This window comes from Oncorhynchus gorbuscha, linkage group LG25 (genome assembly GCF_021184085.1).
Source record: "Oncorhynchus gorbuscha isolate QuinsamMale2020 ecotype Even-year linkage group LG25, OgorEven_v1.0, whole genome shotgun sequence".
In the NCBI taxonomy this organism is placed as follows: domain Eukaryota; kingdom Metazoa; phylum Chordata; class Actinopteri; order Salmoniformes; family Salmonidae; genus Oncorhynchus; species Oncorhynchus gorbuscha.
Genome location: NC_060197.1, coordinates 37220635 through 37364813, shown reverse-complemented (window position 1 = coordinate 37364813; position 144179 = coordinate 37220635). Strand labels below are relative to the sequence as shown.

General features: G+C 43.8%; 5 protein-coding genes across 13 annotated transcripts in view; 2 read left to right on the top strand and 3 right to left on the bottom strand.

Annotated features, from left to right (window-relative positions):
* Positions 1-38484, top strand: part of LOC124013620 (neurexin-2-like) — a 1135017-nt gene extending 1096533 nt beyond the window's left edge. For 4 of the 7 annotated variants that reach the window (XM_046327948.1, XM_046327945.1, XM_046327947.1 and 1 more), the window contains 4 exons: positions 4251-4340; positions 18321-18649; positions 25877-25955; positions 35189-35728. In XM_046327948.1, coding sequence (XP_046183904.1) covers positions 4251-4340; positions 18321-18649; positions 25877-25955; positions 35189-35580 — 890 coding nt within the window. In that variant the 3' untranslated portion in view covers positions 35581-35728. Of the gene's footprint in view, positions 1-4250; positions 4341-18320; positions 18650-25876; positions 25956-35188 lie in introns of all 7 variants that reach the window. The other 3 variants (XM_046327950.1, XM_046327944.1, XM_046327951.1) reach the window with 3 other exon arrangements.
* A 19006-nt stretch (positions 38485-57490) lies between these two features.
* On the bottom strand, positions 57491-102704 carry LOC124013990 (mitogen-activated protein kinase kinase kinase 11-like). The gene is made up of 10 exons (XM_046328614.1): positions 100771-102704; positions 76182-76362; positions 72404-72552; positions 71717-71892; positions 71176-71422; positions 69385-69501; positions 67943-68105; positions 65728-65828; positions 64725-65363; positions 57491-63434 (listed from the first exon to the last, which is right to left on the bottom strand). The coding sequence occupies exons 1-10, from the start codon at positions 101540-101542 to the stop codon at positions 62806-62808; spliced, it is 3174 nt and encodes a 1057-aa protein (XP_046184570.1). The 5' UTR covers positions 101543-102704; the 3' UTR covers positions 57491-62805.
* Positions 102705-104806: 2102 nt separating this feature from the next.
* Positions 104807-110947, bottom strand: LOC124014580 (dr1-associated corepressor-like). The gene is made up of 7 exons (XM_046329740.1): positions 110510-110947; positions 108100-108172; positions 107700-107793; positions 107439-107561; positions 107219-107309; positions 106942-107030; positions 104807-106552 (listed from the first exon to the last, which is right to left on the bottom strand). The coding sequence occupies exons 1-7, from the start codon at positions 110549-110551 to the stop codon at positions 106381-106383; spliced, it is 684 nt and encodes a 227-aa protein (XP_046185696.1). The 5' UTR covers positions 110552-110947; the 3' UTR covers positions 104807-106380.
* Positions 110948-111018: 71 nt separating this feature from the next.
* lg25h11orf68 (linkage group 25 C11orf68 homolog) lies at positions 111019-117311 on the top strand. Of its 3 annotated transcripts, none has more exons than XM_046329737.1 (3): positions 111019-111055; positions 112021-112139; positions 115938-117311. In XM_046329737.1, exon 3 carries the CDS (start codon positions 116005-116007, stop codon positions 116767-116769), a length of 765 nt encoding a protein of 254 aa, XP_046185693.1. In that variant the 5' UTR covers positions 111019-111055; positions 112021-112139; positions 115938-116004; the 3' UTR covers positions 116770-117311. The 3 variants fall into 3 exon arrangements, with proteins under 3 accessions (XP_046185693.1, XP_046185694.1, XP_046185695.1); XM_046329738.1 differs by lacking the exon at positions 111019-111055 and adding an exon at positions 111086-111333; XM_046329739.1 differs by lacking the exon at positions 111019-111055 and adding an exon at positions 111356-111816.
* Positions 117312-118081: 770 nt separating this feature from the next.
* LOC124014577 (putative transcription factor p65 homolog) lies at positions 118082-139398 on the bottom strand. The gene is given in 12 exon segments (XM_046329736.1): positions 118082-120759; positions 120932-121006; positions 121107-121181; positions 121306-121521; positions 129853-129957; positions 130142-130276; positions 130730-130750; positions 130753-130820; positions 131048-131193; positions 131711-131847; positions 136568-136603; positions 139227-139398. Coding segments are annotated over 12 exon segments (1800 nt in total). The 5' UTR covers positions 139234-139398; the 3' UTR covers positions 118082-119980.
* Positions 139399-144179: the final 4781 nt, after the last annotated feature.

Below are 144179 nucleotides of genomic sequence, written 5' to 3'. Positions count from 1 at the left end.
CACACACACACACACACACACACACACACACACACACACACACACACACACACACACACACACACACAGACACACAGGCATTTTACAAGCATTTTGCTACACCCACAATAACATCTGTTAAACACGTGTATGTGACCATTTGATTTGAGGCGCACACACACACACTCCACTGTCAATGCTTAACACGACCCCCTCCTGCATCTTCCACATTTCTGATTAGTCAAACACCTGGGGGCTCCCTGGGGAGCTGGGGGGGAGAGAGGAGGATATTCTTAAACCCTAAATCCCCCCCTTCTATCTTCCCTCTGCAGCTATGGAGGAAGGGATGGCAAGAATAATTAACTAATAAACGTGATAATGGGTGACATGGGCAGATATACCCCGGATGACTTTTAATCTCCTCATTGTAATCTAATTATGTACTTTGTGCTATTTTGGTGGGAACCCCTGCCTCTCAATCTCCCTCTACTGAGAGGAGACACAGTGCCTCGTTGGACATTTCCTTGAGGTAAATCCATGATCTAACCTGATAAATTTCCCCTGCATAGATTAAGATCAAAGATTACTTCAAGGGAGGAAGAAAGGACAGATGCCGTATAGAAAAACTGTATTTTGAGAAAAGCCATGGAGTTTTACTAAAATGTCTGCAGTGGTCAGATACTACCACTAGAGGGAGGGCTTTATAACTCAGAGATGCTGAACTATGTTGTTCAATGTTTAGTAGGAGGGAGGGAGGGAGGGAGGGAGGGAGGGAGGGAGGGAGGGAGGGAGGGAGGGAGGGAGGGAGGGAGGGAGGGAGGGAGGGAGGGAGGGAGGGAGGGAGGGAGGGAGGGAGGGAGGGAGGGAGGGAGGGAGGGAGATATGTCTAGGGAGAGAGGAAAACACACCCTCACGTATTGATTCATCTTACTAAGGACCACTGCCTCCCACTACAGTATTTATTTTCTTTCTCTCCTTTTCTCTTTCTCTCTCTCATCCTCTTTCTGTTTATCCTTCTCTCTGTCGCTGCATCTCTCCATCTCTGCCTCTGTGTGTATCTCCCTCTAATCTGCTTAGCTGCAGAGTGCTGGCGTTGCTGTTAAATGGGTTGTGAGTGGAGAGAGGAGCTCTATAATTGCAGCACTGGCTTTGCACAGGCCAATCTCCTAGGGTTACCTGGAGAATCTCATGTGAGCTATACGACACACACACTCACACACACACCCCTCGTCTGGCCTGTATGTTGTGCTGCATGCAAATGACTGTGACTCATGTTTTCCCCCTACACCTTCTGACTCTCACCTCTTTCTCCAATTCTATACTCACTATCTGTCCGACTGTCATCCCTCCTTTTGACGTCTGCGTTTCTCTCCTCTCCTCCTTTCCCCCTCTTCTCGCCCCCTCCGTCACCCTGTCAGGTATATACCCCCTCCTCCTTTCCCCCTCTTCTCGCCCCCTCCGTCACCCTGTCAGGTCTATACCCCCTCCTCCTTTCCTCCTCTTCTCGCCCCCTCCGTCACCCTGTCAGGTCTATACCCCCTCCTCCTTTCCCCCTCTTCTCGCCCCTCCGTCACCCTGTCAGGTCTATACCCCCTCCTCCTTTCCCCCTCTTCTCGCCCCCTCCGTTACCCTGTCATGTCTATACCCCCTCCTCCTTTCCCCCTCTTCTCGTCCCCTCCGTCACCCTGTCAGGTCTATACCCCCTCCTCCTTTCCCCCTCTTCTCGTCCCCTCCGTCACCCTGTCAGGTCTATACCCCCTCCTCCTTTCCCCCTCTTCTCGTCCCCTCCGTCACCCTGTCAGGTCTATATCCCCTCCTCCTTTCCCCCTCTTCTCGTCCCCTCCGTCACCCTGTCAGGTCTATACCCCCTCCTCCTTTCCCCCTCTTCTCGTCCCCTCCGTCACCCTGTCAGGTCTATACCCCCTCCTCCTTTCCCCCTCTTCTCGTCCCCTCCGTCACCCTGTCAGGTCTATACCCCCTCCTCCTTTCCCCCTCTTCTCGTCCCCTCCGTCACCCTGTCAGGTCTATACCCCCTCCTCCTTTCCCCCTCTTCTCGCCCCCTCCGTCACCCTGTCAGGTCTATACCCCCTCCTCCTTTCCCCCTCTTCTCGTCCCCTCCGTCACCCTGTCAGGTCTATACCCCCTCCTCCTTTCCCCCTCTTCTCGTCCCCTCCGTCACCCTGTCAGGTCTATACCCCCTCCTCCTTTCCCCCTCTTCTCGTCCCCTCCGTCACCCTGTCAGGTCTATACCCCCTCCTCCTTTCCCCCTCTTCTCGCCCCCTCCGTCACCCTGTCAGGTCTATACCCCCTCCTCCTTTCCCCCTCTTCTCGTCCCCTCCGTCACCCTGTCAGGTCTATACCCCCTCCTCATTTCCCCCTCTTCTCGCCCCCTCCGTCACCCTGTCAGGCCTATACCCCCTCCTCCTTTCCCCCTCTTCTCGCCCCCTCCGTCACCCTGTCAGGTCTATACCCCCTCCTCCTTTCCCCCTCTTCTCGTCCCCTCCGTCACCCTGTCAGGTCTATACCCCCTCCTCCTTTCCCCCTCTTCTCGCCCCCTCCGTCACCCTGTCAGGTCTATACCCCCTCCTCCTTTCCCCCTCTTCTCGCCCCCTCCGTCACCCTGTCAGGTCTATACCCCCTCCTCCTTTCCCCCTCTTCTCGCCCCCTCCGTCACCCTGTCAGGTCTATACCCCCTCCTCCTTTCCCCCTCTTCTCGCCCCCTCCGTCACCCTGTCAGGTCTATACCCCCTCCTCCTTTCCCCCTCTTCTCGCCCCCTCCGTCACCCTGTCAGGTCTATACCCCCTCCTCCTTTCCCCCTCTTCTCGCCCCCTCCGTCACCCTGTCAGGTCTATACCCCCTCCTCCACACTCTTTCCTGCCTTCTCTCTTTCTCTCTCTCTCACACACCCACAGACATACCTCTCCGTATTTGACATGTTGTACTACACACACAGGTCTGTGTATAGAGACTCCTGGGGAGTGGACCTGGGTACTGCAAAACTGAGTGTGTATATAAAGCACTGTAGTCAATGCTTTATACCCATGCCTTACACCCCTACCCCTTACGCCCCTACCTCTTACGCCCCTACCCCTTACGCCCCTACCCCTTACGCCCCTACCTCTTACGCCCCTACCCCTTACGCCCCTACCCCTTACGCCCCCACCCCTTACACCCCTACCCCTTACGTTACGCCCCTACCTTTTACCTGACCGCGGCAATAGCAGCTCCAGCACCATCGATGTTGCAGCACATGAATTACAGCACAGTGGTCGGGAGTGTTAATATGCCGTCTTTCTGGCTTTCTTGTCTTGCGTGTCTTCTCACCCCAGGCATCACTCTATAGCTGCAGCAGCTCCCAGGATCCTGACTCTAAACTGTCTGATCCAGAGGTGGAATTTGATTGAAACGATGAGGAAGATAATCATTTTTAGCTCTGGCTAAATGCTATCGTGCAGTTTAATGGAACAGAAATGAAGTGCTTTTGACATGCTGATGAGATGATGGCAATTATGGAGTAGCGTTGATGAGCCCCTGATTATTACGCTGGGAAAGAAAGCCCTTGATAAGTTATGGATGTAGGAAAAAACAGAGCTCAAATCCACAGAGGGCTTTCCATTTACCCAGAAGTGAACAACTTGGAATTAGTGTTTCATTATGAGATTTGAAGTTTCGGAGTTGAGCTCAGAGACTTGCCTCTAAGGATGCTTGCGTGGGATCTCGAACAAAAATGTCTTCCTGGTATTAACCATGAAATGTGTTTAAGTACTCTGTGCTCGGGTCTCTGAATATGAAATATGTTATGGTTGATGGTGAATACATGAAAATGTTTGAATAATGAAATGGTGATATTAATGCATATGATATTGCTAGAAATTAATGCTTTTTATTTTGGGGTTTGACATATGTTATGGATTAGTAGTATTGATTTAATTGTATGTTATTGATTTTCACTGTCCACCAAGCTATTAACTTTGCCAGGTATCCATTTATACTAATAGACTATTTCTAAATTATTCATAAATATGTTTAACTTATCGGACTCATAACCAAAACAACAATTTAAACCTGAGGTAACTAGAAGGCTGTCTAACCAATCCAAACCAGTCCGCAAAAAGCTACTACTTCCTGAAATTACATAAAGCTGATTTTAACCATACATAACCTTGCTAAACCTTTTGCCATGTTGCCCTTTTTCTAACCTTTAACCTTTGAACCTTTGACCTTCCAGATGTTAACCTGCTGCCCTCTGTCTTTTCCAAATTCTCTAAAGGGAACTTTGATAATGAACGCCTGGCTATTGCTAGACAAAGAATCCCATACCGGCTTGGTCGGGTAGTTGACGAGTGGCTACTCGACAAAGGTAACTAAAAAAAAAAACTTAACACTCCACTAATGACCTAACCACTTAATCACCGATAACCACCGCTCTGGAGGAGGTGCAGTCCACGCAACAAAGGTGGATGTGATTGGCACTTTCCGGTTCCCCTGATTCACATATGTCCCATGCGATTGGCTTATGACCATAATCGTCAGTCTCCATTCACCATTCAGGTAGTACATTAATAACACATTTAAACATGTAACTATTGCAACATTAGCATATCTACTACAGTTGTACTGTACACTTTTGCAGATTTCAGTTCTTGCCCCCCTGAAAGCAACTAGTTAGACGTGCTCATTCTATCTAGTAATTGGCCACATCGAAGTTTGCAAATTGATCACAATCTCCCTTATTAATAATCGTATGATGCTACAGTACCTTACACATTCTTCCTAGCATTACAAGGTACTGAACTACAGAGTCAGTAGTAAGGGTTACACTAGACAGGGGAACCATGTCCAAGGCACCTTGACAAGGGGCTGCATCTCTTCAGAGACCTAACTTACCAATAACCCCAACATAACCCCCCAGTAACCAACCAGACAAGATGGAAATAGACAGATCCTATTGGTTCCCTTCTGCTTCACTTCCTGTGTCTGTTGTTTGCTGTTGTGAAGTTGCATTAATTATGGTGATTATTATTCAAATTCCTATTCACAAAAGTGACAAATGGAGGAAGAAACAACAACCACTTAATTATTTGTTGACACTCCGGAGAAAAGTAGCCACCTGAAAGTCATTAAAAGTTAAAGGGACTGTTTAATGTATTTTATGGACTTTGCTAATAAGCCTACAGTTTGTTGTGTCAAGCCTCATTCTGTCCGGCAACAATGAGCACGATCGATCTGCAGTTTGGATCCGACTAAAAGTGACGACTCTTTAACCCTTTGAGTGCCAAACATCCCGACCTCTTTGTCTTTGTCCTGTGTTGTGTGTTTGTGCCGCTGCAAGGTGGTGGATTCTGAAAACTCCCCCAATGGAGGTGTGGCCTTTATTAATCCTCCTCCCCCTTTCGTTATATCTCTCTGGCGACAGTTACCACAGTCACACCACAATATCAGCCATTTTAAATCAGTGCTAGCTCGTTTCGCTGTCATAGCACAATAATGGGCCATCCACACCTAGCAGGATAAATAGCGACAGCTATGGGGTGTAGGTGGGCCTTATTAAGTCACATAAAACGATACTTCAGAAGTACTGAGAGTCGGGCTCTTAGCAACGTTTTAATGCTACTTGTTTTGTGACTGCTAGTTTCAGTCCGCATATTGGTGAATTGACTCAGATTCAAATGCGTTGAGACCAGCCGTCACAACACAGTCAAATATGACTCATTGAGGGAAATGAGTTGAAATCATAAATCTCTACGGTTCTCTGAAAGCTTCACCCACCTTTTTGTATTCCGTTTGTGTGACTCTTAATTGTGCCATGAATGAATCACATTTGACATCTTCTAATTAGCTGTGGGCAGGCTGTTCTTTGAAAAAGTATTTTAAGTGATTACACTTACAAGATGCAACATAAAGTCATTTGTATTTATGTGAGAGTCAAACAACATACTTCAGCTTTCCCATGTTCATTTGATAAAAACAGAACCAGTAAACTGCTCATTTCATGTCATTTGGATTAATAGACCAAATTCACATGTTGGAGAGAATCACAATATCACAACCAGAATCAGCTGAACGAAAACACATATTTAACAATCATACATTAATGAGGATGATTTGATATTACTTACCAACCAGATTTAGGGAAAAATAACAATGTCACAATCAGTACCAAAGAATCAACAGTACCAGAGAAGACTAAGGAGACCAGTATAGAAACGCTGGTACCAATAAAGAAGAAGATGATGGAGGGAGAGGAAGTTCAAACTCAAAGGGTTAAAGTTCAAGTTACTTTGCTATGGAAACAGACAGAGATGACTCATGAGACCTAAACTAAGCAGAATCTAAACACATAACAGCAAACCAAACTCAGCCCACACTAATTACTGAGGGCTGACTCTCCCCACCGCACTCCCATCGCCACAACACTATGAACAGAAGGCCAGTATGTTATTGACAATCACACCAAAAACATTCCTAGATAGAGGATCTGTCTTACCTTCTGGGCCATAGCTAGCACACAGCCAAGAAGCCCTCAGTCATAACCCGGTTATAAACACCTCTAACATCAAATTTAAAAAATACACATTTTATTGGTCGCATACACATTCTTTTGCAGATCTTTCTGCAGGTGAAGTGAAATGCTTACGTTTGAGCTCAATTGGAACTGTCTAAATTCCTCCCAATCCTAGAACTTAGACAGGATACGTAGACAGGGTACATAGACAGGATATTAACAACTAAACTGCTAACTAAGTGCTTTGCTAAGCATAAACCATGACCAAGTAGTGTCAGAATAGCCGACTCTCCACTTACCCCTCCCCTTACCCCTCCCCGCCCCCCGAAACGCAAAACTCAGAGGGTTAAAAACAGACCAATGAACTTGAACACCAAATTCTAAGCACTGCATCTGAATCAAATTTTTGTTGCAAGTTTTTGATGAACCCTGCTACTACACAAGTGCTTCTTTGAGCATAAAGTTACAAGACTATAAGGTCCCTTTAACATTTACTGTCCCACATTAAATATGTTTGTGACATTTGTTGATGTACAAAAATGTGTTAAATGATATGTCAATCATATTTGCTGTGTGGGATGTACAATGCAGTGTGTGTGTGTGTGTGTGTGTGTGTGTGTGTGTGTGTGTGTGTGTGTGTGTGTGTGTGTGTGTGTGTGTGTGTGTGTGTGTGTGTGTGTGTGTGTGTGTGTGTGTGTGTGTGTGTGTGTGTGTGTGTGTGTGTGTGTGTGTGTGTGTGTGTGTGTGTATATGAATGAAAGAGAGTGTATCGTGTGGAGATTGCTGCCTGGTCTGTACTGGTCCAGACGGCATATAACTTATAGAGTTGGTCCTCCACACACCCCTGTTGTTAAACTGCAGTCCAACCCTTAAATGGTCACAGAGGGTATTCGTTGCATCAGATGTCTTGACCAGAGTGAAGCATACGTCAGCCCAGTGTGTCTCCTGGACTCATTGTCAGTCTGTGGTCTGTGTGGTCAAGTCTGAGGAACTGTATGACCACAGAGAATGAACATTTGCTCTCATTGATGTAAAAACTAGCTGGGGTAACTAGAGGAATGAAGAGTGGTTTATTTTGTGGCATTAAGATTGCATGAGATTGCATGCTACCTTAGAGCAATACACTAAAGTCAAGTGTGGAGTAGAATCAAGCAGAGGAAAAGGTAGGTAACACACACACTCACACGCTTATCAATGCTCCCAACAGACTTTACTGGCTGAAGCAGGAAGAGCTTAGTAGGTATTACAATATCTCCCCCAGCCCAGAACTGGCTGTTGGATCACACATCTCAGTGTGCAGCTCTCGTTCTCTGTTCTCCTCCAGACTTTGAGGCAGATCAGAGAGAACATCTCTGGCCCTCCCAGGGCCTGCTGAATAAATCCAAAATGGCAGCACCTATAGGTATTCAATGGAGGGGGGAAAATAAGAGACTCAAAAGTTTTTAGCAGCTCAATCCAACCAAACTCGCTCGGATGTGCCCTCCTTTCCCCTTGTGCCTCCTCTCTCTCTCTCTCGCCTCATATCCAGCACCCCAAATCCTCTGCTGTTTTCTATCCATCTCACCTCTCTCTCTCTCCCTCACTTTTCTTTGTCTCATCCTCGCAAGTCTTGGCACCACAAACTCCCAATGACAGCACATCCTCTTTTCTAGAACAAGAATGAGAGACTGTTTCCTAATCTTTCTGGGGAGAGAGAGCGGAGAGGGAGAAAAAAATAGAGATGACAAATAACCAGTGAGAATCGATTTCCCTTGTTCTCTGCTTTTTGCCAATGAGGGTATATTTACTTCCTGGCTTTACTCCCATATATTCCAGTCAGAGAGAAGAGAAGAATTGTGGAGTACATCTGGGTTTAGGGAGGATGCCTGGGAGCATTATGGCATACATCTGGGTTTAGGGAGGATGCCAAACCCTCCGTTTCAATTAAGGACCCGAAGGGAACGGCCAGAGACTTGTTTAGGTGGATGAGACTGGAAGGGAGGGAGTGAATGAGGAACACAACACACCACAAGGCCTTTTTGTCAACAGTGGTGCCTGGCTGTCATCTAGTGATTGATTGAGGCTTAATGTTCAGTGATTAATGGTCTGGTTCAGGCTCCCCCTTTCTCCCTAATCGAGAATGATCGAGTCCTCCCACTCGATACCAGAGCCAAGGCCCAAATCAACCCCTCCTGGCTGGACGCCCATCCAGACAGGGCATGCGTGAGCCTGGCTTTATTGCAGATATTTTTTACCAGTGGGGCCGGCTCTGTGGCCCCTGCAGGCCCCTCCAGGCCGCCCATGGCGAGTTTATTTGGCTTGCATGCCGCCTGCTCCTCTTTCACCTCTTTTCATTCCCTCTTTCTCTTTTAAGTGGCTGCGAGACACCGTTTCCTCCTGGCTTAAATAATGGGGCACTTTGGCTGTGTTATTTCTCTGTCCCCTACCATGAAATGGCCTGGAACAGCATCGTTGCAGCTGGAGTGACTGGAGAAATAGGGTCTGTCCCGAGCTCATCGATATGCTCTTCAGCACTTCTTAGATCTCTCCAGATATGGAAAGAGCCAGCACCCCTGTCCTGTATAGTGTATTGTACCCAATCTGGAGTCCTCGTGTACCTACCCACCACAGTGTGTCTCTATCTATGTCCCCTGGCTCTCTTCCAATGTCTCTGTCACGTCTACTCCCGCTCCTCCTCGCTGGCGCCCATTGGCGCCAGTTTACCCATCGTTATGCGCACCTGCCACCTTCGTTACGCGCACCTACGCCTCATGACACTCACCTGGACTCCATTTTCTTGATGACCTCCCCTATATCTGTCACTCCCCTTGGTTCTTTCCTCAGGTGTTACTGACTCTGTTTGGGTTTCATGTCTGTATGCTTTTCCTGTTTCGTGTTTTGTACCGTGTTCTATTCATTAAACGATTCACTCCCTGTACTTGCTTCCCGACTCCCAGTGTACCCGTTACAGTCATGTGCATTCTGGCCTTCGCCGTCCTTTGTCAAACACAATTCATTCACAACGTCGTCTACTTTTCCATAGGAATTTTTTTTTTAAAGTGAAATACTTCATTAGCAAAGAGCGCCTTGTGCTAAAGAGATAACTACTCCCCACTTCATAATCAACTCTGTCTGCAGCGCACCCCATTCTCTCTTGGCTCGGAAGACCAGAAAAGAGGAGGGGAAGAGGGAGGGAATCTCCGATGGAAAGAGCCAAATGAAAACTTCTCAGTGTAAACGTTCCAAGCTTCTGTCAATCAAAACCCCCAAACAGTGCTTGCGCAGTGGAGGAGCCCTGGGTAATCCCTCCATCCTCTCTACTAGCCGAGTCGCCACCGCAAACACTTAAGATGGTAGCCTCTTCTTCTGTGCCCGCGTGTCCCTCCCTCTCTCCTGGATAATCAGAACGAGAGGTAACATAATGATGTCGGAGAGAAAGAGTCACCTCGTCTCCAATTCCAATCCCTCTGATCCTTCCCGCTAGGGTTCCATTAGATCCAGAACAGCCCACCTTCCTCCTGCCACTCCCCCCCCACGTTAGCCACTTGGAAGGGGGCTAAGCTGTGTTCAAGCCACCTCCTCCACTCCACATCAAGGTTGTAGTCTTGCTCTCATTACCTCAGTCTTCAGACAGGCAATCTGTGCATAAGGCAGCCGAGCGTGGCCCCGGACACAGCCCACTCCTCCACGGCTTCGTGGGCTCAGCTACTAATTGACGGCTCATCTGTCCTTTTTTTCTCTTGTCAAGCAAACATAGGAGGTGGATGGATACACAGATGTAGATGCACTACGCCCCTGTGAGCGATTCTCTTCTGGTCACTGGAGAGTGGAGCAGTGATACAGTTGACGTGAACAGGTTTCCCATGGATCCATTAGCAGAGTCCTGTGGTTTCTCTCAGCCTAGCTGCTTCAATGGCAGTATGATTAGTTAACAAGAAACGGAGAGGGGAAAGCTCGCGCTGTATGATCTACTGAAGTTGTATCAGTCCTACGTGCATTTAGCGAGCACAGTGGGACACATTCTCTCCATCTCTCCCTCTGTTACAGTAACTCTCCTCCTTTCTCTCCCCTGGGTTCTCTCTCATCTTCTCTCTCAGTGTTCTTCTCTCCATCTCTCTCTCTGTTACAGTAACTCTCCTCCTTTCTCTCCCCTGGGTTCTCTCTCATCTTCTCTCTCAATATCATTCTCTCCATCTCTCCCTCTGTTACAGTAACTCTCCTCCTTTCTCTCCCCTGGATTCTCTCTCATCTTCTCTCTGTGTTCTCTCCATCTCTCCCTCTGTTACAGTAACTCTCCTCCTTTCTCTCCCCTGGGTTCTCTCTCATCTTCTCTCTCAATGTCATTCTCTCCATCTCTCCCTCTGTTACAGTAACTCTCCTCCTTTCTCTCCCCTGGGTTCTCTCTCATCTTCTCTCTCAATGTTCTTCTCTCCATCTCTCTCTCTGTTACAGTAACTCTCCTCCTTTCTCTCCCCTGGATTCTCTCTCATCTTCTCTCTGTGTTCTTCTCTCCATCTCTCCCTCTGTTACAGTAACTCTCATCCTTTCTCTCCCCTGAGTTCTCTCTCATCTTCTCTCTCAGTGTTCTTCTCTCCATCTCTCTCTCTGTTACCGTAACTCTCCTCCTTTCTCTCCCCTGGGTTCTCTCTCATCTTCTCTCTCAATGTTCTTCTCTCCATCTCTCCCTCTGTTACAGTAACTCTCCTCCTTTCTCTCCCCTGGGTTCTCTCTCATCTTCTCTCTCAGTGTTCTTCTCTCCATCTCTCCCTCTGTTACAGTAACTCTCCTCCTTTCTCTCCCCTGGGTTCTCTCTCATCTTCTCTCTCAATGTTCTTCTCTCCATCTCTCCCTCTGTTACAGTAACTCTCCTCCTTTCTCTCCCCTGGGTTCTCTCTCATCTTCTCTCTCAATGTTCTTCTCTCCAACTCTCCCTCTGTTACAGTAACTCTCCTCCTTTCTCTCCCCTGGGTTCTCTCTCATCTTCTCTCTCAGTGTTCTTCTCTCCATCTCTCCCTCTGTTAGAGTAACTCTCCTCCTTTCTCTCCCCTGGGTTCTCTCTCATCTTCTCTCCCAATGTTCTTCTCTCCATCTCTCCCTCTGTTACAGTAACTCTCCTCCTTTCTCTCCCCTGGGTTCTCTCTCATCTTCTCTCTCAATATCATTCTCTCCATCTCTCCCTCTGTTACAGTAACTCTCCTCCTTTCTCTCCCCTGGATTCTCTCTCATCTTCTCTCTGTGTTCTCTCCATCTCTCCCTCTGTTACAGTAACTCTCCTCCTTTCTCTCCCCTGGGTTCTCTCTCATCTTCTCTCTCAATGTCATTCTCTCCATCTCTCCCTCTGTTACAGTAACTCTCCTCCTTTCTCTCCCCTGGGTTCTCTCTCATCTTCTCTCTCAATGTTCTTCTCTCCATCTCTCTCTCTGTTACAGTAACTCTCCTCCTTTCTCTCCCTGGATTCTCTCTCATCTTCTCTCTGTGTTCTTCTCTCCATCTCTCCCTCTGTTACAGTAACTCTCATCCTTTCTCTCCCCTGAGTTCTCTCTCATCTTCTCTCTCAGTGTTCTTCTCTCCATCTCTCTCTCTGTTACCGTAACTCTCCTCCTTTCTCTCCCCTGGGTTCTCTCTCATCTTCTCTCTCAATGTTCTTCTCTCCATCTCTCCCTCTGTTACAGTAACTCTCCTCCTTTCTCTCCCCTGGGTTCTCTCTCATCTTCTCTCTCAGTGTTCTTCTCTCCATCTCTCCCTCTGTTACAGTAACTCTCCTCCTTTCTCTCCCCTGGGTTCTCTCTCATCTTCTCTCTCAATGTTCTTCTCTCCATCTCTCCCTCTGTTACAGTAACTCTCCTCCTTTCTCTCCCCTGGGTTCTCTCTCATCTTCTCTCTCAATGTTCTTCTCTCCAACTCTCCCTCTGTTACAGTAACTCTCCTCCTTTCTCTCCCCTGGGTTCTCTCTCATCTTCTCTCTCAGTGTTCTTCTCTCCATCTCTCCCTCTGTTAGAGTAACTCTCCTCCTTTCTCTCCCCTGGGTTCTCTCTCATCTTCTCTCCCAATGTTCTTCTCTCCATCTCTCCCTCTGTTACAGTAACTCTCCTCCTTTCTCTCCCCTGGGTTCTCTCTCATCTTCTCTCTCAGTGTTCTTCTCTCCATCTCTCCCTCTGTTACAGTAACTCTCCTCCTTTCTCTCCCCTGGGTTCTCTCTCATCTTCTCTCTCAGTGTTCTTCTCTCCATCACTCTCTCTCCCTTTGTTTTACAAACTCCTTCCTCCTTTCCCTCCCTTTATTTATTTTTTATTCTCTCACTCTCTCTCTCTCTCTCTCTCTCTCTCAACCTTTTTTCCCTTCCCATAATCCCTGGTTAACACTCTTTTTGTACCCTTTCTCACTCCTCTCCTTTATCAGGCCTGTCATGTCTTCGTCCCTCCCTCCCTCCCCTGACTCTATGACATACCATCCTCAGCCTGTTATCTTCCTTTAGTCCTCGTTTGTCTCCCTCCCTTCTCCTGTCCTTTCCCATGTCCCAATTCCCCAATCTTTCTTCTATGTCTACAGGTTAACTCGTATGGTTAACTCGAGTGGTTAACTCGAGTGGTTAACTCGAGTGGTTAACTCGTGTGGTTAACTCGTGTGGTTAACTCGTGTGGTTAACTCGTGTGGTTAACTCGTGTGGTTAACTCGTGTGGTTAACTCGTGTGGTTAACTCGTACAGGCTATAGTCTCTCTGGGTGTCTTATAGCACTGTCCGTATCCATTCATTTTCGATGGAAATAAAAAGAGAAATCATAAAGATAGTAAGAATGATGTAAAACCACAGATCTTTCTTTCACCATCAGTCTGGCTCTCTTTCTCCCTCGTAGATTCCATTTTTGGGGGTTTTGTTTATTTGATCGTAAAAAAAAACAGAAGCAAAAATGGCAGATCAACTGGGTTATTTAGTCATATTAAAACACAACAATATACACATAACATACACAAAGGAACACTATTTGGCACCAAAAGATCAACATTATATCTTATTAATTGATTATCTTAGTGTGCCTAGGCTTCCCCCCCCCCCCCCCCCCAACAAACAAAAAAACACCAGAAGAAATCACTTACGGAAATGTTTAATCTCATAATATGAATAGTATTCAATGTTTTATTTCATCATTCCGTTGTTCCATATAACCACTAATTTCACAATAACCGCCAACGGGTACAACTGCAGAGTCAATCTTTTTTCATTTCCGTATGTTAACAATTGGGAGATTACGACACCAAGAACAATTCAACCCGTCTCGACATTTCCTCACACAAAAAAATAGCACACCCCTCCTTCACAGCTACACAAGGGGGTCATAGCATTGGGCTAAGAGATTGTTACCACATCCCCCTCAGTGAGGAAATCGAAGCGGGAATACCTCTCTTACCTCCTAGCCGCCCTGCTAAGCTATCAGCCACTAAGCTCTCGTGTGATTCGCCGTTGTCGCAAGTGATTGCCTCCACGCCTCCTTCCCCTTTACCCAGATGCCCCATTTATGGAGCGAGGAGCATTCATTGCTTCCCTGATCCTCTCTTGTCTCAGAGCAACCAAGGGACTGGTACTATTTTCCTGGTTGCACCAGTAATGAGTGATAAAGTGTGAGGCCTTAGAGAAGGTCGTGATGAGGCCTGGAGTCTTACGACGCTTCACTCTCTCTACAGCATTTCTCATCCTCCCCTCTTATTCTCCTGTAAATCACTTCCTTTATATCACTCTTTCTCTCATGTTCTCTGTCTACATGGTTTCCCTGGTCCCTAGTGCTATTCTTACCCCCAGTGCTAGCTAACTAGTGTCATCCCGTCAATCAAATAGACTGGATGTCCCCCCTCATGGATTAGAACACAGAACATCCATGTGGATTCAGCAGAGGACAAACACAATACAGCCATGTCCTAATGATAGAGGAAGAGGAAGCTGGGGACAGAGAAGAGCTACAGCCATGTCCTAATGATAGAGGAAGAGGAAGCTGGGGACAGAGAAGAGCTACAGCCATGTTCTAATGATAGAGGAAGAGGAAGCTGGGGACAGAGAAGAGCTACAGCCATGTTCTAATGATAGAGGAAGAGGAAGCTGGGGACAGAGAAGAGTAAAAGCCATGTCCTAATGATAGAGGAAGAGGAAGCTGGGGACAGAGAAGAGCTACAGCCATGTCCTAATGATAGAGGAAGAGGAAGCTGGGGACAGAGAAGAGCTACATGTTAAGTGTGTGAGAGAAAATGAGATGCAGGGAGAGAGACAAATAAATATGTGACTTGAGTTCCTTCAGTGCAGAGGGACATCCATCACTCTAGAATCAGCAGGGCTGAAGGACGTCCATCACTCTAGAATCAGCAGGGCTGAAGGATGTCCATCACTCTAGAATCAGCAGGGCTGAATCAGGGGCTGAAGGACGTCCATCACTCTAGAATCAGCAGGGCTGAAGGATGTCCATCACTCTAGAATCAGCAGGGCTGAAGGACGTCCATCACTCTAGAATCAGCAGGGCTGAAGGACGTCCATCACTCTAGAATCAGCAGGGCTGAAGGACGTCCATCACTCTAGAATCAGCAGGGCTGAAGGACGTCCATCACTCTAGAATCAGCAGGGCTGAAGGACGTCCATCACTCTAGAGTCGGCAGGGCTGAAGGACGTCCATCACTCTAGAGTCGGCAGGGCTGAAGGACGTCCATCACTCTAGAGTCGGCAGGGCTGAAGGACGTCCATCACTCTAGAGTCGGCAGGGCTGAAGGACGTCCATCACTCTAGAGTCGGCAGGGCTGAAGGACGTCCATCACTCTAGAGTCGGCAGGGCTGAAGGACGTCCATCACTCTAGAGTCGGCAGGGCTGAAGGACGTCCATCACTCTAGAGTCGGCAGGGCTGAAGGACGTCCATCACTCTAGAGTTGGCAGGGCTGAAGGACGTCCATCACTCTAGAATCGGCAGGGCTGAAGGACGTCCATCACTCTAGAATCAGCAGGGCTGAAGTTATTTAGGCAGTAGTGTGTATCGTCCTGAATGTCTGCTTTAATGAGGACCAGCTAGTGACTGTCACCTCCCTTCCCAGCCTTTAGAGCCTGGGCCCCGGGCCCTAGGGCCATTATGTGCCCATCATCATAAGGGCCCAGAGAGAGAGGAGACCAGGGAGCTGACACCTGATCCAACACTCAAATTGGTACAATGAACTCTCATTAATGCAGCCCAGCCCTGTTAGATCACACACACACTCACACACACACTCACACACCCACGCAGAGGAAAAAACCTTATGTTCCAAATGGCTACCTATCACACGTACAGGTAAAGGTCACCTTGATGACACGTCTCAGACAGCTCACGCATGTTATTATGCGAGCGGTCATGCACACACGCACACACCTGGTTGTGTCATATTAAGCCGTCTGATTGCCAGTTGTGCCAAGACCTTCACCTCTCTCCTCTCTCCTCTCCCTTCCTCTAAACCCTCCCAGGCCAAATTGGCTCTGAAGTGACACGTCAGTTTCAATTTAACCCGGCAGGCCCCGAAACAATAACTTCATCAGCCCCTGTTAAAGTCTCCTTTCCCTCGGACAGTCTCACAAATAAACACTGATTCCCTCCACTTTCTTCCTGAGGGCATCTATTCCTCTGACTGGTGTAGAGGAGAAAATAAAACATCTTCAAGGATCCCCCAAGGACCTCTCAGGTGTTGAATACTGTTTTCAAATATTGTTTTAGTTTACTTTTCTCAACCTACGCATTTCCTTCTTACTGGCTAAGACTCAGCAGGGTACTGTATTCCCTAGCTTCCTCATAGCTACTGGAGATTCCAGATTTCAGCTAGTTGATAGCTGAACTCATTTGAAACAGCAGTATTTCCTGACCACATGACCTGACCATGGTAAAACTCCTGTGTGTGTGTGTGTGTGTGTGTGTGTGTGTGTGTGTGTGTGTGTGTGTGTGTGTGTGTGTGTGTGTGTGTGTGTGTGTGTGTGTGTGTGTGTGTGTGTGTGTGTGTGTGTGTGTGTGTGTGTGTGTGTGCACCTACTACATGCATGTGTTTTCCTATTGTCCATCCTCAATGTAATCTCCTTCTCCTCTCCCTCTCCTTCTCCCCTCCCCTCCTTATCCCCTCCCCTCCCCTCATTCTCCTTCTGCCCCTCATTTCCCTTCCCTCTCCTTCTCTCTCTCGCCCTCCTTCTCTCCCTCACTCTCCTTCTCCATTCCCCCTCCTTCTCCCCTCCCCCTCCTTCTCCCCTCCCCCTCATTTCCCAACAGAACATGTTAAACTGTATCTTTACAGAGATAATAGAGTGAGAGGGAGCTATGTTCTGTCAACATACTGTATGGCAGGCATGGAGGACCTAGTCATCACATCTAATGATGGCATGACATGTGTAATGGACTGTCTCTCTGGAGGCTTTATTGCTGACACACACACACACACACACACACACACACACACACACACACACACACACACACACACACACACACACACACACACACACACACACACACACACACACACACACACACACACACAATAATGTTACCCCATTAGGATAATAAAAAGTAATGCTAATTGAAATGGAATGGAAGCTATTTTGGATTTATGTCCTCTAAAGGCTTGAAGTCTGTCCTCTAGGAGTTTATAATGTAGAAATGTCAAAATAATCTTATCTTCCTAATGTCAATTATTACTATACATATTGTGCACCGATTAGACACGCATGCACACTCCTTCCCCTCTCTCTCTCTCTCTCTCTCTCAACAGGGATTGATTAATCCATTAAGACAGGCCTCTCTTGGTTCCTCCTCTTCTCTTTTCTCTCTCTGCCGTAATTACCTCATCAAGTTACATTTTAACCCACTTCCTACAAATAAATATCCGACAGTAATCCTCTCTCACCCCTCCCTCCACTCTCCACAACCCCCGGGAAGCCCATGAATGAGGTCAAGTGTCATCACTTCTGATATGCAACCTGATTGGCCCAGTATGACACCCCATCCACTGAGAAAATGAGTGTGAGGGAAGCAGAGGGGAAACTGACATCAGCAAAGAAAAAGAGGAGAATAAATGAAAACAAGTCCACCTCCTCAGATCACCCCCCCCCCCCTGGTAACACATTAGTATTGGATCATGCAAATGGGACGAACCCTCATCCGTCCAATCCAGATGCATAGTAATGACTGGAGGACGAGAAGAGAGAGCGCCGTTGAATTAAACATGAAAACCATTTCCATCAAAGGGGTTTATTTTGGCTAAACGGCTCGTCCGTCTCCGTTCTCTGGGATGGGATGTTTTTTGTTTTTTTTCTCCGAGGCACTTCATCATTTGTGTGTCTCAGGTGAGGTGGGGTCAATGACACTGGCTAGCACCGCCTGCAATGTATTCCACCTCTGTGGGGAATGAGATGCATCTCCACCCAGCCCCCTGCCTCAGGGTCATACCACTACTACAGCCTGCAATCTATTACTCTGCCAGTTTCCACATTCTTCAGGCTCTGCTATGAAACTGAGCGGCCTGCGTGTGCCAGAGTCGAGCCGCAATGGCCGCCACCTGCAGCAGAACGGCTCAGGCAAGGTTCCAATCTCCCTAACGTGTTACCAGGGGAAATCCCCCTCATGTGATGGATACTGTCCCCCGTTGTTTCATTACTCTGTGTCTGTATGTGTGAGTGTGGGGAATTGGTCAGCATACGGAGAGACAGAGACTGATAGTGTCTTCCTCGTCGCTTTCCTTTCCTCTTTCTGCTTTGTTCTTTCTCTTCTGTCTGTCTCTTTTTGTTTCTCTGCCCACCTCTCTACCCCTTTTTATCTACCACTTTTCTCTTCCCTCTCTCTCTCTCCCCCATTTCTCTGCTCTCCCTCCACCAGGTCGACAGTTGACCATCTTCAACAGCCAGGCGTTCATCAAGATCGGTGGTGGTGGCGGCGACAAGGCCCGTCACTTCCAGGGCCAGATCTCGGGCCTCTACTACAACGGGCTGCAGGTGCTCAAGCTGGCGGCCGAGGGCGACCCCAACGTGCAGGCCCAGGGCAACCTGCGGCTGGTGGGCGACGTGCCCTCGGTGCTCACCACAGACACCACCAGCACCACGCCGCTGGCCGACATGTCCACCACCATCATGGAGACAACCACCACGATGGCTACCACCACCACCCGCAAGCAGCGCTCCCCCACCATGAGAGACAGTGTCACACAGGTTAGTGGATGGGGACTAGGGTGGGTTAGGATGGGGTAGGTTGGGTTAGGGTAGGGTGGAGTAGAGTAGGCTGGATGTAGACTATAGACTGGCCTGGGCTGAGTAGGAGGAAAGGGGATGAAGTTTCCCTGCCGGGGTCCAAGAAAGTAATCAAAAAGCAGTTTTGAGTTTTTCCTTTGAGATGATGGGGTTTGGGAAGGATAATCTGATCCTAGAGCTGTGCCCATAAGGACAACTTTCTAACTACAGTGGTAGATGGCTTAGTAAGTGGTATGAGATAATAGGGGTCATGAATGTTTCATGAAGTTTATCCTTCTCTACAAAATCACACTTGAACTTCAAATGAACTCCATATAAATTTCACAGTCTAGTATACCCTAGCAATGCAGACTGAGTCTTGAGTCCTTCCAAAGCAATTTCACTGATCGAAGCCTAAACACATTGTTAGGGGTAATATGAATCAAACCCATCCAGACCTACCAATCACACCCATCCAGACCTATCAATCACACCCATCCAGACCTACCAATCACACCCATCCAGACCTACCAATCACACCTATCCAGACCTACCAATCACACCTATCCAGACCTATCAATCACACCTATCCAGACCTACCAATCACACCTATCCAGATCTATCAATCACAACTATCCAGACCTACCAATCACACCTATCCAGACCTACCAATCACACCTATCCAGACCTACCAATCACACCTATCCAGACCTACCAATCACAACCATCCAGACCTACCAATCATACCCATCCAGACCTACCAATCACACCCATCCAGACCTACCAATCACACCTATGCAAACCTTCCAATCACACCCATCCAGAGTTACCAATAACACCCATCCAGACCTACCAATCGCACCCATCCAGACCTACCAATCATACCCATCCAGACCTACCAATCACACGTAGCCAGACACTTGTGGCATACCCTCCAAACATGTTTTTGTTCTCTGTCTGTCTGTCTGTCTGTCTGTCTGTCTGTCTGTCTGTCTGTCTGTCTGTCTGTCTGTCTGTCTGTCTGTCTGTCTGTCTGTCTGTCTGTCTGTCTGTCTGTCTGTCTGTCTGTCTGTCTGTCTGTCTGTCTGTCTGTCTGTCTGTCTGTCTGTCTGTCTGTCTGTCTGTCTGTCTGTCTGTCTGTCTGTCTGAAGGCTATGATTTTGCAGGACTAATCTGGACTGGATCCCTCACTCCTCAGTGGAAGCTAGGGAAGAATAGGGGACAGAACTAATGCACCACCTACAGTAGACATACAGTCACACCAAGTCCCCATGTAGTCGCCATGCCACCCAGTCCCCATGTAGTCGCCATGCCACCCAGTCCCCATGTAGTCGCCATGCCACCCAGTCCCCATGTAGTCGCCATGCCTCCCAGTCCCCATGTAGTCGCCATGCCTCCCAGTCCCCATGTAGTCGCCATGCCTCCCAGTTCCCATGTAGTCGCCATGCCTCCCAGTCCCCATGTAGTCGCCATGCCACCCAGTCCCCATGTAGTCGCCATGCCTCCCAGTCCCCATGTAGTCGCCATGCCTCCCAGTCCCCATGTAGTCGCCATGCCACCCAGTCCCCATGTAGTCGCCATGCCACCCAGTCCCCATGTAGTCGCCATGCCACCCAGTCCCCATGTAGTCGCCATGCCTCCCAGTCCCCATGTAATCGCCATGCCTCCCAGTCCCTGTGTAATCGCCATGCCACCCAGTCCCCATGTAGTCGCCATGCCACCCAGTCCCCATGTAGTCGCCATGCCTCCCAGTCCTATCCGTTTGTTTACTTTGTTCCATGTTTCAAGCGTTACAGAATACCCAATTATGTAAGGGTGGATTAGGTAAGGCTCAGTTCTTACGCAAGCTGGGGCTGTTCCTAACATTTCAACAAACTTGCGCGGTGTTGCGTTGCAAATATGAAAAAGTACCAATTAACATTGGGTTTGTCTCCAACAAGTTGTTCATTACCACCCTCCTTGTCCTCCAGGGTTGGGAGTAATGGTAATTTACCCAACCCTGTTGTCCTCAAGCTTACCTAAGCTCAATCACACAAAGCTCTCAGCATGCCAGTCTACCATGATTAAGCGTTCTCTGCCGAAGAACACTGCTCTCATACCAAATCCCTAACTCTCCCTCTTTCTTTCTCCCTTCTCTCGCTCTCTCTCTCTCTCTCTTTCTCTCTCCTGAGCTGATAACACAGTGCTAATTACTGTATTGAACTAAAAGCTTCTCGGAGAGAAGAGAAACGAGCGAGAGAGAGAGAGATAGGCTGCTTGAGAGAGACTGAGCGTGCCAGGGGGATGAGAGGGTGTGTAGGGGTAGACTAGAGAGGGGTGGGTGTCTCATATCTCTGGTTAACACACTGCAAACACCAATCAAGTCCCATCTAATTCAATGTGAGCTATTGCACCATCATTGTCCATCCCTGATCGCACTGCATAGCCAGAGCCACAATCCTTTGACTTCAGAATGACTAAATTCAATAAATGGGGGGAAATGCACTTAATTATCTTTATATGCTGTTAGCAAAGCAGTCACTTAATTATCTCTACATGGTGTTATCAAAGCAGTCGCTTCATTATCTCTACATGGTGTTATCAAAGCAGTCACTTTATTATCTTTATATGCTGTTAGCAAAGCAGTCGCTTCATTATCTCCACATGGTGTTATCAAAGCAGTCGCTTCATTATCTCCACATGGTGTTATCAAAGCAGTCGCTTCATTATCTCCACATGGTGTTATCAAAGCAGTCGCTTCATTATCTCTACATGGTGTTATCAAAGCAGTCGCTTCATTATCTCTACATGGTGTTATCAAAGCAGTCGCTTCATTATCTCTACATGGTGTTTTCAAAGCAGTCGCTTAATTATCTCTACATGGTGTTATCAAAGCAGTCGCTTAATTATCTCTACATGGTGTTATCAAAGCAGTCACTTTATTATCTTTATATGCTGTTAGCAAAGCAGTCGCTTCATTATCTCTACATGGTGTTATCAAAGCAGTCACTTTATTATCTTTATATGCTGTTAGCAAAGCAGTCGCTTCATTATCTCTACATGGTGTTTTCAAAGCAGTCGCTTAATTATCTCTACATGGTGTTTTCAAAGCAGTCGCTTAATTATCTCTACATGGTGTTATCAAAGCAGTCGCTGACTGTCCATGTACTCTATCTATCGGTTGTGAGGAGAGAGGAGATCACACATTGTAGACAGTATAAAGATCAATGCTGCTAGCTTCGCCATCCTTCCAAAGTAATGTATAATTCAATGGTTGGGGATCTGCACAGTTATCAATGCAGATAGTCGGTCCTTCCAAAGTCAATGATGTACAGTATGACGCAACTGGCACTACTGTTAGGAATGGAGTTTAGGGACCTCTGTAGAGCCATATTACACACTGTGTGTGCCTCCCAAATGGTAGCTTATTCCCTATGGGCCTTGGTCAATAGTAGTGCACTATATAGGAGATAGGGTGCGTCCTAAATTACACCCTATGTTATATCTGATGACCTCTTTGCTATGGTTATGCAGGAGACATGCTGGTGTGCTGTTTAGCTACTCTCAGAGCCTAGTAAACATGAGATCAATGATTCATGTCTGTTTGCATCCTGGTACTCGGAGGCACAGTCAGCTCCTGCAGATATCTGTGTTGTTTGCTATCGTTAGTGAGCATAATGTTTATGGCTTGACGTTTATGCACGGCACAAAGTCATAACACACCCTCAGATCCTACCTTCAGTGTGTTTTGAGAGCGAATAAGTCCTTTTCCCGCATTTCTCAAAAATGTTAATGTCTTTGCTATATTGCATTGTACCTACATAAGATAACACTAAATAACATTTTATTTTGAAAGCAACGCCCATTACGAACAAGTTACTCAACCAAGTACCATAATTAATGACAAATTCTATGATCTAAGCCTTAATGGAAAAGTCCACCCAAAAACAATCTTTTGGTATTTATTTCATTAGTCCATTGTCCCAAAACAAATTGGTGGAATTCAGCCGTGTGCATTAGTACAGATGCTTTGTTGGTCTAACCCAGCTTTCACCACTCTAACGGATGGCTCTGTCGATACCCTGCTTTTCCTGGTATATCTTCCTTTTGCTACACTAATAGCTGATGTGTCGTTTTCACGGCCCGGCGAGCTCGCCTTGCTCTCCCGCTGGTGGACAAGGAGAGAGAGATGAGACAAAGACAGAGATGAAGGGACGGAGGGGAGGTTGGGTGTAGCAGACGGAGGCAAACAAATAGATAGATGGAGATAGAGGAGACAGAGAGAGGGATGGCGGTATGGGGAAGAGAGGACAGGAAGAGACAGAACATGAGTATTTCAGTTTTGGGGGAGTGGAAAGACAACGATGACAAAGACAAAAGGAAAAGCCAACATGTCCCCAAGTCCCATATCAAACATTACAACTATGGCTGAAATGGCCCATCGCTTTACAGCTGAAGAAGTGCAGAGATCATACGCTACATTCAACAGCTAAGATGTCTGCCCGTCAGATCCTGTTGATCTTCTTAGTTCCATTTCCTGTGCCAGCGATCTGACGGGGCGCTCCTCTCAACCACGTTCACATGACCCATGCATTTATCAGTTAGCTAGCATTGTGTCCCCAACACACAGACACACACACACACACACACATTGTCGTCTGTGCAGTTAATAGGCCAGCTTATGGAGGCTGTCATGTGTTTTGCGCTAGACCAAACCTGGTAATTGCTCTATAAGTACTGTACAGCCTCAACTGGGGGCGCAAGCTAATGTCGCAGGGCTGCTTTAACGAGCCAGGAGCCCCCCTTCTGCTCGACGTGATGCTACGTCAACACCATCGAAACGGGATAGGGGGACGGGACACAGGGGAACTGACCCAGATTTCTCCAAGGCAGAGAAGAAGAAAAAACCGTTCAGCTATTCTGATTGAGACGCTTTGATCATGACAAATAATTATTTGATGTTTAAATAATACCGTCACTTTTGCTGGTTTTGATTTGCACTGATAGCAGACTACATGGTACAGAATGGGGGGAGTCATCTCTTCTCCTGAAGTTTCCCCTTGGTAGAAATCTAGGATCATATTCCCCTCCCCCAATCTTAACCCTAACCATTATAGGTGGAAATGCTCAACTGACCCCAGATCAGCGTCTAGGAGAAACTTTACCCTACACTGAGTACCACCAGCCATTACACTACCGTGGTACATGTATATTCCAGTACTACATGTAGAAATCCTGATTCAACTCATCAAAAGCTTGGTGATTAGTTACTAGTTGAATTCATTTGTTTATTTTATTTAACCTTTATTTAACTAGGCAAGTCAGTTAAGAACAAATTCTTATTGACAATGACGGCCTACGCTGGCCAAAACCTAACCCGGACGACACTGGGGCCATTTGTGCAACACCTTATGGTACTCCAAATCATGGCCGGTTGTGATACAGCCTGGAATCAAACCAGGGTCTGTAGTGACGCCTCGAGCACCAAGATGCAGTGCCTTAGACCACTGCACCCTCGGGAGCCCTAATTAATGAGGTGTGCTGGTACTGGAATAGACTAAATAAATGGAACTGGCCCGTGGAGAGATTTGGTTAACACTGATCTGGATGAATGAAAAGTATTGCAGCAAGACGTCAACAGTGCAGCTTGCGCAGGTCGTCCAGGTGTCCGGATGAAGGAAGTGAATGTCTGCATTCCTAAAATGTAACATAACAAATGTTCAAACACCACCTGATCCTTCATATCTGTATTCATCTGCTGTTTCCCTCTCTCATTAAACAAGCTGCATTCCTAAAATGTAACGTAACAAGGGTTCAAACACCACCTGATCCTTCATATCTGTATTCATCTGCTGTTTCCCCCTCTCATTAAACAAGCTGCATTCCTAAAATGTAACGTAACAAGGGTTCAAACACCACCTGATCCTTCATATCTGTATTCATCTGCTGTTTCCCCTCTCATTAAACAAGCTGCATTCCTAAAATGTAACGTAACAAGGGTTCAAACACCACCTGATCCTTCATATCTGTATTCATCTGCTGTTTCCCCCTCTCATTAAACAAGCTGCATTCCTAAAATGTAACGTAACAAGGGTTCAAACACCACCTGATCCTTCATATCTGTATTCATCTGCTGTTTCCCTCTCTCATTAAACAAGCTGCATTCCTAAAATGTAACGTAACAAATGTTCAAACACCACCTGATCCTTCATATCTGTATTCATCTGCTGTTTCCCTCTCTCATTAAACAAGCTGCATTCCTAAAATGTAACGTAACAAATGTTCAAACACCACCTGATCCTTCATATCTGTATTCATCTGCTGTTTCCCCCTCTCATTAACCACGTTCTATATCCAGACAGAGAAAATACTCATCAAATATACATTTAAAGACCAATACTTTGAAAGCACAACGTTAGAAATCCATTCTAGGCTACAACATCATTAGATATTTGTTATCAAAGGGAGCGCTGCCCATTTAGGAGATGGTAAATGAAATGGAAGAGTGTGTCTGGTGCAGATTTTACCAAGGGCTCATTAAGTCCAGGTGGACACACACACACACACACACACACACACACACACACACACACACACACACACACACACACACACACACACACACACACACACACACACACACACACACACACACACACACACACACACACACACACACACACACAATTTGATGAATAAGTAAATCCATCCTGGCTATGGATACATAAAGGAGAACTCTGTGTACAGACACAGTGAACAAATCACTGTGCTCAAATCAATTGTGCTGCTCATGATAAAGAGCCCTCATCCCTCCCCCCTGTATTCCTTCAGGCTTGAGCTTGTCTTGAATATTAACTTGAGCCTGGGGGTTGAGGAGAATAGATAAGGTATTCTGCCAGGCAGTACAGGGGTGTGAGAGCACAGAGTTCTGAATGGGCTTTTTATTATGGCCGCTATTAACCTAACTTCCACTGTGATAATGTAGTGTGCTGTGGCTCTGGGCTTAATGGACGTCAACAATGTATTATCACTGGGTTGTATTATATGGAGTGTGGTGAACTCAAAATGGAGATGTGTAAACTTTGGGCTCTAGTTACATCCTACAACCAGAGTTGATCCTAGTCAGGTCCCATTGACAGGAGAAAACTCCTGTTTTCCCCAGAAATAGAACCCCCTCTCACACCCTCTCCCTCCCCTCTCTCTCTTTCTCTCCCTCCCTCTCTGTTACAGAACACGGATGACATATTGGTAGCGTCTGCTGAGTGTCCCAGCGATGACGAGGACTTGGAGGAGTGTGAGCCTGGAAATGGTGAGTCCACTCTGGGGGTTCTGTGTCCACTTCAGGGGGTCCATCAGCCCAGCAGAGACCCACAAGAACAGAAACAGCTAGCTCCCCTAACCCAATTTTTTCTACTACTGTGACCCCATGACCTCTCATATGCAGCTCTGATTGGCCAGATGTGCACCCACCCTGGTTTCTCATTGGCTAAGATCTCAAAGTGGTGCAGTGACAGCTCCAAAGTCACCCGAGCCATCTGCAAAGTAACCTAGCTTCCTAATTGGGTAGCTGCAGGTGTTAGACGAGCTGCACCAATCAGTCTCTCCGATCGAATTGGGGCCGGACAGGTTCAACATTGAACTCCTCTCGACCGTCCGCCTCACAGTGGCGGCTGAGTGGACTCGGAGCTGAGCAATGTCGACGTGAACAGAAAGGTCAAACAAACTTCTGTCATGGGATGGACGGGGGTGTGAAAAGGGCAGGATGTTGATAGATTTTACCGTGATTTCAAGACACTGGCTGGCTGCCTGTGCGCTGGCCGGTTGCCTGGGAACTGCCAAGAACTCTTACATGCATCATAATGCTAAGACTGCCAGAGCTAGGTTCCACTGGGCATGTTTGTGTTCTCCAGTGAAGACTCAAATCAAATGCTTTCCCTACAGCAACCTAGGAGGTCTAGAAATAACCTTTATGAAATACTTAGTTAATGTTCCATTTTTTTTAAATCTTGTTTTCATTTGATGTGGAATAGAACTCAGCAAAGATTACATTACGTTTGACAATTTTTATTAAATCGATGTTAAGGTGTTGTTAAAAACCACATGAAAATCGTATTACACCTTAATTAAGTGGGTGGAGATTATGGGAATCACTGTGCTTACTAGGTAACACTGATCTACACTAAGCCAAAATATTCCACACTAGATCAATTCTCTGCGTGGGTTAACTGTAGGTGGTGGAAGCCGAAATAGAGGTGTTATCAGAATGAGAAACGATCGTTTTTCAGTAGCTGAAGACAGAGCGGTATCACACAGCTCCTGATAGACACTAGGCTGTCTCTAGGCTGTCTCTAGGCTGTCTCTAGGCTGTCTCTAGGCTGTCTCTAGGCTGTCTCTCATACTATTGTCGGGGAAAGTTTCTACTCAGTCTGGCCTTCCCTGATAGACACTAGGCTGTCTCTCATACTATTGTCGGGGAAAGTTTCTACTCAGTCTGGCCTTCCCTGAGAGACAGAACATCACACACACACACACACACACACATTTATCCTCCACACAAACATTATGTTCTGTAAACCTTTCCATTTTAGTCATTTAGAAGATGCTCTTATCCAGAGCGACTTACAGTGAGTGCATCCTAAGATGGCTAGGTGAGACAACCACATATCACAGTCGTGGTAGAGGGGGGTGGCAACAGCCTGAATCCCTCCTTGAAATCAAAACCCCTGTGAGAGACCTAGCATTATCTGATGTGTGCCAATGACTGGGGAGATCTACCTCTCAAATGAGCCAATGACTGGGGAGATCTACCTCTCATATGAGCCAATGACTGGGGAGATCTACCTCTCATATGAACCGGCTGCAGGGGCATTGTAACTCTCTGAAGGCTTTTCAGTGGAGTCCAAAGGGAAAGAAACACACACCCACACACACACACACACACACACACACACACACACACACACACACACACACACACACACACACACACACACACACACACACACACACACACACACACACACACACACACACACACACACACACACACATATATATATCAAAACACACATACAAAGTTAAATAAGGGGAACAGGCGACAGAGAGGGAGAGAGTGAGACCGATCATGAAAGAATGAAAGACAGTGAGAGAAAGCGAGAGAGAGGGGTGGAAAGCCACATCTTGGAGGAGTGATTGGCGTTGAGATGTGCGTCACGTCTCCTTGCTCTCCGACGAGAGAGGGAGCGACAGAGAAAGAGAGAAAGAGATGTTGTATCCCTCCCTGCGTAACGTCTGAGTTTTCTATCTGCCCTGCCTGCCTCTCCCACCGGGCTAATTAATATTTGGCCTCGTTAGACTTGCTGTAATTACATCATCCAACCGAGCCTGGATTTGGTTTCGTTCACTTTTAATGAGCCCCAGACAGAATAGGAAGAATACATAGCAGGGCTCCCTTTAACAAAGCCCTGCTATCTACACCACAGCATCAGCTTTGGAGGACTCACGCACATAGTCACACAAAGAGATACAGATAGTTCCAGTCTTCTCTCTTTATTTTACTAGGCAAATCAGTTAAGAACAAATTCTTATTTACAATGACAGCCTACGAACAGTGGGTTAACTGCCTTGTTCAGGGGCAGATTGACAGATTCAATCTAGCAACCTTTCGGTTACTGGCCCAATGCTCTAACCACTAGGCTACCTGCCGCCCTTTAGCCTGCTAACAATCTATCTACCCCTCTCTCTCTCTCGCTCTCTCCCTCCGTCTCTCTACTTCTCTCTAACTCTATCTCTCGCTACCTCTACCTCTTTCTACCTCTCTCTTTTACTCTCCCTCTCTCTCTCTCTCTCTCTCTCCCACACATGTACACTACAGTAATGTCTCATGAGAGGGCAGGTGACAGTGCTGTCACAGAGCTCCACATCAGCGAGATGGAAGGTTCACTTCCCTTTAAAGGTGCACTATGCAGAAATCGCGGCGCAATTTCCCGGTTGCAAAAATCTGAATAGTATACCTAATTTCAGTTTATGTGACTAAGCAAGCAAGTATAGTGTAGATAATCATTGTATCATCTAAGCAGATGTGAAATATGTTTTCCATAAACAAAAATATTGTATTTCCATCTGTTTGAAGCTGGTGTACAAAACCGAAAGTAAAATAAAACTTATAAAGCACATAGCATAGAAATACTGCACATAGAACAGACATACCGCTTCTTAGACTTGCTTTCAATGAGAATGGCAGATCTATAACACACATTTCTATGTGAATTTGGTCAGGTTCCCAAAATGTTATATACTGCAGCTTTAAAGAACAAATGATGGGGCAGAAATAACTTTGGTCAAACTGATTCATTGAGAACAGTGGGTATCTGTATGGTGATGTTGATATATATTGAGTGTACACATAGACTGACCAGGTGAATCCAGTTGAAATCTATGATCTCTTATTGATGTCTCCTGTTAAATCCACTTCAGTCAGTGTAGATGATGGGGAGGAGACAGGTTAAAGAAGGAGTTTTAAGCCTCAAGACAGTTGAGACATGGATTGTGTATATTTGCCATTCATAGGGTGAATGGACAAGACAAAAGAGATCATTGAAAAGTTACCTCATTAATTATAATCAAATATTTCATTTCTTCTTGCACATGTATTATACATCTGTCTGAATAGAGATTTTCAGAGGAATGTACACACTTATGCTGGTTGATACTACATATATATTTCCATGTGTCAATAGACTATATTTGAGGCATTTTCTGTGCATCAATACATAGTATATTGTCAGTCTTATGAGGTACATCAAATCCAATATGCTCACTGAGGCAGAATATCAACTAGCTTCAACTCAACTCTCCAAAGGAACAAAAACACTGCAGTCATATCAAAACCTAAATGAATTAATGTCCCAAAATCACATAAAACTGTGAAAAGGTGTAAACAAATGTTGTTTGGCAGATTAGTGTCACTTTTTCTTACTGAGATTGTGGGATTAAATACCGTTGTGGATTTTAAGATAAAATACAAAAATATTTCAGTAAATATTAGTAAGAAGTGAGAAGACTGACAGTGATGGAGAGAGAGCGAGAGGGGACAAAGAAGACAAGATGGAGAGAAGAGGGAGATAGAAAATCAAAGGGGCGGCAGGGTAGCCTAGTGGTTAGAGCGTTGGACTAGTAACCGGAAGGTTGCGAACCACCGAGCTGACAAGGTACTGTCGTTCTGCCCCTGAACAAGGCAGTTAACCCACTGTTCCTATGCCGTCATTGAAAATAAGAATTTGTTCTTAACTTGACTTGCCTGGTTAAATAAAAGTAAATAATAAAGAGGAAAATAGGTTGATATTTCATACGTTGACTCATCCCAGGATCAAACAGGTAAATAGGTTGATATTTCATACGTTGACTCATCCCAGGATCAAACAGAGGAAAATAGGTTGATATTTCATACGTTGACTCATCCCAGGATCAAACAGAGGTAAATAGGTTGATATTTCATACGTTGACTCATCCCAGGATCAAACAGATCAAACAGATCAAACAGAGTAAATAGGTTGATATTTCATACGTTGACTCATCCCGGGATCAAACAGAGGTAAATAGGTTGATATTTCATACGTTGACTCATCCCTGGATCAAACAGAGGTAAATAGGTTGATATTTCATACGTTGACTCATCCCAGGATCAAACAGAGGTAAATAGGTTGATATTTCATACGTTGACTCATCCCGGGATCAAACAGAGTTTGTCAGGGCCTCCGGACTCTCTAATTTGCGTCACGCTGAGGTAGAAACACTAGGCTGCCGACCAAGCCAAAACCGGGGAGAATTCATGGCACCCATCCAGAAGTGCCGTGCAGAAAGCATTGTGGAAAGGAGCAATCCGTAATCAATCAGACGGGGTGAACGTAGTTTCATCAATCAACGTCAGAATACATGACCCTCCCTCAGGACGTAGGACGGCATGCGTGGACTGTGTGTTAAATGATTCACTGTCTATGTGAAAGGAAACGGTGTGCTTTTCTCTATTGAATGCAAACTAGGTCCAGACAAAAGAACTTCTTAACTAAATCAAGGATGTAGTCTTCATGAAATTGATTATTACCCAGTATAGCAGACCATTGCAGAGATGGAGAATGCATTAGGTTAGACAGAGACCAGAAAATACCGATTTCTAATCTCGATTCCATCCACAACGTAGTAGAAGCAATTTCTATGCAACGTACAAACTCTGAACAGTCAGTCGTTCGACCGTTAAAATTTCAAGTGGCTCAGGACGAGCCAACGTGATAGGCAGAATAACTAAGTCCCAGTGTTTGTTCAGGACGAGCCAACGTGATAGGCAGAATAACTAAGTCCCAGTGTTTGTTCAGGACGAGCCAACGTGATAGGCAGAATAACTAAGTCCCAGTGTTTACATCAGTATCCATCTTTAACGATCTGCTTGCTTATTAGGGAAAATACACACCCCTTTTGAGTTTTGGTTTGGTTTTTAAAAAGGTGAGTATTCCTCTAGTGCTGCGGAGAGGGTGACCCACACAGGCAAGTGACCACAGCAGGCTAGCCTAACTAGTGGAAAAGCTCAGACTCTGTCAACAGGTCAAATCATTTCACAATGGAGTGAGTAAAGTGGATTTTCAATTTTCCAAACGAAGGGCAGTGTTATGGGTTCTCTATGGGTTCTCTATGGGTTCTTGGCAGTTCTCATTGTGACGATGACCAAAGCATTTGAAGCCTGTTTGAACAAGTCCATTCACACCAAGTCCATTCATCATACGGCCAATGGCGTGGCTGTGTGGCCAATCTATGGGTGCGAACTGACCAATCAGAAGCTGCATATGCCGTTACAGGGCACAGTCATGGGAAGGGGAAGTATATCAGGTGTTGACAGGACTGTGTCCAGACAAAGAAACACTCAGTGAAGAGATGAGTGGAGTCAGGTGCAGCTGTACACGTAGACGTCTGTGTTTGAGGGTTGAGAACCCATTATCTTCTCCATCCTGTGGTTAACAGTAACTTCTCCTATCATGGCACCAATGACAAAGCTTATGGCACTCACGCTAAAGCTGTGAATTCTGTGGCCAGTAGAGAGTGGTGGTATCGTTTGCAGGGGTGGTCCTCTCAAAATGCAGGTGTACAAAGACTCTTGAACAATTCCTTTGACCAAGTGTCACTTTTCCCCAGCTATATTCATTCTGTAGACACAATGAGCAGCTCCAGCAGAAGCACAGCTGCTTTAGGTTTTCTCACAACTCTTTCAGTGTCAGACACCAATAACTGGGCCACGCAGTAGCGGAATGCATTGAGGGACAGTCGGCCTACAGAGAGGCAGGGGGACAGCGAGGCATCGCGTTGGCACCATTTCCGTCAGACAGACAGATGGCGAGGTAAAGATACACGACCAAAAGTATGTGGACAAACATCTCATTCCAAAATCCTGGTTATTAATATGGAGTTGGTCCCCCCTTTGCTACTACAAGAGGCTCCACTCTTCTGGGAAGGTTTTCCACTAGATGTCGGAACATTGCTGCTGGGACTTGCTTCCATTCAGCCACAAGAGCATTAGTGAGGTCGAGCAATGATGTTGGGCAATTAGGCCTGGCTTGCAGTCGGCATTCCAATTCATCCCAAAGGTGTTTGATGGGGTTGAGGACAGGGCTCTGTGCAGGCCAGTCAAGTTCTTCCACACCGATCTCGACAAACCATTTCTGTATGCACCTCGCTTTGTGCACGAGAGTATTGTCATGCTGAAACAGGAAAGGGCCTTCCCCAAACTGTTGCCACAAAGCTGGAAGCACAGAATGGTCTATAATGTCATTGAATACTGAAGCGTTAAGAATTCCCTTCACTGGAACTAAGGGGCCTAGCCGTAACCATGAAAAACAGCCCCAGACCATTATTCCTCCTCCACCAAACTTTATATTTGGCAATATGCGTTTGGGCAGGTAGCGTTTCCCTGGCATCCGCCAAACCCAGATTCGTCCATCGGACTGCCTAGTGGTGAAGCATGATTCATTACACCAGAGAAAACGTTTCCACTGCCCCAGAGTCCAATGGTGGCAAGCTTTGCACCACTCCAGCCAACGGTTGTCATTGTGCTTGTGTGTAGCTGCTCGGCCAAACCCATTTCATTTTGGAACTCAGTAGTAAGTGTTGCAACCGAGGACAATTTTTACTCACTACACACTTCAGCACTCGGCTGTCCCGTTCTGTGAGCTTGTGTGGCCTACCACTTTGTGCCTGAGCTGTTGTTGCTCCTAGACGCTTCACAATAACAGAGGTTACAGTTGACCGGGGCAGCTCTAGAAGGGCAGAATTTTGGCGAACCGACTTGTTGAAAACGTGGCATCCTATAATGGTGTCACGTTGAAAATCACTGAGCTCTTCAGTAAGGGCATTCTATTGCCAATGTTTGTCTATGGAGATTGCATCGCTGTGTGCTCTATTTTCTACACCTGTCAACAACAGGTGTGGCTGAAATAGCCGAATCCACTCATTTGAAAGGGTGCCCACATACTTTTGTATATGTAGTGAATCTGCACCTCCATCTTATCGAGACACTCAGAGAAGAAGCTAACTATCTCTGGAGTCCAGAAGAAGGGAAAGTAGGAAATGTTTGAAAGATAACTCAGAATCTGACAAGTTTACAGAATATGTATGACAAATAATCTTATAATCTATAGTGCTATCTTATTTGGGCTAATGGTTCATTCATTTTCTCTGTGAATTTTTCTCTTTTCCTCAAATATGCCACCACTTTCTTTAAAGGTGTATCTTAACCTTCAGACACAGAGATACACACATAAAAGTAGGCACCTTTATGTTGCCAGGGTAACACAACGGCCATTTTGGCTGTGCGGTAGGAGTTGTAGGAGTTGGGAATGGGCTGGTTCCTATAAGGTTGAATACTGACTAACTTTTCTCTTTCTCAGCATTCATGTTTTTACTCCCTTTCAATGCCTGTTTTAGTGCGCTGTGTATCGTTGTTGATCATCTTTTGACAGGTTTTGTGTAAAGGTTGCTCTATAACCCTTCTGAAAGTCCCTTGTCCTACTAATTGTGGGGTTGTCAGGAAAAATGTGGCTTGTGGGGGCTTGAGCGCTGGTGTGATATGTTGGCCTGGGGGTGACAAATACACCCCAAAATACCCTCGGTACACATTTCTAGGTTCCTCCCTCCACACTCACTCGCTTTATTCGATCCCTATTCTGTTTAGATACGTTAATTTACCTCATCAACTCAAGAAAGGCCCAGCATTACGACTATGCATGATTCATGTCATGGACATTTCTGTGGCTCACATTATCAATGTCCATAAAGAGAAATGTCATAACCTTTCAAATTGCCCCGTAACATTTTTGCTAATTGTCTCTGGGATTGTGACCCTAACATGATTACGGGATGCGGCAGAGGGTAGCAAATTGTTTTTCGAAGAAGGAATGTAACTTGTTATTTATGTTGTGCTATGTACTGCTAACACTTTCCTATGATGTTATTGGCACTCCTGTGTTTGACTCAATGACTTTTGTCCTGACTTAACTTCAAAGCAATGTACTGATGTGTAACACCCTAAAAATGTTTTATTAACTGTGGGTGTGATTATATTACAAAGGACAAAAAAGCTATTTGTTTACATTCAATTCCCCTCTAAGACTGAATATGAAGGCATAGAGATCCGGGTAAGACAGAAAGATCTGACAAATTGTTAACTGTGTCAAGTGAATAAGATTTCTTCATGTCCCATGTTTTAGCATATCTAGTGGGAGGATATGGGTGTTGGGACCACATCTGTAGACTGTGTTTCAGGGTAGAAACTAGGGGGAATCAGTTTCCCCCAGCTGGTCTTCAGGGTTTGAATACAGGTCACCATGCCCCTAGGCAGAATGGGATTTGAACCATTCTTCATGAAAATTGAAAATCACAATGAATTATTCAGATAATTATTTTATTTTTCACACAAAAAAATAAAATAAAATAAAAAAGAAATGGGGGGAAAGTTGTTTATCACTATCCGAGAACAATCTTACACAGCTTTCTTTTTGTAATTTTTTTTTTCATGCAAAAATCATGCGGCCAATTTGTTGATGTAAGTGACCTGAACTCCGTGGTTTGCTATCTTATTTAACCCACAGAAAAACTGAAAGCTAGCGTAGAAATAGAACAGCATAGACAGGCAGATAGAGAAGGATAACTTGTATCTAGTAGATGTTGATATGTTGTTTAGTCTTTTAAACATGTACATTAACATATATGTGTAGTCATGTCCAGTCTAGCGTCAGGAAGATATCAGGAGTAGCAGAATATTTATTATTATCTTATACAATGTATTGTACATCTGTTTAGTCAACTTAACTCTTTAAATAGAAGACTAGAGACTAACTAAACTAGCGTTAGAACTAACCTCATGTTAGGTTTTAGTGATGTTCTAATAATGGTGTTGGTGTTTTCATTTCAACTGTTGTTGCTTTCTATTTTGGTCCTGAGGAGGTGCCCTCAGTTTCTCACTAACGCCGTCTTCCCTCCGTTGTCTCTTTCTTGTCCTAGGAGGTGAATTAGTGTTGCCCATTATAACTGTGGACTCCCTAGACCCCCCCTACGCCACCCGCTACCCCGTAATCCCCCTTCCCCCCACCTACCGCCCCTTCCTCGAAACCACCAAAGAATCCCTCCCCTTGCCCAACGGCCGCCCCCCCTGCCCACTGGATCAGGAGGACTGCGAGGAGGCGGGACCCATCGAGGTGTCCGCCTACGGCTCGGGCGAGATGACCGAGTCGGACGATGAGGACTATTACAAAAACTCCCCCTCGTCACCGATAGGACGGTCCTCCCCCTCCCCCAACGAGGGCAGCGTCCAGAACCCCCGCGACCGCCACTTCTCCAACCGGCCCCCAACTCCCACCGCCCCCCTTGTCGTCCACCCCCACGGCCAACCCTGACCAGCTAGGCCCCAGGCTCAACAAGCCAGGCGGCAGCAGCAGCAACATTCCTGCCGGCAAGATGAACACCCGGGACCAGGTGCTGCTGCCGCCCACCCACCCCTCCTCCGACCCTGACCGCCACCGCCATGCCCCAGGCGTAACCTACCCTCCCAATTTCCCCCATGTGCCCACCCCAGACCCCACATCCCCGGAGAGAGGAGGGCCTCCCGGCGCGGTAGAGGTGATCAGGGAGTCCACCAGCACCACGGGCATGGTGGTGGGCATCGTGGCGGCCGCCGCCCTCTGCATCCTCATCCTGCTCTACGCCATGTACAAGTACCGTAACCGGGACGAGGGCTCCTACCAGGTGGACCAGAGCCGTAACTACATCAGTAACTCGGCCACGCAGAGCAACGGCACCCTGGTGAAGGAGAAGCAGCCGGGCACAGCCAAGACAACCACCAAGAACAAGAAGAACAAAGACAAGGAGTACTACGTCTGAGACTGGCCTAGCCAGAAACAGAGGACGAAAGGAGACGCACAGAGAGAGGGAGGGACGGAGAGGAGGAGAGAGGGAAGAGTTGAAGGTATAGGTAGGAGAGAGGCTCTAGATGAACTGACAACTGTAGAGTAATGAGTCAAATCTTTGTTGGCAGAGTTTGATTTAGTTTAGTATAGAGGTAACCTTACTGACAAAATGACCTCCTAGCTTTCCTTCTCAACCCATTTAGAGTCTACAGCAGAGAGATAGAAGATGAGATTGGCAAAGAAACATATTTCATTAGATCTACACATACTCATTTTTAACCACAGTTATTACAAAAAACGTGTGGTATTTTTCTCCATTACAGTAATATTTTTTTCTCACATGGCCGTATAAACCTTTTTTTTTTTTTTTTTTTTTTTTTAAACACAGAGAGACAAAGTCTTGGCTACAACAAATGGCTGCCAAATCTCGCTCAATGCAACATCATTTTGTGCCAATCGCCAGACCCAGAGCTCATGCTACAATGGAGCCAGCTAATCCAGCAGCGTTTGAAAGGGTATTGTATTGTATATAGCCTACAATCAGAGTTAAGCATGGGGCTACAGAGAGACACAGAGAAGGAAGACCCACCATCAGTGTTAGAGCAGAGGCCTATTGTTTGCTATCAGATGCTATGTAGCGGGTCTAAACAGTCAACAAGCTAACGGAGTCAATCGTAAATATCTAAATAGATGGGTTTGTATTGGAAGTTGAAACCCCACTGCTAGCCAAGTATGATAACACAAAATGACTGCCAATATACAGAAACGAGGTGTCAAGTCTGCCTTCTTCCCTCCTCCAAGTATTGAAACATCACCTCGCTCCTCTCGTAAAGTCTCTCTCGTTCTCTCCCCCTCCCCTTCTCTTTCTCTCAATGTCTGTGGTTCCCGAGGAGCTGATGACACATTCTTCTGCTGTGTTTCAAGCATGTAGTATTAATTTACAAAAAAGAGATGACTATTTCTGTGGAGAAAAAAAAATGATGATGCTGATTGATAACGTTTAACTAGCGTGTGAGAACAACAAAAGCTCCAACCAACCAACGGATGCTACTTGTTACGTTTTAGCTGCAAAACCAACTTCTGAGGCCAAAACCCTGGGTCGTCTTTCAGTTTTCCAACAGATAGGCTATCCGTCATGTGTTTTCTTCTGGGCTCCACGCAGCATTTCCCCCTACCGAGCCCACTAATGCGGAGGAACCAGCTCACGTCGTTACTATCAAACACAGACCAGAAACCAACCTCCAGCAGACAAACTGACTTTGTTCTAAATAAATATATATATGTATAGAAGTTTCAGAGAAAAAAAAACTATGGACCTAACTGAGAGCATAAGAGGAGAAATTCACCCGAATGCGTGTGTATCAGTGGACTGGGTGATAAATAACAAATTTGATGGACTATTGATACTTTGACGTGAGACCGATCCCCCCCCTCCCCCCACACCCACCAATCATACATACTATGACCAACTTTCATCGACAGTGGGAAACGCAGGTTTCTTTCCCTCAAAAAATGCGAGACATTTGATGGAATTTGTGAATTAATTTGCTGGAGTCCCACTTTCGCCCCCTAGTGTTGGGGGGAAAGCGTACGTTACCTTGGATCTGCGTTCTTGCCTCTCATTGGTCAAGACTGATAACAGCCAATGAGGGCAAGTCTAGTGAAAAACATTCAATGAAAAAAATAATTACAGAACAAGGCAAACAGCAGTTCCCTTGCAGATGGACAAGAACTCTAGTATTCCAATTTTCTCAACTATTAAAAAAGAAAACTGTACCATGAAAAGAAAAGAAAAACCTCAAAAAAAAAGTTTGTGCAATGTCTAAATATTTGAATCTCTCATCCCATTACTAAGAAAATATGTGTTTTCCCTTCCTGTTTAGAGAAAAAAGTATGACAAAGATAATTGATTCTGGGAAATTGGAAATTGATATATAATTGGTAATTGAGCAACTGTGATTTGGGTTACAAACATAAAACCATGTTTTCTCCTTGTCAGTACGGAGAAAAGATACTTTCCTCTCCATCCCTCCTGCTGCCACCTCACTCCGTTCTTTTCCAAAATCAATCACCCCATCCTTCATCCCCCTTTACTCACAATGGCAGAGTGTATGTAACCATTCATTAACTGAAGACCGAACAGGGTCTTATCTATTTTCTATTGTTTTATATCTATCTCTGTAACTGCTAGAGTCAAAACGGCTGCCAAGTCTGGAGACTGGCTCCATCCCATCCTTCTTCCTCATCCAGTTTGTCCGGTTTATGTTCCTCTCCGTCCTCCTCCTCCCAGTATCTACCTGTTCTTTCTAAATGTTATTGTAAAGTGTTCCAGTGAGATGACTCTAAATATGTGTACATTAACAGAGGGGAATACACTTGGTTATATACTTCTTATATCTCTTGTTGCGTGGTCTGTTGGTCTCGATCAGTCACATATATTCCAGATGTTGTTTTTCACATCGAGGAGTACTACTTTAACACGTGCTTAACACAAAGTATATTCTACTTTAACACATACTTAACACTAAGTAGCTACTACTTTAACACATACTTAACACTAAGTAGCTCCTACTTTAACACAAGGAACTCCTACTTTAACATGTACTTAACACTAAGTATCTTCTACTTTAACACGTACTTAACACTAAGTATCTCCTACTTTAACACATACTTAACACTAAGTATCTCCTACTTTAACATGTACTTAACCACAAGGAACTTCTACTTTAACACGTACATAACACCAAGTAGCTCCTACTTTAACACAAGGAACTCCTACTTTAACACGTGCTTAACACTAAGTATATCCTACTTCCACTTACAGAAGGGGAAGTTGAAGCTGGTGCTTTATAGGGACTAATGAGGCTGGATATTTAAGGTATTATTCCAGTATAATGTTAGTCCAGTACACCTGTCAGGAGTCGATAATACACATGCACAGACATCACAACAGACATCACAACAGACATCACAACATAACAATCATGTCTGCCTTCCAGGGTTTACTAGGTGACGAGTAGAAGAGGAGATAAGAGTTGTTTCCTTACCTACACACATAGGTCATACTGTATTTACCAGTATTTACCAATACTGTACACTCACCGGACAGTTTATTAGGTACCCCATTCAGGAAAATGGATCGTTCCTACAGACAGTGAGTCACGTGGCCTTGGATTGCTATATAAAGCAGGCGGACAGGCATTCTGTTACTAAGCGAGTTTTGGGCTTGGTATGATCGTCTGTGCCAGGCACGCCGGATCCCGTATCGGGGCTTTTGATGCAGAACAGTGTCGTCACGTGGAGGAAAATAGCTTGTTGATGAGAGTGGGTTTAAAAAGAATGTAACTAGGCAAGTCACTTACCAGGGAACAGTGGGTTAACTACCTTGTTTAGGGGCAGAACAACAGATTTTTACCTTGTCAGCACAGGGATTCGATCCAGCAACCTTTTGGTTACTGGCCCAAGGCTCTAACCACTATGTTACCTGCTGCTCCAGGTTGAAGGAGGATGGCAAAACTGGTGGTGTACCGCCATCCAATCTCCAGCAATTGCGCGATGCCATCACATCAGCATGGACAAACATCACTGTGGAATGTTTTTGACTTGTAGAATCCATGCCTCAAAGATATCAGGCTGTTCTGAAGGGACAGGGGGTCCGACCTGGTACTAGATGGATGTACCTTATAAACTGAGTGTATACTTAAACAATAAAGCATGGGGGGTGGTATATGACTAATATACCACGGCTAAGGGCTGTTCTTTGGCATGACGCATCTTGGTTACAGCCCTTAGCCGTGGTATATTGGTCATATACCACAAACCCCCAATGTGCCTTATTGCTATTATAAAGTAGTTACCAACGTAGAGCAGTAAAAATACATGTTTTATCATACCCATGGTATATGCTTTCAGCCAATCAGCATTCAGGGCTTCAACCACCCAGTGTATACTCCCGTATAATGAGCACGCACATAATGGAGAACATCTGGCCTCCAACCCCACACACTATGGAGAGCATCTGACTTCCAACCCCACACACTATGGAGAACATCTGGCCTCCAACTCCACACACTATGGGGAACATCTGGCTTCCAACCCCACACACTATGGAGAACATCTGGCTTCCAGCTCCACACACTATGGAGAACATCTGGCTTCCAGCTCCACACACTATGGAGAACATCTGGCTTCCAGCTCCACACACTATGGAGAACATCTGGCTTCCTCCACACACTATGGAGAACATCTGGCACCCCACACTATGGAGAACATCTGGCTTCCAGCTCCACACACTATGGAGAACATCTGGCTTCCAGCTCCACACTATGGAGAACATCTGGCTTCCAGCTCCACACACTATGGAGAACATCTGGCTTCCACACACTATGGAGAACTCCAGCTCCACACATGGAGAACATCTGGCTTCCAGCTCCACACACTATGGAGAACATCTGGCTTCCAACTCCACACACTATGGAGAACATCTGGCTTCCAGCTCCACACACTATGGAGAACATCTGGCTTCCAACTCCAAACACTATGGAGAACATCTGGCTTCCAGCTCCAAACACTATGGAGAACATCTGGCTTCCAACTCCACACACTATGGAACATCTGGCTTCCAACCCACACACTATGGAGAACATCTGGCTTCCAACTCCACACACTATGGAGAACATCTGGCTTCCAACTATGGAAACATCTGGCTGCTCCACACACTATGGAGAACATCTGGCTTCCAACTCCACACACTATGGAGAACATCTGGCTTCCAACTCCACACACTATGGAGAACATCTGGCTTCCAGCTCCACACACTATGGAGAACATCTGGCTTCCAGCTCCACACACTATGGAGAACATCTGGCTTCCAACCCCACACACTATGGAGAACATCTGGCTTCCAGCTCCACACACTATGGAGAACATCTGGCAAGAACATCTGGCTTCCAGCTCCACACACTATGGAGAACATCTGGCTTCCAACCCCACACACTATGGAGAACATCTGGCTTCCAACCCCACACACTATGGAGAACATCTGGCTTCCAACCCCACACACTATGGAGAACATCTGGCTTCCAACACTCATCTGGCTTCCAGCCCCACACACTATGGAGAACATCTGGCTTCCAACCCCACACACTATGGAGAACATCTGGCATCCAACCCCACACACTATGGAGAACATCTGGCCTCCAACTCCACACACTACGGAGAACATCTGGCTTCCAACCCCACACACTATGGAGAACATCTGGCTTCCAACCCCACAGAGGTGACTTACACTGGTAGTGATGGTATCTTCTACATCCCTTTGGCTCTCACAATCCTGGGGGTATTTCGTCTGACCAAGACCTGCGGCTGGAAGACAAGGATACAGGTTACAGAGTTATTTGGGTTGGTGAAAGCCAGTGGAGACACTAATAGGAAAGTCTGATAATTGAAATGTATATTTTTATTTCTCCCTACACTAGTCCAGCAGTCAGCAGGCAGAAACACACAAATAACAGAATGCGCATGCACACACTTCACGCACGCCTCACACACACACACCTCTCACCACAAAAAAAGACTTGGGTACCAAATAAATCTTCCCTTTCTCCAAGCATGATACTAATGTTATATAAAAACATGAACAGAGAACCCAAACCCAACTCAGTCACAGAGTTCTCTGGAGCAAGCAAGGTAGAGGATGGCTTGATCATCGACTTCACATCCTAAAGAATTCCCTCCAATTAATGTTGGTGTTTCCCCTCTATTTCATCATCCCTTGTTCTTTCTCTCCCCTTTGTTCCATTAAAAAACAAACGCTCCCCCGCGGCCACACCTTACCAACATGACAGGTCTCTTCAAACGCTACGACTCCTAACTAGTCTGAAGACATGAGAGCGAGAGCTTCGCACCAACGCCAACCCCTTCTCTGAAAATACTCAACTCTGTTCTTCCTCAACTTGCTTCCCTCTGCATTCATCAAAACGTCTATGGCGTCTCATAACTACGCATTGTTGAGAAAAGCGTTGTGGTAAACAAGCCTCAGACGTTGCTTTAAGGAATACATCATCACTTCCCCCAATGAGCCATCAGCTCTGACATAATCTGAAGCAGCCGCTTCAGCACAAATTAGTGTTACTGTGCGTTTGCGTTTGCGATGGGTCTTCAATCACAGTTTATTGTTTATTCACTTCGCTTTCTGAGCTCAAATGTCTTGTGTGATGTACGGTGTCTGATGTGTGTGTGTGTGTGTGTGTGTGTGTGTGTGTGTGTGTGTGTGTGTGTGTGTGTGTGTGTGTGTGTGTGTGTGTGTGTGTGTGTGTGTGTGTGTGTGTGTGTGTGTGTGTGTGTGTGTGTGTGTGTGTGTGTGTGTGTGTGTGTGTGTGAAGTGTTCCCTCCAGGCACATCATTTTAAATGACAGAGGAGCATCCCTCAGGGCTAAAACTGGTGCCCCTGCCGAGAGCAGGGCAGGTAATCCTTCCCAGCCTATTACCTCTAAAAGGGGTTTGGGGCAGGGACTCCTCAGGGCTTTTAATACGCCAGGTTACGATAGAACTACTGTTATTATGTTGTTAACATACAATCAGTGACATTGCGTTTCATATTGCCTCATGGACAAATATCAAGAAAAGTGTGTGTGTTTGTGTACATGCATGCATGCATGCGTGCGCGCATGCGTGCGTGTGTGTGTGTGTGTGTGTGTGTGTGTGTGTGTGTGTGTGTGTGTGTGTGTGTGTGTGTGTGTGTGTGTGTGTGTGTGTGTGTGTGTGTGTGTGTGTGTGTGTGTGTGTGTGTGTGTGTGTGTGTGTGTGTGTGTGTGTGTGTGTGTGTATATAAACCTTTGTCCATCATAGTTCTCAGTGCCACTACCCACCCAGCTTCAGTGTTCTGAACTACTGCGTGTTAACACCATCCCAAACAGTATCAAACCCCTCTCTCTATCCACTATGGTGAGAGAGCGGGCCTAGTCTCTCTCTCCTACTACTCCCCCACACTCAAGTCTCCTCCACGGGGTGCATCATGTGTTACTGATCCAGAACCTTTCTCTAAACCGCCGGGGGCCTTCTCTGATGACACACCAGCTGATCTAGGACCTGTGGAAACCGCGGGAAGCTTTCTCTGATAACACAACAGCAGCAGCAGCCTCTGACAATCCTCCTCCTCCTCTCACACTTTCTCATTGTCTCTCTCTCAACCTCTCTCTCAATGTCTCTCTCTCTCCACACATCATGGCTGACAGACACATTGATAGCCACGGGTGAGGATGACACATAGATGCCCAATTTACAAGTCAAATATGTATCGTGCGCTATCTGTGTGGATGGGAGCCAGGGAGAGAGAGATAATGGAAGAGAGAAAGATAGTCAGACAGCAAAAGAAGGAGAGAGAGTAGGAGAAAGAGACAAAGTAAGAGAAAGGGAGAGCGAGAGAGTAAGAAAGAAAGAGCGAGAGAGTAAGAGAGAACGAGGCTGTCAGTGTAGTGCAGAACTCTGCAGCCCTGCAGACATACTGAAGCACAGGGACGTGGAATGATGGATGAACATATAGCTACCTGCCTCCAAACACTAGTTACTGGAATAGAGCCATTCTCACTGCGCTTATCTATCAATCTGACTGTCAGAGGATTACAGCAGCTCAGAGGCAGATGGAGAGATGGAGGACATGGGAATGGGATGAAGTGATCTGTACTGCAAAGGGGAGACATAGCTGAGATTGGAGGAGCAAGCCTAGGTGTGTCCGTGTGTGTGTGTGTGTGTGTGTGTGTGTGTGTGTGTGTGTGTGTGTGTGTGTGTGTGTGTGTGTGTGTGTGTGTGTGTGTGTGTGTGTGTGTGTGTGTGTGTGTGTCTGTGCGCGTGTGTGCGTTTTCCGAGCTGCACCATCCTTCCCCTACCCTTTTTTTGCCACGGTTGCCACGGTAACCGGGTCCGGCCATTGCGCGTGCTTTTTTTAGGGTGTAAAGGCCATGTTGAGACCAGCAGCAGACGCCACAGATAGAATAGAGCCCTTGTCTATAAAGACTCAGAGGCTTCTTCACTCAGCCCATACAACCACTCCATGTTGAATTCTAATCACCACAGTACCAATAACAAACTACATCATTGTCATTGATTAATTAATCACGTTTGAGATTAATCCTACGCTCATTTACACAGAACAAATTATGGACACAAAAGAATGAATAGGTGCTCATATACCGTTGTAATCAGGCCACTGTGGCTTTAAAGTAAGTATCCAGCTCACCTAGATATATTCCTTAAATGTAGTCACATTCTATTCTACCTAAATCTACTCATCATTCCATTCAACTCTATGAAACTAAGGAGGATATTGGAGCTGACTGTACTATTAATACACTGTCAGGTGAAAACAATACCAAACCAAATCAAATCTAAATGTATTGGTCACATACACATGGATAGCAGATGTTATTGCGAGTGTAGCGAAATTCTTGTGCTTCTAGTTGACAGTTCAGCATTATCTATTATCTAACATGTAAAATAACAATTTCACAACAACTACCTAATACACACAAATCTATGTAAAGGAATGGAATAAGAATATATAAATATATGGATGAGCAGTGACAGAGCGGCATAGACAAGATGCAATAGATGGTATAGAATACCGTATATACATACGAGATGAGTAATACAAGATATGTAAACATTAAAGTGGAATTATTGTGACTAGTGATCCATTTATTAAAGTGGCCAGTGATTTTAAGTCTGTATGTAGGCAGCAGCCTCTCTGCGTTAGTGATGTCAAATACCACACACAGTGTATGAGAAGTCTTAGGGAAGGACTGGGATAGGGAGGGACTGGGATAGAGAGGGACTGGGATAGAGAGGGACTGGGATAGAGAGGGACTGGGATAGAGAGGGACTGGGATAGAGAGGACAGGAATAGAGAGGGACTGGGATAGAGAGGACAGGGATTGGGAGGACAGGGTTTGGGAGGACTGGGACAGGGAAAGACTGGGATAGAGAGGGACTGGGACAGGGAAAGACTGGGATAGAGAGGGACCGGGATAGGGAGGACAGGGATTGGGAGGACAGGGTTTGGGAGGACTGGGATAGAGAGGGACTGGGACAGGGAAAGACTGGGATAGGAAGGGAATGTGATAGGGAGAACTGGGATAGAGAGGGCAGGGATTGGGAGGACTGGGATAGAGAGGACAGAGATTGGGAGGACTGGGATAGAGAGGACAGGGATTGGGAGGACTGGGATAGAGAGGACAGAGATTGGGAGGACTGGGATAGAGAGGACAGGGATTGGGAGGACTGGGATAGAGAGGACAGAGATTGGGAAGACTGGGATAGAGAGGACAGAGATAGGGAGGGACTGGGATAGAGGGGGACTGGGATAGAGAGAACAGGGATTGGGTGGACTGGGATAGGGAGGACGGTTTGGGAGGACTGGGATAGAGAGGGACTGGGACAGGGAAAGACTGGGATAGGAAGGGACTGTGATAGGGAGAACTGGGATAGAGAGGACAGGGATTGGGAGGACTGGGATTGGGAAGACTGGGATAGAGAGGACAGGGATTGGGAGGACTGGGATAGAGAGGACAGGGATTGGGAGGACTGGGATAGAGAGGACAGAGATTGGGAGGACTGGGATAGAGAGGACAGAGATTGAGAGGGCAGGGATTGGGAGGAAAGGGATAGAGAGGACAGAGATTGGGAGGACTGGGATAGATTGGACAGAGATTGAGAGGGCAGGTATTGGGAGGACAGTGATAGAGAGGACAGGGATTGGGAGGACTGGGATAGAGGGACTGTGATAGGGAGGGACTGGGATAGAGGGACTGGGATAGGGAGGAACTGGGATAGAGAGGGACTGGGATAGAGAGGGACTGGGATAGAGAGGGGGACTGGGATAGAGAGGGACTGGGATAGAGAGGGACTGGGATAGGGAGGGACTGGAATAGAGAGGGACTGGGATAGAGAGGGACTGGGATAGAGAGGGACTGGGATAGGAAGGGACTGGGATAGGGAGAACTGGGATAGAGAGAACAGGGATTGGGTGGACTGGGATAGGGAGGACAGGGATAGAGAGGGCAGGGATTGGGAGGACTGGGATAGAGAGGACAGAGATTGGGAGGACTGGGATAGAGAGGACAGGGATTGGGAGGACTGGGATAGAGAGGACAGAGATTGGGAATACTGGGATAGAGAGGACAGAGATTGGGAGGGCAGGGATTGGGAGGACAGGGATAGAGAGGACAGGGATTGGGAGGACAGGGATAGAGAGGACAGGGATAGAGAGGGCAGGGATTGGGAGGACAGGGATAGAGAGGACAGAGATTGAGAGGACAGGGATTGGGAGGACAGGGATAGAGAGGACAGATATTGGGAGGACTGGGATAGAGAGGACAGAGATTGAGAGGACAGGGATTGGGAGGACAGGGATAGAGAGGACAGAGATTGGGAGGACTGGGATAGAGAGGACAGAGATTGGGAGGACTGAGTTAGAGAGGACAGGGATAGAGAGGACTGGGATAGAGAGGGCAGGGATTTGGAGGACTGGGATAGAGAGGACAGGGATTGGGAGGACTGGGATAGAGAGGGACTGGGATAGAGAGGGACTGGGATAGGAAGGGACTGGGATAGGGAGAACTGGGATAGAGAGAACAGGGATTGGGTGGACTGGGATAGGGAGGACAGGGATAGAGAGGACAGGGATTGGGAGGACTGGGATAGAGAGGGCAGGGATTTGGAGGACTGGGATAGAGAGGACAGGGATTGAGAGGACAGGGAATAGATTGGCAGGGTTGACCGAACACAGTATTGGGATGACTTTCAACAGGTAAGGATAATTAATAGACCAACTGTGGAAGAGCAAACGGGGTTAGAAAGGAAAACAGAGGGTTGATGAGGAAAGAAGAGAAAGAAACAGAGTGATATATAGAAAACAAGGAGGGAGGGTCAGCTATTATGAAGACAGTCCCCAGGTACATATCCAACTGGTTATCTGTTAAAGGTGGTCGGTGGAAGGATGGACTTCCTATATTTCATTTGGATAAGAGATGGGGCCAATCTGTCACCTCGTTCACACAGCAGGGCTATGGACTTCCTGGATTTACATTTCAATACTCTATTGTCGGGGTGCATCTCAATGCTCTGTCAAAGGCTTACCCTGTACTACAGATCAAGACAGTACACTGACAAGTTCAATCCATATCGCAGCTTTATTCATTTCAGAGCATGAGCAGTGTGACATCATTCAATCATTTGTAGTTGTAACCATGTTTTTCCAACAGAACACTCGTGTGCTGATCCACAGCGTGGCTTATTAGGAAAAACCACCGCACCTCTTAATATGCACATTACATAATACAGTGTAGCTTCAAAACAAGCAACATTTATTATCTTGTGTGCTGTGACACACAGCCGAACAAAATGAATACAAAGTGCCCGGCGTTTCTCAAGCAGAGTGAAGAACAAATAACTGCCGTTGTGTCGGCCATTTTGTCACAATAATGAAGCATGTAATTGTTCTGCACACGTTATGCAGAGGCCAATTGAGATATTTACCCTCACACACTCCTTCTCTGAAGTATTTTGTGTAAACACAACTATTTATTCAGCTTCTCTTATCAGCCGCCTCAAAATAGCAGCTTTTGTAGTTGTTTGTGTGCTGGCATGCACTTCACAGCCCCAAAACACGGCCATGGTATTTGTAGAATTAGTTTGGCTATCAACTAAAAAGATGTTACACATTTTAGGGATGCCAGTAACATAGAACAACTACAGTACTGAGTCATTTAGAATCTTGTACTAAGGAGAAAGTTAAGATATCGTGACAAATTGCAAAAGGAGGCTTGGCATACTTCTCAGTGGAGCTATAACTAGTGCAAAAACACGGTCTTGTGTTTAGAGAATAACTTAACTATAATTGAGTATTTGATCCAAAAATACATTCTGCCATAGATTTAATAGGACATTTAAACAGGATCATTTTCTTTGCCATGTGCCATCTTTTTCAGATAATACATGTGGCAAAAGAATAATTTCACAGGTACAGTAGAATTCTACAAGACCGGCTTTACAAAGCATTTTTCTTCTGTAATGTTTCTGTTCTCAATCTAACAATATGCAGTCTTGTCTTACCATAACTCACTATGATTGAACAATGCTTCTATCTTCTTTAAACATCAGTTGACTATTCCATAGTGAAAGCCATCTTTTGACCAAGTTGAGGGAAAGGGTTGATCAGCAGAAAGATACAAGCTCAAGCAACGAGTCATGATGACGACTGCCTAAACATTGTGTATGTTTTATCATTTCGCCTTGATAGATCCATCGAAATGTGCAAATGATCTAGATAAAATGAAAATGTAAATGATAAATTCATTCAGAGAATCTTTGAATATGCATCATGCAATTGGAGTTGCATGATGCACGTTGAAACACTGCCCTCTGCTGTCCATCTCCAGAAAACAGGCCATTTTGATCCTCATAGTATGCCCTCTTTTTGTGTTTCTGCACATGGGGACCGGAAGACACTTTATTTGACCTACGTGGTATTCCGTTTTTCTATGTCAAAGGATAGCCTGGAATGCACACTGAATATCACTCGATTTCGCTATTGACTCATAATAATGTCCGGAACAGAGCAAATAATGTCCGGAATAGAATGGCAACAAACACCTGGAAACGGTGTGTTTGATACCATTCCACTAATTCCGCTCCAGTCATTACCACGAGCCCATTCTCCCCAATTAATACGGTGCCACCAATCTTCTGTTGTCCAGGCTATCCTTGATAAAGTTTTCACCCTGTACTTCAATGAAAGGGACGTCCGGTCTCCATGTGCAGCAACACACCAAAGATTGTCAATTATATTAACAAGATAGTCAAGTGACCTCAAAGATGGAAGGCAGGCGGGAGGTGACGAGATCAGGTCGGATCATTCTAGCCAGTGAGAGGGCAGATAAACGTATCTGAACAACAGGCCATAGAGATAGATAGAAGACTCATCTTTGTATCAGTGCCATTATAGCGTCTGTGACCACATGGGCAGCTTTTTAAAGTAGTGAATTTTGTTCTTCACTGGCTGATTGCTCCTAACTCATAGGAATCCCAGCCCAGTTGACTACTTTAAAATGGTGGAAGCCCTCAATGGCCATGTCCATGCTAAAACAGGTTATAGCCACGATGACACCTCTATCTATCCCTATGACAACAGGCACATCTCCGATATAAAGTCGTCCACTTATATCAATGCATTCATAGCCTCTGTCAAGGCCCCAGCAACCAGATATTCCAGTTCTCAGGGGAAATGGAAAGAGGGCCTGCTTTTGGATGTTAACAAGGCGACACCAGAGATAGAGAAAATAGGAGATAGGAATCCCATTGTGAATATAAACGGAGGAAAGAATAACTCCCCACCCAGCAAACTGTTGACCAATCGTGTTCACATTGTCATGCGATAGCTAAAATAATTGTCAGGCAAACCCTTCTCAAAGTCAGGGTATGAGTCGAGAAACTTGCCCATTTTCCTCGAATGTACATAATGTCACGATTCCAAAGCTATACGATATTACTAAAAACAAGTTAATTATCTCACATCTCGGAAAAGATTTGTAATGTACTTCTTGTTGACATTATTCATGCCAATGTTGTTGTTTTTAGCTAGCACCCATTTGACTCCCATTCACACCTTGAAGAAGAGCCCTCTTTGTCCCAGAATTGCCCAGAATGTACGACATGGCCCATTGATGACATATGGGCAACGTACACAATGGGCACTCATAGGATTCCAATGGAGTTTCCCATCTCCTAAAAATAATCTCTGACGACATTCCATTTGAACTCCTCCTCATTTACTGGATTGGTTGAACAGTGCAGAAGAAACATCCGGACATCTTTTTTCTTCTCGTCAAGACCAGCATGTAGGGGATCTCGTTTCAGGCGTTTCTTTTACACCTGCTATGTTAGGATAGTACATTCATAACAACCTAGCCATTCCGAAACTTCTTTTCGAATCAAATTACGCCTCACGTAGCAAATTAGCCATTACATTTTTTGTTGACCAAATTTGACACGCTCTCATCATTGACTCTCTCAACTATCTGACTTCATAGGCTTGTTTTCATGGGCAGAGTAAAACCTCACTTCCCCTCTGAGCACACCAAACAACCAGCCCTCCCACCCCCAGAGATAGAAGAGGAAGCAAAACACCCCAGTTGCTGTTTTTTGGGGGGTGTTCCCAACTGCTATTGCATTGGTGTCTATGGGAAACACACCCACTTTTTTTCCAACAGTAAAAGGACTGCGTGAACTATCTTCATTTATCCACCATCTTTGACCACCACATGGAATCTGAGCGAGGGCTAGGCTAGCCACATCCTTCCTTTGAGTAGCCTTTAGAGTATAGCTAGCTACCGTCTGTGGCCTGTGGGCATGGAGTGTGATTAAGTGGTGATGCTGTCTAAACTAAACGCACTTTCCTAATATAGAACTACCCCTTTTATGATGATGATATAATTGTGTGTTCATAATTTTCTGATCTTGTAGGAAGTTAATCTAACAAATTGTGATATTTTTTTTAAATGGTTAGAAAACAACAATTTAGCTCTATTTGCCTCAACTTAAAGGCCCTCAGAAAAATGTAGTTGGTCTTGTTTACTTTTTCAGTGGGACTACAAACGGCATAGGTATTACATATTCACCCAATTATATTTTTACATGGCATTGGAGTTCAGTTCAATGGTGTGGTTGTGTTAAAATCATCCCTGGATACAAAATGGAAGCCAGCCAACTATCAAATCAGAAGGAATAACAAAGTTTAGAAGCCTTTCTTTCCCTCAGAAAGCTTGCAAGCACCAGTCAAAGATAAAAAATCATAATTTTTACCATGTTCTCCCAACCTTAATCATCTTCTTAACATTACGCTTTGATGAACAGGGAAATGCACTCTTTGTGGATTTGGATTTAAACAAATGTAATCTCGCATAGGGCTCAAGGTTCTCCGCTCCTTCAGATTTCCCTCAAAGAAAAGGAATCAGTTCAAAGGAGAATCACCAGAACAGAGGCAGATCGGAATGCTAAGAGAAAGTCTATTCTTTATTAATGATGAGGATGGCGTCCTCCCTTGAGGAGTGGAGTGCTTTGGACGAGTGGGGATTCGGATTTAATTACATTTTTACTGCTTCAATGCATTAGGCCTACCCACGCTAAAATTATTTGTCAAATATAGTATGAGAAAAATGTATTTTGTTATTTGAAATTAGGATTTGGGGGTGAAATGTAAAACATTTATTTCTAGCATTGATTGATTGTGTACTAAAAGCAAAGTTACAAGAAAACAGAACAAATACATAAATACTATAGACATATGCACAGATACCTATAGACGTTCACTTCACATGGTAACATTGAGAGCCTCAAAGACCTCGGTCGGGTTGGAAGAGGGTCATACATCCAGAGGGTACTCCTTTATGTATCTTCCAAATGGCACCCTATTCCCTATATAGTGCACTACTTTTGACTGAGGCTCGTAAAGGCGCTGTTTAAAAGTAGTGCACTATATAGGGGACAGGGTGCCATTTGGGATGGGTATAATTGCTTTCTCTGTGTGTTTTGGATGTGAATTGACATTCTATGAGGCGTAAGAGTTTAAGTGTAAAGTCTCAGAGTAGTACTTAGATGCAGAGCCTTCAGAAAGTATTCACACCCATCAACTTTTGGTTGTGTTATAGCCTGCATTTAAAATGGATTCAATTGAGATGTATCCCTGGCCTACACGCAATACTCCATAATGCCAACGTGGAATTATGTTTTACCATTTTTTACAAATGAATTTAAAAAAGCGAAAAGCTGAAATGTCTTGAGCCGATAAGTATTCAACCACTTTGTTATGGCAAGCCTAAATAAGTTCAGGAGTAAAAATGTGCTTAACAACTCATCATAATTAGTTACATGGACTCACTCTGTGTGCAAGAATAATGGCTAACATGTTAACATGAAAGACCAGGGAGGTTTCCCAATGCCTTGCAAAGAAGGGCACCTATTGGTAGATGGGTGGGAAGAAGAAGAAAAGCAGACATTGAATATCCCTTTGAGCATAGTGAAGTTATTAATTACATTTCAGACGGTGTATCAATACACCAAGTTAGTACAAAAGTACTGGCATCCTTCTGAACTCAGAAAAAAAAATATTTAATCCATTTTGAATTGAGGCTGTAACTCAATAAAATGTGGAGTAAATCAAGGGGTATGAATACTTTCTGAAGGTAAGAGTCATTTAATGATAACGTCTCTAGAAACGTAAAGGCACTGCATTTTGGAGTCCGATTTGCAGAGCTCATTTGCATGTTTAGACCTCACAACTAGAAATAGCCTCAATTCTGAAACAGTTTTCCACCTTTTACATATAGCGTGAGTTGGGGGAGCACTTTCCTCTGTCACGTTAGTATGGTTGTTCCTGACGATTGCTAGCAATAGTGGATCCAACCAGGCTGACATATTACAAGTTGTGCAATCATTGGGACATGTAGCCTATTTGAATCGTTATGGAATGCAGACCATACGTCGCAGTTTAAACCTGGAGCACGGTTCACGACGACTGGACCGTTGTCATCAAAGTTCTACGATTAGTGAAGATTATTAGGGTACATTTATAGGACTACTGTTAAACCCCTATTGTACACTACAGCTTCCAAAATTTCACGGATTGAACAATTGAATATGGCAACTTTCAGGATTAATCAACCCACTATTTTTGATTCACCAATATATTTAACGCGTAAAGGCTCTCCAAACTGATTTTCCTAATCCTAAATAATATACAAGATCAAAGTGGTTTTAAGAGTATTGGTGCTGACAATGAGAAAGTATTTATGTGAGTATTTATTTGGCTTTCTTTCATTGATACTTAATATTCTGAACTGTTCTCTCCATATATTCTAGTGTGACTGTCGAGAAAAGTAAAAAGGTTCACCAAATTTAAAGGGATGGCTTTGTATTGAATGTTTAATTTAATTTCAGTGTTTAAATGAAATGTATTTAGTGCGCGTAAAGCAACCACGCCTGCAAAGCCCGTTACGCAACTGCATAAAAGTACGTTTGAATACCAACTACTGATAAGTGAGTAGGAAAGGTGTACATTTCCTAAGTCTGAATCGAGCTCATACGGAGTTGGCTGCAGCATATTATTATTATATTACAGTCCGTCTAAATGTCTGGCTCAGATACTTAAAGGATTGCTGTAAAGAAAAAACATTTTGGGACTATGTCATCAATGGACTAATGAAACAAATACCCCCAAACTATTTGTGGTGTATAGTTTCATCTATTTGTGGTGTATAGTTTCATATATTTGTGGTGTATAGTTTTCCTTTAGGCAGTGTATATGCACTGCAGAACATGCCATTTAGTTACACTGCACTGAATATCTGAGCCAGCCATATACAGTCATCTCCAGAATTATTGGCACCCTTGATAAAGATGAGCAAAAAAGACTATATAATAAATCATCACAATAAGTTATGCTAATACATTTGCTCAGAGAAACACATTTTGTTTAACAAGTAATACAAACTGGTACCCCTTATGAATAAAACAAAACGTGATCTGCATTAACATTTCACTGCATTGTGTCTTTCCATGGATTCCGGTTTCACTGGGGTTTAAACATCTGGTAAAACGCATGAAAAATCAGTGTCATTCGTCACCAAGGTGAACTGCAAGGAAGTCACAAATGAAGAGACGAATGGTTGTTGACTTTCCCAAAATCAGGCATTGGGTGCAATTAAGCAGGAAGTGGTAAACTTACATTGCAGAGGAGACAATTGCATCTTGTCCCCACGCAGTGAGGAAGATGGTTCGGAGGATAAGAAAAGTCCAAGGGTCACAGTTGGAGAATTACAGGACTTGGTCACATCTTGGGGTCTCAAAATCTACAATTAGACGCCACCTCCATGCCAATAGTCTATTTAGAAGGGTTGCCATAAACAGCCTTTATTGACAGCAACCAACACATGTAAAGGCCTGGAGTTTGCTAAATGGCATTGGCAATTCAATTGGAACCTGGTGCTATGGTCAGACGACATGAAAATAGTCCTCTTTGGCCTCGAAATAGACAGATAATAACCCTCATACCTACTGTAAAATATGGTGGTGGATCTTTGATGTTATAGAGCTGTTTTGCTTGCACCGGTCCTGAGGCCCTTGTTACGGTCAACGGCATCATGAACTCTACCAAGTACCAGAACATATTAACCAAGAACCTGGTTGCCTCTGCCAGGAGGCTGAAACTTGGCTGCAAGTGGATCTTCCAGCAAGACAATAACTCCCAAGCACAAAAAAATCTAAATCAACAAAGAAATGTTGCAATGGCCATCTCAGTCTCCAGACTTGAATCCCAGTGAAAATCTGTGGTTTGAAGAGGGCAGTCCATAAGTGCAGATGAAGGATTTGAAGGATCTGAAAGAGTCTGTATGGAGGAATGGTCTAAAATCCCTCGCAATGTGCTAGCCAATCTCATAAAACATAACAACAAATAGAGAAAGCTGAAGTGCTGTTATCCTCGCAGAAATATTGAAAACAGCGATGTCCAAAAAACATTTTTGTTAACACTTTTTGTTTTGTTAAAACACTTTTTTTAGACAAAATATTTTTCTCTGAGCAAAGTATTAGTATAACACAGTAAATTGTCCCATTTTTATCAGTGTACAATACAGCTCAGTATTTGTATTATTTATTATATACGGTATTTTTTGCTCATCTTTATCAAGGGTGCCAATCATTATGGAGGTGACTGTGTCTATCCATCGGAGTGTCTGGGGTTCTCTTTTGTTTCAGGGGAACATGTATTTCTACCTGGTCTGTCTTTACAAAATGGCACTGGGTTAGTCACAACGTAAGCGAGGCGATGTGAGACAAAGCACTGACTATGAAGAACAAAAACCCACCCTCACTCTGGTGTGTGTGTGTGACATATGGGTCAGTGAACTGAGCACAGTGAACACACACACTGCTCCTCACCCCATGTATCTGAAAAGCATTGGGCTTCACAACCGCCACACCATATAAATGTGTACGGTTACACAGAAAACGTGGGAAAGATGAAGACTGCTGATCCTTTCACGTGTCTAACACACTGCACCGCGGAGGAAGCATATAGCCTACAAATAACCTATTTCCCATTTAAATTAATTGTGCAGCTTGATATTCTATAGATATTTGGTTGTGGAATTAACTAAATTTATTGTGTAGCTTTACTTCAAGAGATGTTCTATAGCTATTCACAGACAATTTTTGAAAAGTTCCCTGCAAGCCAAAATGTTGAATAAAATGACATTTCAATTTCCCTAGCCGGTTGTCTGCGTGGTTAGTCCATACACAGCTGGTAACAAAACATCCATAGCAAAGTATTATCAAACAGACTTTCCAAACAGGGATCTGCTTTAGGTAACCTTCCTTATAGGTGACAGGTCACTTCTTCTATACTCAACACAAAATAAAAGTCCTGCATGTGCACCATATGTGGGCAGCAATCCATGCACACGAGGCTTTTAGGGGACTTTTATTTTTACATGAGGTGGAGAGAGGAAGTGTAGCTACACTTCCTAGGAAAATTATATGGATTAATTATTGCTAGCTTTTCATTTGAAAAACCCCAAAGGTAAATAACAAAACCACACATCTCAGGGTTGTGTTACATTTTATTTGGTCTCGTTTTCTTTGAGTGTTTCCTTTATGTTTTTCTACAGGTTAAACCCCATTAAAAATAATCAAGAACAAAAAAACAAGTACATACATTTTCACACATACACACAAACACGCCTCTGATGCACAACAATAAAATAGTTTTGATTAGGCCCAGCCCAGTGCGGATTTCACAAACAACTCAACAAATGACGACATCCTCTCAAAGCCCAACGACAAACTCATACGAGCAGAAACCAAGGGCTCTATTCAATTCCTATTGCCAAGCTGAAATTTAAAGGCAATGTTCCCGCGTTGGCGGGGACAGCATTCTAGGTATGCTATGCTGCATATGTCGGCTCACTCAGAAATGACCTTTAAATTTCTATTCGCAAAATCTGTAACGCTTCAGCGATACAGACTGAATAGAGCCCCAAATCTGGGAAAATGTACTGCTTTGAGGAAATGCAACATAATACTCAGCACATAGCCTATGTTTTGAAGAAAGCAAATATATATTCTACAAAGACAGGGAGGTCACAAAATGTCCACTGTTGTCAAGACATATTTCAGTCAAACTGAAGACCTCATCTCTACTAGGTTGATAGACTGCTATCAGTATGGGTGCCTCGAATGGATCTCCGGTTGGGGTCTTGTTCAATGTCAGAAGGATAGCTCTCGAAAAATATTTATGCCTAGAGAGATTTTACAGAACCATTTGGTTCAATTTGGAAGCAGGAACGTCAGTTTTCCCCCACTGAAGCACCCATACTGTTCCATCTTAAATACTCCAGTGAAAACCTAATGTGAAATACAATTAAAAACTATGTCGTCCAAAAATATGAAGCAATCAAGCATCCTAATGTAGACAGTCTCTGGCCCTCTTCAAAATGTTTTAAGTCCAGTGTTTCAAAAAGAAGAAGGGCCATTATAAAAATAGGATATTCTATCACTTGTCACCCTATATAAAACTCCACATAGCAAGCTGATGGAAGCTGGTCATGGTAAGGAATACTACAGTGTATTTGGAAAGTATTCAGACCCCTTCCCTTTTCTCACTTTTGTTACATTACAGCTTTATTCTAAAATGGATGAAATACATTTCCCCCCTCAATCTACACACAATACCCCATAATGACAGAGCGAAAACAGGTTTTCCAAATTGTTGAAAAAAAGTATATAAAACTATTTACATAACTATTCAGACCCTTTGCTGTGAGACTCGATATTCTCAGATGCATCCTGTTTCCAATGATCATCTTTGAGATGTTCCTACAACTTGAGTCCACGTGTAGTAAATTCAATTGATTGGACATGATTTGGAAAGGCACACGCCTGTCTATATAATGTCCCACAGTTGACAGTGCATGTCAGAGCAACAAAAAAAAACATGAGGTGAAAGGAATTGTCTGTAGAGCTCCGAGACAGGATTGTGTCGAGGCACAGATTTGGGGAAGGGTACAAAACATTCCTGCAGCATTGAAGATCCCGAAAATAACACAGTGGCCTCCATCATTCTTAAATGGAAGTTTGGAACCACCAAGACTCTTCCTAGAGCTGGCCACCCGGCCAAACTGAGCAATTGGGAATTGGGGGAGAAGGGTCTTGGTCAGGGATGTGACCAAGAACACGACGGTCACTCTGACAGAGCTCCAGAGTTCCTCAGTCTCATAGCAAAGGGTCTGAATTCTTATGTAAATAAGGTATGTTTTTATTTGTAATAAAGGAGCAAACATTTCTAAAAAACTGTTTTTGCTTTGTCAATATGGGATATTGTGTGTAGATTGCGGGGGGGGGGCAATTTAATCAATTTTAGAAAAAGGTTGTAACGTAACAAAATGTCAGAATACTTTCCAAATGCACTGTGTACAGTACTGTGATTATCTGAGTCCGAACATATCCCAGGGAATTGCACCATCCAAACCATCTTTTATAGGTTACTTATTGTTTGACGATTTTGATTAAATTGGTCCATTTAAGCAGGACTTTAGTCAGATGACCTATACCAACAAATACCCCCCCACATATCTTGCATCTGAACTGTTTACTCAAATAAACTAAAAGGACAAGAGAGAAATCAGATACTTCATTTATCGGAATCAGTCTAATTCAGGTTGACAGGGTAACCCTCTCTGACAGCTCCATCAGAGATATTATCATTTGGTTTATTCAATTTATGTGTTCCATATGCTTTTGTGGATGACGTTGGGCCAATGTGTGCCCTGCCTTATGGGCCGGATGTGATGCAGCCTGGATTCGATCCAGGGACTGTAGTGACGCCTCTTGCACTGAGATGCAGTGCCTTAGACCGCTGAGCCACTCGGGAGCCCAAGTGTGGTTGTCTAGTGTGGTTGTCTTGGAAACAAATCTGCCTCATTTATTTGACTTAGGCATCTTAACTGTTATCATTTGAACGAGAGGACAACTGATTGTGACCTTGAAGAGCATTCAGACGAAAACGGATGAGAAATAGGCTGAAGAGCTGGCTTCAGAACTAGACGACACCTGGTATTGGCTTAGCCTCACACATTGTTGGCTCCCTAGAGACTATTTTCCCCCACAGTTGGTAAAGGTCATCTTTAATCATTTTGTTTGACAACATCATGCAGAACAAAAGTACATGACAGGTGTTCACAAAGATACATAATCCCCCTCTGGTAATAATAGCTGGGTACGAGAGGGTGGAAATGGAGTCCATAGATTGGGTTTATTTGAATGAACGTCTAATTCATTCAGTCCAGGTAAGTAGCGAGGATGCTGGGTAAATGAGCCGCGTCCGGCCTTAAATCTCCACTAACGATGAAGGAGAGGGCGAGCATGCCTTTGCTGAGGCAGGAAGCAATTACCGTAATAGACCCGTTGCGATTTGTTAAGTGAAAATAAAAGAGCTTCAATAATTTGGTTATGTTACTAACTGATACACCTCAAGGCTTGACACAAATGGACAAAGTATGCATGAATGAAGCCAGTATTTGTCCTAGAGACCTAACATGGTCTATTGGCTTTACTTTCCTCTCCTCCTCTGCAAAGTTCTGTTTCATTCAGGCCTGTCAGCACGGATGGGGGGGGGGGGCGCCGATTCGCCATGACGGATGAGGCAATGCCTGAAAGGGCGGCGCGTCACAAACAACTCGTCAGGAGATTCTTATTGGAGCGCCGCCTGTCATCCGCATCAATCAAGGGACCAGCGGCGCGACCCGACAGCGGTCTAGGAGCGCTCAAGGAATCTCGTTTCCTGTCCAAAAACCTGTCATCACCATGACCAGGTTAGAAGACCATGGAGATAATCAAAAGAGAGGAACAAGAGCGGAAGGTTTTGTCTTTCAATTGGGTTAAGGCCAGGGAGCTAAGGTAGACTTTTGATTCTATCCAGACATCATGAGTGAATTTGAATCGTGTACAACCGAAAGGTCATCCCAAAGTATCGTCTAATGACCTTTGCACCATATGAAACAGCAGGGACTGTGAAGAGACAAACACAGGCACACACACATGGATTTTGTATTGTAGATAAATGGCAATGGAGAAGGTGCCTGAGGGCACACACTTAATGTGTTGTGAATGTATTGTATCGTTTTAACTGCCTTCATTTGGCTGGACCCTGGGAAGAGTCCATCTAAGGCAGCAGCTAATGGGGATCCATAATAAATACAAATACAGCTAGTTATTTCAAAAAAATTGTAAATGATTAATCTCATTGCCAGTGTAGTATGACACCCAACATGAAGGGGAGATTCCACTGTATCTGATTGTCTGATGGCTTGCCAAGATCAAAACAGACTCCTCAAACTGATCACTGACTCTTGACCTAAAACAATCAAACGTAGTCAAACTGATCATCTACACAAGATCATCACATAGGTGGATAGTGACTGTGCCCTTAGTAAAGCAAACATACAACTTCACAAAAATGTAGAGAGGCACAAGTTGAGTAAACTCTCTTTGGGGTTATCTGTGTACTACACTACAGCTTCTAAAGGGTTGGACACATCCCCCTGGCAGCGTGTGGTCTAAAGGATATCACAGATAAGACCTTGAAGAACTGAGACGGACATGAGGGCTTGGACCGAGACAGAGAGACACATGACGAGACAGATGGACATGAGGACTTGGACCGAGACAGACACATGACGAGACAGATGGACATGAGGGCTTGAACCGAGACAGACGCATGACGAGACAGATGGACATGAGGACTTGGACCGAGACAGACACATGACGAGACAGACGGACATGAGGGCTTGGACCGAGACAGAGTGACACATGATGAGACAGACGGACAGGCAGCAATACCGATGCTCTTGCGACAATTTCGACCATCAGTCTCAGTTTCATTCCTATGGGAATTACAGGGGTTGTCTGTTGACTTGTATGTTGAGGCTAAAGTGCAGGGGTCTTGTATGGACTAGTATAGTAGGCAATAACACACCTGCCACAGCTTTAGATGACTCTGTGATGGGAGAGGGAAAAGCCAGGGGTGCAGAGCGGAGGAGCTGCTCTATATTCAATGGCACCCTATTCCATATATGTACACTAGTTTTTTGGCAGGCATTCACACACACCGTGGGGTGTTGGGTTGGAACACAAGTCAGTACAATAAGGGTGTATTTGAGCATTCAGTGTCACAGGGCACTGCATGGATGGTTTACCAATCTACAAACTAAACCTAGAAAGGACCCTTTGAAATACCAATTTGTAATACTACGAATGGGAATAAAATTACTTTTTGCAATTGACTTTTATAATCCTAAACATCCTTGGCCATGTCCTTGTCCTTTGGTGATGACTAGACCACTCCTACTCAGAGTTGCACTGGACTGCCCTTATCGACTCAGACATTGACGCCACTAGCTGTTCATTTCCAATAATCACAATTGAAATTCCATAGTACATGTATCTTCGCCTGGAATGAATGCTCACTTTCTGTTCTTTATCGGATATGAAATGATGACAGACCGATTTGGGGTTGACATATACTGTAGTCTCAGGCCACACCTGCCTCTCAAACAAATCTCAATAAGAACGATGACAAAGATCAAAGATGATATGTCTCTAAGTAGTTATGTGCACATCACATAGGGGGAGAGGTAGAGAGGGGAGGCACCTTATAGGTTGAGATGCAGTCCAGTCAGTAGTCAATGGCGTGAAGCGAAAACGGACCCAATCTATTTGGATCAAGAGAGGAGCAGTTTGCCTGACCTGAGAAGAAGGGGGATATAAGTGGTGGGTAAGACTAGGAGTCTCTGCTGACCATCTGACCTGACCAGGATCGAAGAACTCTGTGCCCCTGGTCCCGCGACCTGACCAGAAACGAAGTACTCTGTGACCCTGATCCCGCGACCTGACCAGGAACGAAGTACTCTGTGCCCCTGGTCCCGCGACCTGACCAGGAACGAAGTACTCTGTGACCCTGATCCCGCGACCTGGCCAGGAACGAAGAACTCCAAGCCCTTATAATGAGGCATTACTCTAAAGGGGGCAGGCTTCTGTATCATCTGGAATCGCATTAAAGGGGACTCCTGCAGTGGATGCGATATCGAACAGCACTGCTTAAATCCCTTTTAAGAACCCGACTCATTTAGTCTAAACTTTATGTTGGGGGAAATGTATCAATTAGGCAAATATCTCCATGTTAATAAATTAACCCTGTCCTTATCACAATCCTAATTAATATTATCACTCAGTTTCGTCAGCACAGTCATTAAGACTAATTACAAAGCTTGCCAATTGGGTAAACTCTCTTCCCCTAGAACGAAACAGCCAGATATCAATTTGTTTGCAGGCTATTATACTGTAGCTTCCCTTCTAACATGCCAATTAGTCACTAAGAAATGAGTGTAATAGTCAGATATCCTCCTTAAGTTGCTACTTCCAGGATTTCATCCAATCAAGATTTAACAGTATTCCCATGTTGGACTGGACAGAACCAATCCTGGTAGATAATACTGGACAAATGGGGGAGGGGCTATAGTTATGCGCCCTACCACTCTGCCACACTAAGGGCAAACCTGTATAACGCTGTGGGCTGAAGCAGTCACATTCTTTGCCACATGAACGGAATGTGCTTTGTGGCGCCTCTAGTCTCCCCAGGCTTTGTCGCCTGCTGACCTGCCAAATAAAAATCAGTCGCATTTTGGGAATGTGGTCAGAATGTTCTCTTTTTCCTGTTTTGAATGCCTGGGTCCTGGGTTTGTTTGGCTTTAATATCCAGAGGATCTCGAAGGAATTATCGATTGGATGATATGGCACCTCTGTAGCCATACTTGGAGTACTCTCTCACATTGACGTTATTTATTGCAGAGAGAGACAAACACGCGTGAGAATTTGTTTGTTTGTTTGTTTGTTTGTTTGTGGAGGGTAAGACCAGAAACATCGTCATATCTTGCACCTAGCTTCACTTAGCTCCTAGTCCTTTGCACCTTTAAGCCAAATCATGGAAAATAGGTTCTGAAGTAGGTTCACCACTCAAGACCAGAAACCTTTTCAAATGCTTTATAAAGCAAATTGCACTCTAAATGTCCAAGGCCCTGAATGCTTTCAGAGCCACAGATAAAGCAAGCTGCTGTTTCCCAGCTTCGTATTATCCACACACTTCAAAAAGTAGTGAGAGACACGAGTGGAAGCGATAGAGGGACGTCTGATTGAGTCTGGAGAAGCTCACCGATCGGACTCTCCAAAATAGATGTGAGAGAGAAATCCTCTGGAATGAAATGGGCATCAGACGTTGGTTTGTTGTGCACAGAAATCCACTCCCACAATCCATTGTCACGGAGCTAGATGGCAGGCAGGCTTAGCTTCCTTGTTGGTTTCTAAGGCAACACGAAACCACTCAACTGTTTGGGCACCCCATTTCCCACAATTCCCCTAAAGGGGGGCATGCATGAGTGTCATGTGCATTTTTGTTTTGAATAGGACTCCAAATCCTCCTCATTCCTAACACAGGATATACACAACCTGTACCTGTCCATTTAGGGGGCTGCGGGCCGCATTCCTTAAAAAACAAAAAAAAACGCTTCTATAAACTCTGTGCTATGAGAAAGGCAAGGTCAGGGTTGGAGGTTTAGTTTAGAAGCGATCGTCTCTGGGTTGCGTGGGGGACTTGAAAGGCTTGAGTCCCAGAGTCCTGCCGGGTCGCGTCTTCTCTTTGGTGACCTCCAGGGGCTTGACCCCGACCCCACACACCGCTGCCCAGCCCAGGTCGATAAGCGGCGAGTCGGCCGGGTTCAGAGGCGCCACCCGGAACGTGGGCAGGGTTGGGGACCCGTTGGTGGAGCAGGGCGCCGAGCGAGAGGTGGGGAACGGTGGGGAGAAGGGGTCAAAGGGCGAGGGCGTGTCGGGCGTAATGCCTGACAATGGGTCGGCTCTCAGGGAGAATGGGTCGCAGTCCGGGGAGGGGAAGGGGTCACAGTTCGTGAAGGGGTTGGTGGGCGAGGGCTGGTACCCCAATGGGTGGCTATCTGACCGTCGAGGGCTGCGGGCACCACCGAACACTCCGCCACCGCCCCCAGCAGAGACGAAGCTCCAGGGGTCGATGCGGGGTCGGATGGGGGATGGGCGAGGACGGGGGATGACGTTGACCTCCAGGCGACGTGTTTTGGGGCTCCAGAGGCGAGGGTCAGGGAAAAGGGAGAAGGGGACCGCCAAGGGATTGTCTTCTGACTCCAGACTGTCCTGGCACATGGGGAGGTCCAGGCCTGAGAGAGAGCGAGAGCGAGCGAGCGAGCGAGCGAGAGAGAGAGAGAGAGAGAGAGAAGATTAGATGAGTGGAACACAGAGATGATAATAAATATGTTACGTAACAATTCATTAAAACAGGTCTAGGAAGAGTGAAGCATCCAAATCTACCACACGCCCCAAACAGGTTGCTAAGATACAGGAAGGTAAATAATAACCATTTCACTAACAGCTTAGCTAATATAAACCACATATCACATAAATCACATAAATGGCAATTGACTAAGTGTGCAGACATTTTCTTAGTCTTGCATTAGACTGACAAAAACCTCACTTTCAATGATGGACATTAGACCCTACTGGGGCATTGAATAAGCACTGAAGCGAGATCAACTTCCATGTAGACGATAGGGTTGAAAAGGTGTGTGTCAGATGACCTGAGACAGCTCTCTGAAGGCAGTAATAATAGTAATAACTGCAATCTTAATTGTGCTGTTAAACTAGGCCCAACTGTGGGCCTATTTTATGGGCAGTCTGTTGGGTCACATACAATTCCTGTAGGTGTGGTGTAGGATATTATATAGGGGGGGGGTATACTCAGTGTATAGGAACTAGGGTGCCATTTGGGACGCATCCTAGAGAAACATAGAAATACAATTACACAGACATACTGAGTGTACCCATGAAAGTATAGTCAAATTGCTGAGCAGTGTTCTGAGATTTTTTATCTTCTTCCTTCTAGTAATTCCATTTCTGTCCAGACAAGTTGCTGGCAAAAACATTATAAGAACTTGTTATTTTCATGTCATTACATCTAATAAAACGTAACATATTACGGTGTACGGTAATTGCATTGTTATTTGTTTTATTAGCTTTTGAGTCTAAGTGCTCCTTGTGATGAGTTGCTTGACTAGAAGATGCAAGTTACTAGCAGCATTACAAGCAGAGGCAGGCTTGATGAAGGGCTCGAGGCTGTTCCGCGATGGCATCCTTAGAGAGAACACTGTTGTCTGACAGACAAGACTTGATATGAAGTTAACATATAAAATGGCACCGGAGGGCAACTCTTTAAAACAGCCCTTAACTGACTGTGAGAATCTATTACCTTTACTCTTTAGCTTCTGCTCCACCATCATTATAACTGTCAGAGCTGCTATTAAGTAAGCCACACGCAACACATTTGGGGGAGATGTGTGTTTTTGCTTCGTAATGATGAAATAATAAAAATCCCCTGTCTGGAGTCTGAAGGGGGAAGTGGGGTGTGTGTGTGTGTTGCGTGCATGTGTCTGTATCTGTGCATATACACTCACCTAGTTGAGAGGCAGAGAGCAGGCCTTGGCTGGACCTCCTCCTCCTGTCTGACCCCTGGCCCCAGGCGTCACAGCCTGCCTCCCCATTGGTGTGGTGGTGGGACGGGGCCCAGTCTGCTGGGCTAGCCTGCCTCTGGACCTGGTAATGGGGGCTCCGGGGGCTCTGAGGGGTCTGGGCGTGCCTGTGGCAGGCCCTCTCCCGGCGGTGAGGCGGAGGTGGAGTAAGGGGCAGGGGATTCACCCCGGGGGCGTGCAGGGCGCAGGGGAAGTCAAAGAGGGGCCGGGAGAGGTGCTCCAAGTTGGAGAAGGAGATAAGGTCATCCACCACTCGGGGGTCCGAGGAGGAGGGGATTTTGAGGGCCGTAATGGGGACCTCCTGCAGAAGGTGGTGGTGGTCCAGGGGCGGGGGATTAGTCCGGGGGGGAACCCTGGGAGGGATGTGAGGCACATCCAGGTGTCGTCCCAGGGCCACAGAGGCCAGGAGGGAGCCGCCGCCCAGTAGGGCCCGGTGGGTGCTCCTCAGCAAGCCTCCCAGGGAGCGGTGCTCAGGCCTGGGGGAGCCGGCCGGGGAGACCCCCTCCTCAATGCCAGAGTCCCCCTGAGGTAGAGTAGGCCTTGGGGGCTCTTTCGCCGAGGAGCCTGGAGAGGGAGAGAGAGGGAGAGAGAGGAGAGAGAGAGAGGGAGAGAGAGAGGGAGAGAGAGGGAGGGAGAGAGAGGGAGAGAGAGGGAGAGAGAGGGAGAGAGAGGGAGAGAGAGGGAGAGAGAGAGGGAGAGAGGGGAGAGAGAGGGAGAGAGAGGGAGAGAGAGGGGGAGAGAGAGGGAGAGAGAGGGAGAGAGAGGGAGAGAGAGGGAGAGAGAGGGAGAGATAGGTTGGTTGGTCAGCTCATGCATACAGAATACTAATTTAGCACAATTTATAATCAGCTATGACCCAATTAGTTAGGATAGAGGTGGATTTTGTGTGAATATGGTAAAGTAACTCTGGTAGTGGTGAAGAGCATACCGTTTTGGACAGGGGTGGAGGGTCTGTACTCCTCAAAGTCATCCTTGGATTCTCCGTTCTCATTGCTGTCCATGTCCAGAAGCTTGGCTCTCATTGAAAGACTGGAACATACATAATTACTTTGAAACACAATATTTCTGATTCAGCCAATACAGTGCTCCACATCGGATTCATATCTGGCCCTGTGTGTATGGAGGGGTGGATTTTATTTGATCAATTTAACCTTTATTTAACTAGGCAAGTCACATAAGTACAAATTATTATTTACAATGACTGCCTACCAAAAGGCCTCCTGCGGGGACAGGGATAAAACATTTTTTTTTACAATTATAACGAGATAACACAGCATGGTATCGACACAACATGACAACAACATGGTAGCAACACAACATGGTAGCAGCACAAAACATGGTACAAACATTATTGGACACAGGCAACAGCACAAAGAGCAAGAAGATTGAGACAGCCATAAATCACGCAAAGCAGCCACAACGGTCAGTAAGAGTTTCCATGATGGAGTCTTTGAAGAGATTGAGGTCAAACTGTCCAATTTGAGTGTTTGTTGCAGCTCGTTCCAGTCTCTAGCTTCAGCGAACTGAAAAGAGGAGCGACCCAGGGATGTGTGTGCTTTGGGGACCTTTAACAGAATGTGACTGGCAGAACGGGTGTTGTATTTGGAGGATGAGGGCTGCAGTAGATATCTCAAGATAGGGGGGAGTGAGGCCTAAGAGGGTTTTATAAATAACCAGTGGGTCTTGCGACGGGTATACAGAGATTATCAGTTTACAGAGGAGTATAGAGTTCAGTGATGTGATATGTCCTATAAGGAGCATTGGTGGCAAATCTGATAGCCGAATGGTAAAGACAATCTAGCCGCTTGAGAGCACCCTTACCTGCTGATCTATAAATGACGTCTCCGTAATCTAGCATGGGTAGGATGGAAATCTGAAATCAGGGTTAGTTTTAAAGCTGGGGTGAAAGAGGAGCGCTTACTATAGAGGAAACCAAGTCTAGATTTAACTTAAGCCTGCAGCTTTGATATGTGCTGAGAGAAGGACAGTGCAACGTCTAGCCATACTCCCAAGTACTTGTATGAGGTGACTACCTCAAGCTCTAAACCCTCAGAGGTAGTAATCACACCTGTGAGGAGAGGGGCATTATTCTTACCAAACCACATTACCTTTGTTTTGGAGGTGTTACAGGTAGAGAGAGCTTGTTGGACACTACAGGTAGAGAGAGCTTGTTGGACACTAGGAAACCTTGTCGGAGAGCATTTAACACAAAAGCCGGGAAGGGACCAGCTGAGTATAAGACTATCATCTGAATTTAAATGGATGAGAGTTTCCTACTGCCTGAGCTATGTTGATGTAAATTGAGAAGAGTGTGGGGCCTAGGATTGAGCTTTGTGGTATTCCATTGGTGATAGGCAGTGGCTGAAGATTTTCTGACTTTATACACTACACTCTGGGGTAGTTAGCAAACCAGGCCAAAGACCCCAGAGACACCAATACTCCTTAGCCAGCCCACAAGAATAGAATGTCTACCGTATAAAAAGCTTTGGCCAAGTCAATAAAAATAGCAGCACAACATTGCTTAGAGTCACGGGCAATGGTGACATCATTGAGGACCTTTTTAAGGTTGAGTTGACACAACCATAATCTGAATGGAAACCAGATTGCATACCAGAGAGAATACTATAGACATCAAGAAAGCCAGTCAGTTGATTATTAACAAGTTTTTCCAAAATTTTTGATAAACAGGAAATAGAAATAGGCCTTGAACTGTTAGGATCAGCTTGATCTCCCCCTTTAAATAAAGTATGAACCGTGGCTGCCTTCCAAGCAATGGGAACCTCCCCAGAAAGGAGAGACAGGTTAAAAAGGTTGGAGATAGGCTTGGCGATGATAGGGACAGCAACCTTAAAGAAGAAAGGGTCTAAACCATCTGACCCAGATGTTTTTTTGGGGGTCAAGTTTCAGGTGATCCTTTAGCACCTCGGACTCAGTGACTTCCTGTAAGGAGAAACTTTGTAGCGGGGCAGGGGAAAAAGAGGGAGGAGCATCAGGGAAAGTTGCATTAGAAAGGTTGGGAGATGAGGAAATATTGGACGGGCAAGGAGGCATGGCAGAGTCAAATAGGAATCCTGACTTAATGAAGTGGTGATTACAGAGCTCAGCCATGTGCTTGTTGTCAGTGTAAGGGAGGGGTTTACTACCTGCTCTCCTGTGGGCTGAGGCGCAGGACTTTGGGGCTCTTAGGGCTCTGGGGCGTCCAGTGGGGCCCCAGCCGGTCCCCGTTGGCCTGCTTGTTGTGTGGAGGGGCCTCTAGGGGCCACATGGAGCTCAGACCAAACGCCCTGCTGTTCTCACTAGGGCTGACTGGAAAGAGAGAGAAAGAGAGAGAGAAAGAGAGAGAGAAGTTTGGGAAAAGAGGGGAGAGGCATGGAGTGACAGAGAATGGGGGAATCAAAGCGGGCAATAATAGAAGTGAGATTCCACCTGGTGCTGCACACTTAGACTTTCTAATCCCCTCCGGGCTAGCGATGCTAACTCAGCTACGCTAATGTTATACAAACACTGACTGCATGACTCAGCAGCTCTCGCAGCGCCGTCACACAACAGGCATCCCGTCCTAAAGGGGGTTCTGACTCCGAGATGCAAACTGCTGTCACGTTAGTCATTCACGACGTCGCTGCAATCTCTATGGGCTGATACAGTGTAAAGATGCTAAGACGCTAAAGCGCTAACATAATGCTAACAAAATTCTAACCATATGGCCCCCGAGTTCAGTAAGTCATTGTCTGCCGTGACACAGCTAGCACAGATGTTTGCTAAATAAGGAAATACATTTTAATGACAACCGCACACTGAGCCCTAAAAAGTACCATTAAGCCTACAAATGATTACAGACGCACGAATCCAACCCACATTTTAAAACGCATAAATGAATCAAACAGATGTTTTTTTGAAAACCACTAATCCAATAAAATATTTAATATAAATTTAATTGCAATCTTTATTGTGCTGTTAAACTCAACCATTGTGGATAGACCTATTTTATGGGCATTTTAGGAAAACCCCTTCCAGTCTGTTGGGACACAGAAAATTCCTGTAGGTGTGGTGTAGGACATTATCTATGGGGAGAATTCTCCCACTAAGGGGAAACTATAATGGAATTAGTCTTTAGCACTGAACTCCAGAAGAGTGCTGTTAATCAAATGCCCCTCCACTCCTACTTAGCACTGTAACACACAGACCAATGAATTTAGCAGGTTTCTTATTCAGTAAAAAGAGACATTGTGTACCAGCACACGCATGTAAAAATACAGAGATGATTTCTGTCATTGTAGCACATGGAGCAAAGACTCCCCTAGCTGGTAGAAAGAGGACATTGCAGATATAGAGAACTAAAGGCTAAAGCAAATACACTGTTGATCCATTGTTAAAAGGAAGGAAGAGAGGATATTTGGATTGGAACAGCTATTGTTGCGAAAGGATGTGTAAGAGGGAGAGAGGAAGTCTGTAGGGAAAGAGGCAGAGAATGTAAGGGCATGGTGAGGTGAGTGTGTAGAGGTGAAAAAAAGGATGATGTGTGTTTGGTGGAGGGGTGTGTGTCTGTATGAACTGAGAGTGTGTGCTGGATGAAGACCACACTCACGTTGGATTGCTCGGAAGCGTGGGCCGAAAGAGGGAGCGGTGCCGGTGCCCAGATCGGGAGAGTTGCGTCTCTTCTCCAGCCCCGGAGACGCCTGGACAGTGATCTTATGAATAAAGTCTGGAAGAGACATACAGCAGATGTGAGACCAGACTACACAGACAGAAAATAAATAATAAATTAAAGAGGTTGGGCCCAGTTCAGTAGGGAGGAAACGTTTTGAAACAGAGTAAAATGGAGAGGTACTACCTTAGCTTCATCCAATAAGAACACATTGATTTTACAGGTAAAAAGTGCTTTGCTACAGTGTGGCCCACTGAATTCGACCCAGGTTCAAACAAAGACAAAGAAACTTGCTTGTCTTCAACAAGATTGTTTACCTTAGAAATACATTTATATTTTATGTGGTGGCATGGGTGTCTGAATTTCCTTTTCATGCCATGAGAATATGGTAATGTGAGAATATGGTCATTTGTGAGGCCAAAGTAAACGAAAACATGAGAGGCCTGAAGGATATTTGTCCTTGGCTAGCTTGTCGTAGTAAGATACATTGGTTGTGGAAGTACTGGGAGAGAAGAAGAGAGAGGCAAGAAGGAAAGGGAGAGCTGGGAGAAAAATGAAGAAACTGGGAGAGAGAGACAGGGAGTGAGAGAAAGCTGGGAACGAGATATAGCTGGAAGGAGAGAGAGTTGGAGGAGAGAGAGATAGAGCTAGAGAGCGAGCGGCCAGCCAGGAGTGACAGGAAGCCCAGAGGCGTGGTTGGGTTAGCTCCATGTCCCTTTCATCAACCCACCACCAAATCACTACCCTGCTGCTGGGAATGGCCTGACCACAGCCTCCACACACACACGCACACACGCACACACACAAAGTAAGTCTGTGTGCATTTGGAAAGAGAGAGAGCATCTGTATGAGAAACTGAGTGCCTCTGTGTCAGGCATGATGAGTGTACAGCATTGTTTGTTTCTATGGTGAGTTACTTATCAGTAGACAATAGGAGTGGTCTACAAGAGAAAGTGAGTCTACAGCAGATAACGGGTATATGATTCTTCTGCACACTCAGTTGACACAGTAGTGAAGGAGTGTGAGGTGAGCTGAGGTGAATGACATGTACTATAGACTAACTGACTCTTTTTCTGTCTATGTGCCTGCCCGACTCACAGACCGACCAACCATTCAACCATCTGACCAATATACATTCGCCTATGTATTTATTTTTATTTATCTATTTTATTATACATGTATTTTAAATTGGCTCTATATTCCAGATTTTTTAAATTGAAAATAACATGTTTGAGGTGACAGTACAGAATGTGACATTTTATTTGAGGGCAATTTCATTACATATCTGTCTAGTCCCCCCATTTCAAGGTGTCATAAGTATTTGTATAAATTCACTTACAGTATGGGAGGGACTAGATCTATAAAGTGCTTTAATTTCTAAACGGTAAAACAGATATTTATGAAAAAAACTAAAATCAAAAGGTGACATTCTGTACTGTCACCTCAAACATTTAATCTTCAATGCAAAATGCTGAAGTACATACTGTAAGAAAAAAAAGCTATCTAGAACTTAAAGGAGTTCTTCGGCTGTCCCAATTGGAAAACCCTTTGAAGAACCCTTTCTGGCTCCAGGTAGAACCCTTTTGGGTAAAGGGGTTCTAACTGAAACAAAAAATGGTTCTACCTGAAACCAAAAAAGGTTATCCTATGGGGACAGCCGAAGAACCTTTTTGGAACGTGTGTAGAGACATTTCAAGACATCCCAAGCAAGTTTCATCGCCGTCCCCTCACCTTGAGGCATGCTGATCTTCTCTCCGTTCTTACTGCCCTTCAACTTGTGCTTCTTGAAGGTTCCCTTCCTCTTCTTGACGTTGGGCTTCTCCTGGTTGTTCATGTGCAGGATGAGGAGACTGAGCTCCCTCTCAAACACATCCTGTTCCCACTGGGCCAGCTGCTGCTCCCTCTGCCTCAGGAACTCCTCGTGAGACTTCTGCTCCACCGCCGCGCGCTTCAGCTCCTCCTCGCGACAACGCAGCTCCTGGAGTTATTACTGGTTATTATTGTTTTACTACACGCACGCACACACACGCGCACGCACACACGCACACGCACGCGCACGCACGCACACACGCGCACGCACACACACACGCACGCACACACACACACACTTACACCATTACAAAATGTTCTGTGCACATGCATAAACATGCACTCATTGTCCTACATACATATCCATCAAACGCACCCCCCGGACACACAAAATAATCATCATTCAATCCTACTCTCCCAGCCTCTCTTTAATAGAAAAGACAGCTGGCTCTGTCTCCCTCACCTTCTCCTTGGCTCGGAGCTCATCAAACATGTCCTGGATCTCCAGTTTCCAGTCCTCCTGTAGGGAATGAAAGGAGTCCTGAGGCATCTCCTCCACCACCTGCCTCTCAAGAGCAGTTAGCTGAACCAAGATGGAGGCAAAGTTGGGCCTAAGGTGTGGGTCCTGATCCCAGCACTCTGTCAAGGCAGAAACACTTAATTAAGATACATTATAAAAACATGCAAATGACAGATGCTCCACTACCAAAGTATAATCATGGGACTTGTATCTATAAGTGCCTGATTGCATTCAGGTCATGACACCATTCAAGCACAAACAACTCTCCAACTATTTCGTTGCATTTTAGATTCATTTTGGCCAGGCATTGTCAAGGCTGATATCATTACAATAATTGGGAGTGACTTTTGTGCTTTTATCAAACGGAACCGCCACCAACAACTGGCACAGCAAATCAACAACAACCACAAAACAACAACATCCTTCAGAAGATATGAACGGCAGCCAAAATACATTACACAACATAACCAGCTGATCAGCATGTTCTTCCTAGATGTGACCAAAATGTAACATTATACGGAACATTTCATATTTCTCCTCCAGGTTTGAGGAAATGGAGAAAGAGAGCATTATGGTAACACCAAATTCATCACACACAAGTATGCGCACGAGCACACACAGGACTCTTACCTGCCATGAGCTGGGCAAAGGGTTCTGGGCAGGTGGAGGGGATGGGGAGGGTGAGTTTGTTAACGGCCACCCCGTAGGCCACTGCCAGACCATCTATCCCTCTGTAGGGAACCTCCCCTGTCAGCAACTCCCACAACAGAACACCATAGCTGGGGAAGAGAGGGAGAGCAAGGACCATTCAATGAAAAGTTAGGGCAGTTTATCAAGCCAGTCCCTGGTCCTTCTAGTATTAGCAAAGATGATGGATAAATGAAGATAGTTCCTTCAGGCTGTTAGCCATTGAAAAAACGTGAGTGGGTCTCCCATAGACACCAATGCAATAGGAGCTGGATTCTACAAACCTCTCATCTGGGACCACCAGACAGTTCACAATTGTGTTGTAGCCCTGAACTAACTCAACTGATTCACCTATTCAAGGGCTTGATTATTAGTTCACATTTTCAATCAGGTGTGCTAGCTGTGGAATAGTTCAAATACATGGAACGGCCGGGGGTCCCCGAGGAGAGGTTTGAGGACCCCTGACTTAGTTCATTGACTTTAATTGAATCAGAAAAAAAACACGTGTGTGGGATATCTCCCTTCCTCCGCTGTCTCCGGTATTAGCACACCTGATTCAATTAGTCAACTAATCATGAAGCCATTGATTGACAAGTTGAATCAGGTGTGCCAGTGTTGGAACAAATATGTGGAATGGCTGGGGCACCTCAAGGAGGGGTTTGTTTTATGTATGTATAGCATCACACACTGTACAGAGCATGCAAATAATATCAACAGCTGAAGTAGAGGGAAGGTAACTATGCAATATATTATTATTTATTTATTTGTAATAAATATGGCGCTCATGGAAGTGCACTATGAATCTATAAAGCATAAAGACGAATAGGGTAGAAAGACACCACTTTTTTTTACAATAACAACAAAAATATGATAGAGCCGTTTCTATATATACCGTGGGGCAAAAAAGTATTTAGTCAGCCACCAATTGTGCAAGTTCTCCCACTTAAAAAGATGAGAGAGGCCTGTAATTTTCATCATAGGTTCACTTCAACTATGACAGACAAAATGAGGGAAAAAAAAATCCAGAAAATCACATTGTAGGATTTTTTATGAATTTATTTGCAAATTATGGTGGAAAATAAGTATTTGGTCATCTACAAACAAGCAAGATTTCTGGCTCTCACAGACCTGTAACTTCTTCTTTAAGAGGCTCCTCTGTCCTCCACTCGTTACCTGTATTAATGGCACCTGTTTGAACTTGTTATCAGTATAAAAGACACCTGTCCACAACCTCAAACAGTCACACTCCAAACTCCACTATGGCCAAGACCAAAGAGCTGTCAAAGGACACCAGAAACAAAATTGTAGACCTGCACCAGGCTGGGAAGACTGAATCTGCAATAGGTAAGCAGCTTGGTTTGAAGAAATCAACTGTGGGAGCAATTATTAGGAAATGGAAGACATACAAGACCACTGATAATCTCCCTCGATCTGGGGCTCCACGCAAGATCTCACCCCGTGGGGTCAAAATGATCACAAGAACGGTGAGCAAAAATCCCAGAACCACACGGGGGGACCTAGTGAATGACCTGCAGAGAGCTGGGACCAAAGTAACAAAGCCTACCATCAGTAACACACTACGCCGCCAGGGACTCAAATCCTGCAGTGCCAGACGTGTCCCACTGCTTAAGCCAGTACATGTCCAGGCCCGTCTGAAGTTTGCTAGAGAGCATTTGGATGATCCAGAAGAAGATTGGGAGAATGTCATGTGGTCAGATGAAACCAAAATATAACTTTTTGGTAAAAACTCAACTCATCGTGTTTGGAGGACAAAGAATGCTGAGTTGCATCCAAATAACACCATACCTACTGTGAAGCATGGGGGTGGAAACATCATGCTTTGGGGCTGTGTTTCTGCAAAGGGACCAGGACGACTGATCCGTGTAAAGGAAAGAATGAATGGGGCCATGTATCGTGAGATTTTGCGTGAAAAACTCTTTCCATCAGCAAGGGCATTGAAGACGAAACGTGGCTGGGTCTTTCAGCATGACAATGATCCCAAAAACACTGCCCGGGCAATGAAGGAGTGGCTTTGTAAGAAGCATTTCAAGGTCCTGGAGTGGCCTAGCCAGTCTCCAGATCTCAACCCCATAGAAAATCTTTGGAGGGAGTTGAAAGTCCATGTTACCCAGCAACAGCCCCAAAACATCACTGCTCTAGAGGAGATCTGCATGGAGGAATGGGCCAAAATACCAGCAAGTGTGTGAAAACCTTGTGAAGACTTACAGAAAACATTTGACCTCTTGTCATTGCCAACAAAGGGTATATAACAAAATATTGAGATAAACTTTTGTTATTGACCAAATACTTATTTTCCACCATAATTTGCAAATAAATTCATTAAAAATCCTACAATGTGATTTTCTGGATTTTTTTTCCTCATTTTGTCTGTCATAGTTGAAGTGTAACTATGATGAAAATTACAGGCCTCTCATCTTTTTAAGTGGGAGAACTTGCACAATTGGTGGCTGACTAAACACTTTTTTGCCACACACACACACACACACACACACACACACACACACACACACACACACACACACACACACACACACACACACACACACACACACACACACACACACACACACACACACACACACACACACACACACACGGGACGTTACCGATCCTCAGAGTGGCAAAGTGCTTGAATCTCCCACACTGTCAATTACATCCATTCAATCAACACACAAACTCCTCTAAAAGGCCTGTAGGCAGCTTGCAAGTGGGGCGTGTAGCCTTCAGAGTTTTAATATAGTCCTTTAATAACACCATCCAACAGAGACTGTCCCACTTCACTCCTCTGTTTTTACCTCATCATCTGAGATCTACAGCTTTGTGATGAAGTAGTAACAGGAAGCGTCTCAAATGGCACCCTATAATCCCTAAATATAGTGCACTACTTTGGACCAGAGCCCTGTGTGGAATAGGGATGCAGCCAGGGAGATGGATGATAAAGAATAGGGGGGGGGGTCAAGATTACCCCTTAATTTTCATAGCAGGTTCCACAACCCTCTCATTAAGATATGCAAAGTATCTGTTATGAAGGTAAAATGGAAGAAGCTTGTTTGGGAATAGTTACATGTCCAAGGAGAGTGTGAGAGAGATATTTGTGTGTGTTGATGTGCTATTTTGAATGTACATCCTGTGCTTGGCCACACACACAGACACAGACACAGACACAGAGACAGACACAGAGACACACCCTTCACAGATAAAAGGGCTGCGGTCAGGACTGCAGCGTGGCCTTCCACCCTCCTCTCTCGCTCTCTCCGTACTTGTGGCCAATAGGACAGTGTGCACGACACGTCTCACAAAGCAGGCTATGAAGTGCTGCTGCTACTGCTATCACATGGCTGTGTCCCTACTGCAACATATCCTTCTATTCTATCACTGCCGCTATCACATAGCTGTGTCCCTACTGCAACATATCCCTCTATTCTATCACTGCTGCTATCACGTGGCTGCACCCTCCTGCAACATATCCCTCTATTCCATCACAGTCACTGAAGGTGGAGGATAGGTTCCTACACACACAACAGTAATGGCCCTTAAATATACTCGTCATTTATCTGTATTGTAATGTAACCCTTATTGTAGCAGGGAAGATCTCATCTCTCGTCATCATACACACTGTTTTGTAACGGTAGAGGTATGTAGCTATTTACTGCTGGATATTGCTTCTGCACTGCTCTACCACACACACACACACTCTTACCTCCAGACGTCACTGCCCTTGGAAAAGGTTGAGGACTTGATGACCTCCGGTGCCATCCAGGCGTAGGTGCCCGCTGTGCTCATCTTGGTGGTCTTGTGCCACTCCCGTGCCAGGCCAAAGTCTGTGATCTTCAGAGTTATCCCTTCCATACAATCATTCTCCATAGGCTGGGCCAGGAGGACTGGGAGAGAGAAAGGAAAGAAAGAGACATTTTTAACCTCCTTTACATTTTAGACATGTAACAGATGATCTTTGCCAGAGCGACTCAAGAGGAAAGGTCAGTTGTCCAACTGAATGTATTCAACTGAAATGAGTCTTCTGCATTTAACCCAACCCCTCTGAATCAGAGAGGTGTGGGAGGTGGGCTGCCTTAATCAACATCCACGTCATCGGTGCCTGGGGAACAGTGGGTTAACTGCCTTGCTCAGGAGCAGAACGACAGATTTTGACCGTGTCAGCTCGGGGACTCGATCCAGCCTTCCGGTTACTGGCCCAACGTTCTAACCACGATCCAGCATTCCGCCCCTTACAGTTAGAGAATTCAAGTTAAGGTAGGATCAACAACCACATATCAGTCATCGTGAAGTAAAAACATTCCTCAATAAAGTAGCTATCAGGAAAGTGACAGTAAGAAAAGAGAAGTGAAACCTGAATCATATTTACACAAGGACAATCCCCGACAAAAAAAAATATTTGTCAACCGAAAGTCGTCTGTTCTGTTGACAAATTGATTGGTAAAAAGTGTTTTTTTTCAATATATAGACACACTATGTTTTTGAATAAAATCAACTATACAGTTTGATGAAATAAGACAAATGCCCCAAGAGGGTGCCAGAGATCTAGATAACCAGAAGAAAAAACCTGACCAAACTATTCTCCTCCCGCTCCTGCTGGCTTTCCAGATTCTGTCATTCCTCTCCTGAATTTGCCGGTAACAGGCTACACGAGGAGAAAGCAACCTTTCTCATAATGAATGCCAATCTACCGATCTACATGCTAGTTACGGTTTTCATATGCACATTTTCGCAAAACAGTTTAATTTGATTTATAATATCTCATATCTCAAAATCATTGTCATTTGGTTAATCAACATTCTATCCAAATCTAAATGAAAATGATACAAACCTAAAAAGTTACTTCTATTGCCATTGCCAACTATGACAAATAGCCTACATAAAGCCAACAAATAAAAACATTGCAGCCTGCAGGTAGAAAATATGCTGATAAAAATAAATATCCTATCAATCATATTGGCTACACATGGCCTGTCTGCAAAAAACTTCAAACATTGTATCAACTTTTAACTTGGGTCTGGCCCGAAGCTTGCCTAGTGAACTTGCAACATTGTATAAAATATTCTGGGCCCTCAGAGTTTCCAGTGCCAGTGAGCAAATGACAAACCCAGCTGTAGGCTATTTGCACAATGGATAAGAAGCAGTGCTCGACTTGGGCAAGAGCTTTCCGGAGCGGAGTACCTGCACCTCACATTTTCAACTGCTTGAGCTCCTGTTCTTCTTATAGAATATCAGCTCAAAAGTATTGTGGAGATCCTGCACCTAAATATAAGCAGTACCAGCACCCAAAATGAGTTTTACTTTATGATGTTTCCACTGGATCAGAGCATGACATTTTTCCCTTTTACGTGGAGTGGTTATGGAAAGGGAGAGAGCTGGAAAGATTGTTAAAATACATTGAGGAACTATTGGTATTCTCAATGGATGTAAAACAGACTGTTTGCTTGATGTTTGAGGTGAAGAAAACCTTACTTTGAGAAGCTCCACAGGTCATTCATTAGTGGTGGTGTGTTAAGCCAATCAGAAATACTATCAGATCCCCAGGTAGCCTATAGGCCTACTTCTATGCATGAGCATCCTTAATCAACATTGACAGGAGCGCTCCAAACAAATGACAATAACTAAATTGACAAAACTCGTAAATGGAATGAAATAAACCAAAACTTGTTTCTCACAAGTGTAGCATAGGTTGTGCACTCTGCAAACAACGTGTCCATTCCGACAGAGTGAACAGGAAGACTGGAATAACAACATTGAATTCATTCAAATAAATTACCGTAACCAAAGTAGCAAACATTGTAGATTAGAATGTAAATGTACTACAAGTGATATACTGTACAGTGCATTCGGAATGTATTCAGACCCCTCGACTTTTTCCACATTTTGTTATGTTAAAGCCTTATTCTAAAATGTATTAAATAAACAAAAATCCTCAAATCTACACACAATACCCATAATGACAAAGCAAAAATAGTTTTTAGAAATGTTTTCAAATGTATTAAAAAATAAAAAGCAGAAATCCCTTATTTACATAAGAATTCAGACCCTCTGCTATGCGTCTCGAAATTTAGCTCAGGTGCATCTTGCTTCCATTGATCATCCTTGAGATGTTTCTACAACTTGATTGGAGTCCACCTGGGGTAAATTCAATTGACTGGATATGATTTGGGAAGGCACACATCGGTCTATATATTGACAGTGCATGTCAGCACAAAAAACAATCCATGAGGTGGAAGGAATTGTTCTTGGAGCTCAGAGGCAGGATTATGTTGAGGCACAGATCTGGGGAAGGGTATCAGCGGCTGGGACTGGGAGACTAGTCAGGATCGAGGGAATGATGAACGGAGCAAAGTACAGAGAGATCCTTGGTGAAGTCCTGAATGCTCTGGAGCAGGTTCTCAAACTCGGGAGAATGTTCACCTTCCAAAAGGACAATGACCCTAAGCACACAGCCAAGACAACACAGGAGTGGCTTCAGGAGAAAACTCCCTAAATACAGGTGTGCCAAGCTTGTAGCGTCATACCAAAGAAGGCTCGAGGCTGTAATCGCTGCCAAAGGTTCTTCAACAAAGTACTGAGTAAAGGGTCTGAATTCTCCTGCAAATATGATTTTTATTTATTTATAAAAACCTGTTTTTGCTTTGTCATTTTCGGACATTGTGTGTAGATTGAGGGAAAACTTTTAAAAATCCATTTTAGAATAATGCTGTAATGTAACATAATGTGGAAAAAGTCAAAGGGGTTTGAATACTTTCCGAATGCATGGTATGTAATGGGGAATTGATATTACAGTGCCTTGCGAAAGTATTCGGCCCCCTTGAACTTTGCGACCTTTTGCCACATTTCAGGCTTCAAACATAAAGATATAAAACTTTACTGTTTTTTTGTGAAGAATCAACAACAAGTGGGACACAATCATGAAGTGGAACGACATTTATTGGATATTTCAAACTTTTTTTAACAAATCAAAAACTATTCAGCCCCTTTACTTTCAGCGCAGCAAACTCTCTCCAGAAGTTCAGTGAGGGTCTCTGAATGATCCAATATTGACCTAAATGACTAACGATGATAAATACAATCCACCTGTGTGTAATCAAGTCTCCATATAAATGCACCTGCATTGTGATAGTCTCAGAGGTCCGTTAAAAGCGCAGAGAGCATCATGTAGAACAAGGAACACACCAGGCAGGTCCGAGATACTGTTGTGAAGAAGTTTAAAGCCGGATTTGGATACAAAAAGATTTCCCAAACTTTAAACATCCCAAGGAGCACTGTGCAAGCGATAATATTGAAATGGAAGGAGTATCAGACCACTGCAAATCTACCAAGACCTGGCCGTCCCTCTAAACTTTCAGCTCATACAAGGAGAAGACTGATCAGAGATGCAGCCAAGAGGCCCATGATCACTCTGGATGAACTGCAGAGATCTACAGCTGAGGTGGGAGACTCTGTCCATAGGACAACAATCAGTCGTATATTGCACAAATCTGGCCTTTATGGGAGAGTGGCAAGAAAGCCATTTCTTAAAGCATAAATGGGCTTTTAGTCGAGGCCTCCATCATGGATGAGTTCGCCGAGATGGGCGCAAATACTGTACATATATTTGTTACTGCTCAACTAAAACAATCTCGGTCGACCAAACAATCGACCAGTCAACTATTTGGGGTCAGCCCTAATTTACACTGGTACTGGCTTCAAAGGAAAGTGGGAATGAAGAAATTAAGAAAGATTTCCTCAACACTCTTATTAAACTATTAAATGCATTAAGTAATTATAATCCAATTAAATGCATCATTGCAAAAGGGGATTCAGCACTTTTCCTGCATAATTGAGAAACTTCCATGCAAGACAAGTCTTAAGCCACACACACGCGCACTCTTCCCTTTTACTCTTAGATCAGGGAGGTCACACTTATAATACAAAGAACAAACCAACATTGTAGTTTTAGACGGCTAAGATATTTTATTGTATTTTATTATTTTACCCCCTTTTTTTCACCCCAATTTCGATCTTGTCTCATTGATGAAACTCCCCAGCAGGCTCGGGAGAGGCGAAAGTCGAGTCATGAGTCCTCCGAAACATGACCCGCCAAACCGCGTTCCTTAACACCCGCCCACTTAACCCGGAAGCCAGCTGCACCAATGTATCGGAGGAAACACCGTTCAACTGATGACTGAAGTCAGCCTGCAGGCGCCCAGCTCACTAGAGCGCGATGAGCCAAGAAAAGCCCCCCCGACCAAACCCTCCCCTAAGGTAGCTGGGCCAATTGTGCACCACCCTATGGTTACGACCAGTTGTGACACGGCCTGGGATCGAACCCAGGTCTGGAATGATGAACTCAAGCACTGCGATGCTGTGCCACTCGGGGGGCCCCATGGGCTCTATTTTAACAATCCAACATTGTAGTTTTACACTGATAATATATTATGTGTCATGACTGGCCTGTTTGGGTCAGGTTACCATGGATCACAGGGGGGTTATGACCCCTCTCAATGTTCATCTCAATGTGGAGGGTCTGAATGTATGGTGGGCCTATGGATCATCTACCTCAGAATGGTAACATGTAAAAAATGGACTTTGGGACAATATATTCCATCAGCCGAAATGGTGGTAACAACGATAGATGGAATATGAAAATGAATGTCGTTTCTTCTATGTTATTAAAAGTTAAATGAGGACGTTATAACGAAAACAGTGTAACTTGAAGAGTTTTCATAATATGTACATGATGTTTACATACTGAGCGTTGTGCAGAAAAATGTCCAGATCAAAGACAATGCCTCGTAACTAGATACATCCCAGAGAAAGTATAATAGTCATACAGACGGAAACGCCCCTTTCTACCCTGGGGTATAAAACACGAGTTCATTTACACATCAGACTAAAACGGACCACAGCTGCAGCGTGATCTAAGATAAGTCGCAAGTCGCAACCCCACAAACGCAACGCGAGGAAGAGGGCAAAGGAACCTCTAAACAATCAAGGCTATGGTTGATTACTGTATCTAAAAAAGGGGAATTCAAGAAGAACCAGCCAGTTATTCTCTTCAAATCATTGGTTGTCTACACGACCCTCCTACCCAAGCTGGGAGTGTCAACACGGCTGATTAGCCTCCTCAGAAGTCCACTCTCACAAAAACGAGTGCGAGGGAACACACCACTAAGAGAAAGGACACTGACATCGTGTGGACAATCAGACTTACACCCGGTAACGAAGAAGGTGCCGCCACCGGAGAAGGTTGTCGGCTAAACCTCCTAAGAGGAACTCGGTCCACGAAGAGATACCCAATGGATACCTTCAACAAGTAATTAAAATCATTATAATGCTGACCCATGAGAGAGGCAGTTCGGGGCAAGGTGTTAGAGCTAAACTAAGCATAGTTTACAAATGTTTCCCAAGTGTGCTTTTCTATCGTGCGCTCTCCCTCTCTTTCTAAATCCCCATCTTGTGTAACGTGTCATTATGTTGGCCCGCTAGAGACCTGTTTCATTGTACTAAGTTCTAATCAATAGCCTAGACTGTGTGTTGTGTATATTATCATTTAGCTTGTTAATAAATAAATAATCAACTCAATTGGTGTGGTACGGAATGATTTAGTGAGAGCCGGGTTTGTGTTACGAATTATGTGACGTTCAGGATGAGACTGTAAAGGAAATTAATTGATTAGCGACTGCTGTAGAAATCTATATTCTGATAGTCTGAGTTAATTTGGGAAATGGAAACTCATTTAACAAACATTTTCCCATGGTGCCCCAGGTTACTGAGTTAATGATCACCTGATTAATTGAATCATGTAACTACAAACTAAGTTAATTATTCGACAAACAGCAGACGTCACATTAATAATACAACATTACGACATATGGCTCTATTTTAACAAACCTAATACAATGGCACATTTAGGCGCAGGACGAAACACTACAGATTCAGTGGTGTGTCAGAAGTATTTAGCTATTTTCACTACCCCCCCTTCTCGTGGTGTCCAATTGTTAGTAGTTACTATCTTGTCTCATCGCTACAACTCCAGTAGGGGCTCGGGAGAGACGAAGGTCGGAAGCCATGCGTCCTCCGAAACACAACCCATCCAAGCCGCACTGCTTCTTAACACAGCGCGCATCCAACCCGGAAGCCAGCCACACCAATGTGTCAGAGGAAACACTGTGCACCTGGCGACCTGGTTAGCATGCACTGCGCCCGGCCCGCCACAGGAGTCGCTAGTGCGCGATGAGACACGGATATCCCTACCGGCCAAACCCTCCCTAAACAGGACGACGCTAGGCCAATTGTGTGTCGCCCCACGGACCTCCTGGTCGCGGCCGGCTTCGACAGAGTCTGGTCGCGAACCCAGAGTCTCTGGTGGCACAGCTAGAACCCAGAGTCTCTGGTGGCACAGCTGGCACTGTGATGCAGTGCTGTGTTTTTAAGTATAAACAAGTTGTGGGTGTGCCGAGGTTTGTCTCCTCGCCGGCCAATCAAAACGTACTCCATGGCAAAATATAGGTGGTTGCCTCAGATTGTGTATTTACGGTATTTTATGTATTGCCTTGGAATCAACTCTAATTCCAATGTTAGTCCGTTATAGTTTGTTAAATAGCTTACAGGAACTAAATAAAAATGTAGACTTTATATGTTAACTTGAGCCCATATTGTTCTAAAAGAATTGTATGGCTTCAATACCATTCACACTAATATAGGGGCTAGGCCTACTGTAAATATAATTATGGCTGAGCGAGGACATAACGAACATTGTCAATAAGCAAGATTAAATTAATTATTGATAAGGCCTAAAAAAAAATAATAATAATTCTAATCAAATTCTAAACAAAACAAACCAACAACTTGTTTTAAAGACTATGTCACACTTACAGGCACCATCATTTCTCCCGTGGGAATATAATATTAAAACAATGCAGACTATGATGGGTTTTATGCACATCCAATATGCTCTCTCTGGTGTGGATATGTTCTCTCTGGTGTGGATATGCTCTCTCTGGTGTGGATATGCTCTCTCTGGTGTGGATATGCTCTCTCTGGTGTGGATATGCTCTCTCTGGTGTGGATATGCTCTCTCTGGTGTGGATATGCTCTCTCTGGTGTGGATATGCTCTCTCTGGTGTGGATATGCTCTCTCTGGTGTGGATATGCTCTCTCGTGTGAGATGAAGAGGTTGAAGCTCTGGTAAGCCAAACATGCGGTAGGATTTGACCAACCCCATGCCCTCCTCCTTCACTGCCCAAATGGGCATCTTCAGGGTGAATGACAGGCATCCAAAGTCCAGACAGAGAGAGTCAGCATTATGGAAGAATTTAAAGTGTTACAGGGAAGTAAGCCTTGTGCTATTTTCAGACACTTTCAGTTTATTTCAGAGTATAAGTGCATGTTTTCTTTCTGTGACTCTCTTGCGTTCTCTCTGTTTCACCCACAAACACACTCTGGATGCCTCCCTCTGTAGACATCTGCCTGGCAGCCCAGCGGGCGTGCCATGTTTGACGTCACAAAGGAATGCATCACAAGAGTCTGGGGTGAGGGGGGTGTATCGTGAAAAGGCTCAGCTCTCACAATGAACAGTAACCTCTGCACCCTCACACAGTGCTCGCTCTGGTGCGCGCACCCACACACACACACTTCAACTACTAGAAAGATGGAGAGAACAGCGGAACACACAGGCGCATGCACATGGGAACAACGCACGCAGTGTCACACACAGCGTCAAATAAACATGCATATTGTAAACACAGAGATGCCTTAGGAGGACTATCTAAAAACTGAGCATAGACACAGTTGAGAGCTGATTACATTAAATTGTGTGATGAGAACCAGACAAATGCCCTCCGTCCCGCTTGACCTCTATTTTGTCTTTCCAAGAATCATACCGTTTTTCTCATTTATGTGCGTCAGACTTCCTCTCATTCAGAGGATTTACAGTAAAACCATTGTCTTAGAATCATAGGTTATCAGGTAACTACAGAAAAACAAACCAAATGGGGTAGATATGAGACCTTAGACAGGAGAATTTTCCTTGTCAATGTTGTTAGCTGCATGATGAGTCCTCGTCTTGGAAAGGCCTTGTAAGCGAAACGTAAACAACAATAAAACGAGTCTCCATTCCATCCATCAAATGTCGCTATTTTATGATATTTTTTTTATTTAACCTTTATTTAACTAGGCAAGTCAGGTGGTACCTACCTCTCTGCCCAGCTCCAAACAATCAACCCCCTGACACAGGCAGGGCAACCAAACAGACGCCCAAAAGACGGCTGCTCCATCCCCATGGCAACAGGACTCTGTTTGGTATAGTTTGTTGTTCAGAAAACAGAGTAGGTAGTCACTTACTGAAATGACTCTCTCAGGAGCGGAGAAATGTATTTACTGGCCCTGTATGCAATAGATCCCTATATGGGAAACAAGATATTTTGCTCTGTTGCATTGCATTGTGGGAAGAAAGTTTTCCTAATGCCTTATCTTATCAAAGGGAATCAAGCTATTTAACGTGTTAGAGGGTAGTAAGCGTTGTGCTATTTCCCTTGGTTTACTCCAGACCTGACTGCCGTCGACCAGCAAAAAACATCCTGTGACGGACTGCAATAGGATCGAACAGTCCCCGCGATATACAACTGTTCGGGAAGTCAGAAACCAATACACGCAGTCAGTCAGGAAAGCAAAGGCTAGCTTTTTCAAACAGAAATTTGCATCCTGTAGCTCTAACTCCAAAAAGTTCTGGGACACTAAAGTCCATGGAGAACAAGAACACCTCCCAGCTGTCCACTGCACTGAGGCTAGGAATCACTGTCACCACCGATAAATCTACGGCTGGCCATGCTTTCCTCCTGGCTACCCCAACCCCGGCCAACAGCTCCGCACCTGCCGCAGCTACTTGCCCAAGCCTCCCCTTCACCCAAATCCAGATAGCAGATGCTCTGAAAGAGCTACATATCAGCTGGGCTAGACAATCTGGACCCTCTCTTTCTAAAACGCTGCCATTGTTGCAACACCTATTACTAGTCAGTTCAACCTCCCTATCGTATCATCCGAGATCGCTAAAGATTGGAAAGCTGCCGCGGTCATCCCCTCTTCAACAGGGGTGACACTCTAGACCCAAACTGTTATAGACCTATATCCATCCTGCCCTGCCTTTCTAAAGTCTTCGAATGCCAAGTTAATAAACAACTCACTGACCATTTTGAATCCCACTGTACCTTCTCCGCTGTGCAATCCGGTTTCCGAGCAAGTCACAGGTGCACCTCAGCCACGCTCAAGGTACTAAACGATATCATAACCGCCATTGATAAAAGATTTAAGACTGCTGCACAGTACATCGACCTGGCCAATGTTTTCGACACTGTCAATCACCATATTTTTATTGGCAGACTCAACAGCCTTAGTTTTACAAATGACTGCCTCGCCTGGTTCACCAACTACTTCTCAGACAGAGTTCAGTGTGTCAAATCGGAGGGCCTGTTGTCCAGACCTCTGGCAGTCTCTATGGGGGTACCACAGGGTTCAATTCTCGGGCTGACTCTTTTCTCTGTATATATATCAACAATGTTGCTCTTGCTGCGGGTGATTCCCTGATCCACCTCAAAAGCAAACGACACCATTCTATATACATCTGGCCCTTCTTTGGACACTGCGTTAAATCAAATAAAATTTTATTTGCCACATACACATGGTTAGCAGATGTTAATGCGAGTGTAGCGAAATGCTTGTGCTTCTAGTTCCGACAATGCAGTAATAACCAACGAGTAATCTAACCTAACAATTCCACAACTACTACCTTATACACACAAGTGTAAAGGGATAAAGAATGTGTACATAAAGATATATGAATGAGTGATGGTACAGGACAGCATAGGCATGATGCAGTAGATGGTATCGAGTACAGTATATACATATGAGATGTGTAATGTAGGGTATGTAAACATTATATTAAGTGGTATTGTTTAAAGTGGCTAGTGATACATGTATTACATCAATTTCCATTATTAAAGTGAGCTGGAGTTGAGTCAGTATGTTGGCAGCAGCCACTCAATGTTAGTGGTGGCTGTTTAACAGTCTGATGGCCTTGAGATAGAAGCTGTTTTTCAGTCTCTCGGGCCCTGCTTTGATGCACCTGTACTGACCTCACCTTCTGGATGATAGTGGGGTGAACAGTCAGTGGCTCAGGTGGTTGTTGTCCTTGATGATCTTTATGGCCTTCCTGTGACATCGGGTGGTGTAGATGTCCTGGAGGGCAGGTAGTTTGCCCCCGGTGATGCGTTGTGCAGACCTCACTACCCTCTGGAGTGCCTTACAGTTGTGGGCGGAGCAGTTGCCGTACCAGGCGGTGATACAGCCCAACAGGATGCTCTCGATTGTGCATCTGTAGAAGTTTGTGAGTGCTTTTGGTGACAAGCAGAATTTCTTCAGCCTCCTGAGGTTGAAGAGGTGCTGCTGTGCCTTCTTCACAATGCTGTCTGTGCGGGTGGACCAATTCAGTTTGTCCGTGATGTGTACGCCGAGGAACTTAAAACTTACTACCCTCTCCACTACTGTCCCGTCGATGTGGATAGGGGGGGGGGGGGGGTGCTCCCTCTGCTGCTTCCTGAAGTCCACAATCATCTCCTTTGTTTTGTTGACGTTGAGTGTGAGGTTATTTTCCTGACACCACACTCCGAGGGCCCTTACCTCATCCCTGTAGGCCGTCTCGTCGTTGTTGGTAATCAAGCCTACCACTGTAGTGTCGTCTGCAAACTTGATGATTGAGTTGGAGGCGTGCATGGCCACGCAGTCGTGGGTGAACAGGGAGTACAGGAGAGGGCTCAGAACGCATCCTTGTGGGGCCCCAGTGTTGAGGATCAGCGGGGTGGAGATGTTACCTACCCTCACCACCTGGGGGCGGCTCATCAGGAAGTCCAGTACCTAGTTGCACAGGGCGGGGTCGAGACCCAGGGTCTCGAGCTTGATGACGAGTTCCTCTTGTCCAGATGGGTTAGGGCAGTGTGCAGTGTGGTTGCGATTGCATCGTCTGTGGACCTATTGGGGCGGTAAGCAAATTGGAGTGGGTCTAGTGTGTCAGGTCGGGTGGAGGTGATATGGTCCTTGACTAGTCTCTCAAAGCACTACATGATGACAGAAGTGAGTGCTACGTAGCGGTAGTCGTTTAGCTTTCTTGGGAACAGGAACAATGGTGGCAATGGTAACAAACCTCCAAACAAGCTTCAATGACATACAACACTCCTTCCGTGGCCTCCCACTGCTGTTAAACGCAAGTAAAACTAAATGCATGCTTTTAAACCGTTCGCTACCCACACCCGCCCGCCCGACTAGCATCACTACTCTGGACGGTTCTGAATTAGAATATGTGGACAACTACAAATACCTAAGTGTCTGGGCTAGACTGTAAACTCTCCTTCCAGACTCATACTAAACATCTCCAATCCAAAAATAAATCTAGAATCGGCTTTCTATTTCACAACCAAGCCTCCTTCACTCACACCGCCAAACATACCCTAGTAAAACTGACCATCCTACTGATCCTCGACATCAGCGATGTCATTTACAAAATAGCCTCCAACACTCTACTCAGCAAACTGGATGCAGTCTATCACAGTGCCATCCGTTTTGTTACCAAAGCCCCATATACCACCCATCACTGTGACCTGTATGCTCTAATCGGCTGGCTCTCGCAACCCCTATTACGAGCCTGATAACTGGCTCCAGGTCATCTATAAGTCTTTGCTAGGTAAAGCTCCGCCTCATCTCAGCTCACTGGTCACGATAACAACACCCACCCGTAGCACACGCTCCAGTAGGTATATCTCACTATTCATCCCCAAAGCAAACACCCCTTTGGCCGCCTTTCCTTCCAGCACTCTGCTGCCAATGACTGGAACGAATTGCAAAAAAATAGCTGAAGCTGGAGACTTGTATTTCCCTCACTAACTTTAAAACATCAGCTATCTAAATGTAGCTTGTACTTACACAGATATTGGTTGTTCTTTTTGCAACGTTACGGAATAAGGCCTCACCTGCGTTGACAACTAAATTCATTAGTAGCATGACACTGATCAGTAACTCAAAGTGGTCATCTCTCTCTCTCTCTCTCTCTCTCTCTCTCTCTCTCTCTCTCTCTCTCTCTCTCTCTCTCTCTCTCTCTCTCTCTCTCTCTCTCTCTCTCTCTCTCTCTCTCTCTCTCTCTCTCTCTCTCTCTCCCTCTCTCCCTCTCTCCCTCTCTCTCTCTCTCTCTCCCTCTCTCCCTCTCTCCCTCTCTCCCCTCTCTCCCTCTCTCTCCCTCTCCCTCCCTCCTGTGGGTTTGGGCCGGATCTGCTCTCTGTCCGTAGGCGAGGGAGAATTCCGGCAGGGGTGGGGGGCTTTCCCCGGGAAGAACGAGAGCTTTGTCCCCTGAGGGACGGAGCCATAGGCTGACAGACAGTCTGGCAACCTCAAACTCTGAGGGAAAGGGAGGGAGACAGATACAGAAAATAGAGACACAGAAACAGAGACTGAGGCAGAAGATAGAGAGAGGCATGTCCAAATCACAGTGATGCTAACATCAACACTGTCTGAGAGAGTTGATGATCTCTGCATCATGTAATGCACCAAGGGCCTGAGATAACTTACCTATTAACCAACACTAGCTAACACAAACTACTGGAGCCAAAACGGCTGCCAGTTGAACTTTAACCTCCATTCGCTGAGTACACTATATATTGACGAGATATTCGACTGCCTGCTCTAACAAAATGAAAAAATTCCCGCAAAGGCGGAAGGCAGGAGTCGGAAACATTCTGGAAATGAGAGGGCAGACACGTATGTAAACAACAAGCACAACTCCTATATAAAATATTCCCCACTTGGTCTTTTCAAAGCTTTATGCTCGCACAGACCAATTTGGGGGCGGAGTCAACCCTATCACTTCACCTCTTCCTCTCTGGTATTCTGGGAAATCCAGAATGTGGGGGTCGCCAAGGGGTCAAGCAGGGGTCGAGGTCAGGAGGTTGTGTCAGACGTAGCTGGTGGTAAGTGGGCAGTCACTTCCTTTTTAACTACCCCTTTTTAAAACATGGTACAATGCATTGGTCCCATGTCGTGCGTTGACCTACCTAGCTAATCAAGGTTTGGCTGACTAAACACTCTCCAATGTTTGCACAGTCATGTAGAACAGCACCGCAACAGATAAATCAGTTTCAACTGACTGAGAGCCAAACGGAAATGTAGAAGTATGATAAGTATCCCTCAACTCTAATACAACAACTGCATATACACATGCTCAGGTACAGAGATGGAAACATAATGTGTCAAATGTTTCTAGCCAAAATGTGTCAAATGTTTCTAGACAAATATCAGACTGATCCTTTTAGCATTTCACAAGACAGTGGTGAGAATTCTCCATCTACATGACAACTGCCTTCGGATCACTGTAGAAAATATTCCAAACCAAGCTAGTGAGAGAAACCAAATGTTAGCCTAAACCTGGATACAAATTCAACAATTTCCTGGGTTTGGGAATCCTCTCACATCCTGTTTGGTGTGACCTTACAGTGCCTCGTTGTCCCCTCTCGTCCCCTGGAGTTCTGTTGTTCGGGCCGTCATCCTAAAGCTCCCTGTTCTATACAGCATATTATTATTCTGGAACATTAGTCAAGTGTGTGTGTGTAGGGGGATTGTGTGTGTGTGTAGGGAGGTTGTGTGTGTGTGTGTGTGTATCAATGCATGTGTGAATCCAAGCCAGAGGTACCCAATGGGGCCTGCAGTGCGTGAAAGGGGATCCCGTGCCAACTCCTACCTGCTCCACCATTCCCTTCACCATCCTGCCCCCCCCCCCCCCCCCCCAACCCAATCAGAGCCTGGGATCTCCGGATGCAAGCCTGCCAGCATTTCCAAAATAAAGAGAGGGGGGGCCTGGGCCTAGTGAACTCTTATCACAGCCAGTCAGACACTGTGCCAAGGGAAACACACCGGAGCCTTGCCCTGGTTGTACTCCTCCACAGAGCCTGGTACCGCCACCCCATCACAGGTGATGCCTGTCTTGCAACAACACGCTGGCATTGAGGATATGCCAATGTCAGCGAAAGGATAAGTACAGGTTTATTCCAATCAAGACTGAGGGAGTTTTTCCTTGCCACCCTCTGTGTCGGCTGTGCTATAGTTGGGGGTTTTGAACTTTGTTGTCTCAACATGGACAGCAAGCTAAACTATGCACTTTGTGACAAAGGTATTTGTAGAAAAAAAACCTTGATTGGTTGGAGAATGAATATAGAAGATTGGAATTAACTAATAGCAAGGTAATTTATTCAATTGATTTGTGGTTACATTTAGCATTTCAACCAGTTTCCATCTACAAGACCAGGATTTCTTCCTAGTTGTATTTCAAGCCACAAATAGAGAATAGCTTGTTTGCAATTTTAAAATGCAGAGTAGTTATTGCTTTGAATTTACGAGTACCGTCTCTTCCTACTCATCCCATGACCTACTTAACAAACCACTTTATTTCAAATGACTAAAATCGGCCATAACTGTGATGCCCTCTGTCTAACCATCACAGTGCTTTCAGAAAGTATTCATACCCCTAGACTTATTCCACATTTTTTGTTCTACAGGCTGAATTCAAAATGGATTTGAAAAATGTAACTATTACAAAGTGAAAACATATTTTTTAGAAATGTTTGAAGATTTATTAACTATGAAATACAGAAATAACTCCTGTACATAAGTATTTACACCCCTGAGTCAATACGTGTTAGAGTCACCTTGGGCAGCGATTACAGCTGTGAGTCTTTCTGGTTGTCTCTAAGAGAAAGTATTTCCACACCTGGATCGTACAATATTTGCACATTATTCTTTAAGCTCTGTCAAGTTGGTTGTTGATCATTGCTAGACAGCAATTTTCAAGTCTTGCCGTAGCTTTTCAAGCCAAATTCAGTCAGAACTGTAACTAAGCCACTCAGGAACCTTCAATGTTGTCCTGGTATGCAATTCCAGTGTATATATTTGGCCTTGTGTTATAGGTTATTGTCCTCCTGAAAGGTGAATTCGTCTCCCAGTGTCTGTTGGACAGCAGACTGAACCAAATTGTCCTCTAGGATTTTGCCTGTGCTTAGCTCTATTCTGTTTATTTGTATCCCCCCCCCCAAAACTCCCTAGTCCTTGCCAATGACAAGCATACCCATAACATGATGCATCCACCACCATGCTTGAAAATATGAAAAGTGGTACTCAGTGATGTGTTGTGTTTGCCCCAAACAGAATGCTTTGTATTCAGGACATAAATGTAATTTCTTTGCCATTTTTTTTGCAGTTTTACTTTAGTGCCTTATTGCAAACAGAATGCATGTTTTTGAATATTTGTATTCTGTACAAGCTTCCTTCTTTTTACTCTGTCATTTAGTTTAGTATTGTGGAGTAACTACAATGTTGTTGATCCATCCTACTTTCTCCTATCACAGCCATTAAAAACTCTAATTGTTTTAAAATCACCATGGAACTCATCGTGAAATCCCTGAGCGGTTTCCTACCTCACCAGCAACTGAGTTAGGAAGGACACCTGTATCTTTATAGTGACTAGGTGAATTGATACACCATCCAAAGTGTAACTAATAACTTCACCATGCTCAAAGGGATATTCAATGTCTGCTTTTTTTTACCCATCTATCCGAGGTATTGGAAAACCTTCCTGGTCTTTGTGGTTGAATCTGTGTCTGAAATTCATTCTTCGACTGATGGACCTTACAGATAATTGTATGTGTGGGGTACAGAGATTCTGTAGTCATTCAAAAATCATGTTAAAAACACTATTATTGCCCACAGAGTGAGTCTATGCAACTTATTAAGCACAGTTTTACTCCTGAACTTAGGCTTGCCATAACTTCAAGGGTTAAATACATATTGACTCAAGGCATTTCAGCTTTTTTACTTTTTAAACATTTCTAAAAACACAATTCCACTTTGACAATAGGGGAAATTGTGTAGGCCAGTGACAAAATCTACATTTTGAATGTGGAAAAATGAAAAGGGTTGTGAATACCTTCAGAGGGCACTGTACTTCTATTTCCATACAATTCCTCTAGGATTCTCTTTCTAATGTCCATATCAGGGCTCGTCTTCTTACAGCGTCTCAGAGTTACATCACAATGAGTAAGATGACATGGACAAACAGGACCTGATCCAAGATCAGCACTCTTTAGCCTAGTATTGCTTGACTTTGTAGTCTCCACCTACATACCTGTGACTGGCAAAGCAAGTCTATTGACGCAGCAGCCCCTGTTACAGATAGAAGTCACTATGCATTTTAAGAGTTTATCAAGTTCAATATGTCTATTTCCTGGACTGAATACCTTACATGCCACCACTGTGGGCTAAATGTCCAAATTGCCCTCATAATTCCCCTCAGTGAGCTTGGGAATGTTGCTGTGTATGAGTAGCGAGAGACTGCAAGTGTCTGTGAGGGCAGAATAACACAGGGGATGTTTTGCGTTGGGGCACTAGGGGCCCGGAGTGAAAACATGCTGGTGGTGCACAGCTGTGTCAGATGCTTGTCCACTCAGGGGGAAAAAAAGTGTTGATCCAAGATTTATTTAAACATTTTCTAGCATGAGAGCTCCTTTAACTAGGCACATTCTTCTCCTTTGCTACTGTTCTCGGGTCCTTAGTGCAGTAAGTTCTGTCAATATACCTGGTAGAATGATGGTTGATAAACAACTAAGGGAGCCCTATACATTAATTATTTTGAAAACGGTTTTAAATTCTCTCAAATTATGTTGTTTTCTCAGTTGTATTTTTGCTGGTTTAAAAAAATAATTGTTCTTCACTCTCAAAATTACAATTGTTTATAGAGAAACAATGAAATAAATTGGATGTTCTGAGTCCATGTCAATGCTTAAACCACATCTGAATATCATATTTTTTGGGGGTCTGGAAGAAAATTAACAAATGTGATTTTTTTTTTGTGTTTTTTTTTTTGGGGGTGTAATTCGCCTTTAATTCCCATTCTGTCCCTTTAACTGTGAATCTAGCGAGTGTGGAATGTGGTCTAATGTGCCGGTCTAACGATGGTTCTGTACTGCTGCTGCTGATCATTTCATGGCAAAGTTTGCAAATAACAAATAATAGATTTGCTTCTGCCAGGTAAGTCTACTTTGCAGATAACATTTAAGGTTTTGGGGAAAGTATTTCTGTCAACCCACAAGACGGTTATCACATCAACTGGCTACACACAGAGTGATTGACAAACGCACGCACCACACAGACAGACGCAATATTCCTGGAAATTAATTGGTAGCTATCAACCGGTTTTTAAACTGTTGTTATTCTTGAAAAGACAATTAAGTTTAGTTTGACTCCACCAATGATTTAGTGTGGCATTTTCCATGTGATTTCCAACTATAGTTGGCCAAGCTCCAGAGTGCGCGCGCACACACACACTTTGTTTCATGTGTGTTTCTTCCTGCTGTTAGTCTGGCCTTGTATTGATCTCATTCTACAAATGTAGAGCGACTTTGGGTCATTGAAAAGTGGCATATAAGTCCCATGTACTATTATAAGTGGAGGTCGGCTGATTAATCGGAATGGCCGATTAATTAGGGCCGATTTCAAGATAACAAATCGTAAATCAGTGTTTTTGGGCGCCGATTTTGCAGATTTAAAAAATTAATTTACTTGTTATTTTTGTAGAAAATAAAAAATAAAACTTCATTTAACTAGGCAAGTCAGTTAAGAACACATTCGTATTTTCAATGACGGCCTAGGAACGTTCTGCCTCGTTCAGGGGCAGAACGACAGATTTTTACCTTGTCAGCTCGGGGGATCCAGGCTTGCAACCTTACAGTTAACTAGTCCAACGATCTAACCACCTGATTACATTGCACTCCACGAGGAGCCTGCCTGTTACGCGAATGCAGTAAGCCAAGGTAAGTTGCTAGCTAGCATTAAACTTATCTTATAAAAAACAATCAACGACTGTCGTTGCTCCAATGTGTACTTAACCATAAACATTAATGCCTTTCTTAAAATCAATACACAAGTATATATTTTTAAACTTGACTTTATTTATGTATTATATTAAGTTAAAATAAGTGTTCATTGTTCATTCAGTATTGTTGCAATTGTAATTATTACAAAAATGTTTGTGTGTATATACAGTGGGGAAGTATTTGATAACCTGCAAAAATCGCCAGTGTTTCCTACTTACAAAGCATGTAGAGGTCTGTAATTTTATCATAGGTACACTTCAACTGTGAGAGACGGAATCTAAAACAAAAATCCAGAAAATCACATTGTATGATTTTTTTTAAATATATTTTTTAAATATTTTATTTTATTTTACCACTTTTTCTCCCCAATTTCATGGTATCCAATTGTTGTAGTAGCTACTATCTTGTCTCATCGCCACACCTCCCGTACGGGCTCGGGAGAAACGAAGGTTGAAAGTCAAGCATCCTCCGATACACAACCCAACCAAGCCGCACTGCTTCTTAACACAGTGCGCATCCAACCCGGAAGCCAGCCGCACCAATGCGCCGGAGGAAACACCGTGCACCTGGCCACCTTGGCTAGCGCACACTGCGCCCAGCCCGCCACAGGAGTCGCTGGTGCGCGATGACACAAGGACACCCCTACCGACCAAGCCCTCCCTAACCCGGGCGACGCTAGGCCAATTGTGCGTCGCCCCACGGACCTCCCGGTCGCGGCCGGTTACGACAGAGCCTGGGCGCAAACCCAGGGACTCTGATGGCACAGCTGGCGCTGCAGTACAGTGCCCTTAACCACTGCGCCACCCGGGAGGCCCCTCATTGTATGATTTTAAGTAATTAATTAGCATTTTATTCGGTATCTGCTTTTTTTGTCCTCCAATAATCGGTATCGGCGTTGAAAGATCATAATCAGTCAACCTCTAATTATAAGTGTGTATTCATAGTGTATGTGTGACAATGTATTTACGACCGATTGTGTGCACCTGAAGGCCAATGTGTCAATGACTGACTGATGTGGAGGTGTGTGTGTGTGTGTGTGTGTTTGTGTGTCGGATTAATACAGGGGCTTACCGGGTGAAGCCCCTGGGCCCAGGTCCGTGAGGGGCCCAAGAGGCAGCAAAAAATTATTATATATATCTCTACATTTTTATTGTATTTAAGACACTTAATTATATACAGTACCAGTCAAAATTTTGGACACCTACTCATTCAAGGGGTTCTTTATTTTTACCATTTTCTACGTTGTAGAAAAATAGTGAAGACATCGAAATTATGAAATTACACAGATGGAATCATGTTGTAACTAAAAAAAAAATAAAGTCTTATTTTATATATTTATATTTGAGATTCTTCAAAGTAGCCACCCTTCGCCTGGATGCCAGCTTTGCACACTCTTGGCATTCTCTCAACCAACTTCAACCAATCACCTGGAATGCATTTCAATTAACAGGTGTGCCTTGTTCAAATTTAATTTGTGGAAATTCTTTCCTTCTTAATGCATTTGAGCGAATCGGTTGTCTTGTGACAAGGTAGGAATTTAAAGTTTCTTCAAGTGCAGTCGCAGAAACCATCATGAAACTGGCTCTCATGAGGAACGCTTACAGGAAAGGAATACCCAGAGTTACCTCGGCAGCAGAGGATAAGTTCATTAGAATTACAAGCCTCAGAAATTGCAGCCTAAATAAATGCTTTATAGAGTTCAAGTAACAGACATATCTCAACATCAACTGTTCAGGGGAAACTGCGTGAATCAGGCCTTCATGGTCAAATTGCTGCAAAGAACCCACAACAAAGGACATCAATAAGAAGAAGACTTGCTTGGGCCAAGAATATGAGCAATGGACATTAGACAGGTGGAAATCTGTCCTTTATCTGATGAGTCCAAATTTGAGATTTTTGGTTCCAACTGCCGTGTCTTTGTGAGACGCATAGTAGGTGAACGGATGATCTCCACGTGCATGGTTCCCACCATGAAGCATGGAGGAGGAGGTGTGATGGTGTGGGGTGCTTTGCTGGTGACAATCATAGATAATTTATTTAGAATTCAAGGCACACTTAACCAGCATGACTACCACAACATTCTGCAGCGATACGCCATCCCATCATCTGGTTTGAGCTTAGTCCCACTATAATTTGTTTTTCAACAGGACAATGACCCAACACACCTCCAGGCTGTATAAGGGCTATTTGACCGTGAAGGAGAGTGATGGAGTGCTGGATCAGATGACCTGGCCTCCACAATCAGCCAACAAGTGCTCAGCATATGTGAGAACTCCTTGAAAACTGTTTGAAAAGCATTCCAGGTGAAGCTGGTTGAGAGAATTCCAAGAGTGTGCAAAGCTGTCATCAAGGCAAAGGGTGGCTACTTTGAAGAATCTCAAATATAAAACAGATTTTGATTTGTTGAACACTTTTTTGGTTACTACATGATTCCATATGTGTAATGTCATAGTTTTGATGTCTTCACTATTATTCTGCAATGTAGAAAATAGTAAAAAATAAAGAAAAACCCTGGAATGTGTTGGTGTGCCCAAAATTGACGGGTACTATATATATATATATATTTTTTTTTTTTTACAATATTAAGGAAATATATACTGTAAAAATAACTGTGAATTAAGTTATCACAAGCACATACAAGTATCTGCCAAAATAAGGTAACACCAACATAAAAGGTCTTAAAAGGTGTTGTGCCACAACGAGCTGCCAGAACAGCTTCAATGCACTTTGGCATAGATTCTACAAGTGGCCCTAATCCATGCCAGGAAAATGCACCCCACACCATAACATATAATTTTGTATCCCTTATTTACTAAAGTGTCCCTTGTTTACGCCTTTATTTTGGCAGTTACCAGTATGCCTACAGTCCAGTGAGGCTGCAGTATTGACAGCATGTGAGCAAAATATAGGCTACAGTTTGTTGCATTGTGGCCATAGACATGCAATCCATAGATGGGTTTTGTAACCTCTGACCCTGGCAATCTGACTGCTAAACTCATGGGCACACTAGCATTGGATGCCATTCCTGACTTGAATAAGAACTGCCATCTATAGAATATATTTCTATAGTTGCTGCAGCTGTCACTATGGCTTCATCTTCAACATTAGGTGAGTCAGCGTGCCACTGGAAATTGTATTTAGTAGCCAGATTGAGCTCCGTTTCTCAATGTCAGAGTAGCCAATCATTTAGGTCATTTGTGTGGTATTAAAAAAAAGATTCAGCTAATGTCTTTTACCATGTAAACGAGGTAGAATTGCATGAAATGCGTTTTAAAATTCCCGGGGCTCATTATTTCTTAATCCAGCCCTGTGTATGTGTGTGTGTGTCTCTGCATCTACTTTCCAGTGATGGCCTCTGGCCTGCATTCAAGGCTGTCTTCTGTGTGCACTTTCTTCAACGGTCCTGTTCAATCAGTACGCTTCACTGCTGTGTAACTACAGCACAACGCTACAGGCTCTTCTCCTTTCAAATCTCTACAGCTATAAATAGTGTCTTGTCACCCTAAACACAGCTCTATTGTTGCAACAGTGCACTAAAAAAAAACTATTTTAATTCACTTTAAAAGTCTTCAAATGACACCCACCATCTCAGATTGTTCTGAAATAATTTATGTCGTTAGAAACATATCAAATGAGCATTCCGGAAAAATTATTTTGTTGAAATAGATTTTGATCTTTGAGAAATTAAACTAAATTGATTGATTGTGCCCAAATTGGTCATTTTAATTTGTAGGATTCATATTATATTCAATAATTATATTACCTAACATCAGATTTGAACCAAACGTTTTTCTAACAATGAATAAGACATGAGGAATCCAAAGGAATTGTCAAAAGCAGCCCACAGACAACCCACGCCCATCCCGACAAAATATAGTATCAGGTTTATATGTATGACAAGTAGTATTGAGATGCGGCTCAGAGTAGTGATTCTTCATCCTATGTAATGTATTCTCAGTGAATTTGGTGATGATTCTTTCCCCCTGTTCAGAGAAATTAGTAATTGAAGTTGTTAGGTTTATGTCCCATCCTACATCCAGGTATTACCAAGTTCTGTTCCTGCTAATAGGGGTCTTCGTCAGCTATCACTATTGAACACTAGAAATAAAAAATTGGACACCTTTGCACCAGAACCTTCTGCATTCTTCTGAATATCTGCCCTTAAGACCACGTCTCTACGCTACCCATTTCACAGTTCCCCTAATAGCAGGAACTACGTTGTGGATCAATGATTTGTGATTTTTAGAAGCTCGAACACCTCAATGTTCCTTCAATGGCCACCAACTTGTGCGCCTCTCTACCTTTCCTTGAACCCTGAAAGCATTTCGCTAAACCCGGAACAACATCTGATAAATATGTGTATGGGATGTGACCAATATAATTGGATTTGATTAAAGGGGTGGTTCTCCTGTACACTTTGAAATGATCGGTGAAACACTGAAGAAACCATGCCCTTGTGCTCTCGCTCTCTCTATAGGAACAGACCGTCGGGAGCGAACACAGACCTCCCTTTCCCCAAACAACTGTATATTGCTCACTGCCACAACAGAGAGACAAGTATAGGCAGGTCTGGGACAAAGCTTCAGAGAAGAAGCAAACAAACAACAAGAGGCAGGAGGTAGTGCAGAGATAACATCTTTACATCACAAAGAGGGACTGTGTTGGTTGTGTTGCTCCATATAGCCAACAAACCCTACATTAAAACATATATATATATATATATATTTATATATATATATTTGCGCAACAGGGATATTTTCCAGTCCAGCTGATTCCAGTCCAGCAAACATACAGGTTGGAGAGGTTGAGGCAGGGGGCTGCCATACTGGGCGCTCGTGGAGCAGTTGCTGTGGGGGGTTAAGTGCCTTGCTAAAGGGCACAACGTCAGGCAAGGCAATGGCATCCAGAATTTTATACCAGTTACCCTCCGGTTGCCAGCTCACTCTCAAACAGATTATTTTGCCATCAGACCCGGGATTCTCCCAGCTGCTGGCTTGCCTCTTAATGAGGAAGATTTAGGTGATGGACTGAAACAGTGATACTTTGGCCTACTTAGTGTTTGGTGTGACCGAAAACCTTGAAATTGGGTGTAGAACTAAGACGACAGACCTACCATGGTCCATATTCTCCGAAGTGGTGTCGGTCTCGTCTAACAAAAACACTACCTTGATCTTTTTCTGTTTGCCTAACGTAACACGGCTGCACAGAGAGATTATCCAAGATGGAAGTGGGTCTGTGGTGATCTGAACGAATGTAAAAGGAGGGGATGTGGAACAAAAACAAACTGAACCATTACAGATATTGCCAAGCCACTGACAGGGATTATCGGACTTGTCAAAATTATGATAATAATGGTTTTGCCTTTGTGTGAATTCAGGTGGCCTTGTGTTTTGACAATCAAGGCTACCATCAAGCCTCTCGGCCTGACAGTTCCGAGAAGCGTTTGGTTTGAGAGGGTTGAATTCTCTCTGCATCACCTTCATTGCATCGATTTGATGTGGTTTAATGACAAGGTCCATGGAAGGGCCTATATGGCCAAAGCTAGAGCCCAAAACACCTACATCACGGCCATTCTCGCAATGAACGTCATCAAAGTTCAAAGAGTGACTTCTGACGGTCTTTAAAATTCACCCACTAGAATTCTTGACCTTTGCTTGTGAAGCGGCTGGTCTCATTATCGAGAAATGCTCGCTAGACGTTTCACAATCTCCTCAGACTGAGAGCTCTCTTCTCTCTGTTATATGTATACAGGCTACAGTGCTCACATGACATGAAGCAATAACGTAGCGAAACAGAGAGAGAGATGCTCTGTCCAAATAATCATCTCGTTTCCCACGCTCCCTGTGAGATCAAGCCAAGAGCAAACACAACAAAACCTGTGACAAAATTGAAATCCCTTTTGGACTGCAGCCAAAGTGAATTAATAATGTCCCATTTTGCCATTTGAAGGGACAATAATAAGCAAATGTGTATGTTTGTGGTTGTAATTTGTGAGCTATTAGAGCCGGTATTGTAGTGGAGAGGGGAGAAAAGTGAGCTTCGCCCAAGAATGTGTGTGGTGAGGTGTAACCTCTGGCAATGCAACAATATAACCTATAGTACAATGTCCTGAAGCCTGTAGGTCAAGCTCCCCAGCAAATAGAAAGACTAACCATTTCACTCAGAGACAATTGAACAGGTGAAACTGAATTTGACAGTTTGTCATGGAACTAAGGAAATGTGGTAATTCACAGTAGTTGACACCCGTTTGGCCTTTTAGCTCTCTATAGTGTTGTCTATAACAATGTTCTAACCTCTGTGCATCGTTAAAACCAGCCTACTGTGGATGTGACCAGTTTGGTGACTTACTGTTGTTAGACTTGAGGTCACGATGGATGACAGGAACGATGGCCTCTGTGTGCAGGTAGAGCATCCCTCTAGCAATCTGTACTGCCCAGTTGACCAAGACGTGCGGCGGGATACGGCGCCCAGCCAGCGCTCGGCTCAGCGGGCCACCGGATGCGTACTCCATGATGAGGCACAAGTTGGGTTCCTGTAAGCAAACCCCTTTGAGGGCGATGATGTTGGGGTGAGTGAGCATGGCAAACAGCCGGGCCTCCTGACGCACGTTCTGCGCCGTCACACTGATGTCCTCGTCTGGGTCCTGGCGGGCCGCCTTCACGGCCACCTCCAGCCCACCTCTCCACGTACCGCGATACACCTTGCCGAAACCGCCGACCCCAATGACCTCCTCGAGGCTCAGTTCCCTGAAATCCACAGCCTCGGGTTCGAACTCCCCCACCCCCACTACGGCTGGCCCAAGCTCCCCAACCACGCCGACTCCATTGCCCTGCAGTTTCCCATATGAAGGAGGCTTGAAGGAGACATAGTTCGAGGGAAAGATTCCCACTTTGTTGTTGACCTTGCCCGCCCACCAGCCCTCGTCACCGGATATCTCAGAGTCCAGCGACAGGACTTCCACCAGGTCACCTTTGTGGAGGGTGAGCTCGTCTTTACCAGACGCCTCATAGTCAAATAAAGCCGTCCACACGGGATTGGTGAAGGTCCCTTTTTGTGATTGTTCCAGACCTTTCCAGTTCGACAGTGGGCCGCGGGTAAAAATGTTCTTCAGCGGCTCCATGGAGCCACAACGAGCAGATGTTCAGACACTGGGTTTGATTCTGTATGGTTTTGAAAAGAAAGTACAATAATGTACTTTATTGTGCCTCTCTCCTGTTTGTCTGTGTCTAGTTGGCTCATCAGGGACCAATGAAATCTGTTCAAAGGCCTGGCCAACAGGAACACAACCGTGTTCAAAGACAACAGGATAAAAAATGTCTCTCATGCAACCTGACATGGACTGCATATGTTTCCATGAGAGCTGGCAACAATCAAACAGAGGCCATGGATGTGACCAGCCCTGCCAAGTGTGCCAATGTGTAAAAAGGCAGAATTGTCTCCATAAAACAAATTTCTACTCAACTGTTGTGGTGTGGTTTCTCAATGCATGGTTTGAGCACATAGCTCACTTAATTACTCTATTACTATAGCACAAATTGTCACATATTGACCAATGATTTAGGTGCTGCATCTTGAGATATGAAATAAAGGTGAACTTATTCAACTATAGCAAAACCACGACCGTGTAGAACACAGGATGGATCACATCATATCAAAATGAGCATCAGGTGGTTGTAGAATATCCAGATCATTGGACAATAATAACCCAACGGAAGAGTTCAACTCCGTTTAGCTGTCCATTTTGAGTTCTGCATTTTTAGCCATGAAGTGCGGTGGCCACCATAAGCAGGAAACGCTGAGAAGAGGAGAAGAATAGCAGGAAAGGCGCATTTAGTCCTGAGAACCCCGTGCTTTACGACAAGTTTCAAAGCTTACCAACTCGCCCTAAACCATGAGCACGAATAACGGTGTCTGGCCAAAACTTCTATGCGTTCTGTCAACAAATCCCGCACCTGTTTGCGCAACTGTATCCATATTTGCTGTCTTACCCGGTGGTAACATACAATGTCTCAATTGTACACGTATGTATTTTCAATAAGAACTTGATATCCACCTAGTTCGCAACAGGAAGAGTTGTACAAACCTGCTTAGGAGTCTACGTTTTCTAAAAGAGAAATGCACACCAAAAACAAATCCTGTATTGTGCGTAACGATACTTTAGTGCCAAGCCCTGGCAAGCTCGTCGTTATTATCAATGTCATAATTAATGCATTAATATTTGTTATCATGTCCCCTCTTCCTTAAGCAGTCTTCCCTCGTCCCGTTCTCGAACCACTCTACGTCTGTGCTTACAATCAAAGAAGAGGGTGGGGTTTAGAAACTTTTTCCCAACAGGAAAAGAATCAGGGGTGTATTCATTACTTCTTGCAAAGGAAACAGTTTACCGTTTAAGAACCAAACGGAAGCAAACAGACCAAACGGAACAGATCGGGGAGGGACCTACCTGAATGTGTCCAATAAAAGCTCTCGTTTTCGTTGCAAAACTTTTCCCGTTTGGAGTAAACGGTTTTGTTGCAACAGACGAAACGTTTTGCAACAACATCGGCGAATATACCCCTGCGCTCAGATTAGAGAAACAACGCAACATCTCGCTCTGGTCGAGAGAGGATGGAGTAGGTAGTAATATGCGGACTAATTCCTAATACCCGTGTTCTGCATTTGAGGTTTACTTGAATATCTGAGTGCCAAATAAATACGCATGTCGCACAAGGGAGCCTTATTGTCATTGGGCCGCTAATTGTTATGGGCCAAGTGTCACAACTGGATGAGGTTATACACTGAGTGTAAATAACATAAGAGACACCTGCTCTTTCCCCAACAGAGACTGACCAGGTGAATCCAGGTAAAATAAGGATTTTTAAGCCTTGAGACAATTGAGACATGACTTGTGTATGTGTGCCAGTCAGAGGGTGAATGGGCAATACGAAATATGTAAGTGTTTGTTGGTAGGTGCCAGGAGCACCGGTTTGAGTGTGTCAAGAACTGCAACGCTGCTGGGTTTTACACGCTCAACAGTTTCCCGCGTGTATCAAGAACGGTCCACCATCCAAAGGACATCCAGCAAACTTGACACAACTGTGGGAAGCTTTGGAGTCAACATGGGCCAACATCCCTGTGGAACACTTTCAACACCTTGTATAGTCCCTGACCCAACGAATCGAGGATGTTCTTTACCTTGGGGCAAATTAGTGGTCCGGTCCAATGTGCAAATGTTGGCATATAAACATTGTCATTGAGTTCATGAGGCCTATAATGGGTTACATAGTCTCAAATAATATTGTGGTTGATCAAACAGTCATATGAAACAGGGATAATTGTCCTTGTCATTACTGTAGTGTAGATGGGGGAGGGGGCACCTTTGCTGTGTGCTGCTATGTGGAAACAGTGTTGGTCTTTAATAGCTTCCCTGCCCCGTGGTAGGTGCTTGTTGCTCCGCTGCTTCCTAAAGTCAACTCCCCCACCAAACATCATCTCCCACCAAACAGCATCTCCCACCACATGTATCCCCCATCCCATTTATCGAGGCGACAGGTAGCCTTGCGGTTAGAGCGTTGGGCCAGTAACTGAAAAGTTGCTGGATCGAATCCCAGAGTCTGTCATTCTGCCCCTGAACAAGGCAGTTAACCCACTGTTCCCCAGTAGGCCATCATTGTAAATAATAATAATAATAATCTAGTTAAATTTTAAAAATGTATCCCCCACCCAATGCTACCCAGCACCGACTCATTGCTTGTGCAGGAAGGATGCAGTTGTTTTTGTGGCCTGGTGGCTAAGAAAGACCTAATGCTACATTTACAATATGAAAGCAAACTCAGAAGATAAGGAGGGAGGAGGGGAGTAAACAGTGCACAGAGTGACAATAGAAAGAGTATTTCCTCTCTCAGTGTCTAATCAAATAAACCTCTCCCACAGATCAGACCTGTGCTGGCCTGCACTTCAATCACCTTGCCTACTCTGTTGATGACAGGCAAAAACACACATCGGCTATGGTGACAAACGGCCATTGTTTAAAAGTTTATACATGTCATAGTACTGACAACGAATGCATGGTCGGCTTGGCCATTTCTTTTATCCATGCCTGAGAGTCTGGCACACCCCTCAAGGAAGTCTTTGGAGACATGAAGGCTGTTTAGAGAAATATAGATTTTCCATATAGGAATGTGAAGCCAAGAGAATGTGGGTAGCAGGGTGGGGTTGAACACAAAGGACATTTTACACTACGGTGAAGCTGTGTGCAACGTTTTCCTTATGTGCCAATGGAATTCAGTTCATTGCCAGTTTCAATGGCCTCAATAGAAAATAGCTTATGGCATCATGGCTTGTAATGTCACAGAATTGTTTGGTAAAACATCTCATGCAGTTATGTAAAACAAAATTAAAACAATTGAAAAAGTTAGCAGTGTTTTATTGAAATCTGAACTTTATTTCACCCATACAAAATAAAAAGAATGTTAAAGTTTACATACAGCGTCAAGTTTAACTGCCTACCTTTCAACATGTCATATCAAGACAGACACGGACATTAAAACAATCTAAAAAGAGAGAAAGAACAACACGTAATACAAAGGCTAATTTTATTCCAAGTGGGGGGGTACGATATCTTCCTGAAAACAAATTATAGGTGAGAAGGGGTAGGGGTTTAACAACTTTAAAAACAAAGTTATGCTTCAGGAGCGTCACAGTATCTTTCAGATAAGAATAGCCAGCACAGACACTTTTGTCTTCAATATATATATTTTTTTTTGGGGGGGGGGGGCTACAAAACAACATATTTCATGTCATACCTCCAAAGTAGTGACTTGTCACCCAAATTTCAAATGAACAAACAAGAACATCCAATTGGAGTTGTAAACATTAGCATAATTACATTTGAATATGGTTGAAGTAAGCAAACGGTCAAGGTCTTCATGAGGATAAATTGTCATAAAAAGTTTAATTAAAAAGGGAAAAAAATGCATTGACAAGAATTCATAACCTTTCGTAAAATACATCTCCTTACCCATTTGTTGAGGGCCTATGTAGCCTAACAATCAAACTAGTTGGAGAGGATGACCTGCCACTCTGCCATTTGTTGAGGGCCTATGTAGCCTAACAATCAAACTAGTTGGAGAGGATGACCTGCCACTCTGCCATTTGTTGAGGGCCTATGTAGCCTAACAATCAAACTAGTTGGAGAGGCTGACCTGCCACTCTGCCATTTGTTGAGGGCCTATGTAGCCTAACAATCAAACTAGTTGGAGAGGATGACCTGCCACTCTGCCATTTGTTGAGGGCCTATGTAGCCTAACAATCAAACTAGTTGGAGAGGATGACCTACCTACCACTCTGCCAAATTCATGATAATCCTCACAGACAATAAACCTCATCTCCTTTTCCTATAGGTAAGTGCTGATCACTTTTAAAATATGACTTACTGCTGCTCTGAAATCATCAAGTAGGTGTCTGTGTGTACAGTATTCTATGAGGCTGTTAGGCTGCGCAGGGGTGAGATCCACAAACTAACTTGAGCAGACATTGAAAGCGGAAATGGAGTGATATGTTCTTTGAACACCAATGTCGCAAACAGAAAACACAGAGAGAGAATAACCAAAGTGCAAACTACAATGGGACTTAATAATCAAACCTGTCCTTGGGCTAGGCCAGAGCCTTTGACGCATCAACTGTTTTTTTTGTGTGTGTAGTCCAAATAGAACGACCACCTGTCTTAAAAAAACAACCTGGTTCAAATTCTCTCCACAATAAAATAAGAAAAAAATTATAATTAAAACAGAATATACAACCGATTACTCTCATCTTCAGCGGTGGCAGCTGTCATGTCTACGAGCCTTACTGACAGTTGTAGACTTTTCCTGAACAATGAGCTGCATGTGAGCGTTTCCCCAGACCCAACTCTTTGTCAATGCAGCCAAACAAGAGAACAACTTATGAGAAAATGAAAGGTAAAAAGAGCGGGGGGAGCTAAGAGTCATAGTCTTCATCGTCGTCGTCATCGTCTTTGTGCGGCATGGATGGGGGAGGCGGGGGTGCGGTGCCCATCAGCGAGGGGTGGGGGGCAAAGGAGCCTAGGGACATGGCCAGGCCCCCCTGTGCGGTGCCCATGTGGAGGTACTGAGGTGGTATGGTGTCTGGGCTGTGTCACACAACAGAGAGAAGAGTCATGTTCTGGACGTGGAAAACATTGTTGAAACGTTTTGTAATTGAGAAGTAATCATTGAACTTGTCCAAGTATCAACAGATTTTTACTCTACTGGACACCACCCAGAAAAGTGAATATCTGCTTCATTTCAGTGTGTGCGTGCGTGTATTTCAAGTTTTTATTGTCGCGTGCACCAGTACAGTGAAATGCCTTTCTTGCTTGCTCTTTCCCAACAACACAGTAATCAATATCAGTAGCACAAAGAGTAGAACAAAAACACAAGTGAAATAATAACAACTGGAGAAAGTAAGTAAGCTATATACAGGGTCAATCCCAAAACCAGATTTACAGGGATACTGGAGTGGCAGGCAGTGTGTGTTTACCTGTGGAAACGGGATTGCGGCTGCAGGTTTGTGCTTGACTGAGAACCGTCCTCCTCATCCCCATCTGTCTCGCTATCCTCAGAGTCATCCTGTTGCCATGTCAACAAAAAGCTAAATAAGCCACACTCTTCCCTCTCAAAACTCTTCCCCATCACACCTGATATAACTTAAATTGGCCACCTAGCCGAACTAACTAACATTTGCCCCCAATACAAGGTTACTGTTACCGAATGTAAGGTTGTGTTTAGTGACTGCCAAATGAAAGGTCAACACCGACCTCTTGCTCCGACTCTGTGTCTGATAGCTTCTTGTCTTTTCCTTTGGAGCGGGCTCCTCCGTTCTTGCGGCCTGACCCCGGCTTTCGACCTCTGCAGGACACCAAGTAAGAACACAAAGTTAAGATTTCATAATTCACATTTTCCATTGACCAAAACTTTAGGGGGCAATCAGCCGTATCCTATCCAAGTCAACAGTGGGTATCATTCAGTGTCCGTTACCTGCGTGCACCTTTTTCCCCCCCCTCTGCGTGGTTCTCCTCTCCCTCGCCCTGCATGTCTGGCACTGCTGCTACCAGGTCCTTCAGGAAGTCAAACTGCTGCTCCAGCTCAATGCACTGTTTTCTGCACACAGACACACATTGTTTAAAACATTACTTTCCCAGAGATCCAAAAGCACTGAAAGGCAAGAATGCTGACCATTACGATCTGTAGTCCTACTAACTTTTGTGACCAACACTGATAACTGAATAAATGACTTACAAGTGTGACGTTGTCATTGTTTTTGCGTTCCTGGACTGGGTGACTTGACAGGCTTTCGTCAGGAGAGACTCCAGGAACAGCTCCAAAGCTCGTGCTGGTGGTTGAATTAAGAAAAGGGAAAAGTAGCCACCAGCCGACAGGACCAGGCAGCCATGTTTTCTTGTCTTCAATTACAGTTAGATATTTCACAACTACTCAAGAGTGAACACTAGACTGTTACTAGGCCAACAAACCCTCAAAACAGTGGGTCAAATGAATTTCATTCAACTGCACAACACAATCACCCTATAAGCTAAATCTCCATATTGTCATTGGCAAATAAACACATTTTTGAAATGCAGTTACTTGAAACATGCAATGAAATACAGCCAGGTGAAGCTCTCGGGCCTGATAAGGATACATATGATGACAGGAACGGCGGCAGCCACTTTGCCTATCTCTTCATCAGTCTGCATGATCTTCTTAATCCTGGCCTGTAATAGGAATGGAAAAACGTCAGTGAAAGAGCGCTTTAAAGATTATACCGCTATTAAGCATTTGCATGACCGTACTAATTGATCAATCAATCAACCACACACGAACAGCACATTGACAGTGTGTAGATGATAAGGAAACTAGGCTACAGACAGCAATGGCTGAATGTGCAACGCATAGGCCTAAACTTACCCTAGTAAAACTGACTATCCTACCGATCCTCGACTTCGGCGATGTCATCTACAAAATAGCTTCCAATACTCTACTCAGCAAACTGGATGCAGTTTATCACAGTGCCATCCGTTTTATTACTAAAGCACCGTATACCACCCACCACTGTGACCTGTATGCTCTAATCGGCTGGCCCTCGCTACATATTCGTCACCAGACCCATTGGCTCCAGGTCATCTACAAGTCCATGCTAGATAAAGCTCCGCATTATGTCAGTTCACTGGTCACGATGGCAACACCCACCTGTAGCACGCGCTCCAGCAGGTGTATCTCACTGATCATCCCTAAATCCAACACCTCATTTTAAATCGCTGAAGTTGGAGACTTTTATCTCCCTGACCAACTTCAAACATCTGCTATCTGAGCAGCTAACCGATCGCTGCAGCTGTACATAGTCTATCGGTAAATAGCCCACCCAATTTACCTACCTCATCCCCATACTGTTTATATTTATTTACTTTTCTGCTATTTTGCACACCAGTATCTCTACCTCTCTACATGACCATCTGATCATTTATCACTCCAGTGTTAATCTGCAAAATTGTAATTATTCGCCTACCTCCTCATGCCTTTTGCACACAATGAATATAGACTCTCTTTTTTTCTACTATTGACTTGTTAATTGTTTACTCCATGTGTAACTCTGTGTTGTCTGTTCACACTGCTATGCTTTATCTTGGCCAGGTCGCAGTTGTAAATAGGAACTTGTTCTCAACTAGCCTACCTGGTTAAATAAAGGTGAAAAAATAAATACAAATAATAATAATAAAACCCAGGGTTTCCCAAACTTTGTGCACGTTTTGTTCTTTTGCCCTGGCACTACACAGCCAATTCAAATAATCATCAAGCTTTGATCATTTGAATCAGCTGTGTAGAGTTGGGGCAAAACCCAAAACATGCATCCCTTGGGGTCCCAAGGACAGAGTTTGTGAAATGCTGGCCTATCGGTTTGCAACACCTGAGGATTTAGTTAATGAGCAGAAGTCATGCAGAGCGTAACATGGTGACAATCTTGATAGGTAGCTAATAATACCACCCTAGAACTGGGAGCTAGTTGTTTGTTATGGTGACGATTATATCATCTACAGGCCTATTTCTTTTGAAGCTGTACCTGTTATTCTCCTACCAAGTTCACCTAGCTGGAGACCCCCATGCACCTACTTGGTTTCAGCCCAGTCTGTTTTGGCTCATCTCAAGACAGGGAGGTCATCTACAAAGCCATCTAGCTACCTCACTCCCTCTACTGCACCTGCTGTCTCGACCTCTGAATGCTGAGCTATGAAAATGCCAACTGACATTTACTCATGAGGTGCTGACCTGGGATTATTATTTGACCCTGTTGGTCATCTATGAGAACAATCTGGTATTAGTGGCCATTTACTTTTATCATCTCTACCTTCTGGGGTGGCCAGAAGAGGACTGGCCACCCCCCAGAGCCTGGTTTCTCTCTAGGTTCCAGCCTTTCTAGAGAGTTTCCTAGCCACCTTGATTCTAAAACTGCATTGCTTGCCCTCTGGGGTATTAGGCTCGGTTTCTGTATAAGCACTTTGTGACAACTGCTGATGTAAAATGGGCTTTATTAATAAATGTTCATTGATTGACTGAGTGAGTAGCGGCAGCAGGTATCATGACATTCATAGGGGGACTGGTTTGCTGACTAGCTAGCAACATCTTATTTTCCATACAAGATGTGTCACTTATTTTGATGCAAATCCCAACCTAACATGGTAATACTGATTTTGGTCAATAATTAATCCAGGTCTCTCAGCACAGATGGCAAGCTTGCAAATAACAATGACCACGCTAGACAGCAATGCATTTTTAATGGCCACCCTCACCTAAATAGTGGCTGGCTAACTCGTTACCACATTAGCTAGATAACATGTCGAACGATACAGCTCTAGCTGGCTAACTACTAAGTAACTAGTTAGTTTTGTCTTCTTGTATTGCAAACTAGCTAGCAACCAAGCCCAAATCCCATTCATGGGTGCACTGTTTTAGCAAACATTAGCAAGCTACTTAGCAAACGCGTTGGCAGTCCCAGCTCATATTTAGCTAGATCATTACCGTTAGCTAACTGATTAGCAAACAAAGTATCAACTTACCGGAGGGAATCTGGCGTTATATTTCTTCTTTTTGCTGGGCATTATTGAGTAACCGTGCTAGTTAACTTAAAACAAATCTCCAATGGTGTGTTATTATATGTCCCTCCAACACGCACCTAAGTGGGTACCTATCGTTGGCTCCTAGCTAGCCTAGCACGAAGCAAAGTCGTCTTCTCGAGATGTTCCGCAGGGTCTCCCGGTCCGTAGGTCTCTCGCCTAAGTCTGCACACTGTCTGGTCTGGTCAAATAGACAGCACGCGGGTTTGACATAATAAACAACCACAGATTGATTATTATCAAATGACTGCCGTGTTGAGGTAAAATGCAACATTGCAAGCTATGCGTGACAAAAAGCTAAAAGTGCATGATACAATTGTAATGTGGCACTATATTGGATCACTCCGTCCGTGCGGAAGGATACATCCCCAGTAAGAATTTCAGATTAGTCTGTACCGGGTAGTGCTGCGGCTGACACCCTTAAATAACTGTCGGCGCACTACTTCCATCTCTTCATTTTCTCGTCTCATTCCAGCGAGGATTCGTTTGGTAAGAGCTCTATGTTAGTGTATAAGCGCATAAGTAATACCCGCACGCAGCTAGCCTCTCCATCATGGTGCGCTGCTGTCCCCCCCCCACTCGGTTTAGTTTGTGCTTTCTCGTTTGGTTTTCGTCCTTGTTTTTATTACTAACCTGGGCGATACTTTATTTGGTATATCCCAGTATTGTGGTGCTGAAGGTTTGTCTTAGTTGTCTGTCCACCAGAACCCCCCTGTTCATAGCTCTCGGGTTCGGGGACCGCGCCTACCCCACAAGATCCGGAGACGGTATGTTTAATTTCGGCGGTCTTGCAGTTCTCCCTGAGAATGAACTATGTTACAAGGCGCAGTTATCTTGTCTACACTCATGTGTGTGTGTTATGTAGCACTATATTGGATCACTCCAGTGTGGTATTATTTCGGGCGGCAGGATACAGTCCGAGTAGGATGTTTCAGTCCAAACACAAAAGACACCAACTGGCTGCATTCCGAACACAACACACCTTCCCCCGTCAGCCCTCTAAGTGGACACATGATAACATGAGGCATGATGAGTTGGCACTTGTAGGGCAAGGTGCGCTGGCAGAGGGAATTCATTTTAAATGGTCGACCTTGGCTTAAAGTTAGTTCCACGGATGTTTTCGTTCATCATGGAACCACCAGCAGCTGTGTGCTTTTATATGCGCTCAGTCAATTTTGATTGTATTTCATGTCATGGCTAGATGACAAACCATCCGCAGACATCGAATACTAGCCATCCGACGATGTCGGGTAAATCGAAAATTACAATGTGTGTTGTCAGGGAAAGTTGTATGTGCTAGCCAGCATTTCCAAAAGCTAAACAAACTTCATTACGCGTTTGTGCATTAGTAGCACAATCTTTAACTTTAGATTCGTTTTTACTTACAATTGTATGGTGACTTGATGTTGGTTTTGGGTGACTTAATCTTCAAATTGAATTATGGAACGTTTTAGGCCCTGAAGTGAACAGAATCGTACACTCTTATCACAAACGAGGGCTGAGGGGCCAACTTCCCTTGCTTGGCTAATTGTTTGGACCGGTGGAAAAGATTACAGCGAGGATTCCCACAAGGGTAAGTGGAGGGTTTGTCTTTTACGCAATTAAAATGCAGCCAGAATTTCAGATTAGTACCAGGTAGTACTGCGGCTGACCCTCTTCCTTTTATTGGCTCATTCCAGAGGATTTGCATGGTAAGATCTCTGTTAGTGTGGAAGTATACCTGCAAGATCAATATCTTGGACCAGCTAGCTAACTATCCTCTCCATCAGGGTGCTCTGCTGTCCCCCCACAGAATGGCTTGTGCCATCTAGTTTGGGTTTTATCCTTGTTTTTTTTTTTTACTTGAGACAGTGTACTGACCTGTGCGATACTCTGTTTTGTCTACCAGTATTGCAGTGCTGAGGGTTCGTCTTAGCTGTCTGTGACTTGTCTGTCCCCGGAACCCTCCCGGTAATAGCTTTCGGCTTCGGGGACCGTGTTTACACCACAAGATGGGGAGACTGTTTCACTCTGGCGGGCTTGCAGTTTTCCCCTGCGTGAACTAGGTGATGCGAGATGCACCGTTTCATCCTTCACAAGGCGCAGCCATGTTGCCTAGACTCTTGTGTGTTCCATGGTGAACAAGCTATGCAAAGTAGCTAGCTTAACGAGAGGTGACCATTGTAGGACTAAGCACAGTTATAAACACACTCTCCTGAAGTCCTGCCAACCAGAACCCCCACGTATAAAGCAAGAAATGAGCTATAAACGTGTGAGGTAGAATGCAATGCCCCTTCATGGTCAGGCAGTTCACACTGTTGGCTTAAGTTATCCACGCCGAAAGGCTCTAGCCATTCAGCTCGCCTTCAGATAATGAGACTAAGTATGATACTATGGGTCCCATTCTATACTATCGTAACATGTTTACTATAGACACAGTAATAATACTTTTGGCTTCATTTTCCAGTATTGGGTTAAATTTGTTAGCCCGGCCATAGTGAGATTACACTGGTGTTTTTTATTTATTTATTATACGTAATTGCTGGGTTGTGATAGTTTTTGTTTCTCTTTTACAGTAATCTATTACACTTAAGGGTTTCAGTGTGTAGCTGTTTTTACTATAGTTCTGTTGCACCAATTTACAGTACACTGTAAATACCCCTTAATTGAAACATAACTATCTTGAGTTTTTCTACAGTGTGTAGCTGGGTTTACTATAGTTTTTCTGTTGAACTACTTACAGTAGGTTACAGAGTAACTATGCTAGTTTCCAGTGACTATCCTAGTTTCCCTTGGAAACTCACTTTTTAGCTATTACACTGCCTTGTTGCAGTGTGTAGCTAGGGTTATTAGTTTACCTTGTTTACATAAGTATTAAGACCCTTTGCTATGAGACTTGAAATTTAGCTCAGGCGCATCCTGTTTCCATTGATCATCCTTGATGTTTCTACAACTTGATTGTAGTCCAATCAATTCAAAGAACGATATTTGCATGCTTTAAGGGGTCTTTTCTAATTTACTGTTGTGTGCAGAAGCAAGAGTACATCTGGCGAGAATATGGTCTGCACAACAGCCAGACTGAATTGATTCAATTGATTGGACATGATTTGGAAAGGCACACATCTGTCTATAAAGATCCCACAGTTGACAGTGCATGTCAAAGCAAAATCTAAGCCATGAGGTCGAAGGAATTGTCCGTAGAGCTCTGAGACAGGATTGTGTCAGCACAGATCTGGAGAAGGATACCAACATTTCTGCAGCATTGAAGGTCCCTAAGAACACAGGGGCCTCCATCATTCTTAAATGGAAGAAGTTTGGAACCACCAAGACACTTCCTAGAGCTGGCCTGCCCGGCCAAACTGAGCAATCTGGGGAGAATGGCCTTGGTCAGAGAGGTGACCAAGAATACGACGGTCACTCTGTTAGAGCTCGAGAGTTCCTCTGTGGAGATGGGAGAAACTTCCAGAAGTACAACTATCGCTGCAGCACTCCACCAATCAGGGCTTTATGGTAGAGTGGCCAGATGGAAGCCACTCTTCAGTAAAAGGCACATGACAGCCCACTTGGAGTTCACCAAAAGGCACCTTAAGCTTCCCAGACCATGAGAAATAAGATTCTCTGGTCTGATGAAACCAAGATCGAATTCTTCGGCATGAATGCCAAGTATCACATCTGGGGGAAACTTGGCACCATCCCTACGGTGAAGCATGGTGGTGGCAGAATCATGTTTTGGGGTTGTTTTTTTCAGAGGCAGGGACTGGGAGACTAGTCAGGATCGAGGGAAGGATTAACAAAGTACAGAGATCCTTGTTGAAAACCTGCTCCAGAACGCTCAGGACATCAGACTGGGGTGAAGGTTCACCTTCCAACAAGACAACAACCCTAAGCACACAGCCAAGACAAAGCAGGAGTGGCTTCGGGTCACTGAATGTCCTTGAGTGGCCCAGCCAAAGCCCGGACTTGAACCCGATCAAACATCTCTGGAGAGATCTGATCGGACGACTGTTTTTTTATAGTCTGTTTATAGTCTGTTAACTGCCTGTTCAGGGGCAGAACGACAGATTTGTACCTTGTCAGCTCGGGGGTATGAACATGCACCCGGTTACTAGGCCAACGCTCTAACCACTAGGCTACCCTGCCGCCCCACGCTCTCCGTAGCCAACGTGAGTAAGACCTTTAAACAGGTCAACATACACAAGGCTGTGTAGCCAGACGGATTACCAGGACGTGTGCTCCGGGCATGTGCTTGACCAACTGGCAGGGGTCTTCACTGATGAGTTGCGGTTTTGTCTTACCAGGGGGGGTGGTGGACAGATTTGCGTTTATTGTCGAAGGAATGAGCGTTACACCAAGGCCTGTACTCTGGAGAGGGATCGATTTCGAAGTGGGGGGGTCTGTCATGGTCTGGGGCGGTGTGTCACAGCATCATCAGACTGAGCTTGTTATTGCAGGCAATCTCAACGCTGTGCGTTACAGGGAAGATCTCCTCCTCTCTCATGTGGTACCCTTCCTGCAGGCTCATCCTGACATCATCCTCCAGCATGACAATGCCACCAGCCATACTGCTCGTTCTGTGTGTGATTTCCTGCAAGACAGGAATGTCAGTGTTCTGCCATGGCCAGCGAGGAGCCCGGATCTCAATCCCATTGAGCACGTCTGGGACCTGTTGGATCGGAGGGTGAGGGCTAGGGCCATTTCCCACCTTGTAGGTGCCTTGGTGGAAGAGTGGGGTAACATCTCACAGCAAGAACTGGCAAATCTGGTGCAGTACTTCATGCAGCTGCAGTACTTCATGCAGCTACTGACTGACTTTTGATTTTGCCCCCCCCCCCTTTGTTCAAGGACACATCATTCCATTTCTGTTCGTCACATGTCTGTGGAATTTGTTCAGTTTGTCGTAGTTGTTGAAACTTGTGATGTTCATACAAATATTTACACATGTTAATACGTTTATTGAAAATAAATGCAGTTGACAGTGAGGACTTTTTTTGTTTTTGCTTGGGTACCGTTCGAGGCTGCATGCTATTTTATATACAGCGTGTTTCAAAGTTTTGCTAGCGACATTGAAATCATGGAGACTTGAGCAGGCTTAAACATTGCTAGCTGGTCAGCTACCTTAGTACAGAAACATTTCATTACTATACTGTAAGTTGCTCTGTTCATGCAAGTAAAATGTAAATACAGAGTTCTAAACATTTATCCATGCTAACGAGCTAGCTAGCTAGCTGTTTAACAAAGCTACTCCAAAACATCTATCTTTGGTTGTACGAGATCATTATGGGCTTTCCATGCTCTGTTGTATGCTTGTTCGGGATGAGTGCAAAGGCAGTGTTCTCATGAACAAGGTTTTATCACTTTTCATACTCAAACTAACATCCATGCTTATCTACAGGAGAATTGTGCACCCATTTGACCATTGCTGAGAACCCATCCCAGGAACCCCTTATTGAGATTCCACCATGGAGGATGTTCAGGTGGAGGAAGATGTCCCAAAAGAGGGGGCAGAGGTGGAGAACCCAGAGCCATTATCTGCAGAGAGCTATGCAGCAGAGTCCATGGCTGCAGACATGGACCCCTGGATCATATTTGACTCTCGCAAAACGCCTGCAGCTGAGTTTGACGGCTGGCTGGAGACCAACAGGCCATCCCAGGTGGGGCGCTTTGGGGACGAGGAGGGTGGTAAGGGACCTGTGGGGTGGATAGCTGTGTTGGGCCCGGACCACTGCCCTGCCACAGGGGACATCATTGGACTCCAGGCGAGCTGGGAGAGACTGCTGACCAGCGGAAGAACCATCACCTTCCAGACGGTGAAGGAACTGGCACTGAATCACGGGGTGCTCACCGGCAAGTGGCTGATGCACCTGGACTCAGGCTTCAAGGTGGACCATGCCTGGGAGTGTGTGGCCAGAGCAGCCCTGGAAGGGAAGATCTTCCAGACCAAGGTGAGCCCGCGCGACCCCAAGTCTGACCGTAAGCACGTCATCTGTTCCTATAACAAGGACTTCACAGACGAGAACGAGGTGATGAGGCTGGATGCAGTCATCCGGGCCACGGGGGTCAAGTGCTCGCTGTCCTTCAAGCCGGATGTTTACACTTACCTGGGTATTTATCGCAACAACCGCTGGAATCTCTGCCCCACAATCTACGAGAGCAAGTACGACCTGGAGTGTGTGCCCCGACGTTCCCACATTGTCAACAAAGTCACCAATCTGGAGGTCACCTAGGAAAGGAGTGTGGGAGGATAGTTTGCTATTGCTAAACAAGCACTTAGCCTGACTCATGGCATGTGTCCAACACTATGTTGTACAGTACTGTACTTCTGACTTGGGTTCAGTTAATTCCCCGAAGTATGGGGTTTAATATTTGAGTCCTTCCTATACATTTCGAAGCAGACTTGTTCATCGTGCTGAAATTCATTTCAGATAATTTCTTGCCATAGTTCATTAGTGTGCTTCAAGATTCAGATTATATTGTCTACATACAAGCAAGAATGTTTTACTACTTCAACAAAAATGTTGTAAATCAAGTCTTTAATCTACTTATTTGGTAGTGCGGCTGCCATCCACAACTCTGAAACTAGAGCTTGTCACTGGTCATGCAGTGGCTGAATACATGCATGTTTTATTGTGATTCTGTACATTTAACATTTACAAAGATGTCAAGGTATCCGTAATAAAAATGTCTTACCACTTTCATTGTTTGGCTTCTATGTTTTGTACTCAATGTTATCAATTACAACAATTGCCAAATAAATGTATTTTAAACATTCTGTTGTATTGTCAGTTATCCTCTACAGGATCGGTGGGTTCCCCATGGACCGGTTGAGCTAATGTATGCTAATGAGAATTTCCCAGGACATAGACATATCTGATATTGGCAGAAAGCTTAGATTAACAAGAATTTAACTGCACTGTCCAATTTACAGTAGCTATTACAGTGAAATAATACCATGCTATTGTTTGAGGAGAGTGCACAGTTATGAACTTAATGTTAATAATAAACCGATTAGGCACATTTGGGCAGTCTTGATACAAAATTTAACAAAAATGAAATGGTTCATTGGATCAGTCTTAAACTTTGCACATACACTGCTGCAATCTTGTGGCAAATCTAAATGGTTCCTGGGCTGGAATAATACATTACCTTTCTCTTGCATTTCAAACCATAATACAAAAAAAACAATGTTATTTTGTACCAACTTTTACCAGGTCTGTGTTATTCTCCTAGTTCACATTTCCACATACTTCAAAGTGTTTCCTTTCAAATGGTATCAAGAATATGCATATCCTTGCTTCAGGTCCTGAGCTACAGGCAGTTAGATTTGGGTATGTCATTTCAGGTAACATTTTAAAGGGGCAGCTCCTTAAGATGATTATTTATACTGTATTGAGGGACATTGTGGAAAGTGTAGTAGGCCACACGTACAATCACTTAGCAAACCCAAATGTTTCAATTAATCTCATTTTCTGTCTGCATATATACTTCTACAAAATATTATACAAGTGTCTGTTTTCAGTGAGGCAGCATTGGCTTAAGTACAGAGTTATGGTTTAATTAAACATGTTTTATTTGATGTAAACTGCAGCCGAAGTTCATATACCATACCGCAAAAATGTAATAGTATCACACTGGCCTAAAAGCAAACTACACTGTGAATGAGCATAATTGACGGGCGGAAATTATATTTGAGATACCGACTCAACTAACATCTTTTTTTACTAAGCATATCGGTGCATCTGCTACATTTCTGACATCTTTAAACAATATCCTTCCTTTTCCAAAGATGTATTGAAAATTACAGTGACACGTTCATGTTAACATGGTAAAACTGTACATAACATTTTAGATATGTCACTTCACGGAGGGCCTGCAGGTTTTTTTCCCCCTTTCAATTAAGATCTCGACAATCGGGGAGGGGAGTTCCTTACTAGTTAGTGACCTTAATTCATCAATCAAGTACATGGGAGGAGCGAAAACCTGCAGCCACTTGGCCCTCCGTGGGATGATGAGTTTGACGACCAACCATTTTAAGGATTTTCATTGGTTGTTAGATTGGGTAACTAAACTGGGAACTTATTTTGTGCTTGTAAAAATGATTCCCTTTTTGAGAAATATTTTCCCTTTCACATACAAATGTTAAAGTTCTAAATGACAAGCTGTGAACGCCAAGGTTAATATTATGACCTGATTTCTGGTAAAAAAAATCAATCTTCTGACATTCTTCGAGTCCAACAAAACATATAGCACACAAACAAGCACAATATAATAGATGATGACAGAGCAATCATTTTGATTCTTATTTGGAGAACAACCATGACTACAAGGTGTCAAAACCGTTCCACAGGGATCCTGGCACGTCTCCAACTTGACAGCACAAGTTGGCTGGATTTTATTTGGGTGGTGGACCATTCTTGATACAAACGGGAAACTTGTGAAAAACCTAGCTGCGTTGCAGTTCTTGACACAAACCGGTGTGTCTGGCACCTACCATACCCCGTTCAAAGGCACTGAAATCTTGTCTTGCTCATTCACCCTCTGACACACACACAATCCACGTCTCAATGCTTATAAATCCTTCTTTAATCTGTCCCCCTCCCTTTCATACACTGATTGAAGTAGATTTAACAAGTGACCTCAATAAGGGATCATAGCATTCACCCGGTCAACTCTGAACCTCAAAGACAGTGCCACTGCATTTTTTCCATTGTTCCCCTCTAACCAGGGAGAGATTTAGACCTGGGACACCAGGTGTGTGCAATTATTATCAGGTAGAACAGGAAATCCAGCAGGCTCTGGACCTCGTAGGGTAAGAGTTGAATATCTCTGGGCTATGTAATGGAAAGAGCAGGTGTCCTTAATGTTTTGTGTACTCTGTTACATCTTCAGGCGTTGTAGGAAAGATGCAGTGTTAAAAACATCGTCAGCCTAAGTTCCATTGCTATCGGGAAACCGGGACCTGGACTATCCAGTCCATACATTGACAATGATTCAAGAAGACACATTTCAAACCGTGAAGTTCTTAGGGACCAGCAGTTAATACCACTGCCTTTGGAGATACAAGCCTGGGTTTATACACAACCCAGTGGAGGTGTATCATTAGGGGTTGACAAAAAGTGACAAATCCTTGGGTCTCGTGATTGCCCACAAACTGGCAGTTACCAGGGGTTCCCTGTAGCCCTCTCTCATATTCACGCTGTTCATCGAGTACAGGCAGGGTTCTGCAGCTGTCCCAATTAACATGTCCACAATCCACATAGAGAAGAGCGCAAACAGCACCATCTGATTCTCGATCAGCCAGCCAAATGTATTTTCTTTGTAGTCCATTAGAATAACAAGTACAAGGGAAGTTTGGTTGGAAGGGAGCTGGGTCTCCAAAAGGCAAGAGGACAGAAACGTTGTATTGCAGTAAAAATATCTGTAAAATCAGAGAGGTCTCTAAGTCTGATGTCCGGACACGAAACCGGCCTGGTTGCCACTGTTCAGGATGGACATGAGACGGTCTTCGTCCATGGAGCTGAAGACGTCCAGGTCGTCGAGGACGGCCGGCTGGCTGGAATTGCCAGGAGAACTGTCGATCATGCCCTCGCTCTGGAGCAGGTTTACGATGCTGTTGGGGTAGTTCATCCAGGTGCTGCCGCCACAGCTGTTGTTGACCACAGGGTTGGTGGCAGGTAAGTGGCAGGGTGCCTGAGAGACCGACACCCTACTGTTCCCTGGCCCCTCTCCAGCCAGACCACTCTGGACCAGCATAGCCTGGAAGTCGTCGATGTTTATGTTATCTAGTGTCCCTGACTGGTGGACCTCAGAGAAGCTGGGGAACTCGGGTAGCTCCTCATCCACCATGGGGCCATCCACCCTGAACTGGGAATCCTGGACCCCGAAGGTAGAGTTGGGCTCTGGGGTAGCGGCTGTGCTCACTGGCTCCTGGGGACTAGCGAAGGTGGAGAAGGTGAAGCCGTGGAGGTCCGACAGGTTGACCGTGGGGAAGGCCTGTGAGGTGGCTGCAGATGCCTGGGGGTTGGTGAATCGGGCCACGGGGGTGGCTTTGTGTTGAGAGTCCAAGGTCAGGCTGTTGAGGAACTTCCAGGTCTCTGCTGGACTGGAGGAGGAGGGCTCTGCTTTGGGCTGGGTTCGGAACAGCTGGCCAGGCTGGGGGCTATCATAGTAGGGCTGGGCCTTCACAGAGGCGGCACGAGGGGGCACCACTGGGTTCACTGCAAGACACAAACAGTCAATACCACTGTCCCCTACCCAATGCTGTTGAATTTACAAATTAACTTAGGGTCCCTAAACAGTTATCTATGTTAACTTCTGGCCACTGATGTTACATACAGAACACCCTTAACTGTATGAAGAAGAAACAGATAAATAAGTAGGATGATTTACCAGGCTGGCTAGCTGCTGGCTTGGTCGCAACTGTTCTTCTGGCAGTGTTGAAAGGCCTCTCTGCTGGCATGGCCACTGGAATTCAAACATAAACCATCACACATTAACTCCCCCAAAACCATCAGATGACACAGCTGTCTAGTTCAGTGAGAGACATGGATCATTAGACACCTACCTGATATGGACCCCAGCTTCAGATTCTGGAACATTCCCTCTGTCCGTTTTCGCTTCTCTATCAGTCTATATTCATCTGTATAGTGAAAAAATAAAATAATTAGCTTGTGTGAAAGGTTTTGCATGACAACCTCACAGCACACAGGAGTGTTGCCAAAAGAAACCAAACGGGTCGTCATAGTAACGAAAAGGGAAGAGACCTGGGTCGGAGGGCAGGAATTGGAAGTCCATTGGCTCGCTGACCTCGCGGTCCGAGGGTCTGCGAAGCTGCATCTTCACTTTGATTGGCTCGGTCAAGTTGGTGTCGTAGAAGGGCGGGGTACGGAACACGATGGCCACCTGCCTGTGGACGTCCGCCTGGGAAAAGGTCCCCTTCCCCTCCCACGAGTCCTGGAAGAACCGCACCTCGATGTCCTCTGTGGAGGGAACAAAGAGGGTGGAAGCGGGGATGGGAAGGAGGAGGTGAGTTTCTGGCTGGGAGAATTCATTCAGCGCCAGTCCAGCTGACCTGGTAATATTTTGTAACAACATAATTGGTAGCCCACAGTTTCATGTAATACAGAGAGGAGATAATAGTCCCTTCGTTCTACGTTTGAACAATTAAGTGGGTTTATACACAATACTATCAAATGAGTCTCAATTAGCTAAGTGGTGACCAGTGGGTTTATACACAATACTATCAAATGAGTCTCAATTAGCTAAGTGGTGACCAGTGGGTTTATACACAATACTATCAAATGAGTCTCAATTAGCTAAGTGGTGACCAGTGGGTTTATACACAATACTATCAAATGAGTCTCAATTAGCTAAGTGGTGACCAGTGGGCTTATACACAATACTATCAAATGAGTCTCAATTAGCTAAGTGGTGACCAGTGGGTTTATACACAATACTATCAAATGAGTCTCAATTAGCTAAGTGGTGACCAGTGGGTTTATACACAATACTATCAAATGAGTCTCAATTAGCTAAGTGGTGACCAGTGGGTTTATACACAATACTATCAAATGAGTCTCAATTAGCTAAGTGGTGACCAGTGGGTTTATACACAAATACTATCAAATGAGTCTCAATTAGCTAAGTGGTGACCAGTGGGTTTATACACAATACTATCAAATGAGTCTCAATTAGCTAGTGGGTTTATACACAATACTATCAAATGAGTCTCAATTAGCTAAGTGGTGACCAGTGGGTTTATACACAATACTATCAAATGAGTCTCAATTAGCTAATTACCAGTGGGCTTAGTCTCAATTAGGCTTATACACAATACTATCAAATGAGTCTCAATTAGCTAAGTGTGACCAGTTTATACACAATACTATCAAATGAGTCTCAATTAAGTGGGCTTATACACAATACTATCAAATGAGTCTCAATTAAGTGGGTTTATACACAATACTATCAAATGAGTCTCAATTATACATACACAATACTATCAAATGAGTCTCAATTAAGTGGGTTTATACACAATACTATCAAAATGAGTCTCAATTAAGTGGGTTTATACACAATACTATCAAATGAGTCTCAATTAGCTAAGTGGTGACCAGTGGGTTTATACACAATACTATCAAATGAGTCTCAATTAAGTGGGCTTATACACAATACTATCAAATGAGTCTCAATTAAGTGGGCTTATACACAATACTATCAAATGAGTCTCAATTAAGTAAGTGGTGACCAGTGGGCTTATACACAATACTATCAAATGAGTCTCAATTAGCTAAGTGGTGACCAGTGGGTTTATACACAATACTATCAAATGAGTCTCAATTAGCTAAGTGGTGACCAGTGGGTTTATACACAATACTATCAAATGAGTCTCAATTAAGTGGGTTTATACACAATACTATCAAATGAGTCTCAATTAAGTGGGCTTATACACAATACTATCAAATGAGTCTCAATTAAGTGGGTTTATACACAATACTATCAAATGAGTCTCAATTAAGTGGGCTTACACAATATATCAAATGAGTCTCAATAAGTGGGTTTATACATAATACTATCAAATGAGTCTCAATTAAGTGGGCTTATACACAATACTATCAAATGAGTCTCAATTAAGTGGGAGTCTTATACACAATACTATCAAATGAGTCTCAATTAAGTGGGCTTATACACAATACTATCAAATGAGTCTCAATTAAGTGGGCTTATACACAATACTATCAAATGAGTCTCAATTAAGTGGGCTTATACACAATACTATCAAATGAGTCTCAATTAAGTGGGCTTATACACAATACTATCAAATGAGTCTCAATTAAGTGGGCTTATACACAATACTATCAAATGAGTCTCAATTAAGTAAGTGGTGACCAGTGGGCTTATACACAATACTATCAAATGAGTCTCAATTAGCTAAGTGGTGACCAGTGGGTTTATACACAATACTATCAAATGAGTCTCAATTAGTTAAGTGGTGACCAGTGAGTTTATACACAATACTATCAAATGAGTCTCAATTAGCTAAGTGGTGACAAATACACAGTACTATCAAATGAGTCTCAATTAGCTAAGTGGTGACCAGTGGGCTTATACACAATACTATCAAATGAGTCTCAATTAGCTAAGTGGTGACCAGTGGGTTTATACACAATACTATCAAATGAGTCTCAATTAGCTAAGTGGTGACCAGTGGGTTTATACACAATACTATCAAATGAGTCTCAATTAGCTAAGTGGTGACCACTGGGTTTATACACAATACTATCAAATGAGTCTCAATTAGTTAAGTGGTGACCAGTGAGTTTATACACAATACTATCAAATGAGTCTCAATTAGCTAAGTGGTGACCAGTGGGTTTATACACAATACTATCAAATGAGTCTCAATTAGCTAAGTGGTGACCAGTGGGCTTATACACAATACTATCAAATGAGTCTCAATTAGCTAAGTGGTGACCACTGGGTTTATACACAATACTATCAAATGAGTCTCAATTAGCTAAGTGGTGACCAGTGGGCTTATACACAATACTATCAAATGAGTCTCAATTAGCTAAGTGGTGACCAGTGGGTTTATACACAATACTATCAAATGAGTCTCAATTAGCTAAGTGGTGACCAGTGGGTTTATACACAATACTATCAAATGAGTCTCAATTAGCTAAGTGGTGACCAGTGGGCTTATACACAATACTATCAAATGAGTCTCAATTAGCTAAGTGGTGACCAGTGGGTTTATACACAATACTATCAAATGAGTCTCAATTAGCTAAGTGGTGACCAGTGGGCTTATACACAATACTATCAAATGAGTCTCAATTAGCTAAGTGGTGACCAGTGGGTTTATACACAATACTATCAAATGAGTCTCAATTAGCTAAGTAGTGACCAGTGGGTTTATACACAATACCATCAAATGAGTCTCAATTAAGTGGGCTTATACACAATACTATCAAATGAGTCTCAATTAAGTGGGTTTATACACAATACTATCAAATGAGTCTCAATTAAGTGGGCTATACACAATACTATCAAATGAGTCTCAATTAAGTGGGTTTATACACAATACTATCAAAATGAGTCTCAATTAAGTGGGCTTATACACAATACTATCAAATGAGTCTCAATTAGCTAAGTGGTGACCAGTGGGTTTATACACAATACTATCAAATGAGTCTCAATTAAGTGGGCTTATACACAATACTATCAAATGAGTCTCAATTAAGTGGGCTTATACACAATACTATCAAATGAGTCTCAATTAAGTAAGTGGTGACCAGTGGGCTTATACACAATACTATCAAATGAGTCTCAATTAGCTAAGTGGTGACCAGTGGGTTTATACACAATACTATCAAATGAGTCTCAATTAAGTGGGTTTATACACAATACTATCAAATGAGTCTCAATTAAGTGGGCTTATACACAATACTATCAAATGAGTCTCAATTAAGGGTTTATACACAATACTATCAAATGAGTCTCAATTAAGTGGGCAAACTATCAAATGAGTCTCAATTAAGTGGGTTTATACATAATACTATCAAATGAGTCTCAATTAAGTGGGCTTATACACAATACTATCAAATGAGTCTCAATTAAGTGGGCTTATACACAATACTATCAAATGAGTCTCAATTAAGTGGGCTTATACACAATACTATCAAATGAGTCTCAATTAAGTGGGCTTATACACAATACTATCAAATGAGTCTCAATTAAGTGGGCTTATACACAATACTATCAAATGAGTCTCAATTAAGTGGGCTTATACACAATACTATCAAATGAGTCTCAATTAAGTGGGCTTATACACAATACTATCAAATGAGTCTCAATTAAGTGGGCTTATACACAATACTATCAAATGAGTCTCAATTAAGTAAGTGGTGACCAGTGGGCTTATACACAATACTATCAAATGAGTCTCAATTAGCTAAGTGGTGACCAGTGGGTTTATACACAATACTATCAAATGAGTCTCAATTAGCTAAGTGGTGACCAGTGGGTTTATACACAATACTATCAAATGAGTCTCAATTAAGTGGGCTTATACACAATACTATCAAATGAGTCTCAATTAAGTGGGTTTATACACAATACCATCAAATGAGTCTCAATTAAGTGGGCTTATACACAATACTATCAAATGAGTCTCAATTAAGTGGGTTTATACACAATACTATCAAATGAGTCTCAATTAAGTGGGTTTATACACAATACTATCAAATGAGTCTCATTTAAGTAAGTGGTGACCAGTGGGCTTATACACAATACTATCAAATGAATCTCAATTAGCTAAGTGGTGACCAGTGGGTTTATACACAATACTATCAAATGAGTCTCAATTAGCTAAGTGGTGACCAGTGGGTTTATACACAATACTATCAAATGAGTCTCAATTAGCTAAGTGGTGACCAGTGGGTTTATACACAATACTATCAAATGAGTCTCAATTAAGTAAGTGGTGACCAGTGGGCTTATACACAATACTATCAAATGAGTCTCAATTAAGTAAGTGGTGACCAGTGGGCTTATACACAATACTATCAAATGAATCTCAATTAGCTAAGTGGTGACCAGTGGGTTTATACACAATACTATCAAATGAGTCTCAATTAGCTAAGTGGTGACCAGTGGGTTTATACACAATACTATCAAATGAGTCTCAATTAGCTAAGTGGTGACCAGTGGGTTTATACACAATACTATCAAATGAGTCTCAATTAAGTGGGTTTATACACAATACTATCAAATGAGTCTCAATTAAGTGGGCTTATACACAATACTATCAAATGAGTCTCAATTAAGTGGGCTTATACACAATACTATCAAATGAGTCTCAATTAAGTGGGCTTATACACAATACTATCAAATGAGTCTCAATTATGGGCTTATACACAATACTATCAAATGAGTCTCAATTAAGTGGGCTTATACACAATACTATCAAATGAGTCTCAATTAAGTGGGCTTATACACAATACTATCAAATGAGTCTCAATTAAGTGGGCTTATACACAATACTATCAAATGAGTCTCAATTAAGTGGGCTTATACACAATACTATCAAATGAGTCTCAATTAAGTAAGTGGTGACCAGTGGGCTTATACACAATACTATCAAATGAGTCTCAATTAGCTAAGTGGTGACCAGTGGGTTTATACACAATACTATCAAATGAGTCTCAATTAGCTAAGTGGTGACCAGTGGGTTTATACACAATACTATCAAATGAGTCTCAATTAAGTGGGCTTATACACAATACTATCAAATGAGTCTCAATTAAGTGGGTTTATACACAATACCATCAAATGAGTCTCAATTAAGTGGGCTTATACACAATACTATCAAATGAGTCTCAATTAAGTGGGTTTATACACAATACTATCAAATGAGTCTCAATTAAGTGGGTTTATACACAATACTATCAAATGAGTCTCAATTAAGTGGGCTCATACACAATACTATCAAATGAGTCTCAATTAAGTGGGTTTATACACAATACTATCAAATGAGTCTCAATTAAGTGGGCTTATACACAATACTATCAAATGAGTCTCAATTAAGTGGGCTTATACACAATACTATCAAATGAGTCTCAATTAAGTGGGCTTATACACAATACTATCAAATGAGTCTCATTTAAGTAAGTGGTGACCAGTGGGCTTATACACAATACTATCAAATGAATCTCAATTAGCTAAGTGGTGACCAGTGGGTTTATACACAATACTATCAAATGAGTCTCAATTAGCTAAGTGGTGACCAGTGGGTTTATACACAATACTATCAAATGAGTCTCAATTAGCTAAGTGGTGACCAGTGGGTTTATACACAATACTATCAAATGAGTCTCAATTAAGTAAGTGGTGACCAGTGGGCTTATACACAATACTATCAAATGAGTCTCAATTAAGTGGGCTTATACACAATACTATCAAATGAGTCTCAATTAGCTAAGTGGTGACCAGTGGGTTTATACACAATACTATCAAATGAGTCTCAATTAGCTAAGTGGTGACCAGTGGGTTTATACTACTATCAAATGAGTCTCAATTAGTGGTGACCAGTGGGTTTATACACAATACTATCAAATGAGTCTCAATTAGCTAAGTGGTGACCAGTGGGTTTATACACAATACTATCAAATGAGTCTCAATTAATACACAATACTATCAAATGAGTCTCAATTAAGTGGGCTTATACACAATACTATCAAATGAGTCTCAATTAAGTGGGTTTATACACAATACTATCAAATGAGTCTCAATTAAGTGGGCTTATACACAATACTATCAAATGAGTCTCAATTAAGTGGGCTTATACACAATACTATCAAATGAGTCTCAATTAAGTGGGCTTATACACAATACTATCAAATGAGTCTCAATTATCAAATGAGTCTCAATTAAGGGCTTATACACAATACTATCAAATGAGTCTCAATTAAGTTACAGAGTCTCAATTAAGGGCTTATACACAATACTATCAAATGAGTCTCAATTAAGTGGGCTTATAGAGTGGTGACCAGTGGGTTTATACACAATACTATCAAATGAGTCTCAATTAGCTAAGTGGTGACCAGTGGGTTTATACACAATACTATCAAATGAGTCTCAATTAGCTAAGTGGTGACCAGTGGGTTTATACACAATACTATCAAATGAGTCTCAATTAGCTAAGTGGTGACCAGTGGGTTTATACACAATACTATCAAATGAGTCTCAATTAGCTAAGTGGTGACCAGTGGGTTTATACACAATACTATCAAATGGGTTTATAGACAATACTATCAAATGAGTCTCAATTAGCTAAGTGGTGACCAGTGGGTTTATACACAATACTATCAAATGAGTCTCAATTAGCTAAGTGGTGACCAGTGGGTTTATACACAATACTATCAAATGAGTCTCAATTAGCTAAGTGGTGACCAGTGGGTTTATACACAATACTATCAAATGAGTCTCAATTAGCTAAGTGGTGACCAGTGGGTTTATACACAATACTATCAAATGAGTCTCAATTAAGTGGGTTTATACACAATACTATCAAATGAGTCTCAATTAAGTGGGCTTATACACAATACTATCAAATGAGTCTCAATTAAGTGGGTTTATACACAATACTATCAAATGAGTCTCAATTAAGTGGGCTTATACACAATACTATCAAATGAGTCTCAATTAAGTGGGTTTATACACAATACTATCAAATGAGTCTCAATTAAGTGGGCTTATACACAATACTATCAAATGAGTGTCAATTAAGTGGGCTTATACACAATACTATCAAATGAGTGTCAATTAAGTGGGCTTATACACAATACTATCAAATGAATCTCAATTAGCTAAGTGGTGACCAGTGGGTTTATACACAATACTATCAAATGAGTCTCAATTAGCTAAGTGGTGACCAGTGGGTTTATACACAATACTATCAAATGAGTCTCAATTAGCTAAGTGGTGACCAGTGGGTTTATACACAATACTATCAAATGAGTCTCAATTAAGTGGGTTTATACACAATACTATCAAATGAGTCTCAATTAGCTAAGTAGTGACCAGTGGGTGTATACACAATACTATCAAATGAGTCTCAATTAGCTAAGTAGTGACCAGTGGGTTTATACACAATACTATCGAATGAGTCTCAATTAAGTGGGTTTATACACAATACTATCAAATGAGTCTCAATTAAGTGGGCTTATACACAATACTATCAAATGAGTCTCAATTAAGTGGGTTTATACACAATACTATCAAATGAGTCTCAATTATGTGGGCTTATACACAATACTATCAAATGAGTCTCAATTAAGTGGGCTTATACACAATACTATCAAATGAGTCTCAATTAAGTGGGCTTATACACAATACTATCAAATGAGTCTCAATTAAGTGGGCTTATACACAATACTATCAAATGAGTCTCAATTAAGTGGGCTTATACACAATACTATCAAATGAGTCTCAATTAAGTGGGCTTATACACAATACTATCAAATGAGTCTCAATTAAGTGGGCTTATACACAATACTATCAAATGAGTCTCAATTAAGTAAGTGGTGACCAGTGGGCTTATACACAATACTATCAAATGAGTCTCAATTAAGTAAGTGGTGACCAGTGGGCTTATACACCATGATTTCAAATGGATGTCTGGCAAAGAGGAACTTCAAAAGAGTCCACACACTAACAGGACAACAAAGCCGTTGAATGAAGGCAAAAAATAACTAACAGGCTACACACAATAGCACCAACAACAATTGGAGTGTTTGTGTCAGACAAACCTTTTTGCACTTTGTCACAGAGTAAGAAGATCTCGTCCCCTCCTCTGCAGCTCCCAGAGTTTCTGTTCACTCGACAGATCTTCAATTCTGCTGTGTTGGGTGCTCCTGTGAGAGAGAGAGATGGGAGTGAAGGAGCGTTAAAGGGCCACAGCACCTGTCTAGTTCATGTTTATAAATGAGTGAAACTGACAGAGTAAACAGTGGAACAGGAACAGCCTGGACAGAACAGTGACAGATGAGGGAGCTAGTGTGTACTCAGTGAGTGTGTGTGTGTGTGTGGCAGACTCACTATTGTCGTAGATGGGCTGAGACACCACGGGCTCCAGAGGGTGAAGTTCACCGGTAGGTAGAGTGATCGAGGCCTGGAAACAAAGCCTCACTGCATTCAGGTCAAACTCCTCCTCCCACACCTTCGCCTCGGGAACTACCGCCAAAACACAACACAGTCAGTCACAAAGCCAAAGGGTGTGGCATCTGGGATTGGCTATCTGGCGTTGACAAGTGATAAAACAAAAATCGATAGTTACATATCTCAATATTTTTCTCATGCTACAGCAAACATATAGTGAGCAATATGTTTGTAACATCAAATTGCAATATCAAACTCAATATATATAGAATCGTGAGAATCACAAAACATATCGTATCGGCACATAAGTATCGTGATAGTATGAGGTCTCAGGCAATTCCCAGCGCTAGCATTGACTGTATCGTGTCATGGTCACAGAGGACAAATACATTACTATTCACACAATATTAATGGATTAAACCAAGGTTAACAAAACATGAAAATGAGATTGGATGAGTTAATATGTGCATAACAGTCAATGTTATGACAATGGACCGACTGTGTGTGTGTGTGTCTGTCTGTACTCACTGTTGAAGGGGTTGTTTTGGTCTGCAGTCTACAGGAAACTGCTTCGTTCACATCCTTTTTCTTCACACACTGAATGCCCAGGTTCTGAAAACTGAGATCAGACAGTGAGAGGAGTCAGAGTGAACGTGTGTGAAACTGAAATAGAGATCGACCACAAGAGGGTGCTTCATTCAACCACGCTCTGGTTCTAGTCTTTAAAAAATCATGACTATGTGAAACATTCTTTTCCTGACCTAAATGGTCATACAAATGATAAACTGGTAATGTTTTGGTCATCCAAGTATATGTCTTCTATCACACTCACACACAGCTGTGTACCTGTGTACTCGTCTCTCCTGCAAGTCTGCCTCATAGTAGCCATGTTTGCAGTCTTTCCCCACCAGCTCGTGCGGGTGGGGCTTGTGAGGTGGGTTCTTGGTCACCAAGGAGACACGGACACGCAGGGGACCATTGTAGTTGTGCACCTGCATGGAATAAAACCAGGTTAGGAGGATGTGTGCCATCACCCGCCACAAAATCTCCACCACTTCCTTTCCTATGTCAGAAAGCAAGGTGGGTCATGTCTAGATGGGATACAGCTTCTGTCAAATTTGACATAAAAAATATATTTTTTTACATTTTAGCTAACCCTAACCCTTTTCCTAACCTTAACTTGACACATTAATTAACCAAACCTGCTGTGTAAGGTATCATAAACCTGCTTAAAAAAAGTCAATTTTAACAAAAGCTAAAGACTAAACCCCTGTTGTGTAGTAGTAAAACAGACAGCTATGGTTATAACTAGACAAAATGGCTAATTTGCATAACACATTGCATAATCATTTGTCCATCAACTACAGTATATTAGAATATATGGTGAACGCAGCCATGGTTTTGAAGGTCTCTGAACGTCTCAATAAGCTACAGTGCAAATAAAGCATGGCCCCTTAATACATAGTTAGCTCAGTGTGCCAATTATGTGTCATTTAAGGGTGGCCTAACCTTGATGGCGGGGTGTGTCTTGGTGGTATCGTTGCTCTTCTCTCCCGGGATGCTGCCCGCCGAGCGCCCCTCACACTTGTACCTGAACCTCATGCCTCTCGGCTTGGGCTGCTCAATGATCTCTATGAAAGAATTCCCTGCAGAGAGAGAGAGAGAAATACACTGTGACCTTCATTCCAATGGGATCTCATTACTATCTCAATGTGACTGATTGGCACACATTCGCAATCAATGTCTCAATTGTCTGAAGGCTTCAAATCCTCATTTAACATATCTCCTCCCCTTCGTGTACAGTGATTGAAGTTGATTTCAGTGTATTCATGGATGCCAAGGGAAGACGGGCTTTTGTCTCTGTGTTTCATCATTTTCCTTCAATTCGCAAGGGGCTGAATGGGTCTCGCCGGAGAAAGCATCCGAGCGGGCAAAACAGCACCCCTCTGTCTCTGTATGTGTAGCCCATCTATCTGATGCTGTCTGGTCAAAAACAGTATGACATTGTTGCCGCCTGTAGCATTGAATTTAAGGGAAGCTAGCGAGCATTTGGCCTCCCTTGATGAATAAAAAAGTATTATATAATAGCCATTCAGCGTTGAACTAAACTGAGTGAGCTCAACTGTGAATCTATTGTCTGCTCCTGTTGAATTATTAAACCATTGTTAATTCCATGTTGTCTGCATCTGGGTCTTACCTTCACACCTGATAGATAGGGATTTGGACATGTGGTTTTACTTAATTCTCCGTATTGGCCAATGATGATAACGGCAATTCTGATCCAGCCATAAATTCATACATTGTGCCCCTGGCCTGAGACGATGGAAGTTCAATATGTAGCTAGATGTAGAAGGCTAATGTTATCTAGCTAACGTTGCCCATTGAAGGAAGTTAGGCTAGCGAGCAAACATTTTAGCAAGGTAGCCTACGACAACAAAAATTGTAAGATTGAAGTGAACTGTATCACCTTTTCGTCAACATGAAAAGAGTGGAGGATGGCATTGGCATTTCTCAAAAGGGGGGTGAGTCAACATGAAAAGAGTGGAGGATGGCATTGGCATTTCTCAAAAGGCAACATGTGGCAGGATTTTTCTCAAAAGGGGGGTGAGTCAACATGTAAAGAGTGGAGGATGGCATTGGCATTTCTCAAAAGGGGGGTGAGTCAACATGAAAAGAGTGGAGGATGGCATTGGCATTTCTCAAAAGGGGGGTGAGTCAACATGAAAAGAGTGGAGGATGGCATTGGCATTTCTCAAAAGGGGGGTGAGTCAACATGTAAAGAGTGGAGGATGGCATTGGCATTTCTCAAAAGGGGGGTGAGTCAACATGAAAAGAGTGGAGGATGGCATTGTCATTTCTCAAAAGGGGGGTGAGTCAACATGAAAAGAGTGGAGGATGGCATTGGCATTTCTCAAAAGGGGGGTGAGTCAACATGTTTTTTCTACTTGCACGAACACACACGAACACACACACACAGAAATCAGAACCATGGACAGCCACACCCCTGAACAGGCAGTTAACCACTGTTCCTAGGCCGTCATTGAAAATAAGAACTTGACTTGCCTAGTTAAATAAAGGTAAAATAAAATAAAAAATGTAGCTTACTTTGATTGGACTAAATAGTTTTGGTATTTTACCACTGCACTGGACTAAGCATAACTGATTTTATGATGATGAAATGGTGCTGGAATAGTGGAGGCAGCTCCTGTTTCTTTGCAACTTGTGGTAACTCTCTGTGGTTCTAAATCAGTAGTCGTATAGTTGTCCGAAAATGTTGGAAACATGAACTTACTTGACCATGCTGTAGGTCATGTTACTGTTGCTCTCCGGTTATGTGATGAAAGAAAAACATTTCTGGCTTGGCTTCCCCAGTGATTTTACCCAGTGGTTTCATCTACTGCTGGATTTAACAGCAGAGATCAATAAGGGAATCATATCTTACCAGTCAAATGTTTGGAATCACCTACTCATTCCAGAGTTGATTTATTTGGACTATTTTCTACATTGTAAAATAATAGTGAAGACATCAAAACTATGAAATAACATGTAGAAGCATATAGCAACCAAATAAATGGTAAACAAATAAAAAATATATTTATATTTGAGATTCTTCAAAGTAGTCACCCTTTGCATTGACAGATTTGCACACTTGGCATTCTCTCAACCAGCTTCATGAGGTAGTCACCTGGAATGCATTTCAATTAACAGGTGTGCCTTGTTAATTTGTGTAATTTCATTCCTTCTTTATGTGTTTGAGCCAATCAGTTGTGTTGTGACAAGGCAGGGGTGGTATACAGAAGATAGCCCTATTTGGTAAAAGACCAAGTCCTTATTATGGGAATACCAGCTCAAATAAGCAATTAGAAATAACAGTTCATCATTACTTTAAGACATGAAGGTCAGTCAATACGGAACATTTCAAGAACTTTAAAAGTTTCTTCAAGTGCAGTCGCAAAAACCATCAAGCGCTATGTCCTCTTATGAGGACAACCACAGGAAAGGAAGACCCAGAGTTACCTCTGCTGCAGAGGATAAGTTCATTAGAGTTTACCAGCCTCAGAAATTGCAGCCCAATAAATAATTATCATCATCAACTGTTCAGAGGAGACTGCGTGAATCAAGCCTTCATGATCAAATTGCTTCAAAGAAACCACTAATAAAAATGGCACTTAACCCCCTTGGCCGACACCGGTGCTCAGCTGGACCTTTGTTCATGATCCCCACACCTGTGCCCGGCCGGGTCTCTGTCTTTGAATTCCACACCTATGCCCGGCTGGGTCTCTGTCTTTGAATTCCAACCTGTGCCCGGCTGGGTCTCTGTTTTTGAATTCCAAACCTGTGCCCGGCTGGGTCTCTGTTTTTGAATTCCACACCTGTGCCCGGCTGAGTCTCTGTCTTTGAATTCCACACCTGTGCCCGGCTGGGTCTCTGTCTTTGAATTCCACACCTGTGCTCGGCTGGGTCTCTGTCTTTGAATTCCACACCTGTGCTCGGCTGGGTCTCTGTCTTTGAATTCCACACCTATGCCCGGCTGGGTCTCTGTCTTTGAATTCCACACCTATGCTCGGCTGTCCTTCAGTCAGCCCCGTCCTCTGCTCCTTACGGGCTGGGCATTCTGATGGAGCCAGCGATCAGTCGCTCTCCATTTTCAGTTAATTATATATAATTGTAATTATTTGTGTTCAACTGTTTGTCCCTCTATGGTGTTTATTTAACTGTTTAAACAGCATCATTTGTCATTGATGTTTTTCTCAACAGTATTATCTCCTTCCTTTTAATTCACTCTGAGCACAAAACCCCTTAGCTGAATTCTGTAATTACATTTTGATCAAGTGTCAGTCATTAAATGCTCCATTGTATATACTATTTATAATAATAATAATAATATATGCCATTTAGCAGACGCTTTTATCCAAAGCGACTTACAGTCATGTGTGCATACATTCTATGTTCCTGCTAGTGTGCCTTGTGCACTGATTTCAAACAATTAGAATATATTTGTCATTCTCATGTCTTCCTCCAATTCTGTGTCTTGAATTACTTTCTTGATTTACAATCAAAACAATTTAGCCAACATTACGTGTTCAATGTGAACTTGATATTAAATGTAAAGATTAAGCCATTTCTCTTTTTTTAGATAAACAAGATTTAACTCCTGTGGTGTTTAGGCTTAACACATTTAGGCTCCCCTTTTTCAAGTTTGATCCTGTAGAGGGTGAGCGGTTTGACAAAAAGAGACGGGTTTTCATAAGGTAACCTTATGGGTGATGATGACAGATTTACGGGCTAAGAGGAACAATGATTGTCGGATGAAGCTCGATGCTTTTCTCCTCTCAGATTGTCACGGGAAGGAAAATAAAGCATTAAAAAAACAATTAAAAGCTAAATACAGCAGCCGTGTCGGGGTTCGATACAGGGTCGACATCGGCTAGTATGTTCATTCTTGGTAGAAAATGCACCCCGAATTCGCTACACTTGTTAATTCCTGGTGGCACATCCTCGACTGATGAGCTATATCCTTGGAGCACCAATAAGAAGAAGAGACTTGCGTGGGCCAAGAAACACGAGCAATGGATGTTTGACCAGTGGAAATCTGTCCTTTGGTCTGATAAGTCCAAATTTTAGATTTTTGGTTCCAACCACCATGTCTTTGTGAGATGCAGAGCAGGTGAATGGATGATCTCTGCATGTGTGGGGGTGCTTTGCTGGGGACACTATCGGTGATTTATTTAGAATTCAATGCACACTTAACCAGCAGGATATCATTTGTTTTTCAACAGGACAATGACCCAACACCCCTCCAGGCTGTGTAAGGGCTATTTTACCAAGAAGGAGAGTGATGGAGTGCTGCATCAGATGACTTGGCCTCCACAATCACCCAACCTCAACCCAATTGAGATGGTTTGGGTTGAGTTGGACTGCAGAGTGAAGTAAAAGCAGCCAACAAGTGCTCAGCATATGTGGGAACTCCTTCTAGACTGTTAGAAAAGCATTCCAGGAGAAGCTGGTTGAGAGAATACCAAGAGTGTGCACAGCTCTCATCAAGGCAAAGGGTGGCTACTTTGGAGAATCTCAAATGTAAAATATATTTGGATTTGTTTAACACTTAGTTGTTTACTACATGATTCCATGTGTGTATAAAGAAAAACGCTTGAATGAGTAGGTATGTCCAAACTTTTGACGAGTACTGTAGCTTTCACCTGGATTCACCTGGTCAGTCTATGTCATGGAAAGAGCAGTGTATGTATATCAGTATGTGTTTCAAAATAAAGCTGATGCTTCACGTGAATACAGTCATGATAAGGGAGAAGCCATAAAGTGAACAGAGACTAACAGAAAACAGGTCAACAGCGTGACTCTCCTTACCTTGGTTCAAAGGGGGCTGTCCCCATCCATACATTCCTATGGAGATGGAAGAAATTGACAAAAAAAAAACATTTACTAGAACAAATAAGTCAGTAAGATACAACTATCAACCAAAATCCACAACCCATAATTCCCCTCAACTATTCTCAGATGAGAAAAGGCAGACAAGAACTGCTAATGTTGAAGATCACAACAGCTTCGTGGTACAAATTCAGCTCCTTCTCCATAAGCAGAAGGGTGTTAACTAAAAGTAGAAGTTAAAGGGGGAAGTTCACCCTCAACTCCTACCCTATGTGGTCTGGAGCTTGATGGTTTTCTGTTCTACCTGATAATTAATTGCTCCCACCTGGTGTCGCAGGTCTAAATCAGTCCCTGATTAGAGGGGAACAATGAAAAAATGCAGTGGAACTGGCTTCGAGGTCCAGAGTTGAGTTCGAGGGCCCTGGACCCTTCAAAAACCAAAACGTGCACCCCTTGGGGTCCTGAGGACAGAGTTTGGGAACCCTGATTTAGATGTAGCTTAGAAGAGAATTCTACCCCCTATTTTCGCATTGAAATCCAGGAAGTACATTCATGTGTTCCGCAAGTCGGGTCGTCACTAGTTACCACAGCCACAAAGTCATAAAACCTGTCTATCTCTACAATTTCTCTTCTTAAAATGTGATTTTAATTATAGCCTCAACCTTAAAAGTAGCATTTTTATAGAAAAATACAGAAATCTAAATACTCAAGCAATGGACCTACAAACTGTCTGGGGTGATGACTAGGCAAGTGTTATAAATGGCCTAGGAGTGTTTTGGGGTGAACTCCCCCTTAAATATAACTTATTATTTATTTTTTATTTAACCTTTATTTAACTAGGCAAGTCAGGTTAAGAACAAATTTGTATTTACAACGACAGCCTAGGAACAGTGCGTTAACTGCCTTGTTCTGGGGAAAAACGACAGATTTTTTACCTTGTCAGCTCGGGATTCAATCCAGCAAAATGCTCTAACCACTAGGCTACCTGCTGCCCCAAATAGCTGGAATGCAAAGCTAAATGCATTGAAAACAAAGGAGGTTCCTCTAAAACACAATAGCAGGCAAGGTATAACGGCTCACAACGTCTGAGTGAACTGCAGATGAATAAAGTAAAGTAAACACAGAGAAGATAAAGATTGTCAGATTACCGTTATTTTTACCACCTGACAACACTTCTTTTGTGTCTGAAATAGTTCAATAGTGCAGTGGGTTTATAGAACACATCTAAAATACAGACGTTTTCTAGTTCATGGAAAAAGGACTGGAAACTGTGTTTCTCCCTTGATAGTCTATGGTGGATTCTGCATCAACTGGGTAGACAAGATTGATTACACATGGTGTTTGAGCATGGATTGAGTTGAGTGCTATTACATGACATTAACATTTTTAGAAAGCTTTCCAAAAACTCCCTTGTGTTGTAGCTTTGATGATTGTATAGTTAACTTTGACAATGAGGTTCAACTCCTGATAAAACAGTATATTACTCAATATTCAGACTCATTTTTAAACCCATGTAAATAATGCAGCAGGAACGAATGCATGTTTAACTTAGGCTATATTGACAAGAAGTTGATTAATTAGTGAAAGTGGGTGCTCATCAAATCAAATGTGTTTGTAAAGCCCTTTTTACATCAGCAGATGTCACAACGCGCTTATACAGAAACCCAGTCTAAAGCCCCGAACAGCAAGCAATGCAGAAGCCCACTGTTACCAAACTAAGGCCATCTTCAAAGCGAAAGTAACGCCCTGGCGACGCAGTTCACAAACCCAGTGCCTTTATTATTTCAATGTGCCATCACCGACTGTCCCACACGTGACATATTACAATAACGTTGGCTTTTTGTGAGGGGCAAATGTGTGTGAGACGCGCCTTGCGCATGTGTGTTGTCCATTCCTCCGTGTTGTTGTAGCACTGATTTGGCTACAAAGTATCCAGCTTGTTGACGTTCGACCTTCAAGCCCATTAGGTACAATGTAACTTTGAGTCACATTGTTGTTGCGTTGCTTTATTAACCTGTTATTAACCTATCGGCGCAAAACCCTCGCTATGACGACGTATAACGATTTCCTAAATGTCATACATTGTAAACATTTAGGCATTAAACATACAGCTACATCTATCAAATAGACATATGCAATGTTGTGTAAACACTATGACGTCACTTCGGGGACATTGTCCCCTTAATAATTAGGCTAAGCGTCAACAAAGTTGTATAATTGGTCAAAAAAGTGAAATATCTCCCTGCGGCTAAAGTCAAATATATCGGAGAACCGCGTAGCCTAGGCCTCCTGTCGCACTACCCTAGTGTTGGGATAAAAAAGGCATCCATAATATGCATAGGCTACTGATAGCCTATACAGCTTCAATGTCACGAAGGATCACGTTCTACTAGATATGATGTAAAGTAATACACCTATAATAGATGTGGGCCTATCTCAAACCATGTCCAACTTCCTAGTAGGCTACAGTGCTGGCAAGTCGCGGACAGTGATCTCCATTATGTTGTATTGACTCCTCCTGCGGTAGTACAAAACCAATGATATCGGGGCTTCCCCCTTGTGCGCAAACAAGTTGCTAAGCTTCACACGAGACTCGAACATGCATTTACTTTGAGGATCAGTTTGTAAACAAACTTACCATCCATTTCCGAATTCTTCTTCTGCCACGTTGGTTATTGGAATAGCCTTTCCCCTCGGGTGTTTGTCCTATGAAAACAGGTAAATTTGTAAACTTGTCGTGACAGATCGCTCTTCAGCCACCTCCGCCTTGAAGTCTCCAATGCAACTTGCCACCACCCTCTAAAATGGGGCGGAAATACCCAAATGACGTAAAGGAACAGAAAATGTATATTGGTTTCGTACAGTAATAACACATTTAAAGTTCAAAACAGTCACAAGGAGCGACTGTGAGATTGAGTGCAATTTAACTGCGTCTTTGTAGCCACTATGTATCGCAAATTTGACAATAAAGTAGGCATATCAACAATATTTATATTCTGTTGATATGTTCAAACTGAGTCAATGGAGAATAATTATTTCAACATAGTAAAATACAATGGTTTGGTATCCTGTCTTGTAAAGTCCAGTTGTTCCCAAACTGTGCGGTGCATCCAGAGAGGATGCGCAAATATAACACATATATACAGTACCAGTCAAAGGTTTGGACACACCTACTCATTCCAGGGATTTTCTTTATTTTCACTATTTTCTACATTGTATAATAATAGTGAAGACATCAAAACTATGAAGTAACACATATGGAATCATGTAGTAACCAAAAAAGTGTTAAACAAATCAAAATATATTTTATATCTGAGATTCTTCAAAGTAGTCACTTTGCCTTGATGACGGCTTTGCACATGCTTGGCATTCTCTCAACCAGCTTCATGAGGTATTCACCTGGAATGCATTTCAATTAACAGGTGTGCCTTGTTAAAAGTTCATTTGTGGAATTTATTTCCTTCTTAATGTGTTTGAGCTAATCAGTTGTGTTGTGACAAGGTAGGGTTGGTATATAGAAGATAGCCCTATTTAGTAAAAGACCAAGTCTATATTATGGCAAGAACAGCTCAAATAAGCAAAGAGAAACGACAGTCCATCATTACTTTAAGACATAAAGGTCAGTCTTTGAAAGTTTATTCAAGTGAAATCGCAAACACCATCAAGCACTATGATGAAACTGGCTTTCATGAGGACCGCCACAGGAAAGGAAGACCCAGAGTTACATCTGCTGCAGACACATCTCAACATCAATTGTTCAGAGGAGACTGCGTGAATCAGGCCTTCATGGTTGAATTGCTGCAAGGAAACCATTACTAAAGGACACCAATAAGAATAAGAGACTGGCTTGGGCCAAGAAACACAAGCAATGGACATTAGACCGGTGGAAATCTGTCCTTTGGTCTGATGAGTCCAAATTTGAGATTTTTGGTTCCAATTGCAGTGTCTTTGTGAGACGCAGAGTAGGTGAACGGATGATCTCTGCATGTGTGGTTCCCACCGTGAAGCATGGAGGCGGAGGTGTGATGGTGTGGGGGTGCTTTTCTGGTGACACTGTCTGTGATTTATTTAGAATTCAAGATACACTTAACCAGCATTGCTACCACAGCATTCTGCAGCGATACGCCTTCCCATCTGGTGGCGCTTAGTGGGACTATCATTTATTTTTCAACAGGACAATAACCCAACACACCTCCAGGCTGTGTAAGGGCTACTTGACCAAGTTTCCATATGTGTTATTTCATAGTTTTGATGTCTTCACTATTTTTCTACAATGTAAAAAAGTAAACATAAATAAAAACCCTTGAATGTGTAGGTGTGTCCAAACTTTTGACTGGTACTGTATATATTTTTTTAAGGAACTCAGTTTGCCTTTCAACTCTCGAAAGGTGTAATAATAGAATGCACAAGGTGCAATGTTTAAATTGGGTGTGTATCACCAGTTTTCCTCTTGCCCTGTCAGTCATTGCATACCTTAGAGAGCTATTAATAACTTGTCAGAAATGTCCAGATCAACTAGCCTATGTCAGTTAGGTTGTTTAGCCCATAGATTTTGTAGACATGGCAAAATGTATAGAATTGCAAGAACATTTTCTTTAAAACTGCAATATTTTTCTGCACCCCATAGCAAAATGTGTATAATTGCAGGAAATAAGCTTTAAACCTGCAAAAATGTCTCTCCGCCAACAAGAAGGGTGTGAAGAGTTTGTGTCATGAACAGTGCTTGTGCCCGTAGAAATAGACAATGCTGGAAGGGGGGCCTGAGTGAAGCATTTTAGGGATCCCTGTTAAAAGGTACACAACTCGCCTACAGGGGCACGGATGTCCATTTGACGTCTATTCCCTGTTGGTTCAACATCATTTAATTGAAATGATGTTGAAACAACGTTGATTCAACCCGTGTATGCCCAGTTTAAGGCCAGTGGTCTACCTGCATGTGGTTTCATTATTTTGTTCCTTAAACAATTTGCCCATAAAAAGGCCAATTACCTATAAACTATATTTAGTTTGTTGTACATGTAGGCTACACAGTGGGGAGAACAAGTATTTGACACACTGCCAATTTTGCACGTTTTCCTACTTACAAAGCATGTAGAGGTCTGTAATTTTATCATAGGTACAATTCAACTGTGAGAGACAGAATCTAAAACCAAAATCCAGAAAATCACAATGTATGATTTTTAAGTAATTAATTAGCATTTTATTGCATGTCATATGTATTTGATACATCAGAAAAGCAGAACTTAATATTTGGTACAGAAAGCTTTGTTTGCAATTACTGTAATGAATTTCCTCCTCTTCTTCCGAAGAGGAGAGGCGAAACGGATCAGAGGACCAATACGCGGCGTGGTAATTGTCCATGGTTCTTTTTATTACGTTAAGGTATACATGAACAACTGACTACAAAAAACAAGAAATGTGAAAACTCAAAACAGTCCTATCTGGTGCAAAGACAGAGACAGGAACAATCACCCACAAACACACAGTGAAACCCAGGCTACCTAAGTATGATTCTCAATCAGAGACAACTAATGACACCTGCCTCTGATTGAGAACCATACTAGGCCGAAACATAGAAATTCCCAAAACCTAGAAAAACAAACATAGACTGCCCACCCAACTCACGCCCTGACCATACTAACTAAATACAAAACACAGGAAATAAAGGTCAGAACGTGACAATTACAGAGATCATACGTTTCCTGTAGTTCTTGACCAGGTTTGCACACACTGCAGCAGGGATTTTGGCCCACTCCTCCATACAGACCTACAGATCCTTCAGATTTCGAGGCTGTCGCTGGACTTTCAGCTCCCTCCAAAGATTTTCTATTGGGTTCAGGTCTGGAGAATGGCTAGGCCACTCTAGGACCTTGAGATGCTTCTTACGGAGCCACTCCTTAGTTGCCCTGGCTGTGTGTTTCGGGTCATTGTCATGCTGGAAGACCCAGCCACGACTCATCTTCAATGCTCTTACTGAGGGAAGGAGGTTGTTGGCCAAGATCTCGCGATACATGGCCCCATCCATCCTCCCCTCAATACGGTGCAGTTGTCCTGTCCCCTTTGCAGAAAAGCATCCCAAAATAATGATGTTTCCACCTCCATGCTTCACGGTTGGGATGGTGTTCTTGGGGTTGGACTCATCCTTCTTCCTCCAAACACGGCAAGTGGAGTTTAGACCAAAAAGCTCTATTTTTGTCTCATCAGACCACATGACCTTCTCCCATTGCTCCTCTGGATCATCCAGATGGTCATTGGCAAATTTCAGACGGGCCTGGACATAAATTGGCTTGAGCAGGGGGACCTTGTGTGCGCTGCAGGATGTTAATCCATGACGGCGTAGGGTGTTACTAATGGTTTTCTTTGAGACTGTGGTCCCAGCTCTCTTCAGGTCATTGACCAGGTCCTGCCGTGTAGTTCTGGGCTGATCCCTCACCTTCTTCATGATCATTGATGCCCCATGAGGTAAGGTCTTGCATGGAGCCCCAGACCGAGGGTGATTGACCATCATCTTGAACTTCTTCCATTTTCTAATAATTGCACCAACAGTTGTTGCCTTCTCACCAAGCTGCTTGCCTATTGTCCTGTAGCCCATCCCAGCCTTGTGCAGGTCTACAATTTGATCGACTGTCTGGTCTTGGCCATTGTGGAGAGGTTGGAAACTGCTTGAATGAGTGTGTGGACAGGTGTGTTTTATAAAGGTCACGAGTTCAAACAGGTGCAGTTAATACATGTAATGAGTGGAGAACAGGAGGACTTCTCAAAGAAAAACTAACAGGTCTGTGAGAGCCGGAATTCTAACTGGTTGGTAGGTGATCAAATACTTACTGTATGTCATGCAATAAAATGCAAATTAATTACTTAAAAATCATACAATGTGATTTTCTGGATTTTTGTTTTAAAAATAATAAAAAATACTTGTTCTCCCCATTGTATATATTGAACAAAACTATAAATGCAACATGTAAAGTTTTTTTTTCTAAAATGTTGTGCTCAAATTTGTTTACATCCCTGTAAGTGAGCATTTCTCCTTTGCCAAGACAATCCATCCACCTGTCAGGTGTGGCATATAAAGAAGCTAAATAAACAGCATGATCATTACACAGGTGCTGGGAACACAACACAATACCACAGATGTGTCAATTTTGAGAGAGCGTGCAATTGGCATGCTGACTGCAGGAATGTCCACCAGAGCTGTTGCCAGAGAATTGCATGTTCATTTTTCTACCATAAGCCATCTCCAATGTTTTTAAAAATAATAATAAAGCCCCTTTGTGGGGGAAAAGTCATTTTTGATTGACTGGCTCTGGCCCCCCAGTGGCTGTGCCCCTGCCCAGTCTTGTGAAATCCATAGATTAGGGCCCGATGAATGTATTTCAATAGACTATGTCCTTATTTGTACTGTAACTCGGTAAAATCGTTGCAATTGTTGCATGTTGCTTTTATATTTTTGTTCAGTATATATAACACAGATTGGTAACCTATACTGTCTTGGATAGAGGTAAAAGATAAAGTCACCAGTGCCACAGTGTACAAATTTATACTGGTGCACTATTCCGGCTTTTGGATCATGCAGCGCGCCATGTGGCCAGAG

What these genes read in the sequence shown, in the direction of transcription:
- LOC124013990 (XM_046328614.1), bottom strand. Translation starts at nt 101,542, where the DNA reads ATGGAGCCGCTGAAGAACATTTTTACCCGCGGCCCACTGTCGAACTGG. An exon ending in TGACCTCAAGTCTAACAACA is followed by an intron (nt 76,363 to 100,770) that starts GTAAGTCACCAA and finishes TCTCTCTCCCAG; the next exon opens with TCCTCCTGGCCCAGCCTATG. An exon ending in AAGGGCAGTGACGTCTGGAG is followed by an intron (nt 72,553 to 76,181) that starts GTAAGAGTGTGT and finishes TCTCTTCCCCAG; the next exon opens with CTATGGTGTTCTGTTGTGGG.
- LOC124014580 (XM_046329740.1), bottom strand. Translation starts at nt 110,551, where the DNA reads ATGCCCAGCAAAAAGAAGAAATATAACGCCAGATTCCCTCCG. An exon ending in ATAACGCCAGATTCCCTCCG is followed by an intron (nt 108,173 to 110,509) that starts GTAAGTTGATAC and finishes TTCCTATTACAG; the next exon opens with GCCAGGATTAAGAAGATCAT. An exon ending in ACAATGACAACGTCACACTT is followed by an intron (nt 107,562 to 107,699) that starts GTAAGTCATTTA and finishes GTCTGTGTGCAG; the next exon opens with AAAACAGTGCATTGAGCTGG.
- lg25h11orf68 (XM_046329737.1), top strand. Translation starts at nt 116,005, where the DNA reads ATGGAGGATGTTCAGGTGGAGGAAGATGTCCCAAAAGAGGGGGCAGAG.